This window comes from Anabrus simplex, chromosome 6 (assembly GCF_040414725.1).
Source record: "Anabrus simplex isolate iqAnaSimp1 chromosome 6, ASM4041472v1, whole genome shotgun sequence".
Lineage (NCBI taxonomy): Eukaryota > Metazoa > Arthropoda > Insecta > Orthoptera > Tettigoniidae > Anabrus > Anabrus simplex.
The window spans coordinates 277,229,141-277,373,319 of record NC_090270.1 but is presented as its reverse complement, the minus strand read 5'-3'; positions in this window follow the sequence as shown (position 1 = coordinate 277,373,319).

Here is a 144,179-nt window from a genome sequence, read left to right as displayed (position 1 = left end):
TGCCATAAGGCCCATCGGTGTCGGTACGACGTCAAGGAAATTGGCAGGCAGTGTAAATTAAATCAATTCCACCACAATGCTCTTAATATGAATCTGTCAGTTACCGCTTCTTAGTGCATCTGTAGATAGTTCTGGAACATGGAAACATTGTGTTTGATCAATATGAGTTACACCCTGTTGTTGCCACTTCTCTAGTGGTTAATGAGATAAATCTATCAGACTCGTTGGCTGAATGGTCAGCGTATTGGCCTTCGGTTCAGAGGGTCCCGAGTTCGATTCCCGGGCTAGTCGGGGATTTTAACCTTAATTGGTTACTTCAAATGGCTCGAGGGCTGGGTGTGTGTGGCGTATTCAACATTAGAAATCATCCTAGGTAGGGCCCTCATCTTCACAGGCATGCAGGTCGCCTAATAGGCTGTCTACTAGAAAAAAACTGCACCAGGTCTCTTCGGAGGCCATACGCCATTATTATTATTATTATTATTATTATTATTATTATTATTATTATTATTATTATTATTATTATTATTATTATTATATAAATGTTTTCTAAAATATCGAAAATAATATCGGTCCCAGCACGGAACCTTGAGGAAACTTTTCATGATTACTTTTTAGGAATATGTTAATAGAAAGAGGTGGTTATATTGTCATATGTAAACTTCAGCCTCATTACTGTTTGAAAACTGCCAGTAACATAGTAAGTTTCAGGTGACGTATGAAAAGAAATAGACACACTCTAATTTGTTCTCATGGAGAACACGTTCTTGCGCACTGTGTGGTTGCTCAGGTTCAACATTCGAATTCGGCCGTAATTCCCTGAATTTCGCGGCGTTTTTATTGACAATACTAATTGTGACTGGAAGGTAACGTTGCCTATTATACAACGCTAAAACGTAGTGTTTAACCTACTATGCCAATATGTAAACATAACATGGGAGAGATCTGTAATTGTGGACGAAATTATAGCCAACCGTAATCATCATTAAGAGGAGAATGTGACTGTATGTTTAGGGTGGTGGCGTTAAAGAGAACCTGCCACTACTTCAAAAAGCGCTATTGCCATCAAAGAAATGTACAAATACAGACCTCTTTAGGACGACAAAATAGTAGTTAATAAATATGTGTATTAGGGTATTATCGTTAAGACGTTCTGCGGTTGAATAACGGCGCATTATTTAGCCAATACTCACGTAAAACAGTGCTTGAAATCATGGCATTTGCTTGTTTAATGAGCCATATACATGTGTATAAATACTGAAATTCCAGACGTCTTATCATTACTCAGTTTCATCGTGACAAGGTAATGTTGAAATGAAAAAATAATTTAAGGAATATGTGTATTCTACTTAAATACAATTATAATTTTGTCAGTTCACTTCATGTAGTTGCCTCCTACTCCGTATTTATCTTGGATTAGGTATACGAAAGTTGAAAATGGTTTCAATTCAATTTTTCTGTTTGTTTGTTTGTTTGTTTGTTTGTTTGTTTGTTTGTTTGTTTGTTTGTTTGTTTGTTTGTTTGTTTGACGTGACATTATGAGACAGTGATTAAACCTAATTCTTTAAACTCGTCATTTAATTTCAGGGTTAGTCAACGTATGAAATAGAATACTTATTACTTGATTATTATTATTTTTATTACTTCGTTTCGGCCAGCTATGGAAATTGCTATTTCAACCGTTTCCTGTCTTAAGCCTTAACACTCGCCCTGTACTTCCGCATCCATCTTCGATGAGTTTCCTTCCGTTCTTCGGTCTACGTCTTGCCTGTTTTCATTTTAGGTTTTGTTCGAAAACTCTGTAGACCTTCAAGTTTCTTCTTTAATATATCTGTAGCAGTAAATTATAATCGTATTATGTATCATGGTAGTTTATTAGTTGGGATAAGTGTGTTACATTTCGAAAACGAACAAAACCATTGGCATGAGATAGGGATGATTGCGTTGATCAGAAGATCTCTCCCCATGTTGGAGGTTATCGATGACTGGGGGAGGGGGATGTCCGTTCGTTTTCTTCATCGGTGATGTGTAGTAAAATATTTTTGATACTTCCTATAATTAATCATTCTGGTTACATGTGAGGGCAATGTTTGCGGTGGGTGGATGGCCCCCTTCCGCTCCCCCCCCCCCGGTTGATGGTTATCCGTGACCGAGGTGCTGCTGTGCTATGTTCGAAAACTATCAATACTGTTGCATATGATTGCGATGATCGCAATGGACGGATGTTCTCTCCACCGGTTAAGGTCATCCGTGGCTGGGGGGGGGGGGAATTGTTCATTGTTCTTGTCCACTCATATGTAGCATAATAAGACTGCATAATATGTATGGGCTATACGACATATACTAACATTATTTAACAGTTTAGGAATTGTAATATCTTTTAATTTTTGTTTGTTTGTAGTATGTTCAAATCTAACTCCATGTAATGTTTTAGATAACAATAAACGAATTCGCTCTCCTCAGTTGGTTGTCATCCGTGAATAGCAGATAGGTGTATTAATGAATTCATTCATTCATTCGTTCATTCATTCAAATTTCTTCTTTAAAGGGTCACGTTGCAAGCTGTCATCCCCAAGTCGTTTATAACCTTTTCCACTCGGAGAACCAGACCACTTTAGTTTTCTTATTCAGGCAACGTTTCGAGTGGGCAATCTTTCTGGTCTAATTCGTGTTAAGTGGCCATAGAAATAAATTCTTCTTTTCTTTATAGTGCCTGTTGAAATGAAATGTCGTATGGCTTTTAGTGTCGGGATAAGCCCAGGACGGGTTCGGCTCGCCAGGCGCAGGTCTTTTGATTTGATGCCTGTAGGCGATCTGCGCGTCGTGATGAGGATGAAATGATGATGAAAACAACACATACATCCTGCCCCCGTGCCAGTGGAATTAACCAATGATGGTTAAAATTCCCGACACTGGCGGGAATCGAACGCGGAACCCCTGTGACCAAAGGCCAGCACGCTAACCATTTAGCCATGGAGCCGGACAGAGTGTCTGTTATTTTCTCTATATGCAGATATAGTTCATGATTGTGCCTTCACCTATATCTCCGTTTTCCTTTACTGTACTCAAGTTTTTCCTTAGCATCTTCCCTTCTTTAGCTTCTAGTTGTTCTGCTACACCTTTCTTATTCAGTGAGAGGCATTCTGCTGCATATAGAATATCGGGTCCAATTACTGTACAGTAATGTCTCAGCTTGGATCCGAAATATATTGACCCTTTCTTATAAATACTGAGATACTTCTTACTTTATTCTTATTCTTCTTATTATTATAAATATTGCGGTGATATGCCATTTACATCTTGATTAATAATTTGAATGCCTCTTTCTAGAAAATATTAGGTTCTATCCGCTCACCTAGGTATTTGAATTTATCTGCCCGTTTTATTTTGCCCTAATTGACCTGTAGACTTCTGGGAGCTGTCTTGATGTTTGTTATGAACTGTGTTTTCTCAAATGAAATCTAGAGGTCTGCCTTAGCCGCTTGCATCTGAAGTTGGTTTATTTGGTGTTTGGCTGTGTCCATTAAATCAGAAAAAATCGCCACATCATCCGCGAATGCTAAGCAATCAATTGTTAGGTTCATGCTCTTACAATCTAATCCTGCTCTCAACACCTTCATTACTCATAATTTTGCGCCATTCTCGAATAACTTTGTCCAGAAGACAGTTGAACTCCTGTTTTAATTTGAAAGCTGTCTGAAATTTCTCCCGTACAATTCACTTTGGAGGTCGTGTTTAAAAGGGTCTGTACAATGATTGCTCTCGTCTTGTCATCCAAGCCCAATTCCTTGAGGATCTGGGTTAAGATACCTCGATCAACTGAGTCATAAACCTTCCGGAAGTCAATGAAGGTCACCACGAATTACTTACTTCTCAGTTTCAGGTAAGAAGTAATGGTGTTTAGGTTCATGATTTTTTTTTTTTTGCTAGTTGTTTTACGTCGCACGACACAGATAGGTCCTATGGCGACGATGGGACAGGAAAGGGCTAGGTGTTTGACCGAGATGAAAATGTTGTTTATTTTTCGATCAAAACTTTACCTCTGGAGGTCGCGTATGATAACCACACATAAAAACAATGAATTACACTTTCGGAGGACCACTTAAATGTTATTAAGGCAATACAGTATATAAAACATAAAAGGTACACAACTCACATATATTCAGATGTACGTGAACTACAAAAGGCACTAGTACTGAACGTACTTCTTGTACATATACAATAAAATTTTATTTACACATGCGGTACGTACTGACACAAATTAACACTCGAAATATTCTTTACACTTGTGTTCCTAATTGTTATTGTGCCAATGGTTTGGCTGCACCTGAAAGGTTAGCACTGTTGTGCTAGTATTTTGTGAGACTGCTGTCTCTACATGTTACTAGCGGCATGTCTGACGCGCTACTTCCTTTTCTCGCCAGTCACTGGCGCCAGAAAACAGTCCCGGAAGCCAAGTGCTGCCCTCTATTCATAATTTCAAGAAATATAAATAAATACTACAATAATGTAAGTTAAACACAAATATGTTATAAAATTAATTAAATATATTGTTAATGCGATATATGCAGTAACATACCGGCCCACTTAAAATGTGCTCACATTTTACAAATTAAATGCAATAACAATGAAATTAAATACCCTGAAAATAAAACAAGTAATGCATTGAGTTCTGTCTCAAAAAAGAAAAAACTGTCAAGTCAAAGATAAATACATATGCACAAATACACAAGAAAATATGGACGACGCACTACACTGAGGTCACTAGTCAATTGGGAGTGGGCATAATTTGCACACAGGTCTCCTATAAACTCCTGTGGGTGTACGGACATCAACGACTCTCACCAACCCGTCCTTGCCTGGAAATGTTTGCTCAATGATGCCTAGTCTCCAGTCCAATGGTGGAGTGTTGTCCTCCTTAATTAGGACAACAGTTCCTGTAGATACACTGGGCTGTGCTGACCTCCATCTCATGCGTTGCTGCAAGCTGCCCAGATAGTCGGATGACCACCTGTTCCAAAAATGTCCCTTCATTTTTTGAAGATGATTCCACCTGGAAAGCCTTGAAGCATTAGATAAGGTTAGGTCTGGTTCAGGTATGGCCATCATGGGTTCTCCTATCAGGAAATGTCCGGGTAAAAGATAAGAGGTGTCATTTGGGTCATTGTTCAGGAGAGTGATTGGACGTGAATTTAAAATGGATTCAATCTGACAGAGAAGAGTAGTCAATTCTTCGAATGTCAAGTGAGCGTGCTTGGTGATTCTAGTAAGGTGAAATTTCATAGATTTCACCCCAGCTTCCCAAAGACCTCCGAAATTTGGTGCTCGTGGAGGAATGAATTTCCAGGTAAATCCTTCTTGGATTCCAACATTATCAATTTCACGTTGGTGTTGCTCTGATTGGAATAATTTGTAAAGTTCTCGAAGTTGATTTTTGGCTCCGATGAATGATGAACCATTGTCACTGTGAAGTTGAAGTACCTTTCCTCTCCGGGCTATCATTCTCCTTAAGGCAGCAATGAAGGCTTCGGTGGTTAAATTGCTTACAAGTTCCAAGTGAATGGCCTTGGTGGCTAAGCAGACAAAAAGTGCAACGTAGCATTTTACTCTCGTGTTACTACGTGGAGAACCTTGTTTAATGAAGAAGGGTCCCGCAAAGTCTACACCGCTATATAGGAAAGGACGAGTGGGTTTAACTCTTTCAGCAGGCAGCTGGCCCATCAATTGCGATGAGCTCTCGGCCTTGAACCTGTAACATGTCACACATTTGCGAATGACACCTTTGACAGTTGTCCTGGCGTGAGGAATCCAATACTTCATTCTAAGTGATGCAACTAGTAGCTGTGTGCTAGCATGTAGTAATCTTAAGTGTTCGTCACGAATAATTAATTTCGTGACATGGTGATGCGCTGGTAGTATAATCTGATGTTTCTGGTCATATGCTGCGTCTGCATTACGTAATCGCCCGCCCACTCTGAGACACTCATCTTTATCAAGAAATGGAGCGAGAGATTTTAACTGACTTCTCTTGTCAACTTCTTTTTTCAGTTGAAGATATTGAATTTCCTTCTGAAATTCCTGGTGTTGAATATATCGTACACAGCAAAGTAGTGCATTGTTGCATTCTTCCGTGCTTAGATTTCCTGTAATCTTCGCATGTGAGTGCTGTAAATTGTAGATGAATCTTTTGCAGTACGCAAAGACACGTTTCATTCTTGATAACGAGGAAAACCGTGTAGTGATGTCTTCATTATCCCAGCTGTTGATTGCACATGTAGTGGGTTTGGCTTCAAGTGCTTCTGAGGTACATTCTGCAGTACTGATTGGCCATAATTCTTCAGGCTGGCACAACCAGGACGGTCCATGCCACCAGAGGTCATGTGATTTTAATGCGTGAGGCTCGCTTCCTCGTGACAATATGTCAGTTGGATTCTCTTGTGTAGATACATGATGCCATGTGCAGTTTTCTGCCGTGTCCTGGATTTCAGAGACCCGGTTGGCGACGAATGTTTTCCACCTCGTCGACGGTGACGCAATCCATTGTAAGACAATTGTAGAGTCTGTCCACGCATGAATAGAACTTATATCCAGGTTGAGACTCGTGAACGTTCGCTTAAGTAATCTTGCTAACAGGAGAGCGCCGCACAATTCTAAGCGTGGAATTGACAATTGTTTAAGTGGGGCGACTCTTGATTTAGAACACATCAAATTGCATGAAATAAGCCCTTCTTCATCTGTGGTACGAATGTACACGCAAGCCCCGTAAGCACGTTCAGAGGCGTCGCAGAAACCATGTAATTCACAATTTACAACTTTAGTCTTACTTAAAATGTACCTGTCAATTTTGATATCGTTAAGTTCTGGTAATTGCGAGTAAATAGCATTCCAAGTGTTAAGAAGCTGACTCGGCAGGTCTTGATCCCATTTTAATTGAAAGGTCCAGAGTTGTTGCATGAAGACCTTGCATGAGAGAATAACTGGACCCAATAAGCCCAGAGGGTCAAAAATTGCAGCAATAGTTGAGAGTACACTTCTCTTGGTTGCATGGGAAACCCTTTTAACAGTTATGTCGAATTGAAACTGGTCCGTAGAAGGGTGCCAGAGTATTCCCAATGTTCTTACTGTGTCTGCATTGTCGAGTTGAAGTGGTGATTTCGTTTCTCCATTTTCTTTTGGTATTTTTGACATGACCTTACTGCTGTTAGAACACCATTTCTTAAGTTCAAATCTCCCTCTTAACAGTAATGTCTCTAATTCTTGCTGTAAACGAATGGCTTCTGATTCAGTACTGGCTCCGGTTAGGAGGTCATCAACATAAAAATCCTTTGTAAGGACAGCTGCTGCTTGTGGAAATTCCTTTGACTCGTCATCGGCTAACTGTTTCAAACACCTCACAGCGAGAAAGGGAGCACTTGCCGTACCGTAAGTAACTGTCGTGAGTTCATAACACTGGAGAGGTTCGGTGCTAGTGTTTCTCCATAGTATTCGTTGTAGTTTCATGTCCTTATTGTCAACTTGTATTTGTCGATACATTTTTGTAATATCTGCGACAAGAGCAATCTTGTGTGATCTGAAACGTAGTACAATAGAATGCAGGTCGTCTTGTATGGTAGGACCTACGAGTAACTTGTCATTCAAAGATACGCCACTGTCAGTCTTAGCAGACGCATCAAAGACAACACGAGTTTTAGTGCTGGTACTTGTTGGTTTGAATACGGCATGATGTGGCATGAAGTATCCTCCATCTTCAGTGCACGTGGGTACCGGTTTCATGTGGCCAAGTTTCAGATATTTATTCATGAATGCTGAATATTCTTCTCTTAATTTGGGATCACGATTAAGTTTCTTCTCCATACTGTAGAATCTCACTACTGCCTGAGGGTATGAATTCCCTAACTGCGATGAAGTCTGTTTAAGTGGCAGTCGAACTCGGAACCTTCCTGTAGCATCTCGCGTTGTGTTCTTAGTGAAGTGTTCTTCGCAATCTCTTTCTTCTTTGGTGATTGGAGGCATATTCAGTTCTTCTATTTCCCAGAATCTTTTAAGGTGTGTGTCTAATTGGTCTACCTGGATGAATAGTGATGTTGCATGGTCCCCTTGGTGTTGTATGGGTGCCTGGCCAGCTACTACCCAACCCAGTTTCGTATTCTGCAATGTTGGATACCCATCACGAGTTTTCTTGCCCTCCAATATAACCTTAAAGAATATGTCTGCACAGAGTAGCAAATCGATCTTGCTTGGAATGTGGAAATTTCTGTCGGCATATTTTATATTGGTGGGTAGATTCCATCTTGAAATGTCGATTTTTCTACTTGGCAAATTGTTTGTAATCATTGGTAGCACTAAGCATGTGGCATCTACATTGAAAGGGCTGACCGCAGATTGCAAATGAACTGTAATGCAGTGTGAGGTTTGAACTCCTGCACCGTTAATTCCAGTTACTGGTGTAACATGTTTTTGTTTTCTTAGACGTAATAATTGAGCTAGTTCTTCGCTCACGAAATTTGTCTGAGAACCTGAATCCAAAAGACATCTAGCCTCATGCATATTACCGTGAATGTCTTTAACCTTGACTATTGCTGTTGATATCAAGACTGTAGACAGATCGGATTCCTTGACAGCGCAGTGAGTAACATCTGTTGAACGGGTTGTGTGATTAGCTACTGCTTGGCGTGAGCTGTGTTCTCTCTCTGTTTCCCGTGAGCTAAGCATTGGCCTGCTGCGGTCACGCCTGGTGTCATCATGCAATAGTGAATTGTGATACTTTCCGCACATCTTGCACGAGCCTGATTGGCACTGATTGACATTATGATTACTGCCCAAGCAGTTAAAGCATAATTTGTAATCTCTCACAACATTATGTCTCTCATGGACATTGAGCCTTTTGAAGGACTCGCACTTAAATAGGTAATGTGAGCCCTTGCAGAGTACACATTGGTAATTAACACTAGCATGCACATTGCTTACTTGATGTTTGGGTGTAGATCTAATCGACTGTTTAATCTGTTGAACTTGAGTACCTGGCTTGATTGCCTCAAGTGCTAAACATCTCTTTTCTAAAAATGTCCACAACACCTCCAGAGATTCTAACTCAGAACCTGAAGTGTGTATTTCCCATGCCTTCCTAGTCGCTGGGTCTAGTTTGTTGATTAACAATTGTGACAATAATAAATCTTCAATTGAAACATCTAAGTCAAGGGCTTGTAATGCTTTTACATTGGCCTGACTTGTGTTTATAGCCTCTCTGAGAGAATTGGCATTCTCTTTCTGGATTGAGTCTTGCTCTAATATCCGTTTAATGTGGATTGACGAAATTAATTTGTTGTTTTGAAACCTGTCTATTAACCTTTGCCAAACTATGCTGTAGTTTTCAGCAGATAGAGGGAGACTTTGTGCAATTGAAAGAGGTTCGTTTCTTAGACTGCTAATTAGGTAGTGAAATTTCTGTATATCATGCAAATCTTGATTGTTATGGATCATAGATACAAAGGAATCGTGAAATCCTCTCCAGTCTTCGTACTCGCCTCCAAATGGTTTCAGTGTAATAGTAGGTAATTTGATGTGCGCCCCATTGTAATTATTGCTTACTGAGATATTCCCTTGACTGGAGTGTCTGGAAAGACCTGTTATTTCATGCTGGGTGATTATTCTGTCTATGTCGACCTTTATCTGATGATATGTGTCTTCAAATATTTCTCTATCTGCTTCGTATGTTTCTCCCTCCTCACTGATTTCTAGCTGGGATTGAATGTCCTCATACCTTTGTTTCAATTCCTCTAAACTTTCCCTACGAGAGATAATAGCCACAATTCCCTGCTCACTGTTAAACCCATCTACGAAGTTTTTAATACGTGTTACGCTGCCCTTTATTACACCTCGTTTGCGTATTAGAATTTTAATACTCTCCTCTGCCATAATGAAAGGATAGGAATAAAGATATGAATTGGATCTGACCTTGTAAGGTGTGGGAAGTAGTTGTTGTCATCAAGGAGCCATCTTGATATGGCTCAGGGTTGCTACTGCCAACAGTCCACAGGTTGTATTCCACAGCGCGGAAGATTTGACCGGCGCGGTTGGTAGCTCTGATTTAGCGGCGTGAGTTCGCGCGTAAATCAGCCATGTGGCGAATTGCGTCATAAATTGCACCACGATACATCACAATATATTATCGGCATAATCCAGTCACTGTAAATGCACTATGTTTGTTGTCACATAAAATGAAAGCTCGAAGTATCCGGCCCGGAGGACCAAAATGTTTGACCGAGATGAAAATGTTGTTTATTTTTCGATCAAAACTTTACCTCTGGAGGTCGCGTATGATAACCACACATAAAAACAATGAATTACACTTTCGGAGGACCACTTAAATGTTATTAAGGCAATGTTTGTCCAACCCTTGTCCCGTTTCCCTACGGGGTCGGGTATGAGGTGAGATGAATTTGTCGTGGCGGTTTTTTATGACCGGATGCCCTTCCTGACGTCAACCTCATCAGAGGAGTTAATGAGAGATGAAATGAATGACGTGATATATGATAGTAGGGAGAGGGTGAAACCCGGTGCCGGCACATAGCCTACTCCTGTCGAATAGCACCAAGGGGTCTGCTCAAGGCTTAACGTCCCCATCCGACGGACGAATCACCATCAACAGCGTCATATGCCCTCACTCCATATGAGCACTGCGGAGAGGTTTGGAATTTAATCCAGGCTTTTGGCACGCAATCTAGTGATTAGAAATTGTATACCACCACCTCCCCTACCCTGCCGGCCAACATTCTGATGGTGAAAATTTTTTCGACCAACGGGACTCGAACCGGCTAACCTCGGTGTTAGACCGTTTTTAGACTTCAGCGCCTTAACGATCATGGCCACCAGGCGGGCTAAATGTTATTAAGGCAATACAGTATATAAAACATAAAAGGTACACAACTCACATATATTCAGATGTACGTGAACTACAAAAGGCACTAGTACTGAACGTACTTCTTGTACATATACAATAAAATTTTATTTACACATGCGGTACGTACTGACACAAATTAACACTCGAAATATTCTTTACACTTGTGTTCCTAATTGTTATTGTGCCAATGGTTTGGCTGCACCTGAAAGGTTAGCACTGTTGTGCTAGTATTTTGTGAGACTGCTGTCTCTACATGTTACTAGCGGCATGTCTGACGCGCTACTTCCTTTTCTCGCCAGTCACTGGCGCCAGAAAACAGTCCCGGAAGCCAAGTGCTGCCCTCTATTCATAATTTCAAGAAATATAAATAAATACTACAATAATGTAAGTTAAACACAAATATGTTATAAAATTAATTAAATATATTGTTAATGCGATATATGCAGTAACACTAGGAGTGGGAAGGAAGCGGCCGTGGCCTGAATTAAGGTACAGCCCCAGCATTTGCCTGGTGTAAAAATGGGAAACCACGGAAAACCATTTTCAGGGCTGCCAACAGTGGGGTTCGAACCTACTATCTCCCGAATACTGGATACTGGCCGCACTTAAGCGACTGCAGCTATCGAGCTCGGTATTCATGAATTTTTTTTCAAAACACGAAGGCCCTTTCCTAGACCCTCCTTGGTATTATCCCAATTACATATTCAGTTGTGCCTCTGCCCTGGTTATTATTATTATCATCATCATTATTATTATTATACAGTGGCGTAGCAATATTAAACGCCACAAAGTGTAAATGTCAAATATGTAAAAACTGTACATAAGTAACGTTATAGAAAAAGATCTTATTTTCCCACCGCAGGAGCTATGACAAAAAATATTAATTACATTAGTGTTTTGTTACGAAATTCACCAACAGGGATCTTCGCTGATATGGAAATATTTTTCAGTGGTCGGGATGACAATAATAAGTAGAATGTTAAAAAATATTAAATCATTCTTTCGTAATCACTACCTAAATTTAAAACTTAGACAAAGGATGGTGAAGTGCTACAAAGAGTCGGTCTTGCTGTGTGGTGTGGAAACATGGACCGTCAAGAACATACCAGTGAAACGATTGGTAGGCTTTGAAAAGTGGATCCACCGGACGATGCTCAGGATTTCGTAGGTTGCTCGACTAACGCATCAAGAAGTACTCACGAGGGCAAGTCGGGAATTTATTCGAACAATAAAGCACTGTAAGACAGTTTTCCTTATTCACATCCTCAGAAATGACCATTACCTGATCTTACAACGTATTGTTCAAGGCAAAATTCAGGGCTGAAAAGGTGTCGGGAGAAGGCGAACTTCATGCCTTGGAAACAGCAAAACCGAGCTCGATAGCTGATGGAAAACGGAGTGAGAAATCATGTTGCAAGTTCCTCTAAGAGGAAAAGTGATTTAAGGTTTAATTAAGGTGTTGATTGGGTGAAAGTAGGCCTACGTCGTGAGGATCGTTGTAAATAAAGGTTACAGATGTCTTCATATGGTTATGAAACTATTCTACGTTTTTTGCCTGTTTGTAAAGAGGAGAACGTCTGTGCCAGTGGTAATACTACTCAGAATAGGGCTCCAGCGCGTAGAATCCTCACCAGGATTAATTACTTCGAGAATTTGGAAAGATCCAAAGGAAAGCAGCACGTTTTGTTCTAACTCATTTCCGACAAAAGAATAGCATTACGAAAATGCAGCTAACATTAGACTGGGAAAACTTGGAAGTAAGCAGAAGAGCTGCTCTTTTGAGCTGCTAGAAATGGCATCGATTTACATTAGTAGATTTTAATGGACTTTTGAATAGTAGGAAGGGTCATAATATAAAAAATAAGTTGTTAATCAAGAGAAAACATTGTGACAAATATTCCTTAATAGGAAGGGGAATTAGGAATCGGAGAAATTTCTAACTTACTTTTAATAATTTAAGAAAGATTACTGATAGGTAATCTGCCACCCGGGTGTCAACCCTGAAGGCAGATCAGTGGTGACTGATTGAAAGATATACAGGGTTTCTTGAAACAGACGACAAAAGGCGAAACGATCTATTGTACGTAATGGGAGAAGCAAAATAATACAGTAGAGTGAACGCAATCGAACCATTCTCGAGATTATGATGGACGAACATTGGTGCTCCGTAACAGTCGCATTTGCTAGTACACTTGAACACGCCGTAGGCATGACACGCTTTTACACCCAACGACGAACAATGATCCAGAAATAAAATCTAGTGTAACTTTTTTCAAGGTAAGCAATGTTTTGAAATAATCCTTAATTATATACCAACATAAAACAAATATTCCATGAAATCCATTTTAGGTCGTGTGATGGATTAGCTACAATGGGGTTGATGTTAGCAGGCTGCCAAAGTTCATGTTTCTCAACTTCCTCTAGAGTAAGTGCTTATCTGTCAACTGAGTGTAGGGGGAGTGAGTGGTTGTCTTTTAGAGAAAACAGTTTCGAGAGTGGATCTATAGAAGGAATTTTTAAAAAGAAGTTATGGTATTTATTTTATTATACAATCTTCCTGCAACAGATGCATCTTGCCCAAGGACAAAGAGTACCTTTACAACAATAATGGATATAGATACAGTAGATAATGGGATCGTATGAGGTTAAGTGTAGACAAAAGAGTGAGGATCGTCAAACATTTATTTGAGGTCCGAAGCATGGTTCTTGAAGAACATGATGGACTTCTTGAGTGTGATATTCGCGATGTTATATATGAAATCTATATTCAGCCCAAAGGTATAGCAGAAGTTGACAAAAATATAGGTATGATTCCTCAAGCACCTAACATCAAGCCGGTTACAGAGATGGATGAGAACTTATACTTTTGCTTATAGAAGTACACCGTTTCTTCATAAATTCTTCGTGTTTCAGCATCGAACTCTTCTGCGTTTTTTTCATTGGTGTCAAATCTAATTGTTCGATCAATGACGAAACCTTCAGAACAGGATGGATTAAAAGCAATAATGTCAATCCGTCGGTTGCTTCTTCATAGACATTATAACCTCGTCCTTCCAAAGCGTTAGGTGTCATTGATATGGCTACATTATGGCGTGAGGTATGTAGTAATTCACCATGTGGAGAGGCTCCCAGGACATGTGAAAGAGTTTTCGAAATCTCTGTAGCAACGCCAACAGAGGCTGTTGCCCTGGGATCTGCCAAGTACAGTACGCACAGCAGAGGCAACATTCATTTTTATTGCATCACCTAATTCACTGCAAGACAACCCTTTATAATCACGAATCTAAGATTTCGCTAGAGTATACTGTTTAAATAGAACTACACCTTTGCCTTAATGCTCTTTCTTGCTCCAGCTGTCAAAAGCTTTTCTTCTCAATTCGAGTCGAACTTTCTTTGTATCTACAAAACCATGCCTTTTGTCTCGAATAGATTCTGTTTCTGCACCATTCAGGGCGACGAGGCTCGTGCTGATTCCTTGATATAAATTCACGTTGAGTGTAAAAAATCTTTGTTGTAAGATTTCAAAATTTTGCATGCATTAATATGTTGCAGATATATTTCCCATGTTGCACAAAATAAACCCAGACATTTAAATATCATTTCATCGTATATCATATCATTCGGGACATTCATGGGAAGTTGCAAAATTTCCTTCAATGCTTCCATTACCGTAATATCGGTATCATTTATAAATTTGTCTGGAATCTATTGTGGCGATACTGTCTGAAATTTATATACCAAACTGGGACAGATTGAAGTGTTTATGATTACAAATTTTTGATCGGAATGCAAAAGCGGTGAAGAAATGAGGAGCTCTAGAGATGTTTTGAGCTTATTTAAGACCTCGACGGACTGCAAAGTAATTTCATTTGAGAAATTTACACCCAAATACTTATTAGATTCTCCTTTTATTATACATGGTACCTGTTTTCATCTGCCGTGAATAGTACTTCTTCTGATAGGAGATCATGTTTGATGTATATTCTTTTATATTTTCCAATATAGACGTTATGTCCAATTTCTTGTAATTAATATCCGGCCGCATGATCAAGTAATATAGCTAACACAGAATATTTTCCAACAATAACTACATCATCAGCAAAATTTCATACTGGTAGAGCTTCATGATCTGAACTCAACTGGAAGTAATATTGGGTAGATATCGACGTTTCGCTCAGGTCATCCAGAATATGATTGATGACGAGATTAAGCAGGACTATTCTATCGGTACATCTGGTAGTAGAGCTTTTCACATGTCGTATCATCAAATTCATAATATACAGTAATAAGACACTTATTAAGACATTGTATTTATGAAGCAAGTTCTAATTATTGTACTTGTGATTATTTTTTATAGCTTCGTACATAAAACATTTCTTCAAAATATTTATTTAAGAATTAATTTCTATTTTTCTGTTTATTTGTGAATATTAAAGAAAATTCTGTACATAAGTGTTGCTCAGAAATGTATTTGAGGAACAAGCTCTCTATTATTGTTATGTTTGTGAATATTGTCATTATATAAGTATATTTGCACTACAAGGTGTTCCTCATTTCACATGCATGTATTAATGTTAATCATGAATCCACCTCCCCCCCCCCCCATAATCTTCTCGGAAGTACATCAAATTAGTATTTACAAGGCAGTGGTGAGTTCGACAGTCACTTGCCACAATTTATTCTGAAGGCAGTGGTATTTTCGTTAGTCATGTGTCTCTAATTTAACCAGTTACACAACTGTTTGCGCTTTGTCTGGAACCGTCAGCTGTATTTTTATTTCTAGGATGAAAATTATTTAAATGATTTTATACCTGTATAAAAAGAGTTTTTATAATCATTCTTCTCCTTGTCAGAATCCATGTAGTCATTTTTATCATATCTTGTATTGCAGCTCTTTATTTCTAAGATATTTAAGTTAGGTATGGATAGTTTAGGTTATCAATATCAGCCGATGTGGAAACAGGAAGGGCGAACGAGAGGATTGTTTCTATGAGTTAATCACCTGTTAATTGTAAACAAGGACGGCGCAGTCTCCTTCTCTCTGTTTACCATGCTTAAGATACAATAGATATACGATACGTGGTACCAAATCCATTTTAACGATAAAATCACGACGCGTTGGATACATGCAATGTGAGTTTATATCGCTCACTCACGACCGGTTTTTTAAATAGGTTCACGACACTTTTGATGCTCGTAATATACAAATTACTCGTGAGGTTGCGTAGCGTACGTTGGCCTTAAAGCCTCGGTTAACTGCTCGCTCACGACCGATTAATTGTTAACCTCGGTAAACCGTCACAAATTTCAAAATCGGGCTTAGTGCAACTTAACCATGTTAACCTATCGGTTTTGCCACGGTTAAGTCGTAACCGAGGTTGACACCCCCGGGCATTAGATGGTAAGAATGTTAGAGCTAAGGAAGCTGTTAAAATATCAGGTCATACAACTACCCTTTCTCCTGAAATAGGAGAACAACATGTTAATCACGTTTTTAAATTACAAGGGTTCCTTTTGGTTTCACAATTACTCATTTTTGTAAGTTCGAATTTCAAATAGCCGAACGGAATGAAATACCACACATAGCCGAAATGAATGAAATACCACATAACCGAAATAGTAAATGTAAATAGTAAATAGTAAATAGTAAATAAATAGTAAATAGTAAATAGTAAATAGTAAATATTGGTCGTACGCTTTTAAAGCACGGCGTAAAAATTTATCGTTGCTTGAACCTGAAGCAATATCAGTGACCTGAGTTCCAATGGAAGCAAATTCACCAATTTCTAAGCCATTGCCGAACATTTCTAAACGAGCAAGACTGGTAGCCCAGTGAATTTCCATATCGTCTCTTAAGAATTGATACCTCGTAACTACCAAAACCCAAAGTTTACAGGAGAGTCAAAAGATAGTATAATTTACGCAAAAAAGAAATAATAGAGTTATTTTTGATATTGTGATTCAAACGCTTCAGTGGACATTCAGATAGTACTACCAAATTAATTTTTATTTTGTTTAATCTGTAGCGTAAGTTACGTTGTATTGGATCAGTTAAAATTTCAGAAAACAGTGAATTACGTGGTATTGTATTCCATAATAAAATTAATAAAACCTATTTGTTTAAATGATTTTTATTCCAATTTTCACCACTAAATTTAAAAAATAATCTTCAAATACAAAAGTCCGACATCCTTGAATTTTATGGTACCCCAATTTGGCCACATCAAGTATGATGAGGAATTGCAATTAGGGTATTCATTCTTTGTGGAATGTTGTCGTAATAGGAGTGGCAGTCGTTAGGAATTACACGTTTGAGTTACTGAAGATGATCGCACTTTGTAATATTGATCTTTAAGTGCCCTTCGTAAAGTTTTGGAAGCTGCTGTTCACTTACTGGTCTAGGTCTTCTGGGTATCTCCACAGAATCATCCTCAAAATCCAATTTGTAGAAATTGACTCCTGTCGGATAGTATTTAATAACTTTAAGGTCCGTAAAATTTGCGTCATTAGCTTTTTGTCTCTGACGGATAGGGTCGTCAATCCATGAATCTTTTACGGTATAATACGTGAAGAATGAGTAGTCGAGATAAAGTGCATTGTATGGTTGGGGTTTTCCTCGTGTTTCTTTCGACACTGATGCATATTGGCTAGGAAGTATGATTTCAATGTTCTTTAACTTACATTTAATATCACTATGGATTGAGTCACATTCCATTTGGGTGTGATCCTTATCTAGGAATTTCTGGAAAATCGCTACCCCAGTTTTCTTAGCTAACTTCAACAAAGCGTTTGATATCACTACGTTCCGATTTTGGTAGGTGTATCCATCGGAATACAAGATGATAAGAACTCGTGACGTTTCCAACTGCTTGCTTACTGTATCGATTATCCAAGAGGCAGATACCGATGCGCCTTCCGTTTCAGGAAATGATGATGATGATACGGAAGTAGGGGGATTTGTTCCATAAAAGTACTCTGTGGAATATATGGTCAGATATTTGCAATTTCGTATCTGGGTGCATAAAACATTGGAGCAAATTCTGGCCTAAAGCGATTCATTTGTGTAGAGCGAACAAGAACACATTGATTCAATCAAATCTACTTGATTATTATAGTTGTACTATTTAGGACACTGGTGGTACGATTTAGGTTAGTGGTTTACTATATCGTACCGATTACAGATGTTAGAAAAATCCACAAGCAACTCAAAATTGAATACATCCTAGGGACATGAGTAATGAATTTTAAGTAAATGTAATAAATTATGAGAATATACTCTATTTATTCCTAAAAATTGCAATACTTTTTTTAATCATCGTCATCCGGTCGATTATATTAGCAATTTGCCTTTTTCTATGAGTCAATGCAGGGTTTCACTTAAGCCCTTATAACTACACTCGGTGTGGACATGTTTCAAAAATCAAAAATATGTCTGAGAATATTAAGCCAAGGAACACATAACAGAAATAATTATGTAAATAAGTTAATTTTGGTAGTATTTGAATAAAAAAGAATATGAGTAAAGAAACAAGCGATTTTAGATTGATTTTAGGAACTGTATTTAGGCCTGAAACGATTTTCGAAATTTGTTTTTAATTTGATGGAGCTGTCCAAGACTCACAATTGAAACCTTTCCGGGCCCTTTAGACATTCAACTTTCGCTGCAATTGAGAAAAATGCTTAATTTTACGTTTTTCGAAGTATGGGGACTGCTACTTCGTGTGCTAAGAAATTTTGTCAACACTAAAAATATTTCTTTCAAATGTATATTGTTCCATACTGCAATTATTTTTAACCGAAGAATATCAATAAACCTGTCTAGATTTCTGAAAAATGAATTTCAATGCAATAAAAAGTAATCTACGTCAATAAAAATAAGAATATGTCAAGTGGTACGACCTAGTCAACCTTACTCTAAGTATTAATAAAGTAATCAAACCTAGTTTTATTAAGGAAAACTTCTATCATTGATGTTTAAAAAATCAAATCATATCATCGCTTCGCTTGTGATTCTGTTTCGACAACGATCACCTAGTGTGACCGCAATTAAACAGGCGGTATGTAGATAGATATTATAGTCTGCATAGGTTCATAAATAAATGAGATCACGCCAGTGTGATTCTAGTGTTGACGTAGACATGAAAGTTTACCCTCTCGGAAACATAACAATATTTTGTAATTATTGTCATGGATATATTCACGGGAACAACAGGATAAGATCTTAAGTTATAAGATGATAGGATATAATATAGTACAGAGCTCCAGAAAGTGATCTGAGTGCAAATGTCGACATACGTCACCGTCGGGTCCGATGATAAATTTATTTTCCGGTAGATTTAATCGGAACATTGGATTGTGTGAAAGGACCTTGATGACTCCAGTTTCTAAGGGAAGGTATGTACTTTCTGTAACTACACAGTTTTGCATAATAATAATAAAATATTATTACGTTTTATTTTTCTGGAATCCCTATCTTACACTTAACTAGTCTTAACCTATTAACTTCATCGTATTGTCACCAAAATATACGGCATGCAGTGCTGCCTTGCAGATAGTCGCTGTATCTACCATGAAACAGGTCGTCCTGCTATATTTGGGCCGGAATTATGATCAAAAAGAATGAGTGTACATAAATGAACCTCAGTTGAATGGAAACTTGTGCACGTACGAAGGTTGGAACTTCAGAAGTGGCAGCTGTTTAATTACTAATGATTCAAGAGAAATGCATGTTACCATGTTTTCCTGCTCTTCAAAGTAGTCAGCAGCATTTTATACAGGGGGCGAAGCGTCATGGGAGATAGGGTAGACAGCGTGTATCCTTAACATTCTGTAAACGAAATATTGTCTAGTTAATTCAGTTCCTTTTAGGACATTAATTATTTCCACATACATGATATTATTCTACTCCCCGTTTCACTTATATTCGTCTCACTTTGGCAATGCTCAGGCTCGTGTCAGTTACGTGAAGTACGTAGGCGAAAGTAGACGCTGTCCATTCTGTGTATATTCCCTTTGATTTTCAAGGCTTTCAGATAGAGACACACTAACGCTATATGTAGGTGCTGACTGTGGAACTATGACTTTCATATAGCGAGATTTCTCCGCCCAGTAGACAAACTTACCAACGTCTCTTCTTGCTCTCATTGGCTAGTATTTGGATCTTACTTATAAAAGGTGCTCTTATTGGCTACCATCTCAGGCATGCTTTAAATATAATTAATTTGAATTTACCTTATAAGGCACGTCTAAAATAAAATAATATTCAAATACGAATTAGCGAACTTACACATATTAAATGAATGATAGCATCAAAACCCTTCAATACATGCATTTTCTTGCCGGCCAATATTAGTTACGGTATTATAACTCCTATAACTATTGGCTTACACACTTAATAATGAGCTCCAAAGTGTCTACACGGAAACAACGAAACTGCTTAACTTGATGCTGTCTATTCCGTTAACATCAGTTTCTAGCGAACGCGCTATGAGTGCCTTGAAACGAATTGAAACCTCTTTAAGGAATCCAGTGACCAACCAGGTACTGTCCAACTTGGGACCTCTAACTATAGGGAAGAAAATTCTGTGGCATTTTAGTAAGACGTCCGACTTCAAGATGAGAGTAGTAGATATATTTGCTGTAATGAAGGACAAGCTGATTGAACTCATTTACAAGAATATTGTTTAAGGTGACTTGTACGAAAATCTATTTATTTCTCTTTTTTAATCTCATAACAATGAATTATATTGCTATATTTTATTCTAAAATTATGTTGATATTTGACAACTCCCTGCTGCCTATTTAGTCCAGATCTAAAAACAAAACGAGTGCACGTAGGGTTATCGGTTGTGATAGAGAGTGTCTTAGTTTCAGAGTATAAGATTGAATACAAATCTGTATGCGTCGAAAACAAAATTCCATATATAATATGAATAAATTGTTTAAATCAAAAGAAAACAAATCTCTGTCTACCCCCTTACTTAGTTCAAGCTTCGCCACTGATTGTATACTCTCCGTTTCCAGCGATAAGAAAGTACAAGGATACCTTTAGCAGCGCTTGTTGTGTTGATAGTTCGAATGGAGCGGCCCACTGCCTGATGAATCTCTGGAACAGTTCTGAAGCGAATGCCATCTTAGGAATCAAGTCAAAGTCACAAGGGCTTCACTCTGGGATGAACCGTGCATGGTACAGCAATTCCCAGCCCCATAGGCCGAACAAATCAGCCACAGCATGTGCTGTATGCTGCCGAACGTTGTCGTGCAAAATGATGGATAGGTTCTACAGAAAAAGTCACCACTTCTTTCTCAAAGCTGGTCGCGGGTCGTGTTCCAGCAATTAATAGTATTGCTGCACATTGACGGAATGGTGTGGAGGAATGTAATACGTTAGGATAACACCATCACATTCGTACACGAGAATAACCATAACATTCACATTGCTGTGGTTCTGACGAACGTTCGACCTTGTGGTGATCCTTAATGACACCATCCGTTCGAGGGCGTTTCAGTTGTGGATCTTACAATTTGTCCCATGTCTCATGCAACGTTATGATAGGAGTAAGAAAGTCTCTCCCTCGCGCTCGTAGCGCTCCAAGTGGTTACGAGCAATATGGTATCGCAACCATTTCTGCATTTCCATCAAATCACGTAGAACTCATCAAAATGCACTTTTTCTCATGACCAGCCATTCCTTCAGAATGTGAAGCACAGTCGTATGCGCTAATCCGGTGTCTCGGGCCAGCTGACGAATCGTATGACGTCGATCAGTGTCCAGTAACATGGCAAGAGCATGCACTTCTTCACTGACCCTAGGATGACCTGCCGACGCACGTCTGCCACAGTTTGCCATTACTCGTTGAAGGATTTTACCGAACGTGCCACTGTTCTGTAAAGCAAAGCAGATTCCCCGCAAGCCTTTGAAGACCTTGATGACACTGTCGTGCTGTACGATCTCTGCCGCGTTTACTCTTCATCCAACTCCGTTGTTCCCGTTTCAAAAACATCGCGACAACACTACCTTAGATCACCAGCTAACACAAGGCTCTGCTCCTCTCGCCAGTTCACATCCACGTGATGTGGGAAGGAAGAGTCCATGTGCTCTGAAGTAAGGTAGATATGTAACTAACGCGTGCTATCAGCGACAATATTAGGTCCCGTTGCATGGCGTCTCTATAAAAGTGTTGCCACTGTTAACATTCCAACCTTCGCAGAAGCTAAATAACAGAATGTTGAGGACATCTGGATTAATCCACTGTATCATTACTCAAACAAACGTCTCATCAGGTGATGAACACACAACTGGAGACAATCATTATCAACCATATCTTACGGTTTGTAGCTGATTCTAACCTTCAACAACAGTTCTGTGGTTCTAGTCTTGCATGTTCTCCAACTAGAACACAAATACAATGTATCTTCGTTTATATGTTGTAGATGTTTGAAAAAATAAATTTGCTTCGCTTGTCTGTTACAGATGGTTACAATGCAGGCAGTGGTGCTTCTAACGGCAGCCATGTTGCACATTACAGAAGGTGGAAGTTTACTTGGCGCTCTATCAGAGACGACAAATCATTTCGAAGAGGAACTGGAGCTCTTGTTAGAAAACATCACTTTAACATACTTTGTAAACATGCTCTGTGTTTGTGTCTTGACGGAAGGCGATGCTTACGTCGGGGTGAATGGTGTAGTACACCATCTACCCACTTATTATGCTACAATGGAATATAATGAATTTGAAGAAATGATTCTAGAAGCTCTGGACGCTCGCTGCTTGGCGTTTGTAGTACTTGTGGCTAACCCTAAGATTGTGATTAGGGCTATGGCCGTCTTATTCCGGAGAAGTATTCAGAGAACTAATCGCCGGTATCTCATCCTGCCTCTGGGGAGACAGGTGAGTAACGCAAAAGAAATTAGAGTCCGACTATCTTACTATTTGAAGCCGAACAGTAATCAAAAAGCGCATTGGCTCTATGTAGGCTAGTCTTACTGCCGGGTATGATACCCGGCTAAGTGAGGGATTATTACCTTTATCTCTGGGCTGGTTCGAGATCCAATCAGCCTACGTGATAACAATTTAGGAGCTACCTGTCGGTTAGATGCGGCCCCGGTCTAGAAAGCCAAGAATGATGGCCGAGAGGATTCGTCGTGCTAACCTCACAACACTTCTGCAGGCCTTCGAGCTGAGCAGCGGCCTCTTGGTAGGCGATTGGGTTTGGTTCGGTTTGGTACGGTTTGGTTCTTTTTGGTCATACGGTAAGGTGACAATTGGCGACTAACGTAGTTGTAAGGTGGCAATGACCCCCAACTAGAGGCAAGGTGACAATAGGGTTTGAGAAAGCTGTCGGTATTCCGGTGAGAATAATTTTAGTAGGTATGCGAATTATTATTTCATATACGATCCTGCCGGGCTGAGTAGCTCAGACGGTTGAGGCACTGGCCTTCTGACTGCAACTTAAAAGGTTCGATCTGGCTCAGTCCGGTAGTATTTGAAGGTACTCAAATACGTCAGCCTTGTGTCGGTATATTTGCTGGCACGTAAAAGAACTCCGTTGGGGATAAATTCCGGCACCTCGGCGTCTCCGAAAACCGTAAAGGTTGTTAGTCGGACGTAAAGCAAATAACATTAATTAATTATTATTATTATTGTAGTCCAAGATATGAAGTGAAATTTATAACATCAATAATTATGTCTAGAGCTTCACGGGCACTTCACAGCCTGTACTATGCTGGTCCACCAACGTACTACTTGCCCTACCTCTATAACATTCTTAGTTTGTCAGCATGTTGCTGAAGAAAATTTTATTTTCGGAAAGTTTTATTCAAATTATCCAAAGTCTGAGTTACTGAGAATCTACAGGTGGTGCAAGTGAAGCAGTGCTAACTTTACATCTGATTTTACAGGACCGAATTAAGAAAGATAAGCCCAAGCAAATGGCATTTGCAGATCTAGGAAAGGCATTTGAAAATGTGGTTATTTGAGATTCTGAAGGTGATCGCGACTAGGTACCGAGAAAGGAAAATTATCTATAATCTGTACAAAATTCGGTCTTGAGTGATAAAAAAGGATAGCTTTGAAAAAGAGGCTGCAATCCAGAAAGGAGTAAGACAAGGTTGCAGTTTGTCCCCTCTCCTTTTCATTTTTTGCATAGAACAGATTATATAGGAAATCAAACAGGAATTTGGAAACGGAATCAAAACCCTGAGATTTGCCAGATGATATTGTTATTTTATCTGACTGAAAAATCTGGAGAAATTTCTGAATGATACGGACATAGTCTTGGTGAAGGAATACAAGATGAAAATAAATAAGTCTAAAACAAAAGTAATGGAATGCGGTCCAACAACGTCAGGTGATGCAGTAAATATTAGATTAGGAAATCAAGTCTTACAAGAAGTAGATGAGTATTGTTACTTGGGTAGAAAATAACTAACGATGTTAGAAAGAAGGAGGACATAATATGTAGATTAGTACAAGTAAGGAAGACCTTTCTTAACCCATTTGTTCCCAAATTATTTTATTTTTTATTTGTTTGAAAATTTATTACGCTTTTGCACATAGAGGGTCCCAAAACTACAGTAATGTAGTTAAAATTATCTTACAAATATTCGTAGTACTTTTTTCGGAATGTTCCAAAAATGGAACGTGACATTATAGCAGCTCAGGAAGGTTATTATTAACTCGAGTAATAGAGTTTTAATGCTATGTTCGGTTAACTACAAGTCTAGTCTTTCTATTTCCATAACTACGTTGATGAGAATGCATTTCATGTTTATGAAACAAACAAAAAACTTACCCTTTGCATGCTGCTGATGGGGAAGCCATGTTTAAAAGCACACATCTGTAAACAAACAGCTGAAAAACAATTGATAATCACTATAAGCAACACAGTCTTGCCAACTCTAAACGATGTGAAGTAAATATTCCCTCAAAATTATGAAATATACCTACACAACAGCTTTTAAGAAATGTTCCATTTTTGGAACAGCGGGAACAAATGGGTTAAGAAAAGAAATTAGCTCAACGCGAATATTTATATAGAAACTAGCAAATGTACCCGTGCTTCGCTACGGCGTTCAACATTGTATTCGAATATCGAAGTAAACAGTGTACATGCAGTAAATAAGATTGTTTTAAAATTGCATCTCTCTTAGCGTTATGCGAGAAAGAGCATGGGGATGTCCCCATACGTTGTTTCCAATGTAAAGTGTTTGTTACGGATTTGTGATATAACGGCAGGCTCACTTGCCTACTGCCATTCACAATCGAGTTGGGAAGTTTACATTATAATTGGAGGCCCCATTACCTACTGCGCGGTCACAATCAAGTTGGGAGTGTTCGTTACAATGGCAGGCCCCATTTCCTACTCCCAAACAGATTACAGTCGAGGAGATTTTATTACAATGGCAGGCAAATTCCCTACCACCATTCAAAATTGAGTTGTGCCGTTATCATTATAATGTCAGGCCGATTTTCCTACTGCCAGCCAGCTTACTGCCAGTCACACCAAGTTGGTGAGTTTCCATCAAAATAGCAGGCCACTATGCCTAATGCTAGTCACATTTTAGATGAGGACATTTGTTTGTAATGGCGGGCAACCTTGCCTTCTGCCAAACACAATCGGGTAGGGAAGTTTTACACAAAACTGCATGTTCACTTGCCTTCTGCAAGTCAAATCAAGAAGCGAACTATTCATTACAATTGTAGACCTTCCTTACTAATGACAGTTACACAGGAATTGGAGAAGGGCCCTTTTATACAGCCAGTCAAAGTCGGTGTGGGAGGTACTGATTACATTAGCAGACCCACCCTTTCTCGATCGCTACAAATCGACATCAGTGAATATATATAGATCGACATACGAAAGTATATGCGTGGTTACAATATTGAAGACCTTGATTTACAGATTAACTGCTACTAAACGTACGTCATATCGACAAAGAATTATACTATAAGACACGCCGGATTTAGTGCCCTAAATGGCTGGTCCTATGATATGTCATCTATTCTAGGGTCAGACTGAGTTAGAAACGTGGAACAGGGTAACGTTTTTGTAAGATTATCTCACATTACATTACTTTTCGGATAATTATGTGACAGCTACATACATAGCATTTGGCTCACATATGGCTACTGGGTGGGCCAATTTTCGTGAAGAGTTTGAAGATTCTGTATTTCATGTAAGTAATCGAAAGTATGAATTATGCTTGTGAAAATTCCAAACTGACTTAACATCGATTAATAGAGAAAAATCAAGCGTAAAAGGGATACAGATATGGCAAAAAGTCATAAGACCAAGGTTGTAAATCATTCCAAATTGAACGGAGATTGTGCAATCTGTTATGTGATAGGAATTTCCGAAGGTCTGCACCATCATTAAAATTGCCTGCATATTTTGATATTCTTCGGGGATAAAAAGTGAAAAATTTAATGATCTAGGATGTTTTCCCTTCGTTACAGGCTAAAACGTATAATTTTGTCAAATTTCAATTATCTTCTTTTTTTCTTCTGGCAGATTATGCCGCAATCTGGATTTTGGGCAAGGCGGTTAAAAATTAGGACTTTCAGAAAACTAAACAAAAAATTGTGCAGATGGTCATTATTACCCCTTTAATGGAAAGCTGTACGAAAATTTCGCCAAAATAGTCAGTGTAGTGGCACACAGTCGTTACGATCTGATTTATATAAATAAGGAATCTGCTCCATGTAAAACACCTTTGTGGCTATGTCCGCTGGACTTAACCTGCAAAACTGACCATTCATGGTATCTCCCTTATTAATCCTCCTGACGAAAAAATGCACATGAAAAAATGGTTTAGAGGTGGAATTCCATCACGTTTGGTCGATTTCCAGTCAGGTTGGTCTTGTTCTGTATATATTGTGGAAGAGTAAAATCACCATTTCGGTTCCCTATAAACCGCCAGTCCATTCCGGAACATGAAATGTTATTTACGTTTAATACCTACCTTTGGACAGGTGGATGCTAAATATAAATTTTGGTTCGAATGTCTTCAGTAGTTTTCCAGTTGTAAGGAATACGCTTTACACGCACCCGGTCGTGAGTTAAGTCCGATGGGACTTGTACAGAAAAACGGTCCGTTAATGATATCTCCCTTATTAATCCTCGTATCGAAATGATGCACATGAGAAAAAAGGTTTAGAAATTAATTTCTACCAAGGCAGGTAGATTTAAATTAACGTTGGTTGTGTATATTTTGTGGAAGTGCAAAATCCAGTTTCTGTTTCGTATAAACCCCCAGTAAGTTCAGGGATTTAGAAACAATATTTGCCCTAAAACCTGTCAAGGACAGGCGTATTCTAAATATGAGTCTTGGTGGAAATACATCCAGTAGTTTGTAGCACTCGCGTACATACGGCGTAATTAAGGAAGAAAATAATACAGTTAAGAAAGTTGAAACTAATAGAAAATGTATTATAACTGAGGACAGCCGGATAACGACAAATATGTAAATGCCAAGTGAATGTATTGGAAAATCAAATGCCCCTCAATAAATTATGCTAGTGTGAGTTATGGATATAATAAAGCGGTGACAGAGGAGAAATTTAGGTCCAGTGATTCCTAGGTAAACAAATAATAATAAGATGACTAATGGTGTTATTACTTAATCTATTCGAGGGCGGTTATAACAACCAACGATATTCCGCCAATATCCCGCAGGTAGGCCGATTGACGCCTATCTTGTCTTCTACCCAAGGAACAACCACGAATTTAAAAGCATGATGAGAAAAATGGCAATACGTTACTTCCCTGCTGGCATGCAGTCAGAAACTTTGCCATGGTAACCTGTAGGTTCGTTGTCGGTCTGTCTGTCACTCAATGCAGAGCATGATACCAGCGGACAATTGTAAATTTCTCCGTCATGTGAAGAGTAAGGTAAATTATGAACATAACGAAAGTTGTTTATAATGAAGAGACGTTTCCCGTACGGTGAACGAAGTTTACAGAAAATCAATAGTATAAGAAACAATGGAGGAAAACCATTCTGGTTTTCCTATAAACCCCCCGTCTTTTCAAAGATTTTAAAATGATATGCATATCGAAACCTTCCCCGGGATGAGTATACTCTCAATATGAAGTTTGGGTGAGATCTATCTAGCCGTTTCGACGTGATGGTGGAAAAACCATTCTGGTTTTCCTATAAACCCCCCGTATATTCGAAGATTTTAAAATGATACACATATCGAAACCTTTCCCGGGATGAGTATACTCTAAATGTGCAGTTTGGTTGAGATCTATCCAGCCGTTTCGACGTGATGGTGGAAAAACCATTCTGATTTTCCTATAAACCCCCCGTCTATTCAAAGATTTTAAAATGATATGCATGTCGAACCTTCCCCGGGATGAGTATACTCTAAATATGAAGTTTGGTTGAGATCTATCTAGCCGTTTCGACGTGATGGTGGAAAAACCACTCTGGTTTTCCTATAAACCCCCCGTATATTCAAAGATTTTAAAATGGTATGCATATCAAAACCTTCCCCGGGATGAGTATACTCTAAATATTAAGTTTGGTCGAGATCTATCCAGCCGTTTCGACGTGATGGTGGAAAAACCATTCTGGTTTTCCTATAAACCCCCCGTCTATTCAAAGATTTTAAAATGATATGCATATCGAAACCTTCCCCGGGATGGGTATGCTCTAAATATGAAGTTTGGTTGAAATCTATCCAGCCGTTTCGACGTGATGTTGGAACAGACAAACAAACAGACAGACAAACAGACAAACAGACAAACAGACAAACAGACAAACAAACAGACACGAAACGTAAAAACCACCGATTCGGTCTTGAGTTGACCTAAAACGGATAAATATCTGAAAAATTGGCAAAACAAAAGAAATTACAGACAGCGGACCCCCTACAATTTTATTTATATAGATTAGAAGGTGGTTTCATCTGGAGTATGGCATTTTATGGAAGTGAAACATGGACGGTAACTAGCTCAGAAGAAAGAGGAGAATAGCTTTTGAAATGTGGTGTTGGAAAAGAATGCCGAAAGTGAGATGGGTAGATAGAAACACGAATGAAGGTATAATTAATGGATTTGGTGAGAGGAGATCGATTTGGCTAAATTTGACTAGAAGAAGAGTTCTTGTATAGCTCGTTTTTGAGGGAAGTGTAGGTGGTAAGAACGGTAGAGGTAGGCCAAGGTATGAATATGACAACAAGATTAGAGCAGATGTACGACGAAGTAGTTATGTAGAAATGAAAAGTTTAGGAGAGGATAGGATGTTATGGACAGCTGCATCAAACCTGTCTATGGACTGATGACTCAAACAACAACAACAGCAATTGTACCTGTTAAGGAATGTTGTAGTTTTCCTGCCTTGTAATATTTTCTTTTCTTCCTTACAGCCCGTGCCGTCCGTATTGGAAATGAGGGAGATGGCCTACATGCCGGACCTGATAGAAGCTTCTGTGCTTCCTGACGGTGGTATTGTGGTAGCGACTCATCGCTATGTGGGGGTCATCACGTGGAAGGATCGAGTGGAGTTGGACGTGTGGCGAGATGGCACTTGGGAACGAGGAGCGGACCTGTATCCTGATAAACTGTCCGACATGCAGGGGAGACCCCTTGTTCTCACAACATTCAGCTACCATCCGTACGCTGTAGCAGATGAGGAACGAGACATCTATGACGGCATGGAACTAAGACTGAACGTCGAATTTGGACGCAAGCACAACATGACGTGCAAGTTCCTCGTAGACCAAAAGGCCCAGTGGGGTGAGGTCAGTATGAAAAAAATATATATATACTGTATATATACGAGTATATATTATCAGCATTATCGTTATCATTAGATTTCTTCGAAGGTACTTCAGGCTCTCAGATTTTTCATAATAATAATAATAATAATAATAATAATAATAATAATAATAATAATAATAATAATAATAATGTTATTGTTTTTCATCCCACTAATTAATTTTACGGTTTTCTTGAGTCACCAATAACATGCCGCAAATTTGTCCCGCAGGAGCTGTTTTAGGCACCGATAAATCTAACTACATGAAGCTGGCGTATTCGAGTACCTTCGAATACCACCATACTGAGCTAGGATCGAACCCGCCAGCTAGGTCTTAGAAGGCCAGCGCTTTGACCTACTTTGCTTTTTTAATAATTGTATTCTGACGTGTACGCCTCTGTGGTGTAGTGGTTAGCGTGATTAGCTGCCACCCCCGGAGGCCCGGGTTCGATTCCCGGCTCTGCCACGAAATTTGAAAAGTGGTACGAGGGCTGGAACGGGGTCCACTCAGCCTCGGGAGGTCAACTGAGTAGAGGTGGGTTCGATTCCCACCTCAGCCATCCTGGAAGTGGTTTTCCGTGGTTTCCCACTTCTCCTCCAGGCGAATGCCGGGATGGTACCTAACTTAAGGCCACGGCCGCTTCCTTCCCTCTTCCTTGCCTATCCCTTCCAATCTTCCCATCCCTCCACAAGGCCCCTGTTCAGCATAGCAGGTGAGGCCGCCTGGGCGAGGTACTGGTCATACTCCCCAGTTGTATCCCCCGACCAAGAGTCTGAAGCTCCAGGACACTGCCCTTGAGGCGGTAGAGTTGGACGTGTGGCGAGATGGCACTTGGGAACGAGGAGCGGACCTGTATCTTGATAAACTGTCCGACATGCAGGGGAGACCCCTTGTTCTCACAACATTCGCTAAGTCCGAGGGAAAAACCGAACCTGGAGGGTAAACAGATGATGATGATGATGATGAAATATACAGGTGGTTGCTTCGGAGATGTATGAAAGTCAAACGATACGGTTGGGGATATCGTAACGCTAAAAACATTACACCCTACTGTCTGCAGCCCATTATGTTCACAATAGGCTGAACGTGCAACGGGCTGTTTGATGACGAATTGAAGACAAGGCGCAGCATTGAAGTAATTAGATCAAAATAATATTCAAGTGGTAACTTCTGACAAAAATGAGTTACACTGTTAATTAGGAGTTCATTTCAAGAATTACTCGTTGGCTGAACGGTCAGCGTACTGGCCTTCGGTTCAGAGGGCCCCGGGTTCGCTTCCCGGCCGGGTTGGGGATTTTAACCTTAATTTGTTAATTCCACTGGTACCGGGACTGGGTGTTTGTGTTGTCTTCATCCTCATTTCATCCTCATCACGACACGCAGGTCGCCTACGTTGGTCAAATTAGAAAGACCTGCACCTGGCCAGCCGAACCCGTCCTGGGATATCGCCGGCACTAAAAGCCATACGACATTTCATTTATTTCAAGAACTTAGAGCTATAGGTTCGAATCCAGGCACTCCAAATAGCGTTTTAGAGAGCTTAATGGAACCTTAGCTACTTTGATCAGGAATTTTGAGACATGTGGCACACTTTTTGCAAAATTTGTGTTAAAAGTTCATTGACCTACATAGTCATAGCCGTACTTAGACAAGGTCTCATGGGCCCTGAACCAGGACGCTCAATTTGTGGGGCGGCGAAAATGAAAATTTCCAATAGTTCGAAAACGAATTTTTAGAATGCGCGCACTTCCGCAGTATTCAAAAGAGAAAACTCCCGACATGAAAAACGAAATTTTCGTTCCGCTTATGTGAAAGGTGTTGGTAATAATATTATAAATACCAGCAAAATGGTGAAACACACCCCTTCGGTTCTGCGTCCGGGTATCAAGATGACTTTTGGCTGAAACTTAGTCAAGCGGGCGGTGAATCAACGTTACCTGGAGACAGTCCGACTCGTTGGCTGAATGGTCAGCGTACTGGCCTTCGGTTCAGAGGGTCCCGGGTTCGATTCCCGGCCGGGTCGGGGATTTTAACCATAATTGGTTAATTCCAATGGCCCGGGGGCTGGGTGTTTGTGCTGTCCCGAACATCCCTGCAAATCACACACCACACATAACACTTTCTTCCACCGCAATAACACACAGTTACCTACACATGGCAGATGCCGCCCACCCTCATCGGAGGGTCTGCCTTACAAGGACTGCACTCGGCTAAAAATAGCCATAAGAAATTATTATTATACCTGGAGACAACAGAGTGGTAGGAGTGGATCGAGAAGGCCGCTAATTTCCCATAATACCAAGATTTCCGGAAAAGTCCGTGAAAGTGAAAGCAATTTTTTATTTACTTTTGAGAGTTTCATTGTGTGTTTTTGTTTTTGGTATTACGAGAACAACATGGATGGTCGGAAACGATTACGGTAAGTGGCGCAAATTATCGCAGATTAGCAGAAGAGAAGCAGATAAGGAAAAGTGAATTGTGTCTCAGACACCAATATTTTATGTAATCCCATACGAATGAATCCAGAAAGAAGTTAGCGATTATTTTTACAAAAGTGCTTTTGCTTTATCCATTTTACAAAAATAACAGCCATTGCAATTTTATTTTATCAAATTTAAGAAAGGGAGCGCAAAATAATTTGGGCCCAGAGGCATTGCAGTGATTTAATTCGGCCTTGTACACAGTAAACAGTACTTTTCATGTCATGAAATGTTAACGCACTCGAAAAGAATTAAGATCAGGGAGGCCGTTCAAGTACATGTCTTTTAGGAAGTATTTCATGAAGCAGTACAATTATTATACTAACTTACGCTCATAATTTTACTCAACCTCTTTTATTGGTTTCAAAGTTAAGATAACTGGTAATAATAATAATAATAATAATAATAATAATAATAATAATAATAATAATGGCTTTATTGTTACGCTTTTCAAAGACGACTAGGTGCCGGAATTTAATCCCGCAGGAGGTCGTTTATGTGCCAGAAATCTGCCGACAAGAGACTGACGTATTTGAGCACATTCAAATACCATTGGACTGAGCCAGGATCGAACCTGCCAAGTTGGAGTCAGAAGGCCAGCGCCTCAACCATCTGAGCCACTCAGCCCGGCAAGCTGCGGAGAAGTTTTACATGCTTAATATAGTGATAATTTTTGGCAAGTAGTTTTATTATGAAGAAATATTTTCAACTAAGTTCATTTTGGCACAGAAAATAGAAAATGCTAATGCTTGGCTCCATAGCTGAATGGTCAGCATAGTGACTTGTGGTTCAGTGGGACTCTGATTCGATTCCGGTTGGGTCGAGAATATTTTGTTAAATCCTCTGGCTCGGGGACTGAGTTTTTCGTGAATTTTAATGGCAACTAAGAAAAACCTGATTTTACGAAAACCGCTAGATTAAAAATAAAATAATAAAAATTAAGAATAAAATTTCAAGTAATAACCCAAAAATAACCAGGGCTTGCTCCTCCTTCGATATGGATCAGTCGTACCATCACTTCCAGTGCTTCCCTTCCCAGGTCCAGTTTCCTAGTCGGTCTTCTAGCGGTGGTCTGCCGTACAGAGGAAGGTTGTAGCTTAATTCTTGTCTCTACAGGTGTTTTCTTAGCTCCATGAGGACAATTATGAATGCCTTTTTCATTCGGCTAGCAGTAAAGGGATTTCATCATAGGATATGCAGACTGAAAAAATTCTACAACCGAGGACCAGACTTTGTATGCAAGGCCTGTGGTGTTACATGGGGTCGTTTCCACGTGTTAAGGTGTGAAAATAGGGGACGCTCTCTGACCAAGTTCTGTATAGAGAAATAACCGCATATCTTTATTTCTGTAGCTTGTTACTGTACCACTAAGAGTGGCCTTTGGCTGCAATATATAATTATTATTATAACTCAAAGGTCTACTCAGCCTACGTGATTAGAATTGAGGAGCTCTCTGACGGTGAGATAGTGGCCCCGGTCTAGAAAGCCAAGAATAACGGCCGAGAGGATTCGTCGTGCTGACCACACGACACCTCGTAATCTGCAGGCCTTCGGGCTGAGCAGTGGTCGCTTGGTAGGCCGAGGCCCTTCAAGGGCTGTAGTTCCACGGGGTTTGGTTTGGTTTGGTTTTATAACTCAAAAATGCAAGATTTAGAACTTGGCAACATTAAACATGTAATACTGGTCAAAGCGCGCGTCCAGAAACGGCTAGCTTACATGATGAGTTATGTTGGTGCGGTCATGGCAGAATACGTTGTATGATTACCGGGCGAGTTGGCCGTGCGATTTTGAGTTCCGCTTTAGCCTTAGCCCGAGCAACACGTATCTCGAGCAAGTGTGTACAAGTGTGGAGCCGTACAGTGAAGTGGGGAAAGCCCGTTTGGTTTCAGTGTTTTGCGTATTATACGCTTAGGGAACTAACGACATTACGGAACGATGATAGTTGAAAGGAAAAATACAATCGTCATCACCTTCACAGAACGAGATATACCACGACCAGCCCCCTACGAAATCCACGAGTGGATTTTTGAAAATTTGAAACTTGATGAAGCCGACATCGAAACATTACAGCTCAACGGAATTTCCCGACAAGTCTTCATTAAGTGCAGGAGGCAAGAGACAGTTGATCATCTTCTCAAGCACTATGCAGGTGAGCAATATTTTGTTCATAGCAATGGCTATCGTAGTAAAATAACTGTTGATTCGGCCGGCCTAGGGATTAAACTTGTGAGAGTTTTTAACCTCCCCACCGAAACATCTCATGGACACATTTCAGACGTTTTGCGTCAGTACGGGACTGTACTTTCAGTAAGTGATGAAACGTGGAGTTCCAATTTTCGATATAAGGTGCACAATGGCATACGTGCAGTACGCATCATGCTTAAAAAACATATCCCTTCCTACGTAGACATAGCAGGAAATAAGGCTTTAGTAAGTTATGATAACCAACCACCAACCTGTGCCAGCTGCAGTAAGATAGGTCATTACCGTAGTGAATGCCCAACGCGCCGTTTACCAGTTCAAACACCTGCTACACCCGACAAGCCAACCTGGGCGACCTTGACTTCAGCCTTGGGGAAGCTACCGACGCAACGTATACCTCTCACAACAACACAACTCACCCCAGATTTTCCAGAGGTGGACACACGATCAGCTGATACACCAGACTCACGTGTAAACACACCGTCCGCACAACAGGCAGAAATAACCACAGAAGAGGAAGAGACACACGTAGTGCAGCCAGCTCACAACCACCTTGAGGAGACAACAGAACCTGTTTGCGATAGAAATTCCCCAGTGGAACAGTCGCTCAGCTTATCAACCTACCAAAATAATACCCAGTTAAATGATGTACCGGTACTATCAGAACCACCCTCACAGCACCAGACACAACTTTGTGAACCTGTCAGCGAACCGTCCCCGACACCTACCAGTGACATGAATGGCTTAAAAAATGACACCACCACACAGTCTGTGCAGACGCATTCCGCACAGTGCACAAACAAAGTAGGCGGTGACGAAGGTAGTTTAATGGAAACGGAAACCACCAATTCAAAATCCAACCAAGCAGTTAGTCACAGGGATCCAAGATTAAAAAGATCGGTTGAGGGCAATGGTAGGAAGAAAGTAATAAAATTAAGTAAATGTCTTTCACAAACCTAATCTGAAGAATATTTACGTGCTGTTGGGTAACGCCAAACGAGTATGGAAGCTGCTAATGTTTTTTTCTTGGTAATCTTAGCTGTGACGTCAGTAGTTAGCTGCTACGGTACTCTGAATGTGAACTGCCTCCGAAGTCAGAGCAAGCAGGTCTTGCTAAAAGAATTTATTAAAGATTATGATTTAGACGTAGTTTTCTTGCAAGAGGTTAACGTCACGAACTTAGCTTTCCTTGGATCTCAATACAGTTATATAATCAATGCCGGAGAAAATTTAAGAGGAACTGCCATCGTCTATAGAGCTGGGATAAATATAAAACTTAGTGAATGTCACCCGAGTGGAAGAATTTCATGCCTACTTACCGAAGATAATACACTGATGATTAATATATATCTACACTCAGGAACACACAGACGCCAAGAACGGGAAGATTTCATTCAGAAGGAACTGCCTTATTTTCTGCGTCACAATTATGATAATATTATTCTCGGAGGTGATTTCAACTGTGTATTAAATGCAAAAGATCAGACAGGTGAATTCCATCCCTCCCTGGCATTAGGGAGAGTATATCGCGAACTTCGGCTTTGTGATGTGTGGGAAGTTCTTCATGGTAACAGAGTCGAATATACTTTCTTCCGAGGTACGGCTGCTTCACGTATCGACCGCTTTTATGTAAATAAAGAATCAGAGAATAATATCCGAGCAGTAACTGTTAATGTTGCACCATTCAGCGATCATCATGCAGTAGTGATGAAGACTGCGGGGCATAGACCGGCGGCACAGATGGGAAGGGGTTACTGGAAAATAAACAGCTCCTTACTGTCTGACGACGATATACAAAATGAATTCTCACTCCTGTGGAATGATCTGGAAACTCGAGTGCGAAGAGGTGGACAACTTTCGATCAAATCTTGGCTATACAAGTTTAAGCCAGCTATTCAGAGCTTTTTCAAACGAAAGGGAGTAGAAAAGGCCATCAACAGACGCCGTACGCTGCATTCTTATTACGTGATTCTTCACGATCTTGTCACCCGTCAGCAAGCCGGAAATGACGTATCCAATCATTTGACCGCTGTTAAACGCCGAATCAAGTCAATACAGGAAACTATTCTCCGAGGAGCAATCATTCGCTCCCGTGCAACATCAGTCATACACGAAGAGAAAGCACAGTTGTACCACCTTGCCTCCGAAAAGAATAAAGCGAAAAATAAATACATTCACTCGCTAATTACAGATGACAATAGGAGTCTTACCACTACAAGAGACTGCATTACTGAAGCCGAAAAATTCTTCCAGAGAACATGTAGTGAAAGTGAGATATCGATACCCGACCAAAACAAAATACTCTCCTACTTAGATCAACGTTTGCCTGAGGAAGGAAAACAGCAGCTGACCAGTGAGATCACCGAGGAGGAAGTTCTAAAGGCCCTGCGCACTGCAAGTGACAGATCAGCTCCTGGCCCAGACGGTCTCAGCTTCACCTTCTACAAAAAGTACTGGCCAGTCATTAAACATACGCTCGTAGAATTGATGAACATTCTATTAAACAACTCCGAAGAATCAACTGGATTCAGCGAAGGCATAATCATTCTTATTCCAAAAGTGTCAATGCCCCGAACTTTATCAGACTATCGTCCTATAACCTTACTAAATGCAGACTACAAATTATTTATGAAAATTCTGGCCAACAGGTTACGGCCGTTTCTGGCAACCATCATTCAGCTAGGGCAGACGTGTGGCATTCCGAACAAGAAAATCACTTTTAATCTCCAAGCAATTAGAGATGCTATATTATTATGTGAACACTACCCTCACAATGACGCAGCAATACTTAATCTTGACTTTGAAAAGGCTTTTGATCGAGTTCACCATGGTTATTTGTTTAAGATTCTCGATAAGTTTGGTATTCCACAGTCAACATGTAGTATCATTAGATCTCTATACACTCATGCTCATTCCCGAATTCTCCTCAATGGTCATTTCTCCAAGCCTATTCCAATACGAAATTCAGTGCGACAAGGATGTCCTCTATCTATGATCCTCTTCGCCTTAAGTATAGAACCCTTCATTCGAGCTGTCCATCACCTCCTAAAGGATGTACCAAATCCGCACAAGATGTTTACCGTCCGAGCGTATGCTGACGACGTAACACTTTTATTACGGAACCGAGCCCAAGCGGATCAGCTGATTGGCATAATATCTGTGTACGAAAGAGCCGCCAACGCGAAAGTGAATTATCAGAAATCTGTCTTGTTACCTCTCGGTGCCTGGCCAAACCACATCACAATTGCTGGAATCCCTGTCAAAGAAGAAATAACAATTCTCGGTTTGAAATTTACAGGCAAATTTCAGGAGACAGTCGAAAAGAATTGGACTGCAGTCATCAACACTGTCCGGAACACAATGACGAAGGATCTCAGCAGAAATCTTAATCTAATACAGAAAGTATGGCACATTAACTCATTCGCTCTGTCCAAGATATGGTACGCGGCTCAGGTCTTCCCCATTTCAGAGAAACATGCACAAAGAGTAGAACTTGGAATTAGTTACTATCTATGGAGAGGATACATATATCGCATATCAAGAAATCAGCTCAGAAGGCCAGTTGACCAAGGGGGCCTAGGTCTCATCGCCGTCTCCGCTAAATGCCAGGCTCTGCTTCTGAGGTCAATTCTACTGGCAAAGAACGGACTCGGGGATATTAGTGATATGCATTTTTGGACATCACCTCGAACTGGAAGCTTTAAACGAGTACTGCATACTATTGAATCTTTCTATCCTCATGTGAATCAACAGTGCATTCCACCCACGCAAATCATCTACCGTCGTCTTTTAAACCGTCAACTTGTTACCCCACAGATCATGGAAAAATTCCCCAACAGAAATTGGAAAAATATCTGGAAGCAGTTCACAACACAAGAGATCCCAACAGACTGGAAAAGTTCAGCATACATAGCCATCCAAGATGCCATACCAACCGAGGAGAAAAAATTTCGCCACAACTTGGTCCAGTCACCCTTGTGCCACAAATGTGAGATTCCAACTATTGATACACAACTCCACAGACTAACTCGATGTGATGGTATGATGGACGTTTGGCGATGGACACTGACTCTGGTGCAGCAGTTAACATCTTCCAATAACCCTAACGATATATATCGTATCTTGTTAGCTTTGGACATACCCAACAGGAACAACAAGTTTGCCCTAGTATGGCTAGCAATGGGCTTTCTTCATTATGCGCAGACCAACGAGAAATACTCTGTACAAGGTTTTAGGCAGTTTCTCAAGACAGCGAGACAAAAACTGAAAGTGTATAGTGCTTCTGGAGGTCAGGAGAAATTCAATGGACTTTCTGTTCTTAACTTGTGATGATACAGATTGTGTAAATAATACTTTGTTTCTGTTAGCATTTATTTGTTTCTTCATTTAATAATCTAAATTAACGATGTAATTGTATAGTGTATCGGTCACCGACGAAAGTGGATCGCCTTCCCGTTCCTCAGTAAAGTGATGGATCACGTGTGTTAATTGTATATATATATATATTTTTTAACAAAAACAAGATATCTTAATGGTCGTGATATCTCTCAAGATTTGTTTGGTGTTTTTTGTTGTTGTTGATTTTGTATTTGAAGTTTATCTGTAACAGTATGTCTAATTTACGCAGCACTGTAATTAATTATGTATCCTTTACTTTGCTCTAGAAAATAAAATAAGTATTTGCAAAAAAAAAAAAAAAAAAAAAATTAGGGGCGCGCAGCTGTGAGTTTGCATCCAGGAGATAGTGGGTTCGAACCCCACTGTCGGCAGCCCTGAAGTTAGTTTCTCGTTGTTTCCCATTTTCAGAGCAGGCAAATGATGGGGCTGTACCTTAATTGAGGCAACGGTCGCTTCCTTCGCATTCCTAGGCCTTTCCTGTCCCTTCGTCGCCATAAGACATATCTGTGTCAGTGCGACGTAAAGCAAGTTGTAGAAAACAAAAAACAACACAAAAACAAGCAATGTACGATTAACGTTTCTCTAGTGGCAAATCCATTAGACTCCTTACCGTCCTCAGAATAAGAAATGTCTGCAGTATGTAACTCCTCACTGCACACACCAACGTGAACATTGGACTAATACGTCATCCATACACTACTGAGACGTGTCGAAAAATATACGCACTATCCACTCGATTACTACAGAAATAAACACAACCAACAAGAAAAGGCAATAATCCGAAGTAGAAAGACACCCAACGTCACGCAATACGGTAACATAATATATTCATTGAAACGTATCCTACATGCAAAGTAGGACACATCATGATTCATACAACAGCAGGTGTTCTGAAAAGACATATATTCCTAGCTTTGGCAAGTAATAACTGTTTTGTAAATAGTAATCGAATGATCTCAGTTAACGAGTTAAGGCATTCATCGACACTGTGATGAAATTTCTGCAAACGTTATCCTAATTTCTTAAAACTGATGTCACAGATTCTAGGATCAGCCTGAAAATGTTCAAAATAAAGGGAATGGGTGGAATCGAATCAGTCACCAAGGCCATAAAACAGAGGTATAGCGAGCGCTTCAATGGCCTTCATACCCTGCAGGCCGAATATCACGTCGAGTTAAGATACATAGCCTTATTCAGTCATTGTAGCAAGGAATAATTCCATTCCTCATCGAGAGAAAGCTGCAAACGAACTGCTGGAATGTACGGTCAAGCTTGGGGTCATCAAGAAAGTTACAGACCATAGAGAGAGCCAGTAGCGTAGCCAGGATTTCAGTTTGGGGGGGCGCCCATTCATCCAGAATTTTATTTTGATAGGTGTCCAAACTTCCATAGTTTAGGTGGTGTAGAATACCTTAAAAGGAAATGGGTGTCCTTGGATCCAAGTAAGAGTAGTGGATTCGTGCGGATTCCGGAAGCTAATAGTAATTTCCTTCTTCTTCTTCCCCACTTTTCCCAAATCTGTGGGGTCGTGGGTGCGAAATGTGTCGCACATGTGGATTTGGCCATGTTTTACGGCCGGATGTCCTTCCCGACGCCAACCCTATATAGAGGGATGTAATCAGTGTTGTATGTTTATTTGGTGGTTGGTAATGTAGTATGTTGTCTGAATATGAATATGTTGGGACAAACACCCAGTCCCAAGCCAGAAGAATTATTCAGATGCGATTAAAATCCTCGAACCAGCCGGGAATCGAACCCGGAACCGTCTGAACCGAAGGCCTCAACACTGATCATTCAGCCAATGAGTCGGACTCCGGAAGTTAATATTAATGCACATTATATATAAAATGCTCAATAAAAGAACTTTAGTTAAAACTCCTGGGGTGTCTGGACTCCTTGGACGACAACCCACCCCCGGCTACCTCTGTTACTCCCATCGCAACATAACTGCAGCATTTCATATATTCCGCGTAGAAGTGAAATGAATGCAAGAATAAACACTTTGAGTAAGGATGAAATATTCTGGTTTAGAACAAGTACGGTAATGTTATAATAATAATGGTCATGTGATAAGCAATAAAGAAGTGACATTTTATACAAATAATGCGGCAAAGATACACACACAAACACACACGCGCGCACTTGCGCGCGCGTCGAATACAGGTTTCTCGTCCTTCTTGTCCATGGCTAGATGATGTAGGCAAGAGAATGATGGACCACCGTGACTCGTTATTTCGACATTATAAACAAACCCTAGATGACACAGACTTCGAATCTAACCGCATCTTAAGAAATCGCACAAAGCAGTTAATCAGAAATTTAAAAAATGCATATATTTTCGGATTTTAGCTAACAACTTAAATTCTAATCGCGCATGGGACCAACTTAGAGCTCTGGGAATAGGAAAACATCAACAGAGACAGACAACTCCTGACATTCCACTTGACGAACTGAACGATTACTTTAGCAGAATAAACATTCAACCTACCCAAATTAACTGCACCGACTCACCGCCCTCCCCTCCAGCCAATCCGCCATTCACATTTCACAGTGTCACAGAAAATCAGGTTAAAAGGCTTTGTACTCGATTAAATCAAAGACTACAGGTGTATATGATATTTCTATTACTTTTATGCATAACATTACGGGTGCTATCTCGCCTATACTGACGCACATACTGAACTACTGTTTACTAAACGGAACTTTCCCTACTGTACGGAAAACAGCCAATATTATTTCGGTACCTAAGAGTTTAGACCCACAATCACCCTCTGACTATCGTCCTATGTTCGTACTCCCTGCGCTTTCTAAAGACTTTGAACGTTTAGTATACGAGGAAGTTCTGGAATACCTAAATAAAAATGCTCTTTTGGACCCTTTGCAATCTGGATTTGAGAAGGGTCACAGTACCGCGACAACACTTTTGAAGGTTACCGAAGACATTAGAAACGCTATGGACAAACGACTGCTCACTATACGTATCCTTCTTGACTTCAGTAGCGCCTTTGACACTGTACTAATTCCAACTATGATACAGAAAATGGAACTGCTAAATTTCGACCTGGCTGCGCTTAAGGTTTTTAGTTCTTATTTGAGTAACCGTCAACAGCGTGTAACAGTAAACGACAAGGCCTCTAAATGGAAAATGAAACTTAGTGTTGCCCCACAGGGCAGTATTCTACGGCCCCTACGTTTCTGTATTTATATCAATGACATACCATCTGTGACAGGAAATAACACACATGACCTCTGTGCTGACGATCTTTAAATAGGCTATATCGACACTGCAAGACAAGATATTATCAGGGACCTCCGACGACTCAGTGTATATGCACAACGAAGCTCTCTTGTACTAAACTGCAAAAAACTCAGACAATTATAATTGGATCACGAAAATTACTGAGCTTCTCAAACAATGTCGCAATCCCGCCTATCCTACTGAATGGTAACATTATTCCCTACAGTAAAACGGTTAAAAATCCCGGCGTAATGATGAATGTAACAGTTGATTGGTCTGATCAAACGAAAGAAATACGTAAAAAGATTTTTGGAGTACTTCACCCTCTTAAACGACAGAGGAATGTATTTCCATTTGAGCTACAGGCCAAAGTAATACAGACACTCATTCTCTCTATTCGTGATTATTGTGACGTTGTTTTTGTTGACATGACGAGAGAAGAAACACTTAAACTTCAAGGAGCACTGAATTCTTGCCAGCGATTTATTTACAATATCGGGTACGATGATCATATCACCCCATACTATCAGGCTGTCTCATGGCTGATGTCTGATAAACGTCGGCAGCTACACACTTTAACGATGGTGATCAGAGTGGTAGCTGAAAGTCAGGCAATGTATATTTCTTCTAAATTCATCTTTTTATCATCATTTCACAACTTAGTCTAAATACACGTTCTAGATCCATTCTTTCTATTCCACTGCACCGCACAAATAAAATTATTAGATCATTTGTGGTGACTGTCGCCAAATTATGGAATTCCCTGCCAGTTCAGGTCAGAGAAACTAGCTTTTTAAAATCACGATTTAAGGTCACCTGCCGAGACTACCTGCTGAGGACAGCTGACAGAATGGTTGAAGTATGAATGTGTGCGTTCCTGAGGATTAGTCATGTTTAAGAGTTTTTAATATTAATTAGTTCTAATATTAATTTAGTAAGTAATTTATTTAAATTTATTTTAAATTCTATTAATTTATGTAGTTTTAACTATTTTAAGAATCTCAGTATTTTATTTAAGATTTTGATTAGTATGTGGTTAAGTGTACAAGAGGGCCTGGAGCCCTAACTTCGCCACTGTACTGAAGGCACTAATCAATAAATAAATAAATAAATAAATAAATAAATAAATAAATAAATAAATAAATAAATAAATAAATAAATAAATAATGTAAAACGTATGGGTATAGATATTTTGTTAGTTGGTAAAGGAAAATACACGTTACAACAAATGCTATGTAGGGTTTACCTTGTCCTGTTAGTTTCCAACGCGGTTAGGGCCACGCAGCTGTTAGCTTGCATCCGGGAGATAGTGGATTCGAACCCCACTGTCGGCAGCCCTGAAAAAGTTTTCCCGTGATTTCCCATTTTCACACCAAGCAAATGTTGGGGCCGTACCTTAATTAAGGCCACGGCCGCCTTCTTCCCACTCCTAGGCATTTCCTATCCCGACGTCGCCATAAGACCTATCTGTGTCGGTGTGACGTAAAGTAAATTGTTACTTACTTTTCCACGCAAGTCTGGGATACAGAATATAGTAGTATAAAGTTAGAGTATGCCTTTGCTGGCAGGACCTAGTGTTTACAGTGCACTATGTCTTCTGGTATGGGCTAGAGCAATTTTGTTACTTTCATTGATCTGTCACTGTCTTATCCTTGGCTTAGACAATATGAAAGTGACTGAGGTATGAGCGCTGCTAGTAATGCCATTCCTTGTGCAACCAGTCCCTGCTATGAATGGTGTGAAAATGTTGCTCATAGGGTCGGTTGGTGCATGCATTTCAGTGGGCTTGGCAGACTGATATGTAATAGCAACTTCTGGCTTGGTGAGGAAAGCAACGGGAAACTACCTCACTCCTCATTTCCCTAGTACGCCTCTTCAGTGATGCCTAGGCCATCTATGACAGCTGATGGCAGAGCTGTTGAGGATCCAACCAGCCTTAGGGCTGAAGACTGAACATACATACAAAGTTAGAGTTTCGTGACGCTACTATTCGTATCTATAATTTTTATTAACGTGCCAGAAATCAACGACACTGAGCTGTTGCCATTTCAACACCGTTTTAAGGGTTACCGATCCAATCCGGGATTTAAACCTGCGAACTCAGACTCAGAAGGACAGCGACTCAACCAACTGAGCCACATGAAAAGGAGGCGTTTGTGATTATTGTTATAAATAGATGCAGCTAGTATTTTTACAAAGGTTTTATGAGGAGCATTTATTAAGGCGTACGTTTTCTTACTGTCCTAAACGCACGAGGTCGGACAGAAGAACTAGCTGGAAGCTAAGGAGCCTTGCAGGGGTGTCGCTTCCTTCTCTGTTCACTTTTCCAAATCAAACTCCATGACGTAACAGCCCCGAAGCGCCATCGCCTACCAAGCGACGGCTGTTCAGCCCGGAGGCCTGCAGATTACGAGGTGTTGTGTGGTCAGCACGACGAATCCTCTCCGCTGTTATTCCTGGCTTTCTAGACCGGAGCCGCCATCTCACCGTCAGATAGCTCCTCAATTATAAACACGTGGGCTAAGTGTACCTCGAACCAGCCCTCAGATCCAGGTAAAAGTCCCTGACCTGGCCGGGAATAGAACCCGGGGCCTCCGGTAAGAGGCAGGCACGCTACCCGTACACTGTGGGGCCGGCTGGTACTTTTAGGTCTCCTTATTTTCGAATTTGACTTAAGACATCCTGCATTCGATTCCCGGCACTGACAGAGTTAAGCAAGGCATGGGATGGGGAGGATACAGCCTAGATTTTGGGTGCAGTAGAGTTTTCCTTGAGTCTCTCGTAATCGAAATATATACGGCCTGGAAGGTAGTCACCTTCACGGTGGTTCCTTTTTTTTAAGAAGACAAATTAAATGAAGATTCTACTTCCTCACAAACGAAGAACGATATTATCAATTTTACGAACAGTTTCAATAATGCAGCCGGTTTATGTTAAGGACCGGCTTTCTTTTCATATTCACCGGGCGAGTTGGCCGTGCAGGTGGGGCGCACCGCTGTGTGCTTGCATCCGGGTGATAGTGGGTTCAAACACCTCTGTCGGCAGCCCTAAATATGGTTTTCTGTGGTTTCCCATTTTCACACCAGGCAAATGCTGGGGCTGTGCCTTAATTAAGGCCACGGCCGCTTCCTTCCACTCTCAGCCCTTTCCTTTCCCATCGTCGCCATTGAAGATCTACGGTGCGACGTAAAGCAAAATCTAAAAAAAAAAAAACATCTTTTCACAACCCCTTCCAAGGAAAAGTTGTATCCACACTACTGGCCTGGACTTACACCCCACCCACTGAAATTATTTTGTGGGTACGCCACTGCATCCACTCACCATTTAAGGTACAAGGTAAGTCCGAAGAATGGTTGGATACTCAAAATACACCACCATAAATGATGCGGTTCTGGCTCAAAAGTATAAAGAAAGGTAAGGAACGGGATCTAGTGTTTTAAGTAGAATTCGTATCAATAGAACGTGACTACCCATTTTAAAAATGTTTCATGTATCGACTGCGATTCAAGCCTGGGCCGTCCTGATGAGAAGATAGAAGCATTGGAACTGAGTTATCACGCCCGCCAATTACAAAGTATTTACCCGCACTTTTGATGGTGCCATTTGAGGTTCCAATCAGTCCCCGGGCATTTGACAAAATATATAGGCCTACCTATCGAACTTAGGCACGCATCCGCGATTGTCTTGGCACTGTAAGAATTTAAAAAACAAACTTTTTCATAACTTACCGAGGATGCACATAGTGTTGGCTTTTCAGTGACAAAACGGCCCCTCTTCAAAAAATGTTACTTATATGGCACAAAATGAGGAACTAACGTGCAGATCACAGTCCTGTCACAATCTTCCCAACGCTGCAACTCAAACACAGCACATCTCTCAACCACGGTGCAACCCGAGGATCCCTAGGACATTGTTGTTTCCTGGAACCGATCTGCAAAAGCTGACACGATGTTGTAAGCTTGCAGCTGTTTCTGGACGTGGCCCCCGTTATCTCGGTGGTCACGTTCCGGCCCCCTACTGAGTAATCCCTTGCTAATTGGCCCTTTCTTCATGTCTTGTCATTTGTCAATACACGATTTCATTCCCAATACTGAGGCCTCTACAGGGAAATATCCTCGCGCATCACACTCCTAAGTGTCTTCCTTTCATTCAAGCAGTACAAATATGGAGAATTATGTATGTCCCTATTGAGTCCTACTAATAGATTCTTGTCGCTACGTTAATTTAACATTTCGGCGTACGTTTTTAAGTTGTTCGTACCGTACGTAAAACAACGGCTAATCCTCGCTCTAGTTTCAGAAAATATTTTGGGGGGGGCCGGCCCCCCTGGCCCCCCCCTGGCTACGCCAGTGGAGAGAGCTGTTTCCAATGGTTCTAATCAACAAACCCAATGGATTTGTGTGAATTTGCGATGATCTTTCTCACCTGAACAAGTACAGCATGTTAATCATCCTCATCTAATCTTACCAGATGTAGAGAATACCCTACATTTTTCACAAATATCAGATGAAATAAAATCTTGGCATGCAGATCAACAATAAGTTTTTATAAGACGTATTAAGAATTGGTAACGATCAGATCAATACATTTAAACTTGTGCATTTTCAAAGTGAGCGCTCCGTTGGAAATGGAATAATACCGGCACTCTTTTGTTCAACCTGAGTTAAAATTTTAACTGAGTACGATAAAATTTTTGATACACATAATTAAGTGTAGAATAAAATAAGCTAATTTTTGGTGTGGATTGCTTCTATGTGGGACAAAGGATAAACTTTTTATTAACGTATGAACTTGGATGTCTATATATTTTCCTCGATAGTAGGTTGTACAGGTTCATCAGACGTTGGTTCGGGATCCATGGCTAAAGCGTGCAGGCCTTTGGTCACAGGGGTCACGGGTTTTATTCCCGGCAGGGTCGGGCATTTTAAACATAATTGGTTAATTTCTTCGGCACGGGGACTGGGTGTATGTGTTGTCTTCATCATCATTTCATCCTCATCATGACTCGCAGGTCGCCTATGGGTGTCAAATAGAAAGACCTGCGCATGGCGAGCCGAAGTCCTTGGACACATCCCAGCACTAAAAGCCATACACCATTTCATCAGAAGTTGTCAACAAACTTGATGCAGCCAGTGGATTTTGGCAGATCACGTTGGATAACGAATCAGCAAGATTCACCAGATTTACAAAACCATTCGGGAGATTCTATTTTATTAGATTGCCTTTCGGGATTTCCTCACTGCGAGAATGTGGACTATACTCCTGGATTCCGAGGGAGTTGTGTGTCACATGGATGTTATCTTGGTCCATCGGTGCGGCCATGTTGGACGCCTTAGAACTGTACGAGGCATACTGAAGTCAGCAGGTCTGGTTCTGAATGAGCAAAAAACGCATCTTTTGAGTTCAACATGGGTTATGTGATTGAATGTTCTTCCAGACCCGAACCGAATCAAAGCATTAACGAAGTTTCCTACTCCTCACATTATTGTAGAGCTCACAAGATTTTTGGGGGTGATAAATGAAATGAACAAATTCATGCATGATTTAGCAGAGAAGTGTCTGCCGATTCGAGAACTCTTACGAAAGGATGTCTATTTCAGCTGTCAGCTCAATCACAGGAGAGATTCACTTTGAGATATCCCATGTAGTAACTCTCGTATTTAGGTGAAATTAAGTAAAACAAATTACGTCCCTCTGTACAATAAGTATTACCTCTGTTGTTATGCTATTTTACCATGTAAAAATAGGACGTTACAGAAAGTAAGGGCATTTTAAACGTATCCAAATTTCTTGGATAAATCTATATTGTTTCATGTTTTATCAGTACTTCATGTACGTAACGTTTGTATATATAGAAAATTATTATTTTCTTTTAGCAGTAAGTGTTGGAATAGTGAAGGATAAATCGGTAAATAAATCAAGATAGGAGTGGCATATTATTACTTCCCATTGAACCACTATTTTAGCTAATTATCATTGAAATTATTGTATGATGCAATGTTCGTAATGTAAACAAGCACACACAAAAGCTTGCTTTTGTACGTTTGTACGTTTCACTGAAATGTTGTCTGAACCGTTGCATTGTGAGTTAAATGTGCAGAAGAGGACAAGGGTCTAGATACTTAATGATGAACCTGTCAATACACAATTGATCTAGTTTATGTTCTCCTTAGGTTTACAGCAACTTCACGGGAAATGGTGTTGTGGGACATGTAATAGAAGATAAGGCAGATTTTGGGTTCGCGGCGCTAGGGATGTGGACCTTCGAGTACCAGCTCATGGATTACTGTTACCCTTACATGCACGTGGGAGTGGCAGGCTTGGCACCACGTCCCCGTCAGCTACCGAGGTGGATGACACCCATTATTCCGTTCTCTTCCACCATTTGGAAGATGGTGGGAGGCTCCATCGTCTTTAGTTCTATAGCACTCTACATCGTCACCAAGGTCTCACGAAATCTACTGGGTATGTATGCCTTTGTAGGCTATGATGTAACATATAGTTTGCTATACCTCAGAGTAAATATTAAGTACACAAGGCAAACAATGTTGGTGTATTACAAGGCAATGAACACAATACTGGAAGTTCAGAATCAGGTGACGAAAATTCGAATGCGCTCCAAAAGTTTACCTCTTTCTCTTCTTCGTCGTTATCTTATTATATTCATTAGAGTGTACATCGAGTGGTTTAAGCTGTTTCGAACGACCAAGTGAGTTGGCCGTGCGGTTAGGGGCGCACAGCTGTGAGCTTCCATCCGGGAGATAGTGGGTCCGAGCTCCTCCGTTGGGAGCTTAAGATGGCTTTCCGTGGATTCCCATTTTTACACTAGGCTGTACCTAAATTAAGGCCACGATCGCTTCCTTCACACTCCTAGGTCTTTCCTATCGCATTGTCGCCATAAGACCTATTTGTGTCGTTTGGACATAAAGCAAAAAATCGGATTCTCCTTATTCCTCTACCACAATCATCCATTCTTTTTACGGTATAGTTAAATCACATTCAATTACGTTTCTAATAAAAACGTGCAATAATTGTTATCTGCCCAACACACACACAAAATTAAATGTCCGTCAGTAGTTGTAGTTTTAAGAATAAGCGGTAGTGCACGTTATCGAACGTGGAATGCGGAATTCTGCTCCGCGTTTATGCACCCTTCAAATAAAGGAACAAATAATCCCATTTCCCTCTATAGGATTCGATATGATGTGACCCCGTTGAAGCAGCTGAATTGGCTAGGGGACGTTGAACTAAGGTTAACACGTGTGTTTACCTAACCTAACCTCAGACACGATGTTTATTTACTCCCCTTGAATGAGTTGAACTCGTACGGTTTCTTGTAGGTGAGGTTATCTCTCCCTTTCAAAGTGCCCCAATTCCCGACTCTTCTTAGAATTGTTCAAATGGTCGGGTTCATTCACCGAAAATAAACATGCAGATGTTCTTTTTCTGTTCAGATCGCAAGAGATTGTATGTTGACTGTTCAAATATTTTCTGTTCATTACAAAATAAATGTATATTTGAAATTTATGAACGAGGTAAGAGAACAACAGACAATGTATGTTCTAAACCAAAATATAGGTTGTATGCTTTCAAAATTGTCAGGCGTGCCGCCATCTTGATCACTTCCGCTACTTGGTAGAGGATGCATGCTGTCCGTTCCGCTTCACGCACAATGCATTCCCCCTACCTGGCACACCTCTCTTCTCCTATGAACAGGGTAATGTAACATCAGGGAATGCGTCTATTTAAACACACATAAATTTGAGGACAAAATATATATTTCTACACAACAAACTAAAAAAGTTAATTTTTATATCACACAAATATGTTTCGGAAGATTATGTTCCTGATATACTGTATAAGACAGAAATGAATAAAAGGTAAGTGTAAATGTAACGTAATTCAGACAATACTATTTTATTCTCCTCATCCTCCTCCTAATAAACCTAGTAGCGTATGACAGACTTTTCCTCCTCCATAAAGTCTTCCTCCTATTTCCCCTTATAGACTTAGTTCTATAAGGAGAGTGGAAGACCTTCTCCTCTCCCTCCTCCCACACAGCTGAGCCAGGATCGAACCTGCAAAGTTTGCGACGGAAGGCGATCGTCTCAACCGTCTGAGTTATTCAGCCTGGTGGTATACAATTTCTAATTACTAGATTGTCTGTGCCAAAAAAGCCTTGATTAAATTCCAATCCGCTCCGCAGTGCTCATGTGGAGTGAGGGCATATAACGCTGTTGTTGGATATTTGTCCGTCGGATGGAGACATAAAGCCTTGAGCAGACCTCTCGATGCTATTCGACAGGAGAACGGTATGTGCCACTACCGGGTTTTATCCTTTTCCTCCTACTATCATATATCATGTCATTATTATCTTCCCTGGTGAGGTTCACGTCAGGTAGGGCACCCGGTTATAAAAAATCCATCTTAACTGATTCATCTCACCACAAACCCAACACCGTAGAGAAAGGGGACAAGGACTGGACACACGTTAGTTTATGACGTCATTCACCCTTAACCAGCAGTCCGCAGTTCAAATCACCCACGCTGTGACGTCACAGCTCTGTCAGGATAAGGATTGCGCGTTTGGTTATGTAAAGATAAGCATGCATTTTTAAATCGACCGCGCTTATTACGTCACAGCTCCATCACTACTCCAAGGGGGAGAAGACAAAGTGCCTGTGTGTTAGGTTAGGTTACCATTCGTGGCCAAGGTTAGGTTAACACACGTATTAACCAACCTACAATTCACCTCACCAGTTTGGTTCCTCCAAGAGGAACCCATCTGAGGTTAGATTAGCGTTCCTCGTAGCGAGGTTAGGTTAACATGTCATAACCGATTGGACTCCTCCAAGGGGAGTTATGTTAATACGTCCTCCATGTGTGCCCGATCGATTGGGCTCCTCCAAAGGGGTCCGTGACCTTCCCAACTCGGCTCCTCCAAGGAAGATCCGTCCGATTCGTCTCCTCCGAAGTGTCCCTTGAGGTTAGCATAGCCCTCGTACGTAAGGGTATGACGTCATAACCTCACCTAGCGGTCAAAATCACTCCCGGTTGGCTAGTATGCCTTTCCGACTCGGATCCACCAAAGGGGCCCGTCCTATTCGGCTCCTCCAAAGTGGTGTGTGAGGTTTGCATTGCCAACGTGCGCATGGGGATGACGTCATACCCTCACCTATCTGGTCAAAAGCACCCCGGATCTTTCGTTGGACTCCTCCAATTGGGTCTGTGAGGTTTGGCTTGCTCTCGTACGCAAGATTATGACGTTATTCCGCGTTCAATGACCTAGAAACAACATAGCGTTACTACTCAACTAGGGGTCAACGACCTCGCCTGTGAATCTGCATAGCCTTACTACTCAACTGAGGGTTCAACGACCTAGGGGTCAGTGACCTCTTGGGAAAATATTGACTCAGCATCCATTGTTTTAGAACGTACCTTGCCCTACTACTTGATGATGACGATCGTCATCTCAGGACCTTGCAGTTGACAGTCGTAGTTAGTACTTTTGCGTTTGGGAACTCTACGAGATAATATGTTTCATTCCTAATTCATTATAATTTCTTTGTGACAAATACTCTGAACTTATTGCACTTTTTTAGGTCCACATAATCCGAAGCCGGACATTAACCAGCCGTACAGCACTTTGCATGACTGCGCTTTCCGCACTCTTGGCATATTAGTCTTGGCGGCACCAGACAGTCGGTATCACCAGAACCAAGAGATGAGGCCCACAAGATACCTGGTGCTGTGTTTGCTGGTCTTCTTCCTCTTAATAACAAGCATGTACTGCAGTTGTCTCGCTTCCGTACTTGTGGTTCCCAGGTAACAATTATGTTTCAAATTTATAGCATTTAACTCTGCTGACTCCGTCAACCTAACCAGTAGAGAGTAGGATCAAACCCCGTTCTTAGCCATTATCGCAGAATTTTTTACGTGTTTCCGTTCCACTTAAAACCTGACATTGAACCTGACATACGCCCACAAGCAATAGTTACTTCCTTCACTGCGCAATTAAAAAGTACACTTTCCGATATAAATACTATCTTCGGTTACCAGTAATCAGAGGATATTTACTAATAAAATCATGACTTAGGCGGTCTAAGTAGGCACTAAAAAGGCGATATCAGAATGTTATGAACTATTAACTACTGAAATTTTAAATTATCTTCTTAACTTACACAGAAGATATCCACTCTTTGCTACAGGGCAAAAGGATAACAGGCTAAAGGGCTAAACGGCACGAAAGGCTAAAAAGGCGCCAAAAGACTAAAGGGCTAATGACAAAGAGATAATGAGCAGTTACTAATGAACTAAGACGAAATAGCAAGGCTAATGAGCACGGGCTTTACGTCTTCATAACCAGGAATCGTTTGCAGAAACTTCCTGATTTTATCATTAGGATCTGACCCTATCTCTATGAATTTCTTCCGAACTAGTTTCTCTACTGCCTTTGCTCCCTAGCAGCTGCTCTCTAGACTCCATTGATAGACGACAGTGCACTAAAGTCACATCAAGGCACAACCACATCCAATATCACCTAAGATGAAAAGGAAACTGAACGCAGCGTCACGGTTTCTCTGTTCAGCCCAGAAATATTCCACAAGCTTGGTCATGTGACCGTGGGTCTGCACACTAATTGGATGTAGCGGTACAAGAGTACCACAGCGTCTGCTGACCTTTTCGAGTTCAAAAAGTACCTGCTACTCACTGTCAAAACATGAAATCATCTATGTTTTAGACACCTACATAGGTAGCTACCAGGTAGGCATTAACGATCAGAATATACATTTATAGGTATTAAAAATGTATTGTACGTACTTACTTAACCAAACCCGCATTTTTAAGTTGACACGCATATTTAGCAGTAACAGGATCAATTCAGCATTTTAGGCAATATCGTCACCTTAGTTGTCAGGCAAAACAGAACTCGAGGATGATCATCATGATACCCGAAGCCCCTTACAAGGGATAACCATATATTCTAAAACTCTTCATAGTCAACTTGTCGTTTTAAATTCTTCGCAAAGATCACGGAACATATGACCTAAGGCACCCAAATGTACAGTAATCTGACGTATGTGCATTTCAGACAAATTAGCAACTTAATAACGCAGATAGAATTGACCATAAATGAGCGTTTGCTTCACGTAAATGGCAGCTTGAATTCGGGAGATAGTTACTCCGAACCCCACTGTCGGCAGACCCGAAGGTGGCTTTCCGTCATTTCCCATTTTCACACCAGAAAAATCTTGGGGCTGTAACTTAATTAAGACTACGGTCGCTTCCTTCCGACTCCTAGTCCTTTAGTATCCCAACGTCGCCGTAATATCTACAGTACTTATGTCGGTGCGACGTAAATAATATAACGAGCATAAAAATTAAACGTATCACTGAGTTTGTAGTTTATTGGCATTTTCAATTATGTGTAACATGAATATGCAGCTGTCTTACTTTCAAGTTCAATTATTGAGATTTATCGACGAACGGTTTTCGAAAAAATGGGATATTTGACCCCTTAAATCTTGAGACCTAATGGTCTGATGTAAATTCCACTCAAAATGTCTGGACGTTTGAATATTGATATTTACAGCACCTTGTTTATTTTTGTATCTCAAAAACTGTGAAAATGTTAGAAGGAACGCAACTGTTATATGATGTCTCACGTGACCTTCCGCCAGACCCTCCTACAAACATGCACGATAGGATGAATTCTCCATAAATAAATAAAAACTAGTTAACTGATTTCATCCTTTAAACTTCTATGTTACCGATGCTATTCATTGCGAACTTGTCAACCGCCTAACGACACTAATGGTTAATAATTATTTTACCGGACGAGCCTTCCGCCTCTTCTTTTCTCGAAGTCAGACCACTCTTCTAACGCAAAAACCACGAAGGCCGATATTCCTTGTCTGAATACTAAGAGTAGAGTGTTGGGACACACACAAGTACGCACTCACCGAGCCGGAAGTATTGATCAGACGCGATTGAAATCCTCGACCCGATCGGGAATCGAACTTGGATCCCTGTGAACTGAAAGCCTTACCACTGACCATGCACTCAAGAATTCGGATAATCATAATAATCATAGTTATAAGAAGAAGGAGAAGAATAAGAATTGTTTGTGGCTATGCTAGGCTGGTGAATCCCTTGTGAAGCACAAAGCCTCACCTCCTGGAAGAAGAACACATATGACGTTTCCCGCCCTCCTCTCTTTGCCATCCATAGGGTTGGCCAAATTGTACTTCCAAACCTTACCTGTTTCCCTTTCACCGGGAATTCTTCTGATCATGAGTCTGTATGTTACTGAATCATATGGGGTGTACAAGGGGAAGAAGGTACCTACAGAACTGGCAAGCCTGTTCCATGACCAATGATACCGACTGAACTACACCAGAGGTATGTGTAGTATCTACGTTTATATCCTGTAGGCAGTGTGCTGTATTCTTATCTTGTGGTGTTGACAATAATTCATTCAGGAAAATAAGTTTCAAAATGTTACAATTCTTCCTATCTCCATATAAAAATCCAGGACATAATTCATCTTCTCCATCTTATTATATCATTATGTATGTCATCAGTTTACGCTCCATTGCTGCTTTATACCTGGGACTCAGCAAGGGATCCCACCTATACCGCTTCAAGGGCAGTGTCCTGGAACATGAGACATTTGGTCGGGGATACAACTGGGAAGGAAGATTAGTACCCAGCCTATGCGGATTCACCTGGAATGTTGAATAGGGGCCGTGTGGGGGTGGCAAGTTCGAAAGAGATAGGCAAGGGAGAGGGAACGACGCGGCCTTAATTTGGGTACTACCCCAGCATTTGCCTGGAGATGAAGTGGGGAAACCAAGGGAAACCACTTCGAGGATGGTTGAGGTAGGAATCGAGCCCCCTCTACTCAGTTGACCTTCCGAGGCTGAGAGTACCCATTTTCAGTCCTCGTACCGTTTTCCTAATTTCGTGACAGAGCCGGGAATCGTACCCGGGCTTCCGGGGTTGGCAGCCAATCAAACTAACCACTACACCACAAAGGCGGATAATTTTATTTATTTATTTATTTATTTATTTATTTACTATAACTAATGCAAAATCATATTATTTTAATTTAACCCAAAAAATAAAAGGTGTCATTCGAGAGAAAGAGAGAGAGAGCGAAATAGTGAGCTTTGCAACAGTTGAAAACTTCTTTCCCTAACAGTACCTGTCACTACCGCGTGGTCTTAGTGGTTGTGTTTTGAAACGAAGTGTATATACAAATCTATATATACAAATGCATTTTGCTTGTTTAATTTGTAAAAGCCCTAGAGATCTGTATCATTAAAAAGCATTCCACTGATATTGCAGTGTGTATTTATAGCTAACACGTTTTTCTTAGAACTCATTCACAGTTGCACGTGTAATGAAGTGCACGAATACCGCTGGTGTGTTACTGTTTCTTTGTGCAGTTACAGACCTCCCATCGACACAGTGGTGGATCTGGTGACGAGTGATATCCACTGGGCAGGAACCCATGAGGCTTGGATATACTCAATCCGTGAAGCTGAAGACGCTGTGACGAGATTACTGTATCTCCAGTTCCAGACATTCGATAGGGAAACACTACACCAGAGATCTCTACAGGGTGATCTTGCCTTCCCCGTAGATCGTCTGCAAGGAGGTCAGTAGCATTTGTTCACTTTTGGTTGATTACTCATACCGTTGTCACTTTATAAACTGCTGAATTTAGCGAATCAGGTCGCTTTGTGGGCGAATTCAAGCGGGCTTTGGGAGGTGCTGTTGCTAAATCTGGACGTGGCTTAAAACTGGCTTGATAGTGAAAGAAATCAGCATCAAGCGCAAACATACAGTGGTTTTCAACCAGTGTCACCACAGCGACCCTGTCAGCTCCGACGATGGAGTTCAAAGCCCTCCCGTTCCTTTGTCCCAAATCGGTCTTAGACTAAGCCACCTGCAGATTTAGCAACAGCGCCTCACAGAACCCATCTGAATTCACCTGCGAAGCGATTTGATTGGCTAACCTTAGAAGCTGTAGGCTGTTACTCTTGTAATGGTCGCAGAGTTTTAAGCGTCTTGTAGACTTACTCATTAGAAATAAAAGACAAACATTATGTGGATAATGGATTGAACGGTGGACACTTGAAATGAGGGTCTGTGATATGAGAAATAAGATACATTATTAGAACCCGGGAGTAATATCACGATCAATAAATGAATTCGCCAATGTGCTTGGATAGTTGCTCGGCACAACATTCAAATTACATTGATGTTTGAGAAAATTAACCTCCAACTGTGTCAACACAGCGCGTGACATCAATCTTTCTTTTCCATTATTAAATTTGTTATTCTATACGACTCATCACGATGTATTCACAACGACAGTTAACCTCAAACTGAGTGCGCGAGTCAAGACAAGGCCATCTTATAACAGAGTATGCATGTGACGTCACATATCGAGCATAAATTTTGCCTTACTTTGAAGCACTATTTCATGAAAACTACATTTCTAATTTTTTTCTGAACAAGTTGCCTCCTTTTTTGTCTGTTAATTAAGATATTGAATATAATCGTAACTTAAATACTGTCGGTGATATATGCGTTCTACTAAACACTAAATACGTCTTAGATTTTTCTTTCCATGAGCCCGTTGTAGAGAAACATAGGTCTATGCTAAAATGACATCGATGCCAGATACCGAAACATTAAAATGTTAATTTATTACACTATTTGTTATTAACACTTTGGTGAAGGAGCAACAATTCATAGGCAACTGCGCAAATGACAACTCGGCAGCATTGAACAACTTAGAGACTTGAATGCTTGCTTAGGTCCTTAACAAAAGGCAGGTTGAAGGGAAAAAGCAATGAGGAAGACTACGTCTAACTCTTATAGACCAACTAATTCAAAAAGTTGGAATTCACGCATTTGATCAAATAAAGGGAAGGGTTTTCTGCCGTAAACGTTGGAGAGCTCTCATCAGAGGACCAGACCAGTCACATGGCAAATACGCTAAGAATGAATAAATCCCAAGTACAGCAGTGAAGTCTATAAATACCAAGATGCTGAGGTTTAGACTCTTTAAATCGTTTATCGCTCCTTTCCCGTAAACTGTTTCTCTCATAAATTTTAAACACTGTAATACGGTATATCTTAATGACATTTCTCATTGTTATAGCACCTGAAATCACAAGTCATAATACACTTCTTGCACAGAGACATTCAGAATATCTAGGACGACGTATTTTTAATACTCTACCCCCAGAAATGTTAAACATAAAGAAAGGACCAAAGCAAAAGAAATTCCTGAACAACTGGCTTCTTCAAACAGATCTTTGCATGGCGGACAGTGCATAGTCGGACAAGGCAAGGCTCCTGATTAACGTTAAGTTTGAAGGTGTACTTTCGCAGTGTAAACGATTTGTGACGCTAATACTTTTTCCTACCATTGTTGTGCGTATACAGAAGTTTTAGTGACGTGATACGTGTGATTAACATCTACCAGCAGACAAAAATATCATGCCGCGTAAAGTAAAGCAAGTGCCGATGGAGACCTTGGTGAAGCAAGCCGTCCAGGACGCGCTGTGTAGCAAGGGCATCTTGAGCACGCTTGCCAACCTAATACAGGAGCAAGTGACAAAGGTAGTGGTAGAACAATTGCAGGAGTTTATAGACTTCGATACTAAGGTAATTGAAGACTTGCGGAGTGCTCTCGAAGATAGGGACAAAATCATAAAAAGACTAGAGTCCCAGTTACAGGAGAAGACCGACGATCTGGAACAGTACACGAGGCACCGGTGCTTGCGAGTGTTCGGTGTAGCAGAGTCCGCAAATGAGAACACGGACAACATAATTTTAAATATCGCTGAGGAAGTTTGGGTCGATCTCAGTCTAGAAGACATTGATAGGTCACACAGGGTAGGGAAAAGAGAAGGTGGTCGTCCGAGACCAATAATAGTGAAGTTTGTGTCCTATCGGAAAAGGAATGCAATGTTCACAAATAAGAAAAAGCTGAAGGGCACAAACAAAACTATCCGAGAAGATCTCACTCCCCTGAGACTACAGCTTCTCCAGGAGGCAATTTCGAAGTATGGTATAAAAAATACGTGGTCGAAGGACGGGACAGTGATAGTGAAACGAGGTGACAGGAAAATTCGGGTCACAAATCGCCAAGAACTAAACAGCATTAGTTAATCATGAGCCTAAGCTAAAACTAGGCTATAACTGTAATTGAATAGGAAAATACCTAGATTTGTAAATATATGTTAAATTTAATTGATGACTTAGATTAGGCTTAACTAAATTCCAGGAAACTAGTTCAGTTAGCATTTAGAAATTGTCAAGTTGGCTTTTCTTAGGTTAAAGGAAACAAATGTCTCTAATTACAGCCTGCAAACCTCCCCTCCCCAAACGCAGGCCGGTCAAACTACAACCACCCGTTCCCAAACCACTGCTGGCTGCCCCAACGACATTCCTCCTGTACCTCCAAGCTCTCTGCAGGTGGGCCACGTGAACACGCCTTCTTTCCCATTTCACTGAATTCTCAGACATATTCTCTAACAACAACTTCCATGCCATATTAATATCCGAGTCGTGGTTGAAACCAAGTATCCCGTCTTCACTAGTACATATGGAGGGTTACACGCTGATAAGAAACGACAGAGTAGTAAAAGGTGGGGGAGGCGTAGGGATATATCTGCGCAAGGATATGCAATTCAAAGAATTACGCAAAACACCAAGTGAATTTCACAACGGGCCGGTGTTACTATTTATTGAATTACAAATTCGCAGTGTTAAGTGTTTACTGGGTGTTGTGTATCGTGCACCGAAGACGAGATATATCGAAGACCTGGAGGAAGCAGTACAGGACCTATTACCCAGGTATGAGCATGCTATTTTAATGGGCGACTTTAATTCTGACATGATGAAATGTGACTCTGCTGAATCTAGACGACTCAAAAGCATGCTTACCTCACTCAATATGACGATCCTTCCCCTAAATCCTACACACACACAGCTACTTCCCATACACTACTGGATTTAATTATTACAAACAATACTGATACAATGCAGACTTACGGACAACAGCCAGCTCCCGGACTTTCCCAACATGACTTTATTTACCAAACTTACTCACTGAAATGTCCAAAATATGAGCCAAAATTAATTTCCTATCGAGACTTCAAAAGCCTAAACGAAGAGGCGTTCATTGAGGACGCGCTCAAAATACCGTGGCACAACATACAGCTCATACATGACATTAACGATAAAATAACCTTGTTTAACAAACTACTTTTAGGACTGTATGACAAACACGCCCCCATACGGACTGCACGAGTGACACGAAAACCATCACCTTGGCTGACGCAAGACATACGGTTAAAAATGGAGGAAAGAAATGCAGCTTACAAATATTATAGAAAAAATTCAACCGCAGACAATTTCGAAAAGTACACAAAATTGCGTAACACAACAACTCAGACCATCAGGAATGCTAAGATACGCCACACACATGAAATCTAAAAAAATAACAGTTCTGGCAATGTTTGGAAAATTCTTCGGAACATTGGTTTGACAAAAAATAAAACCGACGAAAACAACACTGACTTGCCATTAGACGAATTAAATCAATTTTTCAGTTCACAAAATTCACATACAGACGAACGAACTAAAAGGGAAACAATCGACAGACTACATACGAAAACAAAACACGATGGAGAAGAATTTTATTTTTCACTTTTAACTCTTAATGACGCCAGAGAAGCAATTCATGAAATAAAGTCAGAGGCTACAGGATGTGATGGAATAAATTTGACATTAATTAAAAGACTCTCTGAAATTGTTCTCCCAACAATTACACACATAATAAATACCTCACTCATGACAGGAATCTTTCCCAATATATGGAAAAGTGCCATAATACCACCGATAAGAAAAATCGATAATTCAACAGAACTCGAAGACTTTCGACCAATTTGCATACTTCCTTGTCTTAGTAAAATATTAGAAAAGATCGTTCACAAGGAGATAACAAATTACCTTAACAAACACAATTTACTCGACAAATACCAGTCAGGATTCAGACCTAACCACAGCACAACCACAGCACTACTAAAAGTTACAAATTACATTCAAGTAGGAATGGACAACGGACAAATGACTATCCTTGTCCTTTTAGATCTAAGTAAAGCATTTGACTGTGTGGACAGGGAAATATTATTAGCTAAGCTACAAGCACAAAAATTTTCTTCAAGCGCACTGACGTGGCTACTCTCTTATTTCATTGGGCGGCAGCAGTGCGTTTCAGCAGGTACAAAAGTATCACACTGGCAACAAACTGAAGTTGGCATAGTTCAGGGCAGTGTTCTAGCGCCACTGCTATTTTCACTGTAATTAAATGACCTACCAGAACATATAAAAACGTGTAAATATCATTTCTACGCAGACGACATTCAACTTTATATACAAACAAACCCGAAAGACATCCACCTAGACATTAACGAACTAAACGATGACCTGGAAAATATAAAAGACTGGACTAAAAATAATTCTCTTAAATTCAATCCATTCAAATCGCAAGCAATCATAATTGGATCCAAAAGTAATCATACCAAACTGAAAAGTGTTAAAATTCCCCCAGTCCTATTCCACGCAACACCAATACAAATAAACGAAACTGTAAAAAAACCTTGGCCTCATTTTTGATAAGTACTTAAACTGGACGGAGCACACGACGAAAATGTGCCAACGAGTATTCTTTTCTTTGCATTCCCTTAAACTTTACGGGATCTCCTTCCTCTAAATACGAGAAAGTTACTTGTTCAAATCTTAATTCTACCCATCTTCGATTATGGTGACGTAATATATAACAACCTAAACACCACACTTAACGCTAAACTACAGCGGGCTTATAATGCATGCATCCGTTTTATATTAAATATGTCCAGGTATTGTCATATATCACTTTGTCTTGAACAGCTGTCGTGGTTATATTTGGCGGAGAGAAGAAACCTTCACTCTGTTTTGCTTGTTCACAACATTCTCCGTACAGACACACCAAGTTATCTGAGAATGGACCTTAAATACTTGTCATTTCCAAACAGTATACCTACAAGGTCAGAAACCTCTTCCCTCTGCTGAGCTTCCCAATTTACCGCACGACCGGTTACGGCAACTCATTCTTACCTGCAACTATACGCTCTTGGAATTCCCTTCCGGCTGTAATTAGAGATATACATACTAGAAATGTATTTAAAAATATGTTATAAATGGTACATAGACTTAAGAAATTAGTATTTAATGCTTTTTTAATAGTGACTCTCAGAAATTTACCTTTTGTTCATAACTACTATTTATTTAAGTTTAGTTAATTGTATAATTAATTATATGTAATTAGAAATTTTAATACTCTGTAGTTGGTACAATGTAGTACATTTATGAGATGGTTTGGCATAACAACAGGCTTCATAGCCTGAGCCACGCCATATAAAACAAGTCAATAAATAATAATAAATAATAATAATAATAATAATAATAATAATAATAATGAATCACATAATACACATTATGCTCGAGCATGCCGAAATCTAAATAATTTTTGCCAGAAACAGGAATCTTAATGAGGCTCATTAGTTCAAGTTTCATTATGATACAGGTTCTCCACCAATCGGAGTTCGTATTTTCATTATGATGCACGTTCTCCACCAATCAGAGTTCAGATTTTCATTATGATACGACTGTTTGACCAATTAGGTAAGGATAGCGTCGCACCTGCACCCAACGCAGTAGCTTCGCACTTGTTTCCAAAATCAAACATGTCGGACACACATATTAACATCAATGCACCTTCTACTTCCAATATTCCACAACCACACGGCACATTTCCGCAAATTCACTTCACCAACTGTAAAATGAACAATTTGTTTCTGGAATAAAGCTAGGTTATGATAACCATCTATCAAAGCTTTGAAAACATATGACATTGTCAAGGTCTCTGATCCACTCACGGAAAATCAAAAACCCAGCGCATGCGCTCTGTTCAGTAAACTCAACTGTCAAGCGACATCTCGACCGAAATTTATGAATATTAAAAAATAGAGTTATAAATATCGTCGAGATTAAACAGTCGTATGCAACTCACCTATAACGGTAATCGAGACACTCGTATGGAAATTATAACACTCGCTCCGCTCGTTTTACAAACATACTCGTATCTGAATTATTGTCATTATAGGCTTATTGCATAATGTATTATTCACCTATGATAAATCCTTCCAAACACCACAGGCTATTAAAGTGATTTTATGATTTTATGATGCAATGTATTTAATGCAAGTATTGTAAACAAGCCCACACACAAGCTTACTTTCGTGGGATTCACTGAAATGTAGACTGAAATATTGTAAGTGTGAATAATATTGGTAAAAATGTTAAAATACAAATAATTCAATAATGACCAGAAATATGTCCCTTGTGAAGCAATTTGGACAAAAAAACCTCTGCTCACAGTATATCGACCAAGATATGTTTTATTAAATAAAGTAATACAAAATTAAAGTTTTGATCTTTAAACACAGACATTCGCGACCACTAAATGATATTTAATATAAATTGTTTTGAGGATTTAGACTGTGTTATAATTATTGTACGCTGACGCGTTTCAAACCTGTAACCAGAATCGATTTTACAGTCATGACAAAAATTAATAAAAACCGTTAACGGTAATTGTCGCTCCATAGTAACTAGACTCGAGATAGAATGACCCTGTTAAAGAACATGGTTCATTCTGGGGTCTCCAGAGTCATGGAAAAAGATGCTGGAGCGTTTAAACTCTTCAATACTTGAAGGTTAGAGCTAATCTTAATGAAGTGCTCCAGAAGTACATACTTTCTGCTTGCTAGTCTAATAAAGAATGTAAGGTGGAATAATGCTCTGTCGTAGGCGTGAGGCAAGCTTCCTAGTCTGCCAGTAACATTCTGTTATAATTAATAATAATAATAATAGTAGTAGTAGTAATAATAATAATAATAGAAATAATAATAACTCTGCCTCCATAGCTGCTGAGTGGATTGAGTAGCTTAGTAATTACTCTTGCCAGTCCCAAGCCCGGAGAAAGGCTTAAAAGCGTAAAATAACAACCAGAAAAAATCTTGGCGCTAATTCTAAGGTTCAATACCTGAGTTATAACATCGAGATTAATTACAATAAATCTCCCCAACCTTCAACTTATCAGCATGCTGTCATTTTTAAACCAAGCAACTACCCCAGGACCTAGTATACATACTAGGTTATCTCCGTCGTCGGATTCTGGGGGAACGAGATTGTATGTGGGAATATATCCGAGCTTTCCAAGTCTTTTCGCCCGAAGACCTACCTTGTCCTACTACTTTGAACATCAACACACTTCTCAAAATTGGCTAGCTAAAGCAACTAACAGATGTTTTGGACAAATTTAACATCCAAATTTTACCACTTCAAGAAACTAGATACATTGACGAAAGTCACTTTGAATAAGGAAATTATAGAATGTACAAAGGTAAACCAGCCATCCACCTTCCTAACGCACCATTACAATTCGGTACTGGCTTTGCAGTCAGAACAAATATCACAAATTCAGTAATGAATTTTACATCTCTTTCTGAAAGAATATCATTACTAAGAATCAAGTAATGAAATAAAATGTATACATTAATCAATGCACATGCATTTATAAACAACTACAACCAAAAGGACACACACGAAGTTGAGGAATTCTGGGACCTACGGGAAGACACTACAGCAAAGATTCCCAAATATCATGTTAAAATTCTGCTAGGAGATTTCAATGTACAAATCGGTAAATAAATTCAGAACCATTGTAGGACTATACCCCACTCAAAATAGAACTAATAATAATGGTGAAATTAATAAGCTTCTGCGATAATTTTGAGTTAAAGCTTTTGCCAAACAATTTCCAGTCCCTTCCACAAGAAAAACAACCTGGAAATCTGCAAATTTTCACTTAGGAGAATTTCAATTAGATCATGTAGCGATTTCAAAACAAACAGAAAGAAAATGTGTGATCGACTCCGACCACCACTTATCATTAATCAAAGTAAAGTTTCAACCTGACAGACCCAAACTCAAAATTGTCAGAACTACAAGAATTGCTTCTGAATTTCTCAAACAAAATTCAAGCGCTTTCCTAGTAAATATCTCCGACCAAAATCCTTCCAATTGGATAGAAAAAAATGAAAGATACACTCATACGAACTTCTCATACAATACAAGAAAACTGGCATGGATTAAATAAATAAATAAATAAATAAATAAATAAATAAATAAATAAATAAATAAATAAATAAATAAATAAATAAATAATCTAATATATTTTAATTTATTTGAAACGACCATTAGCAATTTCTCAAAACAAAACGTTTCCGATAAACTCAGTAACTAATCAAAACTAGTGAGTTTCACTGTTTATTCATATGTAACCTCTCTAATTTTGAATACAATTTCTAGTAAATATATTCATATACAAACCGAATTCAAATAATCAAATGAGAGCACATATTATTTTTTTCTGTATACAGGTCAATTCGCAGTTGATGATTACCTGGACTACAACTCAATTGGATATCTACGGCTTATGAAAGAGGACTTGTACCGAGAACGAATCATCACGATGGCTCGTAAGGGATCTCCTCTGGTAGAACCACTCAACGAGCTTATCCACCGAGTTCTGGACACAGGCCTCATGTTAGTTTGGGAAAGTCAAACGTCGCGTCGTTTTAGTCCTCTTCGAATACAGGTGGCTGTGACAATGAGCGACGAGAAGCCCTCTGTGCGATCGCCAGTAAAGCTGCGATTTACACATGTTCAAGGAAGTTTTGGCCTGCTAATGCTTGGTCTTGGATGTTCCTTGTTCGTCTTCATAGTGGAGACCATGATCAAGATATGTCCCCACGAGTTTCGATCTTCATTGCGATGGCGGATCAGGGACGTGCGATAAATAGAGAATAGTAAACATTGGTTTCCAAGTTCATCATCACTAGAGCCCGGATTTTTATGCTTTAATAGGTTAGAATGCAAACTTACTGAAGCGAATGGCAAGTATAGTTTACTTTCACAACGACTATGTTATGGGGTTTGCATAAACATTAGGGGTACGGCCCATCAGAACCCTTATAATTTATGTTACTCTTGCTACATTACGGAAGAGCGGGTGGCCGACACTTCCTACTAACCAAACTAGTTCGCGATCTAACCTGTTACTGCATAAAAAACCGGGCTTTAATCATCACCTACAGTTGTAACTCGCGACCTGCCTCGCCTTTGCACTCGAACAATTCCTCCCGGTGTACGTACAGTCGAGTGCATGGAATCTTGCCGATCTAGAAACAGTGATTTATTTCGGTAATGGAATGTTACAATATCTCTCCCCAACCCATGATCACCCATTTATCTGTTTTTAATAATTCCCTTGTGCTGATTGGCAGCCCAATTTTACCCTTGGGATCGCTGGGTCTAACGAAGTCAATGAGGCTAAATGTTCAAGCAACAAGGCAATCAGTTTGAATAAATCAGGTTCAATTTTTCTTCACTCCTCCCCTTTCAGTTTCCAGCTAGAGCAGACCTTTAATCATGGTTTGGTGTTTGTGTACCGGAATTACCTTCAAATCAACAATAGACTAGCTCATCAAGCGGCTGGTGTGGCCAACATATCGTTGTTGAAGAAACAGAACCACATATCTCACAATGCTCTTCCTATCCATTAATTTCCTTAAGAATGGTCACGCTTCCTAGCCGCATATGGATTTCCAGACCATCAGAACAATTTTCGCTGGGCTGATTTATAAGTAACTTGTAACAAACAAATCGCGATTCAATCCTCCTTTTCTTCTGTTGATTAACAGAACTCTTTTGGTGTATACCGTAATGTGGCGAGAGATTCAAATTATTTTAGCTGAAAAGTTAACAGGGAGTGTTTTGAAATACGTACTATTATATAGCATAGCACCGCACTACGTTAGCGTTCCATGTCGTTTATAAGCTGCAGCTGACTGCGTTACCTCTCACCTTCACCGTCCAGTGATTTTCAACACCATAATTCAGCCACGTAGGGTATTCTCTATTGAAGAGATGATCTGAACTGTATATGAAAGAAAATTCGGGAGGTATCACCTCAAGACGCGCACATCTCCAGCTACTACCCCGCTCAAGTGGATTAATCGGCTGTGAACTCCATCCTGTCTACAAGGACATCAATTGCCACCATATTTCCATATCAGCCTTATTGTAAGACCACCACAACAGCCACGAGTAGCATCATCACCACAACCACCATCACCGAATTCAATCAATCAGCAGCAGTTGCATACCACTCGGCTGTAATGTCCAGCCATACAGCGCCTAATTATCAAACCAGATTCCTTTCAACGACACCACCTCCACAATGGTATAACTCGCGACATAAATTCCAGTTCAAGAGGTTGGTCCCACGATCTGCTCCAAAAGAGGAACAAACTCCACAGCGCCAGATAACTCACCCGGAACCGGCACCTCCGACTTCCACGATAAGTAACCCTTCGACGTCCATGGAAGTCACCATGCAGAACGACCCCCTACCTGTTACCACCAGCACAACCACTCCTTTCCAATTCGCATCTTCCACTATATCCGGTACTAGACGCCCTGTCAATCACTTCCTTTTCCTCCATCCTACTCCATCAGGCACACATTATTTTTTACTCTCCTACCTCCTCCCTTGACTTCCAGTCCCCCACGTCATATTCTCCACTCTACATAGATTCAACATGCGCCGGGAGGACATCGCAGATATCCGAAGAACTGCTACAGGAGTCATCATCCAGGTCAAGGGAGAAGCTGCTGCCCATCTCCTTACACTGTAATACGATCTCTCCACCTAGGATTCAGCACCACCTTCCAACCTCTTCCACCCCACCTATTAAATCTCCACCTCCTCGTCGGCGCTATAGACTTCTCAGCTGTGTTATACGAGGTGTAGACCCCTCTATTATTGAAAACACTGCTATTGCAGAGATCAACGCAGAAGGCATCCCTGCAAAGAAGGAATTCCGTATCAAGAAAGCAACAAGCCCCATATACATTATGTCGATTCTTCTAGCATTCCCCGATTATGTAGACCACGCATTGGCAAGCGGAGTCTCCTCCCACCACCATAACCACAAAGTGGAGCCATCCTGTGCCCCGCCGCTACAATCCATCTGGTGTGAGTGATGCCCCGTCTACAACAACCATCCGACCGCCCACTGCACAGCTAAAAATCCCATCTGCGGCCACTGCAGTCAACGACATTCTACACCCCAATGTCCCAATACACGTTAAACCCCCTCCCCCCCCGTGTCAGAACTGTGAGGGTACTCAGTGAGTATATTCGTGCCGCTGCAGACGTCACCCTGCACCTCCCCCAAACCCAATCTGAGATCATAGCCCCTACCAGAACCATCGACTAGCCCACATCACCCAACCGTTATATTTTCCAACCACTTGCAATCGAATGTCTCAATGCTCGATATTCACCCCTACAACAGATCATTACTCCTTAATCACTTACAAGCCGCGACAAGCCAAACCTTCAACCTTCACTTCTCAACCACTTATCCTGTAACGAATTCTCATTTCAGCTTCACACCTCTGGAAACACTTGTCTAAATCCACCCATAGGTCTCCCAGCTTAACTAATAAGCTCCATCTTCCACGAAGTGTGCAGTCACCAGTGCTGCCACTTCTATTTCGTTCATCGTAGGTTGTAAGTGAACTAAGAGAACAAATGTATGACATACTAGCATATTTACAAATTCAACTGTCTCCTTTTGTATTCGTACTACAAGGCGTAGGACTCAACCGACAACTACAGGTCAGTTCCTTGTTAAAACTGTAAAATTTATTTCTGAATTTGTGTACCTGTAGACGTAACAAAGCAATTATGTATAAAAGCAAACAATGCCGAAATTGTAAATAACAAAAATAATAAAACAATAAACTACTTAGCCAAGGCGCTAGAAATCCCCTCCTATGTATTCAAATCATTTCACCCACCTCCCTCTTCAATCACAACTCTCCAACCAGTTAGAAAGAGGGTATAACCGTCTAGGTGGCCCACCCCACCCCTTCATGGTGCGGAATGAATACTTTTGTGATGATGATGATGATGATAATGATGATGTTACCTCTTTGCTTAGATGTCAATCTCAAACCAGCTGTGCACCGAAAATTCTAGAGACACCTTCGTGGGTGTGTAAGCAAAATCTTCAGCTGTGTGTTGTTCAAGTCTAGTTCCTGCAGCTACACCGTAGCCCGCTACAGTACCTCCGAGTAGCAATAGCAGACCGACAGGTGGACTCAGAGGAAGTCGCGGGGTTTCACTCCAAGACATTAATAGACTCGATATAAGAGTGTAGCTACACGGAACATATGATTCGGTAAGTAACCGGACGCGTGTTATAATTATTACTAGCTTCATAGTTAGTGTGACCTAAATAGCATATCAAGTGTAACTTAAAATATATAAAGGGTGGTCGGAAACAACGTGAACCCAGTATATATGCGTTATAGTGTTGGTCATACTGATGAGTAATTTGAAAAAACGTCAATATCTCACGCCATTGCCTTATTATCAGCTGCTGAATTTATCAAAGTAATTCCAAAAATAAGGTCTCCTGTTCTTTTTTATAAATAGAGAACTCTATTCGTGTGGCTGTTGGTCATAATATTGTGAAGAGTGTTTCCCGCCCTCGCATATAAACATGTGCACGCCGCGCTGAGGCACTCAGTCTTGGCTTGGCAGCCGTTGAGAATGGAGCTCCCGTTGTATGTTACCGCCAAGTGCATGGATGTCAAAAATGTTCGTAAGTGGTGTAGAGATTTTGCAGCCGGTCGGACTGCAATTCACGACGAACAAAGGAGCGGGAAACCGTCAATATCCGTCGAGACAGTCGTGAAGGTTGAGCAAATCATCCGTGAAGATCGGCGGATCACCCTGGATGATCTCTGCACTTTGGTTCGTGACGTTTCCCGAAGCACCGCTCACAGAATTTTAACGCAAAAGTTGAAATACCGGAAGGTGTGCGTAAGATGGGTGCCAGCACCGACGATGAGGTGAAAGATGAGGTTCACAACTCCCTGAACAGCATGGCGGCGAGCTGGTATGACATGGGCATACAAAAATTGTCAGAGCGTCTACAGAAATGCACCCACCGATATGGAGATTATGTAGAAAAATAAAGAAATGTTCAAGCTGTAAAATGATGTAAAGCACTGTAGAAATAAACAGGTCTATGTATTTATTAAAGAAATAGGAGACCGTACTTTAGGGATCACTTCGCGGACGAATTCAAATGAGCTTTAAGAGGTAGTGTTGCAAAATCTGTATGTGGCTTGGTCGGGCTAGAGATATATGCCCAGAGATGAGCATCAAACACTAAAACATCGTGAATGCCACCGTAGCGTCCTTGCTATGGGCCGAGTCTATCAGCTGAGACGTCCTTTTTCAAGTCGCTTCCCTGGAGAAGTTTTATTTCTTCTATTGGCGCTCGCAAGCCAGTCACAAGTCAGTGCATAATTAGCAACACCGCCTCGCAAAGCCCATCCGAAGTCGCCCGCCAAGCGATCTGATTGGTTAACTTCAGCAGCTGATAAAATAACAACAGAGAGGGATAACTACATTTTTCAAATTATTTACCAGTATGACCAGCGCTCTAACTCACATGTACCCGGTTCAGGAAAATAACAAAAGAAAATTCAGATAACACCCCGTTTCTAATTGTACAGATTTTCATCCTCTAAGTGTGCATATTAATAAAATTCGCAAAGAGCGTCTAGAAATGTTCCGATTAATTATAGAATCATATTTAGGTGCTTCTCCTAGTGTAGAAAATAGATTCGGGGGTTTGCATCCCCAAACAAACCAAACTCCATGGCACTATAGCCCGTGAAGTGCCTTGGCCTACCAAGCGACCGCTTCTTAGCCCGAAGGCCTGCAGATTACGAAGTGCCGTGTGGTCAGCACGACGAATCCCCTCGGCCATTATTCTTGGCTTTGTAGACCGGGGCCGCTATCTTACCGTCAGATGGCTCCTCAATTCTAATCACGTAGGCTGAGTAGACCTCGAACCAGCCCTCAAGTCCAGGTAAAAATCCCTGACCTGGCCGGGAATCGAACCCAGGGCCTCCGAGTAAGAGGCAGGCACGCTACCCCTACACCACGGGGTCGGCATGATTCACATCCCCACTTCCTAAAAATGATGTAACTCTGAAATCGTTCATATTAGAATTTTTTTTATAACTTCACACTTATTAATATTTCTGAAAGAGTTCATATTATATATCAACTCACCCCTAACTGTTCCTTTTTAAATTTAGGGGTAAAATTAATTTTCATCGTTAAGAATCAGTCTCGATTTATACTTCAAATTACTTTCTAAATCAAAAAATACTTTGGGAGATAAACACCCCTTAAATTTTTAATCCTTTATCTTCCGAACCGCTAATTCTAGAAATCTGTTCTTTATTTTTAAACGCTTTGCATCACAAGCCCTACATCTAACGCTTTTATCCTACATCATATTATTTTTAAAAATATGGGGTAAGGGGTGGTTTAAATTGACCAATTTTTTTATCCAGACATAATTAATTGGCTATATTGCGCAAAGTTCGCTGGGTAGTAAAATTACCCCTACACTTAAAATAATTAATATCTTAGAAACTACTAGTCCAAAGGTAGCCAGCTATAGCTTAAATTGATCGCATGGATGATCCTAAATTTTGCTGTCAACTCATGCCCAAGGCATACCGGGAGAGAGCGTGCGTACGCATTTTGACAGGCGCACCAACTTTACAAAGCTAGAGCCGACAGGATTACGAACTTGCTCTGTTATGTAGGCCTATACTACAACTCGAACGTGCACAATTGCTTACTGAATGGATGTGTCATAATGTTGACAATAAGTGCAGTGCGCTTTACTCGATGTATAAAAGAAATATGGCGCGACAGCCCAGAAGGGCCTTAACCTACCAAGAGACCACTGCTCAGCCCGAAGGCCTGCAGATTATGTGGTGTCGTGTGGTAAGCACGACTAATCCTGCCGGCCAATATTCCTGGCTTTCTAGACCGAGAGTTAGTTGTAGCCGTTCGCCATTTGAAAGTCGCATGTTATTATTCCTTCCTTTTGTATGCTTTCTTTGTACAGGTCACAAGTATCTTTTGAGACTTAAGGAAGTTAAACCTTAATTACGAAAGCTTTAACGACTACAATATAAAAATAAAATAAAAAAGCTCGTAAACACATTCGAACTCAGAATTCTTGCAAACAATCATATCGCTTCGAAACTGTTGTATTTTACAAGTTCTGAACTCGAATGTGCAGACAGGTTTGCCTTGCTGCAAACACCATAGGGTTGTAAAAATTCATATCGCTCTTAATCCCTGCTAGATGGAACCATTCCCTATTACTTGACTGAATGAGTCCTGCTGTGTCATGTGCCCTACCAGTCAAACGTGCGCAGTTGCCTAGTTGAATGGATGTGTCATAATGTTGACAATAAGTGCAGTACGCTTTATTCTTTGTAGAAGAAGTATGGCAAAACAGCCCGGAAGTGCCTTATCTGAGGGTTCAATAAAGGTCAAGTTTTCGTAGAGGATGCCTAGGCGAGTACGAAATGAAAATTAAATAAGCATGGCTCAAGAAGGGTTTGAACACTCTCTGCTCCAAGCATCCTATCCAGGTACATGTACCATGCATAAGTCCACGCAGCTTCTTCCAGCGCAGAAGCCGCCCCCCTTATAAGTCTGTATTCAAGAGGAGAGCGAGATTTCTCGCTTCGAAATTTAGTGATGTGTTATAGCCTTACGGCCAGCTTTTATGCCTTTATTTAACACTCTAACCGTAGTAATCAGATGGCACAAACTAGCACATTTGCTGTGCATCATTTGTGTGCCATAGATTATAAAATACGGTGAAAAACACGCTTCTATCAATTTCGCTGTGATGAGACTATACAATATGGCGGTGAATTGACATGTCCGTACTTGGTCCTAACCTATCACGTTTTCTGATAGAGCGATCAAAAGAAAATGGCCTCTTGGACCAATCAGGTGCGCGATTCTTTACCGACAGCTACAGGAGGAGCTATGATTTGTACAATTCAGTAACATTTCGTAAAAACGACTAAAATATTGCACTCCGTTCTACATAAATTGGTACAGTGTTTTTGAGATGGGCCTCACTTACTGCCTCTTGTACCGTTTTTGCATTTTGCGGGGAAATCTATATCGGGCTAACTCCACATAATATTGTTGTACGATGTTACGTAAGATAGGACCAAGAGACATTTCATTCCTAGCTGATTGCATACGTTCTGAAAAAATAGGAGCATCTGTATCACTCGGTATGATGTCCGAAAGAAGTAATTCAGTCATACATTTATGCACTGTATATTGCATACCACCACAATTTTCCATTTTAAAGTGTTATATTTCTTCATTAAATACGGTGTGTAATTAAAACTAAAATTACGAATGAATTTCGATCACCTTTTTACGAAAATTTTGCCAGTTTTTATGGTATTTAGGTTATGTTTATTAATTTTTACAGGTCTTTTTCGGCAGTTCACAGGTCTTCAACTTCCGAGCCCTAGTCACAATATTGTGGGAGAAATACTGACCCGCAGCACATATATCATAATATCACAATATTGAACCATAGATCATATGAAGGCCATTCAAGAAGAATCGAGGCGGTGGCTATAAAATGAAAACAGCTTAAAAGGATCGTAATGCAATGGCCTGCGTAAGTAGGTGGGCTCCCTAAAATAGCACTGAGGTCTTAAATTCGCCGCTGTAGGGACATGTGTGCACACCACGTGACGACAGACATAGCGCGCCCACCCGTTGATCGTCCATTACACCCTGTCGTGCTGACAACAGTGAAATGAAGGCTTCAAAAGAAGAGCAAAGGGGTGTAGAGCGTTTCCTGGCAGCGGAAGGAATGATTGGAACGAAAAGTCATCGATGAATGGCACGAATATACGGAGAGCACTCTGTGTCCCCTTCAAGTATCAAGGCGTGGCACAAGTGATTCAGGGAAGGACGCATGTCGTTGGCCAATGAAGCACGGTCTGAAACGCCACACCCCATTACCGATACCATTGCCGCAGAGGTCGGAGTGAGCGTCGGAGAGGTTCACGCCATCATTAACCCGCGAGTGGTCGCTATATGAGATTTTCTCTCACATTATTTTGTATTGTGATTTTTCTTCTCAGGGATGCAAGTGAGGTGACTGTTCCCTCTTCTAGCTGAGTTGATAACTGTCTTGAATAAGCCGATTCACATTTCAAGGGTAAGCATCCCCTCCTCTAGTCGGAACAGAGATTCGTATGAGTTCGCGCGGCTTGTCTGAGAAGTTCTCTCATCGCGCGACCACCGGCGATTGTGTTATGTTATATTCGAGAGGGAAACTTTATCCTGTTGTAGGCGATATTATTTGACTGAAGCCGCGTGCGAAACGTTCTCCATCTGCAGTTACTGATAAATGGGTCTTCAGAAATTCTGAGTTGAGGAAGAATGCTGGGTAATAAGCGCTGTTACAAATACCAGCTAACTCAAATGTTAGAGAGAGGACCTATTGTACTTTATTCTTGCATTCGTATTGCGTCTGTCGGAAAGTTATATATTAATACCAAGGTTATTGGTTTTACGCCCCAATAACTATTTTATACGGTTTTCGCAGACGCCGAAGTGCCGGAATTTTGTCCCACAGGAGTTCTTTTACATGACAGTAATCTGCGGCTGACGTAACTGAGCACCTTCAAATACCACCGGACTGAACCAGAATCGAACCTGCCAAGATGGGCTCAGAGAGCCAGCGCCTTAACCGTCTGAGCCATTCAGCCCGGCACTGTTGAGATTCTTACGTACTGACATGTGATTGAACTAAAGACTAATTGCCATTGAATAGGAATTTGTTTCTGCAATATACGGGAGTCGTATGCGCGAACAAACGTCTATGTTACATTTCTGTGGCATTTGAGATATTCACGGAACAAACATCTATGATGTGTCCTAGATCTGTATTTGCAGGTAATTTGAGCATATCTCAACATATGGCTATAGTATTCTGGAAATTGTGAACAGAAATGCACTTGAAAAATAATGGAACAAAAGTCTAAGTTACATCGTTTCCTGCGCGAGTGCTCGACAATGTCACGAAATGAATGCAATGTAATGAACACATTCTTGTCCGGAGATTGTTCTGGTTTGTTAAATCTTATATTACTGAGTTTATTTAGTTACTCATCGACACCATAGTCATGCGATCAGACGATAGTAGTGATCGTAATGTACTGTTGTCCCCAAGCAGTGTACAGAAGTTGACGAAAAACAGATACAGGAAAAGGAAAAGTGACCCCAGTGAGTGGAAAGATGTTGTAGGCACCAAATCATTATAATTAGGCTAAAACTTTAAAATAACACTATTCTGCTCTGTATGCATACATTATGTGCGAATGAGTGAGCGCGTGCACTTCTAACTTGTTGGTCTACGGAACAAAAGTCTATGTTACATTCTCTCACGTAGCTATGTCCCGCGGTCAACAATCATCTTTATTGCCGTTTTTCTCAATATATAGGGAATGTAACATAGACGTTTGTTCGCGCATACGACTCAAACGCTTTACGTCACACCGACACAGATAGGTCTTATGGCAACAATGGGAGAGGACAGAGCTAGGAGTGGAAAAGGAGCGACTGTGGTCTTAATTGATGTACAGGCCCAGCATTTCTTCTTCTTCTTCATGTGCCATGTCCTCGCAGAACGTTGGCGATCAGTAGCATGATCTGTTGTTTGTTCATAGCTGTTCTGAACAGAGTAAGCTTTGTCACCCCAAACCACTGGCTCAAGTTGCCGAGCCATGATGTCCTACTTCTCCCCGGACCACGTTTTCCATTAATTTTCCCTTGGAGTATTACTTGCAGAAGGTGGTATTTAGAGTTCCGCATCATATGACCAAAGTATTCTAGTTTCCTTCTCTTGATGGTAGTGAGAATTTCTGGTTCTTTGTTCATACGGTGCAAAACGTCTATATTGGTCATTTTAGCTGTCCAAGGTATCTTAAGCATCCTTCGGTACGTCCACATTTCAAATGCTTGCAATCTCTTGCACATTTGTCTGGTGTGAAAATGGGAAACCACGGAAAACCTCATTCAGGGCTGCCGACAGTAGGGTTCCAACCCACTATCTCCCGAATACTGGATACTGGCCGCACTTAAGCGACTGCAGCTATCGAGCTCAGTAGGCAAAGTTCTAAGCTGAAATATTTCACATAGCGGTTTTTGCAGGTGTAACGACTGTACAGAGTATGAATTTACTGGGACAAACACAAACACCTACTGCGGTCTCCGTATGACGTGAATTAAGCAGACGCAGCTAAAATCTCCGACTCGGACTAGTATCGAACTCATGGCTTGCTGAAAAGAAGACCTAGATGTTTATTATTGAGCAAAGTAGCCGGATAGACAAAGATCCGAACGTTTATTTGTACATAATTTAAAATCTGGGCACTTATGCAAATCGATGTATAAATAACTTATTAAAACTCCAGGAATGTTGTACGGCAGTTCAGCAGCTTGATGTATTCAGTACCGATCCAGAGTTGCTATTACGTCATCGTACACCAACTTCTTCACGTTCATGTGGGTTAAGAAGTCTAAGTGGCTGAAATCACGAGCCTGGACCAACCGGAAGCCGATGACATTTGGCAGCATCCCCATCAGCAATTCCACGTCCTGGAAGAGAAGACATTGAAACATAAGTTAAATGAACTGAGTAAATTAGCCGAGCAAGTGAACAAGGATGTTTGCAGTCGATATTGAGTTCTTAGCCATGAGACCTCTAGTTTTTACCTAACAACGTCTCATTTGACTTGTGCCTGCATACACGGGAAGTTGACGTTACGAAAATTCAGCGCTATTTATGAGGCTGTTTATTATAATTATAATTGATACACTCAGCATTTTAGTATCGCTGTGTAGTTCTAGTTCTGAGCTAAATGTTACAATGAAATATTTAGTATAATGGTGCAACCTCTCTTCCTGCGGAAGCCTCAAGTCTTGAAGGGTCCTTTACAGGGGCGGCCGTACCTTATGTGCTGAAGTGCTGCAGCACACTGCCTATTTTTAAAATAAATTGCTTTAAAAATATTATCTACAATCAAATACAGTGCATTGAAAAAGACATCAGCCAAATATTAGGAAATTATTCAACTCCCCTCACAACCAGGTAACTAGCCGTGTGCTGTGTTGGGCTGTAAGATCACAGCTCAGCGAGAATTTCTAAGCTTTTAGCCAGAAACCAGGAACTCTGCCTTTTGCGCATGCGTGCCCAACTTTTCCGATAGGCTGTGGAAACAACAGCGAAGACCACCAGACATCACTTCACAGCGATTCTTCGTTCGACTACAGAGATGCAGCACCTGCATTACGACCTATATGAGAATGCGGCAGGTGGCACCCTCTTGACTCGGCGGTAGTATTTAAGAGGGGATCGCTCGAAGCAAACGGGGGAAACAAAATACTGTAGAGCTGTTCCCGCCAGGTCTTTTAATACTAAAGAGGATAGAATACTACCAACTTGCCACATTTATAAATCGATGAACTATAAAATTGTACTTTCATGTTGTCAAAACAAGGACATGATATTGTGATTTTCTTCAATTAAAAATGTCTAACCGAGCTCGATAGCTGCAGTCACTTAAGTGCGGCCAGTATCTAGTATTCGGGAGATAGTAGATTCGAACCCAACTGTCGGCAGCCCTGAAAATGGTTTTCCGTGGTTTCCCATTTTCACACCAGGCAAATGCTGGGGCTGTACCTTAATTAAGGCCACGGCCGCTTCCTTCCCACTCCTAGCCCTTTCCTGTCCCATCGTCGCCACAAGACCTATCTGTGTCGGTGCGACGTAAAGCAACTAGCAAAAAATTTATTCTCAGCTCGACCACTGCCTGTTGCAAGTATATCGACCTTAAATGTTGGCATTAAGGAAGTCCAAAGTGACTAACAATAATGTTCTCCGTTAATTTTTGATCCAACTAGCAAAAAAAAATGTCTAGTTTATCAATGTCAGTACAAAAACATAACATGCAATTTTACATTACGACGTTGCTAGTTTTATTTCAATGATATTGGTAACATTAGGAAGTTTTGTTCTTATGCACTCACACCAACTGTGAGTGCGTGAATATTTTGCCATTGCAGATGTTATTGTGCGTTTAATTATATAGTTTTATAATTTTTATGAGGAATGTGCATATGTGTTGGAGTTGTAAGCGTGTTTTTTCAGTGTGGAAAACTCAGTGAAGAGCCTGTTGAAAACCACATACCGGTGTGTTTCTAAATATATTTACTTTTTGAAGGTAAGATGGTTTACAGCACACAACTGACTTTCTGCACCAGCCGCCACTGATCCATTATGCGCACTCAGAACTCTTCGGAGTCACGCAGTGAGAGCACACGTTGACCAAGTTAGATTACGGTCTCTTTAGTTCACGAATAGACAGGACAACAAATATAAATGCCTTTGCTGGAAAGACCTTTCTCCTTCCCTTCGCTTCCGACTCACTGGTTCGTTCGTTCATACCGCTGTGTGTGCTGCACGTAACTCAGAACCGAGATGTTTGACAACTCCGAGCAGCTCGAGCCGGCCGGCAGGCTTATCTCCATGGCAACCACATTGGATTCGCCCACGTTTCCATGGCTACCATACACACTACTCCCTTCTCGCCACCCAGGCAGGCAGTCAACGGACCTCCCTCCAAGAACTGTCAGAAAGCATCTTTCACAATTACGACTGTAGTGTTTACAGTACTCTACAGTATGTCTTCTAGTATGGGCTAGAATAAATTTGTTACTTTCATTGACCTGTCTCAGTCTCATCCTTGGCTTTGATACCATGAAAGTGACTGTGGTATGGACGATGCTAGTAATGCCATACTTTATGCAGCCAGTCCCCTGTTATGAATGGTGTGAAAATGTCGCTCATAGGGTCAGTTAGTGCATGTATTTCAGTAAGCATGGGAGACTGATATGTAACATTGACATCCGGCTTGGTGAGGAAAGCAACAGGAAACTATCTCACTCCCCATTTCCCTCGTAAGCCTCTTCAGCCATGCATCTTTGACAGTTGATGGCGGAGCTGTTGAAGATCCAACCAGCCTTCGGGCTGAGTACTTGACATACACACACCAAGTATAAGTAGCGTTATAGGGAATATGTGTCTGTGAACACTCCTAATTTGCTACAATTCTTTTTAAAATTTAACTATTTGACCATCCAAATATCAATTCCAGTCTGTCCTGTGAGCCACCATTAAAAAGCTCTCTTTGAGTCTAAGACGAAAGTAACACAGCAGTTGACCTACGACTCTTAGAGAGAGTGTTACGTGGGGTCGAGTACGTGAGAATTTATTACATATCGACTTGTTCTTCTACTTCCACGCCTTGTCCATTATGCGGGGTCGGCGACGCGAATCAAATCTAGGCCAACGCTTGGTGAAAATAATTGCCTGAGTTTTCGTGGGATTTATTTTCACCTTGTTTCGGACACACCACTCCCAGAAAGGTGAGGTCCATTGTTGCAGCGCGTGGACAGCATGGTGTCACCTAAACTTAACATGAAAATGGGGCGGTGCCCCGTTATTCATGTACCAAATTTGCAGTCGTTTATGACCAATAATCAGGAGGTAGGAACGTATTTTTGTCCTTTGTTGCAAATTATAGGTGACAAACGGTATTTTTGTGTAACTGCTACATCTGTCACTGTTACAATTAAGTAACTGTGAAAAGTAACATTTAAAATTAACGTCCAACGTTACTCACCTTTTAATGGTCACAGCCTGGTCACGGCTTCAAGCTTGTCTCCTTACAACTGTGTTGCGAAGTCCCATTCATTCATTCGCGCATGCGCGCACGCATCACTATACTGTTGAAAGTCGGTGCAGCAAAACACGCATTCTTATTTGCTACAGAGTTAACGAGACGCAGACAACGAATGAAATGATAGGAAAACATAGCGTCTTTTCTGCAATCTAGAGGAGTGATTTTGGCAATGCCCCAATCAAGGATAGAAGACAAGAAAACATGGTGATCTCTTTGCCAAACCAGTACAAGGGGATCGATTAAGTAAAATGAAGTAATGTTATGTTATCTATAGTATCAATATAGAAAGTTAGTATACTAATTTATTTATAGTACAAGAAAAATGAGTCGAGTGAAACTTATAATAATATTACAATGTAGGTAACCCTGCGCGATGTCTGAGTCAACGATTACCCCTGAGCAATTGAATGTCATAATAGTTTACACTTTTCTTACCAGATGATAGCAGCAACTAAAACATATACACTATAGTGTATCTCCAACCAAAGCGCTCTCACTTGGAAGACATGCGTACTATCTTAACTCTGAAGGTCACATTCTGTGTCTGTAAGATGCTACTAGTGACAGTTACCACTTCCCAGTTACTGTTTTCATTAGTACGTTATTCTGTAGTCGTTACTCGGTAACCTGTTATTTTTTGTCCTCGTTACATTTATAACAGTGACAAGCATGTAACTGTGTCAAAGTAACTGCTACGTTAGTTTTCAGCCATCTCTATTGCATACGACCCTCCGTAAATTATTGGAACATCGTGATCATTGATGGTAGTCGTAGCGGACCACAACTCCGAAGATACTGGAATCTTTTCTCCTTCCTTTGTTACGTTCTGACTCCTTTGTAAATACTGGAACGTTTTCTAAGGAGACCCAATGTAACATTGCTATTTTTCACACTCAGATGTTATTACAGTGGTTTGTGATTACTATGCGTACGGGAGAACACGCAGGTGTTACGGCTGTTGATAACTCCTCCCGCCTGTTACTTTTGACCAAGTAGGACCAGGCTGGGTGGAGAGAAAATCTCGTTATCTGATACTTGGCAGATTGGAATCAGTGCGGTAATTGACCGCTGTCCGGCTCGATGGCTAAATGGTTAGCGTGCTGGCCTTTGATCACAGCGGTCCCGGGTTCGATTCCCGGCAGGGTCGGGAATCTTAACCATAAGTGGTTAATTCCGCTGGCCCGGGGGCTGGGTGTACGTGTCGTCTTCATCATCATTTCATCCTCATCACGACGCGCAGGTCGCCTACGGGAGTCAAATTAAAAGACCTGCAAGCCGAAGTCCTCGGACATATCCCGGCACTAAAAGCCATACGCCATTTCATCTTTCATTGACCGCTCGGTTCCAACGTTGACTACATTATTACCTTTAGTTACAATGCGTGCTTTAATTGAATATTCACTTAAAATGGAAGCTGTTACAGGACTTGGAAGAGGTATTGTCGTTGATGTGAAAAGAATTAAGTTGATATCAGCCGGCCCAAACAAGCCATTCTGTACTTCAAGGTTGTGGTTCCTATTAAAAGCAGCATTTGTCCTGACCACATAAATTCCAAGGTAATTTCTTTTAGGAAGATTACAACCTATCTGCTGAAGGCCAATTTCAATAGGAGGCATCTGCATTTGGCGTTCAGTCAGGTGAAGGATCCACCACATCTTCAGGTAGTCATTATCGAAACGAATTCGCAAGGCCAAAGTGGTGATATAGTTCATATAAAAAATACAAATAACATCGCATATTTACACAGTGAAACCTGAAACAAGTGACCAGCAACAGTTCCAATGAAAATCGTCTCTTGAAAAGTTTAGGAATTTAAAAATAATGTTAAGCAGTAGTACTAACAATTATTGTACTCCATCCATATACTGTACAGGGTTGTTCAACCGCCCCACTCAAATAACTTCTGATTCTTTAAAGACATTCTGATTTCAGCTTCTTAATTTGTATTAAGTGGATCATTAAATACTACCCAAATCGTCTCCATCTCGTACTGTACGAGAAACCGATAGCAACTTTTTAAAAAAATGGAACTGTACTAATTTTGATCATCATCATCATCATCATCATCATCATCATCATCATCTGTTTACCCTCCAGGTTCGGTTTTTCCCTCGGACTTAGCGAGGGATCCCACCTCTACCGCCTCAAGGGCAGTGTCCTGGAGCTTCAGACTCTTGGTCGCGGGATACAACTGGGGAGTATGACCAGTACCTCGCCCAGGCGGCCTCACCTGCTATGCTGAACAGGGGCCTTGTGGAGGGATGGGAAGATTGGAAGGGATAGGTAAGGAAGAGGGAAGGAAGCGGCCGTGGCCTTAAGTTAGGTACCATCCCGGCTTTCGCCTGGAGGAGAAGTGGGAAACCACGGAAAACCACTTCCAGGATGGCTGAGGTGGGAATCGAACCCACCTCTACTCAGTTGACCACGCGAGGCTGAGTGGATCCCGTTCCAGCCCTCGTGCCACATTTCAAATTTCGTGGCAGAGCGGGGAATCGAACCCGGGCCTCCGGGGGTGGCAGCTAATCACGCTAACCACTACACCACAGAGGCGGACCATTTGGTATTTACCCGATAAAATAAATTAAATCTCAGCCATAGACGCCCAAGAGAGATCCGGTTTACCCTGTCTGCCATCTGGTGGTCCTAGAGGAAAACGGAACGTCGAAATTGACGAGCAGACAGCCAGATGGCGTCAAATCGAAATGTTTGCACACGGTAGCTGAGGCCATACGATTATTATTAATTTTTTTTTAGTTGATCATTAAATAATACCCAAATCGTCTCCATCTCGTACTGTATGAGAAACCGATAGCAACTTTTTTTAAAAAAATGGAACTGTACTAATTTCACCCAATAAAACAACTAAGAATCAAGCGACAGGTTCAGTGATGCGCTTATTTTTGCAAATCTGACGAGTACTCTTGGAGGTGTTAAAGGGTTTCATATGTGAAGGCATTAGACAGAAACCGACGGGCCAATCGCCCTGATGTTGATACACATACCTCAACCACCTTTTGACGACTGCACGATGGACGCGGTTGAACCTTTCAGTTCCATCGTCTACTCCATGCTTTAAGGCTTTAAATTAACTAAACTGCCTTCAAACCTATAAATAAACACAGCAAATATCTAAACCTTGGTCCGCCTCTGTGGTGTAGTGGTTAGCGTGATTAGCTGCCACCCCCGGAGGCCCGGGTTCGATTCCCGGCTCTGCCACGAAATTTGAAAAGTGGTATGAGGGCTGGAACGGGGTCCACTCAGCCTCGGGAGGTCAACTGAGTAGAGGTGGGTTCGATTCCCACCTCAGCCATCCTGGAAGTGGTTTTCCGTGGTTTCCCACTTCTCCTCCAGGCGAATGCCGGGATGGTACCTAACTTAAGGCCACGGCCGCTTCCTTCCCTCTTCCTTACCTATCCCTTCCAATCTTCCCATCCCTCAACCAGGCCCCTGTTCAGCATAGCAGGTGAGGCCGCCTGGGCGAGGTACTGGTCATTCTCCCCAGTTGTATCCCCGACCAAGAGTCTGAAGCTCCAGGACACTGCCCTTGAGGCGGTAGAGGTGGGATCCCTCGCTGTGTCCGAGGGAAAAGCCGACCCTGGAGGGTAAACAGATGATGATGATGATGATGAAATATCTAAACCTTAATATTACTTACTGATCGAAACTTAAATACCGTAGTTCATTCTTTGATCCTGCTGGAGGTGGAGATACAATTTTCTAGCAACACCTTTTCCGATTATTTGGACACCCAGAAGTACATGAAACGATGCTCATAAATGTGGAAATGCCTTAACCATATTGTCTAAACAGCTGTGTATGTCACCATACGACCGTAATTTATTCTCAGCCCGACCACTGCCTGTTGCAAGTATATCGATCTTACATGTTGACATTAAGGAGGTCCAAAGATACTAAGAATAATGTTCTCCGTTAATTTTTGCATCCATTTTTTTTCAATAACAGTGTCATTCATTGGATTTTGAAGTTGATTTCATTTTACTTTTTTGTTTCTTTATAATTTGCTGTACGTCGCACGGACACAGAGAGGTCTTATGACGACGATGGGATTGGCTTAGCAGTGGGAAGGAAGCGGCCGTGGCCTTATTTAAGGTACATCCCCAGCATGTGCCTGGTATGAAAATGGGAAACCACGGGAAACCATTTTCAGCGGGTGCCGACAATGAGTTTCGAACCCACTATCCCCCGGATGCAAGCTTACAGCTGCGCGCTCCGTTTTGTTTGTAGCCGGGAGTTTAAGACTGGATGCCCTTCCTGACGCCAGGTGATCCTTGAGATGAAAATATCGACCCAGGATCGACCGGGATTCAAGCATCAGCCTTCCGGGTTGAAAGCCAGCAGCTATGCCACTGAGCTAATCATGCCCCCACTTTATTTAAGGTACATCCCCAGCATTTTCCTGGTGTGAAAATGGGAAACCACGGGAAACAGTCTTCAGAGCTGCCGACAGTGCAGTTCGAACCCACTATCTCCCGGATGCAAGCTCACAGCTGCGTGCCCCTAACCGCACGGCCAACTCACCCGGTGATTTCGTTTCAAGAGCCCAATCAGGCAATTGAAGTGTTAAAATTTCACTGTGTTACCGCGTCCCTTTCCGATTAAACGTCAGTGAAACAAAAGTTTTGTAACTTCAACAAATGCTCTAAATGATACTGTTGTTCCTCAGAGCTCGCTCGAGATAAGGGCGGGCGAGGTGTGTGTGTTTATCAACAAAGCGCGAGTCACGGAGCATCACAGCGAGTTGCGCATTGCTTTCTCTCGAATGCACACACATATGAAACACTGTAATATCTCCAAAAGTACTTATTGGATTTGCAAGATAATTACAACACTGAAATTGTCGCTCGAATCAAAGTTTTTTTATTCGTTGAAAGTAGTGTGGTCCATTTAAAAAAACAAAGTTGCTACCGGTTTCTGGGTTATCACGAATGTGATGGAGACAAATTGAACAGTACTTTATGAGCCCTTTATTACAATTAAGGAGTGTAAGGAGTGGAAATCTTCTACTCAAACGCCAACCTCACCTACACGCGGTGAACTCTGCTTTAAACTGACGAGGCTCTGGCGACCGAGTGACTCCCTGAAAATTGAGAGGTTGTGGCGTCCACTCGCCAGAATAGCGTCGCCTCGTCCACCAAGGGCATCTGTCTTTTGAACTACACGCATCCGGGAGATAGTGGGTTCGAATCCCACTTCCAGCAGCCCTGAAGATGGTCTTCCGTGGTTTCCCATTTTCACACCAAGAAAATGCTGGGGCTGTACCTTAATCAAGGCCACGGTTGCTTCCTTCCCAATCCTAGGCCTTTCCTATCCCATCGTCGCCATAAGACCTGTCTGTGTCGGTGCGACGTAAAACAAATTGTAAAAAAATCCCTGCTTCTTTGACTTCGAGGATTGAGCGCATTCTTAAAGGCTTTTCTACTAAAATACAACTAGTAGAATTCCAGCAAGATACAGCAGATATCTTGGAATCAGTACAGCAAATGGACTGTATTGCGATTGACCTACCTAAGTCAAATGATAGGGTAGAACATGAGAAAATATTGGCAAAAATTAGTGCAATTGGAGTAGACAAAGAGTGACAGAATTAGTGACAATAATTCTAGAAAATATAACTCAGAGAATTAGAGTAGGTGAAGCAATATCTGATCCTATAATTTTGAGGTGAATTCCTCAAGGCAGTATTATTGGACCTTTGGGCTTCCGTATACATATAAATGAAATAAAAATGAAATATCGTATGGCTTTTTAGTGCCGGGATATCCCAGGACGGGTTCGGCTCGCCAGGTGCAGGTCTTTCTATTTGACACACGTAGGCGACCTGCGCGTCATGATGAGGATGAAATGATGATGAAGACAACACATACACCCAGCCCCCTTGCCGTAAGAATTAACCAATTAAGGTTAAAATCCCCGACCCGACCGGGAATCGAACCCGAGACCCTCTGAACGGAAGGCCAGTACGCTGACCGTTCAGCCAACGAGTCGGACTACATATAAATGATATTGATAAAGAACTGCAATACAGATACGGGTTTTGCGGATGATGTTATAGTGTAGAGAGTAATAAATAAATTAGAAGTTTGTGAGCAACTGAAAAAAGTCCTCGACAATGTCGTGAGATGGACAGCAGACAATGGTATGATGAAGAACGGAGATAAAAGTTAGGTTGTGAGTTCCGCAAATAGGGAGAATCCTCTCGGTTTTAATTACTGCGTTGATAGCGTAACCGTTCATGATGAGGATCACTGTACGTACCTAGGTTTCAATGTAAGGAAAGATCTTCATTGAGGTAATCACATAAACGGAATTGGAAATAAAGGGTACAGATCTCTACACATGGTTTGAAGCTATTTAGGGGTTGTAGTAAGGATATAAAGGAGAGGGCATGTAAGTCTCTGGTAAGACCACAACCACAGTAAGGTTCCAGTGTATTGGACCCTCACCACGGTTACTTGATTCGAGTACTGGAAAAAGTCCAAAGAAATGCACTTCGATTTGTTCGTGGTGATTTCCAACAAAAGAGTAGCGTTACAAAAATGTTGCAAAGTTTGGGCTGGGAAGACTTGGGAGACGAGCTGTTCGATTAAGTGATACGTTCCAAACTGTCAGTGGAGAGATAGCGTGGAATGACTTTAGTACACGAATAAGTTTGAGTGGTGTTTTTAAAAGTAGGAAAGATCACATTGTGTAGACAAAGATGGAATTCAAGAGGAAAAAATTGTGGCAAATATTCGTTCATAATAAAAGTAGTTATGTATCGGAATAATTTACCAAAGGAGATGTTCAATGAATTTTCAAATTCTTTGTAATTATTTAAGAAAAGACTAGGTAAAGACTAGGTAAACAACAGATAGGGAATCTGCCACCTGCGTGACAGCCCAAAATGCAGATCAGTATTGATTGATTGATTGATTGATTGATTGATTGATTGATTGATTGATTGATTGATTGATTGATTGATTGATTGATTGATTGATTGATTGATTGATTGATTGATTGATTGATTGATTGATTGATTGATTGATTGATTGATTGATTTGCTAATAACCATTCTGCAAAAGAAATCTGTGCATGGGAGTGTCACATTGGCCTTCAAATGCTATACGGGAATTAAATACCCTTGAACTGTTTCATTGTTCACTGTCCAGCTCCACGGCTGAATGGTCAGCGTCTTGGCTCCCGGTTCAGGGCATTGGTTGTATTCCCTTCTGGCTTGAGGAATTTTCATCTTACGGTTAATTCACTTTGCTCGGGGAATGTCTGTGCTGCTCCCAACACCCTTGCACCCCATACATCGTACACAACACTAACCCCCAGCACACTGACACACAGCTTCTCACACACTGCAGATACTGCCCACTCTCGCTGGAAAGGCTGCATAAGGCCGACCTTAGTCACACAAGATTATGTTACCAGTAAACCATTTACTTACTTCACTAGGAATTAAGGCGTCCCCTTTGGAAGTGTAAAGCTCCGTCGGAACTGTCATCTTTGTGAGGTCGTACTCAGGGGGTCGACTGGAGTTGTATATCTTCATGTTAATCTCCGGGCCAAAGTCCCACTGTTCGAACTTCCCTGGAAATCACAAGAAACAAATTAAGCTAATAAAAAATAAGGTATGTTTATAAAAGCTCTTCAGCTCTGCGCCGCTCACAATTGTACATATGCCGGTCGCTGTGGCAGAATGCATTGCACAGTGGAATCGCGGTCTCTACACCGAAGTCCGGGTGGGAACAGGAGGAATCCCTATGGTTGGAGCTATTTTAATTTTGAAAATATTTCTTAGCAGCAGACAAAGTAGGAGTCCCCATACAACAACAAAAACGTAAAATTAAGCAGCTCCTCAATTGTGCTGAAAGTTGAAGGGCTAAAGTCCCTGGAAAGATTTCAAATTGTGAGTCAAACAAAAAAAATCAAAAATCCCTTCCGGCCTAGATACAATTGCGAAAAACAGCCTAAAATCGCTTGTTTATTTTGTTTTTGATTCAAATCCTAGCCAAATTATTTACATAATTCAATAACCTCAGATTTTTGATTTTATGAAATCTCCTCACCGAATGTAGTTATAAGGGTTTAAGTTATGAAGCTCTGTATTGACTCACATTAGCGCTCGTCGTGGTCTTTAAGTGAAACAATGCATTCACTTTAGTGCTCGTAGTGGTAGTAAAAGGCAAGCTGCTGATCTAACCGACCGGATAACGCTGATTAAGAAAAGTACTCTAAGATTTTTGAATAAATAAGAATATATTCTCATACTTTATTATATTTTATGTAGCTAAAATTCGTAGCTCATATCTGTAGGATGTTTTCAATACTGAGTTGTTTGCCTGAAGGGCAACTGTTGATGTTTTGTGTACCTGTAAATGGAGAAGTCTTCCTTCAGGATATCGTCGAACTGGACCCCACGTTTGATAAGCCAATATATTTGTGAGGCTTTTTTCTCTAAACACAACAGACGTGCCAGAATACTTGCAATGAAACCTCTTTGGTTTACAGTCTAATACTCGGCAACGAGAATTATTTTACGCACAGAGGAGTTTGCCTGCATTTTAACATACCAGTAGTTTCCCCAGGCTACACTTTCCTCAAATCCATCGAGAAAAACCCCCACGGCACTCCAGCCCTTGAAGGGCCTTGGCCTACCAAGCGACCGCTGTTCAGCCCAAAGACCTGCAGATTACGAGGTATCGTGTGGTCAGCACGACGAGTCCTCTCGGCCGTTATTCTTGGCTTTCTAGACCGGGGCCGCTATCTGTCCGTCAGACAGCTCCTCAATTCTAATCGCATAGGCTGAGTGGACCTCGAACCAGCCCTCAGATCAAGGTAAAAATCCCTGACCTGGCCAGGAATCGAACCCGGGGCCTCAGAGGCGGCCAACTCCATCGAGAAGCAGCCGAAATATTTTGCATGTTTGGGTTCGCTTATGTATATGAATACATTTTTTCCGTCCTCAAAATTACGAAACCAAGACTACGGTCATGTCTGACGGCCGCGTACCTGGAAAATATCTTAAGGCAAACATTTTTAGTTGGACAATTGCTCTTGACGTACTGCTTTTCAAGATGCAACAAGAAGTACATATTAAAACTTGTTACATTGCAGTGGAATGCGGTGAACATATTCATTACCCCAGCTGCAAAAAGTTATTTAAATATAAACAATCGTAGCCGCAGTACACTCTCTAAAGTAAACATTGCCATTTATAAGGTTGCGCTTTTCATTGAAAGGTCTACCTGAGAAATATCTTTCAAGAATATTTTCAACCACACGCTCGCACATATTTCTAAATTGATATTCACGTCAGTGATGGCAACATCATAACTTAATCTGTAGCAGATTCTAAAGAATGCACTGAGAGCTTCATCCGGTGATGCTTCGTGATAGTACAGTCATGGTTTCCCCAAAAATGCACTGGGACTAACGATTTGTTTTTTTACTTAAAAAGCCTAATCTAAACTAATCAGCAAAATTTAACTGGTATTTTACCGTCGTTGAAGTTTTATAGTTTCGCTCGCATATTGAGTATACGTGTATCAACGACAAACGAGGGAAAATATTTTTTCACGACATTTAACACACGTTACATTCATGAAGAATGCCACAGAACTCGCGAAACCTTCACCTATAATCCAAAAGGAACACTACAAAAATTCACTATATACCACCACCACCACAGACAACCAAATACAAAATTATTTTTAAATGACGTTTTAAATTAAATCCCTTTCCATACTCTATGTTGGTAAAGAATTGTATTTCATGCGAATTGTCAGCGAGGCGATGTTTTCGTTTTGATACAGGTCAAGATATCGTATGTGTTTTTGTTAAGAGATAGCGAGAAGGGGTCGTGTTCCAGGCAATAAGCCAGCTGTTGGGCGGCCAAGCCAGTGCACTGAGATTTTGTCATTTGTAGTAAATATTTGGAATTAGATTTCATTATTCTAGAAGAGAATCGTCAGACTTGAGATTCATTATTGAGACAACGGAAATGACACGATGGTATATTACGTTGTAAATAACCATTTTCAGGGATGTCATAATTTGAGAATCTGTAGTGAGTTGTTTCCTGTTGTTGAGGGCTGTCCAAAAATTTGCGATTATTTTATATGAACGTCACGATAGCTGTCAATGCGTATAGTTCGTGATGGATGATTGTGTTGTGTTGTTGTTGGTTTCCAAGACACAAATGTAATAAACTCATGCTTGTGGAGCACATGGGGTGCAGTAGTCCATGCACCCTACAGCTGGGTGAGGTGCATTACGATACTTAAGTTTCATCGGCCTGAAATCAAATCGAAGAAGATGCCGGAAATAGTCCAAGGCATAACCGTAGGCGTTAAAAGTGATTTCACATGGGTGGTTTTATTTTGGTTGTGTGTAAATTTATGCAGATAATAGGATTATTCAAGCTAGTTTCTTAATGATTATTAGTGTTATAATGTAAACTTGTTGAGTGACATCATGAAATAAATAAGTGCTACTGGTAGTTATGACAATGTATTTCGCTTTCCAGTTGCGGTGAAGAAAACTTTGAGCGTAAACCATAGCAGATTAAACATTTTGTTCAAAGGAATGTTTCTGGTAAACATCTCCAAGTAGTAACTAAAATATAATTACAACAGTTAAGGAGTTTCAAGAAACCACTTCGTCCGGATAGATAAAAATTGATGTTAATTAGGGTTATGAGATTATTCCATTTATTAATTTATTAAATTCAGTGGAACCGTATTTTGAGAATTAGCTTAAAGCCAAGTGATTAACATGAATATTTATTCTGGAAATTTTAGTTTTATTTGCTGGGAAAATTCAACTCATTAACGTAACGATTAAGGGGACATGTCCGATGCCGAGGGACTTTATTGCCACAAGTGTTGTGAGCATTTGTTGTTGTTGTTGTTGTTGGTATTTTGATTTTGATTCGTTGAGCATCAGACGTGCTTGGGATTTATTAATGTGGAAACCTTGGTCATAAACTACTGTAACTTAATTGTGTTCAACCTTCAGCTTAGAAGTTGGATGGTCGTGGGGTCATCAACCTCAGTGACTTAGATTAGGACCGTCTTCCAGTATAGTATCATTTTTCTTGAGGTCATACTCCACAATGACTTAATGTAATTCACAAATTTGGATGTCGGTCCATGACATGCTCGCAGATCACATCGTTTCAATTAAGGGTCCATGCCGTACAATCGCTATGTGGCACATACCTTTTGGACTGCCTTAATTGTACCAAGAGTTCAGAGATCATGTTACGGGGGCTGGATCATCACGAATCATTATGGTGGTACGTGTAGTCTCACATGGAAACCGATCTTAGGGATCTCCAGACTTTCTTTATTTCATTCTTAAATTAAGACGGTAGTTTCTAGTAATGATGACCCTCAGGCAATTGAGTTAAGGTCTCCAAAGCCAGAATCTCTTATCATCGTTATTATTATTCTTTCCTTAAACGGACAAGATTGAGTTCGTTGATTAGAGGATGTATATTGTCAAACGTTTCTTCGATTTCATCGCCAATGGTCAATAATACATCCATTTCTTTTGACTCGACTCCTCTAATTGTAGACATTAGTTTAAAATTACTGAAACCCACCTCTTGCCTAAGAAAGTGACGAACAACCCGTCAGCGACTCAAGATAAAGATCTCATGCCGATTTGCTGATGGGTAAGGAAGGTAGGTATCCTACGAAGCACCTTAAAAGGGTTCAATACGTGACCACAAAATTGTAATCGCCGTTTGCTGATTGTATCTTTGATCTTTTCAGCAACTTGATAGATTTCATGTGATTTCTTTTTCATCCAAATTCCTTTTTCGCATTTTCGTCTTAAGATTTTCCTGAGTATTTTTCTTTCTAGTTTTTCGATCCTCTATATTCGATATCTGCCACCAATTATAATAGTTGCAGATTCATAAATTTCTCGTGTTTTAACTACTGTTTTATAATGTCGTAATGTTGCCTTTTTATTTGATTCTTTTATTATTATTAATATGATTTTTGCTATTATTGTTGCAATTTTTGTTATTATTATACGCTTACGGCCATTAGAGACCACAATAGGTAACTGTCACACATTTCTAGAAGTCTTCTTTGCACCCAGAATCGCTGAATTCTTTCTCCGTCAGCCTGTCTCCTTTCCACCTTCCACCATCCATTCTGCCGATCTTCTTCACGAAAGCCCTTGGAGTTATTTATCTTTTATCGGGATTTGGTTTTGTTAACAATGTCTTCATGATTAAATCAAAATTTTCCAGATACTTAGTGACCTCACTGAACCACTTAAGACATGTGTTAGGTCTACTATAGAGCATGGTAAAAATTATCTATTCAACCGCTTATCACCCGTTCTAAATAGGTGATCATACAACTTGAGTCTTCACTTCTTGATGGATTCCATCAGTTGTTCGGTTTTCTGATATTGTTATTCTCCTCCTCGCAGCATGTGTTGTCCAGCGACGATCTTTGTGTCCATTATCATTCGAAGGAACTTCTCAAACTTTTCAGCTTCTTTCAGACCAGCCTTTCCAGTAACTTGAAGGCATTCTCATCCATAGAGACATTCGATTTTTATCACCGTATTTTAATGCCTGCGTTTATCTTCCACTGAAACTGAATTGAAATTGTCAACGGCGTTTATGGGTACGAGGGAGAACTACCAAAGAGAGAAGTGGTGGAAGAACCAGCTCTGCGTCTCACAGTTGGAGTTCTAATGACGGACAGAGCAATCTGTCCCATAAAATGAATATGACGTATTATTATTATTATTATTATTATTATTATTATTATTATTATTATTATTATTATTATTATTATTATTATTACCGAGTTTTCGTGACTCACAGAGGAATAGAAAGCATCTGGGTTGAGTGGGCAGACAATCAAATCAAATGATGAGTTAAACTACCAAAATTCAAGACATTTTACTTATTTCTTTTTTACTAAGGCTTCAATTTTATAACAACAATTTAACAACATTTAGAAGAGAAAGGTTGCTTGATAAACCTTTGCAACAGTGCAACTACACAGGAGCTCGTCAGCTCCAGAAAAAAGAGCTAAGTAACTCAGCCACAGGTACAACTTGAGCGTTTTAGAAACTAACAGGCACCGTAATCAAGGGAGTAAACTCCCATTTACACAAACAAACAAATAGAGGCTAGCCACGTTTCTTATTACAGTTTCCAGCTAAGGGACACAATACTTTAAGCTAGGTTCCGCAAAATCAGTCCCATAATTGTCTATTGATAAAGTATTTCAAATAATATGATTGGGAACAAATTCAAAAACTATGTTGAAGCACGCAGATCTTGCTTAGTACTAAAGATTGCCCTTTGAGAATTTATATACAGAGGCTAAAGACCTATACTACTTGGCCACATGGAACCGAATTAAAAAAGGAAATTTTTACAATTGGCCGGTAACTAACATGAAAAGACGAGGAATTCAAGCGCCCCTAAAGGAGAAGGAAAATATTCTAATCCTAAGAGAACTGATGCAATAATGAAGCTGAGGCTAATCCCATACTACGGAGTGACTAAATGGGAGAATCATTTAAGTCATAAACATGGTAATTCAATGTTTAGACCTACAAAACTTAGTCGCATAATTCAAAGTTAATGGGAGAATTACGAGGGTAATCACTCGTGCTCCCCTACGTTCACCCAACTTCCCATAAGCGGATACTTATTTAGGTCCTAATACAACATACATTATGATTATAAAAAGAAATCCCTAACAGTTGTATTCAAAGAAAGCTGCTATGTTCTACGCACGCACTTAGATAAACTTATTCCGCCACACCTTATTAACTGGAACTTCCTTCAGGCGGAAATCCCCGCCACCCCTCAGTCGATACGTGCCCACAATCACGCAGTAATGCAAAACGCTGAGAGAGAAAATGCCTCAGCTTATATATAGAGACAGAGCCCGAAAGATCTGGATATTTACGATCCAAGGACCGGATTTGACGGCATCCCTTAACTAAGAAGGACCATGATTAGTCAGGAAAATTACGTACTAGCTTGCGGTAGGCGGATAGAATTAGAGGAGGTAGAGAAAGAATGGTAACTTAGGCAATAGAAAATATAACAACTGCATGCAAAACATTTTACCAACATCGAAATCCAAACTTTCTTATAGGATTACTTAAGGTTTTACCCTGAACAGGCCTCTTATATATCGATTGCAGAACCATTTAACAATAGATTAAAAATCTATTACATATCCCGAAGTTCAGATTCCTTAGCAGAGATTGACAAAGTAGAGAACAGCTCATGAAATATTCAAAGGTAGATACTGTACCCGTCCACCCCTGTGGTGTAGTGGTTAATGTGATTAGCTGCCACCCCCGGGGGCCCAGGTTCGCTTCCCGGCTCTGCCACGAAATTTGAAAAGTGGTACGAGGACTGGAATGGGGTTCACTCAGCCCCGGGAGGTCAGCTGAGTAGAGGTGGGTTCGATTCCCACCTCAGCCATCCTGGAAGTGGTTTTCCGTGATTTCCCACTTCTCCAGGCAAATGCCGGGATGGTACCTAACTTAAGGCCACGGCCGCTTCCTTCTCTCTTCCTTGTCTATCCCTTCCAATCTTCCCATCCACCACCAAGGCCCCTGTTCAGCATAGCAGGTGAGGCCTCCTGGGCGAGGTACTGGTCATTCTCCCCAGTTGTATCACCGACCCAATGTCTCACGCTCCAGGACACTGCCCTTGAGGCGGTAGAGGTGGGATCCCTCGCTGAGTCAGAGGGAAAACCGACCCTGGAGCTAAACAGATGAAGGAGAAGAAGAAGATTGTGTACGCAACAGAAACACTAGGAAGTTGGAAGTATTATCCTGCAGGAAACAAACTCGAGGAAAATAGAGCGAGACTCTACAGAGCTAGGAGTGAACAGGAGTGCAAATATTGCGGGCCATTTCAATCGAACAGTCTGTTATTTGAACGACCGAGTTGGCCGTGCGGTTACGGGCGCGTAGTTGTGAGCTGTTTTCCGTTTGTTTCCATATTCACATCAGGAAAATGCTGGGGCTGTACCTTAATTAAAGCCATGGTCGCTTCCTTCCCAATCCTTGCCCTTTCCTATACCATGGTCACTATAAGACCTCTCTGTGTTGGTGCGACGTAAACTCAATTGTAAAAAAGAGAAAGTATATTATCTGACAGTTTATGTTATATACTAACCTAAAGCAGAACTTATCGGTTGCAATCACATACAACAAGAATATTAATTTAACAAAATTAAATACTGGTACGTACCTATTGTTTCAATCTGTGTGAAATGCAGAATGGTTTTGATGGAAACGTCGGCTAACAGATTCAGATACACGGGCAACATCGTCTGAAACAAAGAACAAGCAGGAAGTATCTGTGAAAAATGCAATTCTCTCAATATATTGACAAAACATTTAATAGATATTAAACTTGTTTCTGGTCCCTTTCAGAGTGCCCTTCGTTACGCCAACCATGTGAGGAGAGAAGATTCTGAGGTATTTGGTAGTGTGGTGTATCCAGTCTCTGATACAGAGAATTGAAGTTCATGCAGTTAAAATGCCCGCCCGGCCGGAATTCGAACAAACATCTTAAACATCTAGGACAAGAAAATTATCATTCAGAAACTGGTCGTAAACATTTACATGTACGTAGTAATAGACAACCGTGGTGTAGGGGTAGCGTGCCTGCCTTTCGCCCGGAGGCCCCGGGTTCGATTCGCGGCCAGGTCAGGGATTTTTCTCTCGACCTGAGGGCTGGTTCGAGGTCCACTCAGCCTACGTCATTAGAATTGAGGAGCTATCTGACGGTGAGATGGCGGCCCCGATCTCGAAAGCCCAGAATAACGGCCGAGAGGACGCGTCGTGCTGACCACACGAACCCACATAATTTTCAGGCCGTCGAGCTGAGCAGCGCTCGCTGGGCAGACCAAGGCCCTTTCAAGGGCGTTAAGTGTGGGGGGTTTGGTTTTTATGGTTTGGTTAGTAATAGACAAACTAACTGTAGAAAGGAAAATAATAGTAGCCTACAATAATAATAATAATAATAATAATAATATATACACTGAAGGAAATGGAAATTGCAACACCCAGAAGGAGTGGTGCTACATTACTTCAGTTGAATATGCAGGACGAGTGTTCGGTTGTGATTCGATGATTACACTTTCAGCTCCCTCTGACCGCAAGTTTGGACAACAATCAATACAGGATGTGCCCACCACGAGCTGCAATACATTTATGAATTCGTCGAGGCATGGAGTCAATAAGGCCCTGGATCGCTTCCTGAGGAATTGTGGCCCATGCTTGCTGCACTGCACGGGTCAGTTGTCCAGAGTTGTGGGTGGCTGAGGACGGTTGGCCAGTTGTCGACCCATCATGTCACACACATGCTCAATAGGACTGAGGTCCGGGGATCTGACGGGCCATTCTAAGGTTGTGATGTCGTGGAGAGCTTCTCTGGAGATGCGTACAGTGTGAACCCGGGCATTGTCCTGCTGAAACACCCCATTAGCAATGTTCGCCATTATAGGGACAACCACTGGATTGAGTAACCTATCAACGTACTGTCGACCAGTCATAGTGCACTCAACAAGCACTAATTGTGATTTCACATTAAAGCCAATAGCTCCCCAGACCATAATGCTTGGTGTTGGCCCTGTGTGCCTCTCGACAATAAGATCTGGGAGGCCCCTCTCCCCGGTACGTCGGCGAACACAATTCCGGCGATCACTGCGGGCAAGACAGAAGCGCGATTCATCACTAAAGACGACCCTATGCTATTCGTCGACCCACGCCGATCTTTCTCGACAACAGGCCAGCCTCACACGTCGCTGTTGGGGGTCAATAGAACACCTTCTGCAGGGACACGGGCTCGTAAGCCAGCTGCACACAGGCGATCACCAACTGTTCGTTGTGTAACGTGGGGTGCCACAGCTGCTTGAATTTACGCTGCTGTTGCATGGGGTTCCATCCGGGCCATCTGAAAGATGCGGCGATCCTCTCTCACAGTTGTCTGTCGTGCTGGGCCTGTGCCAGGTCTACGAGTGCGGGTACCTTCATTTGACCACTGTAGCCATACACGTTGTACCGTAGATTCCTGTCGGCCAACACGTGCAGCGACAGTCCTTAGCGATAATCCAGCCTCACACAGCCCAATTATCCGAGCCTTCTCAAACGGCGACATACACTTAAGAAAATGAAAACTGCAACACCATGAAGGCATTCGTCGTTTGTGTTGATTTTCCTGATATGGAACGATGCCATGTAGGTATGTAAACGATCAAAGTTTCAGACCCATTGGATTGTTGCTACAGGTCTCTCCACGTGATTGGTCGCGGAGGAATCAACTCCAGTATACGGACTCTGGCGTAGCATAGTTGACTTGCAGTCTGTGCTGTGAAGTGTTCCCCGTCAAACATGCCTCGATGACAGAGAAGAACGCGCTATCGACAACTGTCGCCGTTCCCGGTGGTGACGCGAACAGCCAAGCTCATGGGAAGGAGGAAAGTGATGTTGGTGAAATTACGTTTGAGGAAGTGGAAAGAATGGTAAGTAAACTCCATTGTCATAAAGTAGCAGGAATACATGAAATTAGACCTCAAATAGTGAAATATAGTGGGAAGGCAGGGATGAAATGGCCTCGTAGATAATAAGATTGGCACGGAATTTTGGTAAGGTACCTTCCGATTGGACAAAACCACTAATTGCTCCCATCTATAAGCAAGGGAACGGGAAGGATTGCAACAACTATCGAGGTATCTCATTTATTATATACCAGGCAAAGTATTCACTGGCATCTTGGAAGGGAGGGAGGGTGCGATCAGTGGTTGCGAGGGAGTTGGATGAAAACCAGTGTGGTTTCAGACCACAGAGGGGCTGACAGGATCAGATTTTCAGTATGCGCCAGGTAAGGAATAGACAGTTGTGTTTATGTATCGTTGATCTAGAGACAGCATATGGCAGGGTGCCGAGAGGAAGGATGATCGCCATACTGGGGGACTATGGAATTAAGGGTTAATCATTAAAATCAATCAAAGGCATTTATGTTGACAATTGGGCTGCAGTGAGAATTGATGGTAGAGTGAGTTCTTGGTTGAGGGTTGAGGGTTGAGGGTACTGTAATATCGTGGTCGTCACGATATGTTCATAATTTGATTGCCCACCCGAATTAATTGTACATACTGTATATGTGTATCATGTATCATATGTAATTTTATTCACTATAAACGTCCATCATCTCCATTTATGTAATTCGTACGTAAGAACGAGAAATAATTTTGAATTTTAATATATTATAATATTCCGTTGAAATGTTAAGACAGTAGACCTTGCACTAACAAGCTACTTGGTGTCTTGCAATAGTCCAGAAACAGCAGGTTAATTTTGACGGTTCTTGGAAATGTACGCAACAGTACGAGGGAACGACATCATTTTGTTGTTGGGACGCTAAATCACCTCACATCACGTGCTCCTTTTTCTGTCAATGATAGACACTACATCTATATATCGACAGAGTGGCGACGTACATCAGCTCGCATTGGAACGACATGTCATGTGACATCGAGGGAGGAAGTGGGAATGTGAAGACGATTTATATGGATCTACACTGCGTGGTGAAAGTTATTCGGCATCCAGTTTTCTTGAGTCTCCACTCTCAGGTAGTCCCCGGTTTTTTAGAGAGTCACTCTGCTATCTGAGTGCATCGCTTAAGATGTGCTTACGCTCAATATTTATTATCGGCTCTGTGAGACTTACTCAGATTATTTAGAAAGCCAAGTTCATATAATATAGAAGGACTGGATGTTTTCAGTCCTCTCTAACCAATTAATTCCGATGTGGAATTTCATATTCTAAGGCTGGTACTATGTTTTTGGTACTTTGCACAATAGGGAGTGATAGGTTCAGGGTGGAATCCATTCCATGAATCAGATGCCGAGGATGATGCTGCTGAAGGAAGGACGAAAACTATCAATCACGGAAGCGGACGACGAGAAGGTCAACATCTGGTGAGTATTAGTTAGCCCTGTTATCGCAAGTCCACGCGTGCAGTGTTTAATTGTCATCGTAGTCAGTAATTTTCAATTGTGGTAATAGATCGTTGTTACGTAATTTCATCCTTTTATGGAATAAAACTGTTTCCTTTGTACATCGTTAAATAATTTACTTTTTAGTAGGTTTCCTGTGTTTTTCCACATGGTGTTTAATGGTTAGTGTAGTTATACCTCACGACCGGGATAGTCCCATTAAATTAAGTTTAGTATTTTCTAGATCTAAATTAGGTTTCAAATTCCATTTAATTTCGAAGCCTGGCGCCCAGCTTGCAATTGTTGTTAATTATCTATATCGTAACTCGTGGGCATGTTAATTACGATCGCCATTGTGGAGCAAGGTCATAACGACAATTTATCTTGTCAGAATTTAGTTTGTTCCGGTGTTTGATCCGTTAAAGTACTTACAGGGGTTAAGCCAGGCTGTAATCTTTCACCCTTGTTGTTCGTAGTTTACATGGATCATCTGCTGAAAGGTATAAAGTGGCAGGGAGGGAAATGGAAATGTAGTAAGCAGTCTGGCGACTTGGTCTTAATGGCCGATTGTGCCGAAAGCCTGCAGTCTAATATCTTGGAACTTGAAAATAGGTGCAATTAGTGTGGTATGAAAATTAGCGTTTCGAAGTCTAAATTGACGTCAGTGGGTAAGAAATGCAATAGAATTGAATGTCAGATTGGTGATACAAAGCTGGAACAGGTAGATAATTTCAAGTATTTAGGTTTTGTGTTCTCCCAGGATGGTAAAATAGTGAGAATGAATCAAGATGTAGTAAAGCTAATGCAGTGATCTCGCAGTTGCGATCAACAGTGTTCTGTAAGAAGGAAATCAGCTCCCGGACGAAACTATCTTTACATTGGTCTGTTTTTAGACCAACTTTCCTTTACGGGTACGAAAGCTGGGTGTACTCAGGATATCTTATTAATAAGTTAGAAGTAACAGACATGAAAGTAGCGAGAATGATTGCTTTTGCAAACCTGGTGGGAATAATGGCGGGAGAGTACTCGGAATGGCTAATTTAGGAATGAACTCAATGGATGAACCTGTACTCATAAACTGGCTTCGGTGTTGTGGTCATGCGAGGCGAATTGAGGAGTATAATTTACCTAGGAGAGTAATCGACTCTGTTATGGAGGGTAAGAGAAGTAGTAGTAGACCAAGACGACGATGGTTACACTCAGTTTCTAAAGATTTAAAGATAAATGGTACAGAACTAAATGAGGCCACAGCACTAATTGCAAATAGCGGATTGTGGCGACGTTTAGTAAATTCTCAGAGGCTTGCACACTGAACGCTGAAAGGCATAACGGTCTATAATGGTAATGTATGTATGTTATAAACAAAGTATAAAACATCCCATTGTGTTAAGAAGTTGGATTCGATCAGATGACGGATGTCTTTATAGAAAGGTGTTTATGTTGAGAGAAGAATATTATTCTCGAAGCGAGCGAGCAGGACCCCAGGCAGGGTAGGCGGTACCCCATGGTTAAACTAATGGGTCCCACCCCATGCTGGAGTGACCTCAAATATACGTGAATCGCTTCTCCTTACTCTCAAGACTTACCAGTCCAAAGTTTGCAACATTTTCTTAAGACTAATCCTTTGTCAGTAAAAACCGTGCTGCTTTCCGTTGACTCTTTTTCAGTCCCGGTGAGGGGCTCATACACTGGACCCATACTCCAACTGCGGTCTTACCAGAAACTTGTACGCCCTCTCCTTTACATCCTTATTACAACCCCACCTAAATTGTCTCATAACCATTTCAAGAGATCTGAAAAATTCCTTAACAACCTCATTAATATGTTTTCCTCAATGAAGGTAATTCCTTATATTAACACTTAGGTACTTACAGTGTTCCACGTGAAGTACGATCACCCCATCAACAAAATTAAAACTGAGAGGACTTTCCTCTTGGTGAAACCTACAACTTGACTCTGCTGTCCGTCTCACAACATTGGTTAAGTCCCCATGTAGTCGCTCACAATCCTACAAATCATTTCCTACGCTAAACAGTATAACATCGTCCGCAAATTCAATGATGCAAGGGATACAATGGAAAATAATCTGCAAATACGTCTTACGTTCACATATAACACAAGAGAAATCCTGTTCATGCGCGTGGAACAAAAATGAAAGCAAATAAAATTAATTTCTTCATCTTCTCTTCTTTCCTAGTGTTAAGTCCCGCATTGGTGCAGGGTCCCCTTTTAAACGTACCATCCTCCACTTTCTGCGATCAAGGGCGTTAGCTTCAGTTATGCCCAGAAAACGATGTCTTCCTTGATGCACTCAGGCCATCGCTTCTCGGGACGACGTCTGGATCGGGAGCCTCCAGGAACAAATTGGAGGACTTCGGACGACATGGCGATACCATCTTCTCGCATCTTCTCTGGGATAGGTGCCACTCCCAATTGACTTCGGACATCTTTATTTCTGATATAGTCCAGTCTTGTAAGACCCAGTGACCAACATAACATTTTCATCTCCATACCATGTAGAACCGCTTCATGCTTCTTAGCTGTAGGCCAACATTCCGACCCATAGAATGCAACTGGTCGGATCATGGATTTGTAGACTTTTCCTTTCAGGTGGGTAGGAATTTAGCACACCAGCACACTACTTCAGCCATGTAGTATTTACTCGTGCTCGGGTGTCCGGTAATGTCTTTCCGTATGAGATAATGAGTGATCCAAGGTATTTAAATTGGTTCGTATTGACTAGTTCTTGCCCGTCGCAAATAATGTTAGCGTATTAAAAATTATAAAAATTATGCCAAGAAATAATTTCAAAATATAGATCGGATTTCGGATATGCCCCTTATTGAAAAGATCTATTATCCCAGCTGATGAACGAACACAAGCACTGTCCATCATCTTGACTGATGTTCCATCTTTACACCACAGAGGACGAAGTTTTGCTGGCTGTAAACTAGCTTGAAGTTCAAATGTAAGACATAAGATTACACCACAGCATGGAGGTGTGATGATGCATCCTACTTCCACTAAAATCTCACTTTTCAAAAATTTGCTAGTTACATGCTTATTCCAGCGAGGTCTTCTACTATGCCGGAAGCTTTGTACACTGCTGAAGATTTACAAGGGATTGCTGGAATAAGTAGAGGGGGAACTGAAGTACTGAACTTGAGGAAGCTTCGACGAAGTACAGCAGGTGTTTTTCCTCAGAACGAGTGATGAGAGTCTCTCACAATTGATCCTGACCTACTTTAAGGAAGAAAGAAGTTATCCCCAAATAGTTCACTGAAATCTATTAGAAAGATAACCTCGATAAGTTTAAATATTTTGGACAACGTTACAGCCTTCAATGATTTCTGGAAGGCGAAGTAACACTTGTTTACAGCTGCCACACTAGCCTTTATATAATCTCTGACCTCGTTGTCCTCAGTCACGTTGGCTTTAAGGTACCGCGTTACAAACCATACAGTTGTGCTCTATGCGTGTGGGACGTGGACGCTAAATGAGCGTGACTTTCTACTTGTGCGGGAGAGAAAGATCTTGAGGAAGATCTTCGGCGTGGTTGACGATCGAGGGGAGTAGCGCATCGGCACCAACCAAGGGCGATGTTTGGTAACCTCGAGATGAACGCAGAGACCAAAAAGAGGAGAATTCTTTACCTCGGCACATCGTAAGGATGAACAAGGACTGAGCATTATACTTGACCAACATCCCGGCGGCCAACGAAGATGCGGGAGAGCAAGGACAAGATGAATGGACAACGTCTCGAGAGATCTGGAGTTTTTAGGGTTCCAGGGCTGGAGAATAAATGTTCTGGACCGAAAAATGTGGACGAGTGCAATTGGAGGGGCCAGGGCCCTTCATGGGTTGTAGCGCCAGGAAAGTGAGTGTGACTGAGAATCCTGATACAGCATCCAGTGCGTCAAATTATACTGCGAAAATGACATGAAAATGTAAAAACCGTCTGTGCTTAGAGCTGTTTGGCATTAAATCCCAGAATTAAGGTTTAACATGAAACAAGTTCATACTATGGAGTGTACATGTATGTAGTAACTCTAAGTAATTACGCACTGGGAAGGCCTATCAGCTAACTTATTGAACCATCCTCGTAGTCAGAGTTTCATGTTTTACAATTTACTTTACGTTGTTCAGACACAGATAGTTTTTTTGCTAGTTGCTTTACGTCGCACCGACACAGATAGGGCTGGGAGTGGGAAGGAGGCGGCCGTGGCCTTAATTAAGGTACAGCCCCAGCATTTGCCTGGTGTGATCAGATAGTTCTTACGGCTCATAGTTTCATTATGAGGACTTTGAGTATCTTAAATATTCATCTGCTTATCCTTGTTTTCGTATAAATTGTCCGTTAACTCGTGTTATTCTAAAGTCTGCAGCTGTTTGTAATTTTCTGAAATCATTTATTATCTGTTAGTTTTTGAGAAGATGCTAACTCAGGGAATCGTTGTTAATTCCACTATTCTGTCATCTCTTCACTGCTTACTGCAGATTCCTCCTTCTTATCGCGGGAGGAAGTAAACACTGTTAATAGATGGTAAGTTACTCACTCTATGAACGAGCATATTCCTCACCTTGTTAAGTGCTGAGCTGTATCCTCCAATTCCATAGAATATTTCCTCACACATCCGTTGAGTTGAGCTACCATCTCGGCATGCGTAGTAAGCTAATGCAGTTCGTGACTCAGACGATGGGAGCAAATGTTCTGCCCGTAGCATCTCCAAAGTATTCTGAAACAGAACACACTATGTTAAAAAGAACACTTCGAGCTACTTGATTTGACTGCACGGACTCGCGTGTCAACAAAGCCACATAACAGGGGAGAGCAAACCGCATGGCTACGCTAGCAGCTCACTCCTGGCAGAGATAAAGTAGAAGCTCTCATAAAAATAAGGCTGAAGCATTAAAATATATAATCAATCTCTCGCCAATATTATTACAAGAAGTATTTTGGAAAGGAACTCGGCCGTAGTTAGTCCCTAGTCTGGTTGAAAAAGTAGAAGGATGAATGGCTAGTTATAGCAGAGACACTGATGTCGGGTAGCTGACTCTGGTTTGTGTCTTGAAATGCTTTAAATGGTAGGCTTGACTACTTATGCAACCATCAAATTCTATTCCCACTAGGTGAGGGATGAAAACGAGAACCAGGCGCCTGAAAACAAGGCTTCCTCGGCTAAGATAGGGTAGCCCAGATGGATGGGTCCCTGAACCTCTATGCTGGGGGCTATGGACAGGTATAACAACCCGATCACGTAAAATAAAATGCTGTTTCGTGACAAGGCTACAGAAATAGCCGGATATAATGCCAGATCATAAGCAAGCTTGAAGAAATGAAACGGTGTAATGTCTACAACTTTTTAAAGAGATTTACTTCACGTCGCGCTTGCACAGATGGGTCTTGTGGCGACGATGGGATTGTAAAAGGCTAGGATTGAGAAGGAAGCGGCCACGGACTTAATTCAATATCATCCCCAGCATTTGCCTGGTATTAAATTGGGAAACCACGGTAAACCATCTTCAGGGCTGCTGACAGCTTCTCAAACAAATGCTTATTCTCAGATGAGTGTATCTAAACGACAACCTTAAAGTATAATTTCTTAGTTTTTGGAACATATTTTTCCTGTCAAGCGACAGTTCATCTTGTTACACATAAGACCATTATAAGGGGTATAGTAACAGACAGATCAGAGAAACACGCTTCGCTTGTTCAATGAAAGTAGACCTTCATGGAGCTATTTGCTTTCAGGCGTGGTATGCGGAGAGGAAACAGAGATAACTGAGGAATATCTACAAATGATGCATTTCCAGCTTTTGTTCAAGTATATGAAGGAATTTATTCCAGATTGAGATTGTTATAAGAACTATTTAGCCTTAAAAATGTACTGCAATACACTCACACTTTTTCAAACTTATAAATAATAATAATAAATTTTATTGCTTGCGCACACTGTGCAAAATTTTTATATTATATCAATAAATTTCAATTCACTCAAGTGGAACTGTCATCTTATTTCACTTCATTACAAATAAATGTGATTAGATTTATGTAACCTTAAAACATAAAAACGGTCATTTGATTAATCTCCAATTCTAGTTGTGAAGGCGCTAAGTGGAAAATGGTGTAAGACCGAGCAGCAAGATGTGTACTTTCTTCTGTATTAACACTTTTTGTTTGTCCAGTTTGTGGTTTGACAATGACAGACCTTTCTTGACCATGTCCTTCGTTTTTTTAAAGTTCAAATTCGGCATTGGTTGTTTAGTTATGTGTTTCAATAAGTTTGAAACAAAATTACGTTAGCTCTCTTCTTAATTTTCAATTATTTTAGAGCGTAATTGCAGGAACACGTGCAGCTCATGAAAGAAAATCAATAACCATGAAAATCCATACACCGAGCTCGATAGCTGCAGTCGCTTAAGTGCGGCCAGTATCTAGTATTTGGGAAATGGTAGGTTCGAACCCCACTATCGGCAGCCCTGAAGGTGGTTTTTCGTGGTTTCCCATTTTCATAACAGTCAAACGCTGGGGCTGTACCTTAATTAAGGCCACGGCCACTTCCTTCCCACTATTAGCCCTTTCCTGTCCCATCGTCACAATAAGACATATCTGTGTCGGTGAGACGCAAAGCAACTAGCAAAAAAAAATATCCAAACGTTCAACTCAAATAATACGCCAACAGTATGATTTGCCAACTGTTTTGTATGGCTGTAGAAGCACTCCAGGATTGCAAGCAAGTTGAAAACCTACTTTGTGCAGGATTTTGGCTTGTGCGAGGATAGCGAGATTGGAGGCATGGCTTGTTTTATGTAAAAATAGTTTGTAAAACTCCTGACATGGGATATAATAAAATGCAGACGAAAGTTGTTTCAAGTAAGCTTTTGTTCGAAGTGGTGTGAGTATTTATTTACTTAATTTGTTCAATGTATCGTCACAAACTTTGCACAAAAACAGCATGCGTACCCTCATGTCACAGTAATTAACATCTTGTCTTAGGCAATAAAATGCTAAAGCTTTGTCACTCTGAAACTCGTTATTTTAGTAGACTGTCAACAAATGGAACAACTGGAACAACTAAAATGGTCAAGATTGAAAACGGAGTACGACAAGGCTGCGTATTGTCACCCTATTTATTCAACATACGTAGGAAAGTAATTAAGTTCGTAAACTGACCGTCTAGTGTCTTAGTGGTGCATTACAGCGGAGAGTTTGCACTACAGGGAGACGTCGTGACACTTCTTCGCTAGTCCCAGCAATAATCTGTTGTGTGTATGCAGTATAAGCAGAACTACTGTCTCTGCTGTGAAGTGTAGTTGACTGTTTCAAGTTCTGCTCAAAATTAGCCACATCCGCTAGAAAAACGTTTGAGATGATCAAGTCGAAATCGTCCGGATCACCTCGACAGAGAAAAGACGCGAAAAGACAGGTCAAAAGATTATCTGATCCTTGATTGTTTTCTTTTTACAAGGTGTTTTACGTCGTACCAACACAGATAGGTGTAATGGCGACAATGGGAGAGGAAAGAGCTAGGAGTGGGAAGGAAGCGCCCGTGACTTTAATTAAGGTACAGCCGCAGCATTTGCCTGGTGTGAAAATGGAAAACCACGGAAAATAATCTTCTGAGCTGCCGACGGTGGGAATCGAAACCACTATCTCCCGAAAACTGGATACTGGCCGCTCTTTAAGCGACTGCAGCTATCGAGCTCGGTCCTTGAATTGTTAGAGTCAGTCCACGATCATAATGACTGAAGTACGTACAAGGGTGTACACTGTCTTGGCTATATTGTAGGCGCCAATCCACGAACATATTGACTGCAGTACGTACGCAGGTGTACACTGTCTTGCCTACATTGTAGGCCCGAGTTCACGAACATATTGACTGCAGTACGTACATAGGTGTAAACTGTGTTGCCTACAATGTAAGCGCCAGTCCAAGTAGTTATTCATCATCATCTTCTTTGTATTTTCCTATTTATGTGGGGTCTGCCTTCTTGCAATGTTTCCTCCACTTCAATCGATCCATAGCGTCCCGGGGGCTGAGTTTGGTGAGCCACATGTCATCCCTCACCCTATCCAACCAGCGTGTTTGAGGTCGCCCTCGAGGTCGGCAACCTTCCACGTTTTGTTGAATGGCAGTCTTCGCAACTGAGGTTTCACTGCTACGGAGTACATGCCCATACCATCGCAGACGTGATTGGCGCATAGTTATTGAGTGTAGTATATGAGTGTACGCTGTGTTGCCCACATTGTAGGCGCCAGTCCACGAACTTTTTGACTGTAGTAGTACATGCAGAGTGTGGTATGAGGAATGCCAAGTTAGCTTAAACAAAAATGGGAATTAAGATTGTCGGAGGAATGTAAATAACTTTAGATAAGCGGATGGCACCACCCTGATTGCAAAAAGTGAAGAAGAGCTAAAGTATCTCCTACTGAATGTAAAAGAAGAAAATACAAAGACTGGAATAATTTTGAATGTCAAGAAAACGAAAACTCTGGAATATACAGGGAGGAACAATGAAACTAATTCCTAGCTTCATGTACTTGGGCTCGAAAATCACTGCTGACGGTGAATGCAGCCCTGAAAGTAAAAGACGCTTGGTACTTCGGAGAGAGGCAATGGTCAAATTCGACAGTGTTTTCAAGAGTAGGCATAACTTCAAGAACAAAAGTCAGTATAGCAGAGCCCATAGCTTTCCCAGTAGCGATGTAAGGAAGCGAGATCTGGACAATAAGAAAGGCTGAACGTCAGAGAACAGACGCATTCGAACTATAGTATTCGAGAAAAACTGTTAGATTTCCGTCGACTGCAAAGAGACCTAGTAACTCTATATAATAGGAAATCAACCAAGACTGTCCATTGGAAGCACAAATACTGTAATAAAAAATGAAGTACTTTGGTCATATTATGAGAAGACATGATTCACTGGAGAAGACCGTAGTGCTGGCGAAGAATGGCGGTAAAAAGAGAAGAGGGTGATAACGGATGAGGTGGATTAATGGCATCAAGAAAGTCGTGAATCTCAATCTGGAAAGTCCTCATAGGGTATGACGCACTTTGGTCTATGGGGTCATGGAGAGTCAGAATCAACTAAAGGACTGACACACACACGTCAGGAGATAGCAATATTCTTCTTTCCTCCTGACAGATCAGGAATGTTGCATTTCATCTTGGCCACAGACTGTGTTCCTCTACGTGGCCCGCCTCACATCTTCAGGGCGAGGAATGAAAACTTGGACTGCTACTAATACTATATGCATTTCAATTTTCGATTAAAATTATTCGATACATTTTGCTGTTGTGGGGTGAATGAACATAAATACAAGTTTCCCCATCTGGAAGACAGATGAATGATCTGTATATACTGGTATACTTGAAATTTTAATTAATAAACCGCACTTAAATTATCATTTGACTCTGTGAAATGGAAAGTAATGTGGAATACGCTCAATGAATACGGCATTCCAGATAAAATCTCCAAAATCATCCGTGAGATGTTTGACGGATACAAATGTCAAATCGTCCACGAAGGAAACGAAACTGAGCCTATCACAATCAGCCTTGGTTTTCGCGAAGATTCGTCCTATCTCCAACATCGTTCTCACTCATGCTTGATTGATTTATGAGGAAGGCAGTGGCGGGGAAAAGTAGAAGTATATAGCGGGAGGAGGACAGTTTCCTTGAAGATTTGCGCTTTACTGATGACATCTGCCTACTATCCAAAAACAACGAAGACTAGAAATTATTTCCTATTGATCTTGGAACATATCTTGAGACGGATTCCACCAGTAAATTACAATTATAAGATCCTAATATGTAAGCCTGTTTTCGAGAGTCTAGATTCGTATGTGAAATGTAATTACAAATCTGAAGTGAAAATGTTAATACAACTTAAGAACAAATGTTAAATTTCCCATGTTGCATTATAACAGGTATTATAAAATTTCCTGAGTGCAGTTGTGGACGGTAGTTACTCCTTTATGTCAATGATTTGCAGGGAAAACAGTGGAGTGGAGAGATTTATCCCAAACCTATGTAAAGTTTGTCGCTGAGTGTGTTGTTCACTGTTACAGAGAAGCGCACATGAAGATCTGTTCTTGTAATAAAACACATTCCTCCTGAAGCCGAGCCCATCAGAATTTCTGTATGAACAATAATTTTTGTCTAGCTTTACCACAGTCAAAATTGTTCCATTGCACAAACCAGCATTAGTATTTAGACTGTGAAAAAAGAATATTACGACGCATACAACTTTTATGCCTATACTACGATATGGCATGCCTGAAGGATGAAGAGCTAAGAAATTCAAGAGGATAATATACTACTTCAAAAATGACATCACCTTCTACGGAGTCAGATGCAGCGTACGTTATTTTTGCCACCTTCAAGAATGCTCAGAACCTTATACCCCCAAGGCACTACAGCCCGTGAAGGGCCTTGGCCTACCAAGCGACTACTGCTCAGCCCGAAGGCCTGCAGATTACGAGGTGTCGTGTGGTCAGCACGACGAATCCTCTCGGCCGTTATTCTTGGTATTCTAGACCTGGGCCGCTATCTCACCGTCAGATAGCTCCTCAATTCTAATCACGTAGGCTGAGTGGACCTCGAACTAGCCCTCAGGTCCAGGTAAAAATCCCTGACCTGGCCGTGACTCGAACCCGGGGCCTCCGGATAAGAGGAATGCATGCTACCCTTACACCACGCGGCCGGCCTCAGAACCTTATGTTTATGTCCTGCTACTTTCAGGAAAGAAACTGAATTCTCATTTGGTTGATATAAGTTGTATTAAGTAGTTCAATACAACCGCTGCTAACCTGTCATTTATATGTAGATTTCTGATTTCTTCCCTAAAGGCATATCTTCCTTTTTGTTGCAACTCCTTTCAACATCTTAATGCGGAATTGCTGTGTTTATGAATACTTTAAATGACGCAACTTAGTCAATAATAGACAGCAACTGTTCTATATTGTTATGCCTCAAACAATATGGCCACCATGTGTGCCCATTTGCTTCAATCCTGGTAGCAGGTTGGTGAGGTGCTCTATAGTATCTTATTGCATGCTCGTCTGTAACCACCTATAACGACGCTTCAGACATGTAATTTTCTTTAAAAAGTACAATAATTCTTGGTAGTAAATGGTTCACTGTAAAGAAGAGATAACGGCCTATAGCTGGTAAGAATTTTAGCTATTGAAATATTCTCGTTTTCCCAATATCGCTGTGAAAGACAGGCAAAAGGGGGATTTTATATACTGTATTATATACACAGATATGGAGCAGAAGCTACTGGAGTTAGAGCAAGAAGCAGAAGATGTCAGGCTTAAAATAAATGCTGCAAAAACAATGGAGAAGAGAATCAATTGTACTGCAAACAAATAGCTCACCGTATCTGGCAAGCAAATAAAGGAAGTTCTTTAGTCTACCTAGGAAGCACAATAACAAAGACGCAGAGGAAGATGTCATGGCTGGAATTCGGAGAGCAAATTGCTCATTCCTTTTACTATACCCTATTTGGAAGAACAGTAACCTGTCACGAAAAATCAAGATCCGACTTTTCAATACCAATGTGAAGTCAGTTTTCCTTTACTGCTGTGAATCGTGGAAAGTAACTAAACAAATCACACACCAATTCCAGGTGTTCATAAACCGCTGTATCTTCAATATAAGAAGTGATCACAAACGAAAACATGTGGAAGGAAACCAATCTAAAAGCCATTGATGTAAGATTAATGGAAAGAATGTGGTGGTGGATAGGACACACGTTAAGAAATCAGGACGGGGCAGTTGAAAAGTCGGTCTTGTAATGGAACCCAATAGGAAGGAGGAAGTGTGGGAGACTTGGGAACACTTGGAAGCGAACAGTTAGAGAGGAACTGATTGGAGTTGGGAAAACATGGTACCGAGGGTGCTGGCCTTGTGGATAGAGGCCCGCAGCTGTGGCATGCATTCGGAAGATAGTGGGTACGAACCCCACAGACGGCAGCCCTGAACATGGTTTTTCGTTGCTTCCCGCGGTTTCCCATTTTGACACCAGGCACATGTTGGGGGTTGTACTTTAATTAGGGCCACGGCCGCTTCATTCCCACTTCTAGCCCATTCCTATCCCATCGTCCCCCTAACACCTGTCTGTGTCGGAGCGACGTAAAACAACTTGTAAAAAATCATGAGACGACGTACAGGGACCTGGCTGCAGAATGTACAGAACAGAAAGCGTTATTTTATACCCTTTGACCACAAGGGGAAATAGGAAGTAGATTAGACTAGATGCCATTTGCTACACAAGGGGAAATAGGACGTAGATTCGATTATATGCCCTTTGCTACACAAGGGGAAATAGGAAGTAGATTACATTTATTTGCACTTTGCTACACAAGGGGAAATAGGAAGTAGAATAGATTATATGCACTTTTCTACACAAGGGGAAATAGGAAGTAGATTAGATTATATGCCCTTTGCTACACAAGGGGAAATAGGAAGTAGATTAGGTTATATGCACTTTTCTCCTAAAGGGGAAATAGGAAGTAGATTAGACTAGATGCCCTTTGCTACACAAGGGGAAATAGGACGTAGATTCGATTATATGCCCTTTGCTACACAAGAGGAAATAGGAAGTAGATTCGATTATATGCCCTTTTCTCCTAAAGGGGAAATAGGAAGTAGATTAGACTAGATGCCCTTTTCTCCTAAAGGGGAAATAGGAAGTAGATTAGACTAGATGCACTTTTCTCCTACAGGGGAAATAGGAAGTAGATTAGATTATATAACCTTTGCACCACAAAGGGAAATAGGAAGTAGATTCGATTATATGCCCTTTGCTACACAAGGGGAAATAGGAAGTAAATTCGATTATATGCTCTTTGCTACACAAGGGGAAATAGGAAGTAGATTAGATGATATACCCTTTGCACCACAAGGGGAAATGGGAAGTAGATTCGATTATATGCCCTTTGCTACACAAGGAGAAATAGTAAGTCGATTTTATTATATGCCCTTTGCTACAAAAGGGGAAATAGGAAGTAGATTCGATGATATGCCCTTTGCTACACAAGGGAAATAGTAAGTAGATTCGATTATATGCCCTTTGCTACACAAGAGGAAATAGGAAGTAGATTCAATTATATGCTCTTTGCTACACAAGGGGAATTAGGAAGTAGATTAGATGATATACCCTTTGCACCACAAGGGGAAATGAGAAGTAGATTCGATTATATGCCCTTTGCTACACAAGGGGAAATAGTAAGTAGATTCGATTATATGCCCTTTGCTACACAGGGGGAAATAGGAAGTAGATTAGGTTATATGCACTTTTCTCCTAAAGGGGAAATAGGAAGTAGATTAGACTAGATGCCCTTTGCTACACAAGGGGAAATAGGAAGTAGATTCGATTATATGCTCTTTGCTACACAAGGGGAAATAGTAAGTAGATTCGATTATATGCCCTTTCCTACACAAGGGGAAATAGGAAGTAGATTCGATTATATTCCCTTTGCTACACAAGGGGAAATAGTAAGTAGATTCGATTATATGCCCCTTTTACCCTAAAGGGGAAATAGGAAGTAGATTAGACTAGATGCCCTTCCTCCTAAAGGGGAAAAAGGAAGTAGATTAGATTATATACCCTTTTCACCACAAGGGGAAATAGGAAGTAGATTCGATTATATGCCCTTTGCTACAAAAGGGGAAATAGGAAGTAGATTCGATTATATGCTCTTTGCTACACAAGGGGAAATAGGAAGTAGATTAGATGATATACCCTTTGTTACACAAGGGGAAATAGGAAGTAGATTCGATTATATGCCCTTTGCTACAAAAGGGGAAATAGGAAGTAGATTCGATTATATGCCCTTTGCTACACAAGGGGAAATAGTAAGTAGATTCGATTATATGCCTTTTGCTACACAAGGGGAGATAGGAAGTAGATTCGATTATATGCTCTTTGCAACACAAGGGGAAATATGAAGTAGATTCGATTATATGCCCTTTGCTACACAAGGGGAAATAGTAAGTAGATTCGATTATATGCCCTTTGCTACACAGGGGGAAATAGGAAGTAGATTAGGTTATATGCACTTTTCTCCTAAAGGGGAAATGGGAAGTAGATTAGACTAGATGCCCTTTGCTACACAAGGGGAAATAGGAAGTAGATTCGATTATATGCCCTTTGCTACACAATTGGAAATAGGAAGTAGATTCGATTATATGCCCTTTTCTGCTAAAGGGGAAATAGGAAGTAGATTAGACTAGATGCTCTTTCTCCTAAAGGGGAAATAGGAAGTAGATTAGATTATATGCACTTTTCTCTTCAAGGGGAAAAGTAAGTAGATTCGATTATATGCCCTTTGCTACACAAGGGGAAATAGGAAGTAGATTAGGGTATATAGACTTTTCTCCTAAGGGGGAAATAGGAAGTAGATTAGACTAGATGCCCTTTGCTACACAAGGGGAAATAGGAAGTAGATTCGATTATATGCCCTTTGCTACACAAGGGGAAATAGGAAGTAGATTCGATTATGTGCCCTTTGCTACACAAGGGGAAATAGGAAGTAGATTCGATTATATGCCCTTTGCTACACAAGGGGAAATAGTAAGTAGATTAGATTATATGCCCTTTGCTACACAAGGAGAAATAGGAAGTAGCTTCGATTATATGCCCTTTGCTACACAAGGGGAAATAGTAAGTAGATTAGATTATATGCCCTTTGCTACACAAGGGGAAATAGGAAGTAGATTAGACTAGATGCCCTTTGCTACACAAGGGGAAATCGGAAGTAGATTAGATTATATGCACTTTTCTCCTAAAGGGGAAGTAGGAAGTAGATTAGACTAGATGCCCTTTCTCCTAAAGGGGATATAGGAACTAGATTAGATTATATGCACTTTTCTCCTAAAGGGGAAATAGGAAGTAGATTAGAATATATGCCCTTTGCTACACAAGGGGAAATAGGAAGTAGATTAGATTACTCCAGATGCCCTTTGTTCCACAAGGGGAAATAGGAAGTAGATTAGATTACTCCAGATGCCCTTTGCTCAACGAGGGAAAATAGGGCGTATATCAGATTACTCCAGATGTCCTTTGCTCCACGAGGGGAAATAGGGAATAGTTAGGCTTCAGATAGCTCTGCAAGTTCACAGTCACAAAGTTTTCGAATATATTAAACTCCTCCCCCTCCCCTTTTCACATCAGCTTTTTACCACGATATGATGACATCACTAGCCGCCACAGGTACAAAGGAACTCGTTTATTTCTTTTTCAGTTTATGACTGCTGTATAAATATTAATGCATGATCAAATATGAATATGAACACAAAAGCAGTCAAAGCTTCTTTTATCTCGCATAAATATCAGTCCTCATTTCACTTACACGGAGGAAATATTTGCCTCTGAAATGTATTCCATTTTATCTGCTCATCATCGTCGCTCGGTTGGTTGGTATACTTTACTTTGAACAAATCCATTCGTATTCCGAAGCTTTGCTTTGTTCGAACACTGCCCATATCTACTCAATTGCTTCGTGCAGTGAACCAAGTTTGTAGCTATGGATGTTGATAACGAGACACGTGAGATTGGGATTTAGAGTACAATACATGGTTTATTCTTCTCTCTTTTGTTCCTCTTCTTGGTTCCAAGATAAGGGGTTAAAAACTGACAGAGGCACTCTTAGTTTTGAGGGGAAGAATTAAGTCCATTCAGCACCGAATGTCGCACGATGTCACCTCGTGCAAAATCTCTGGTAACACATTCAAAGTTTATCGGAATAAATTATATAAAAATTAGCAGTGGGTATCCCGTCGGTCACACGTTCTAGAAGTAGGGAGGCCCGGGTTCAATTCCCACTCAACTCGTGTCGTATCTGCAGGCCTTCGTTCTGAGCAACGGGCGCTTGGTAGGCCAAGGCTCATCAGAGATGTAGTGGCCCTATTTTCCAAGAATCATATCCAATCACGCACGTTGACGACCTAGTGATCGTGCCCAGATAATCCAGAGACCGCTGACAAGATTTCCTGAGCTACAGTTTACATACTGTAGGGTTTCCGGTTCCATCTCTGCACACGGTTACATGAGTATTTAGGAGTTCTAGTAAGCATGTAAAGGAGAAAGAATATAAGTCTCTGGTAAGACCTCAACTAGGGTATGTTTCCAGTGTATGGGAAGCTCATCGGGATTACTTGATTCGAGAACTGGAAAAAAAAATCCAGAGAAAAGCAGCTCGATTTGTTCTGGGTGATTTCCGACAAAAGAGAAGCGTTACGGAAATATTGCAAAGTTTGGGCTGGGAAAACATGGGAGAAAGGAGACGAGCTGCTCGACTAAGTGGTATGTTCCTGGCTGTCAGTGAACAGATGGCGTGAAATGACAATAGTAAACGAATAAGTTTGGGATGTATTTTTAAGTAGGAAACATCACAATACGAAGATAATGTTGGAATTCAAGAAGACAAACTGGGGCAAATATTCGTTTACAGGAAGGAGGGATGAGGATTTGAATAATTTAAAAGGGAGATGTTAAACCGAAAATTCACAGCTAGTTTCCAGTCATTTGTTCCGGTCAGGAATGGAATTAATGAAACCCCATCTAGCGGTGAGGATAGGAATTGTGTCAGCTCGAAGCCTGTCGCACTCTAGGGAAATGTTCAATAAATTACCAAAATCTTTGCAATTATTCAGAAAAGACTTGGTAAACAACATATAAGGGATCTGTCACCTGGGTGACTGCAATAAATGCAGATGATTGATTGATTGATTGATTGATTGATTGATTGATTGATTGATTGATTGATTGATTGATTGATTGATTGATTGATTGATTGATTGATTGATTGATTGATTGATTGATTGATTGATTGATTGATTGATTGATTGATTGATTGATTGATTGATTGATTGATTGATTGATTGATTGATTGATTGATTGATTGATTGATTGATTGATTGATTGATTGATTGATTGATTGATTGATTGATTGATTGATTGATTGATTGATTGATTGATTGATTGATTGATTGATTGATTGATTGATTGCCTATGTGGCTCCAACAACTACAGAAATAACTAATATAAGCTGGATATTTTATTATTATTATTATTAACGCAATATATTTATTGATATAGCATATAATCGTTAGGTCTGGTGCTTTTGAACGGACAGAAAAGTCTAATAATTTTAATAGACCTTAGTGGAGAGGACTGTGTAAAATTAACCAATAAAATGTTGGGCATTTCTCTCAAATCAAATGGGATTTTCAGAAGATTATTGAGCATTTTCTTTTTCTCCTTCTTCTTTCCTTTCTTATTACGTTTACCCTCCAGGGTTGGTTTTTCCCTCGGACTCAGCGAGGGATCCCAACTCTACCAACTCAAGGGCAGCGTCCCGGAGCGCGAGATTTTGGTTCGGGGGATACAACTGGAAAGGAGGACAAGTACCAAGTCAGGCAACCTGCTATGCTATGCTGAACAGGGGCCTTGTGGAGGAATAGGGAGATGAGGACGGATAGACAAGGAAAAGGGAAGGGAGTGGCCGTGGCCTTAAGTTACGTACCATCCCCATATTTGCTTGCAGGAGAAGTGGGAAAACCACTTCGAGGATGTGTAAATAGGAATCGAACCACCCTCTACTCCGTTGACATCCCCGTTCCAGCCCTCGTACCACTTTTCACATTTCGTGGCAGAGCCGTAGATCGAACCCGGCATCCGGTTGGGGAGCGGGCCGTTAATTACACTAACCAATACACCGCAGAGGATTGCGCATTTTTTTTTAGTACAGTGTGGTAAGCCTTGGTGCAATCGCTGTTACATTTTATACGTCTAGATTCCAAACGCCGAGAATAATGTTATTTGCTTTACGTCCCACCAATTACTTTGTCGTTTCTCAGAGACGCCGAGGTGCCGGAATTTGTCGCGGAGGAGTTATTTTACGTGCCAGTATATCTACCGACACGAGGCTGAAATACCACCGGACTGAGCCAGGATAGAATCCGCTAAGTTGGAGTCAGAAAGGCAGCGCCTCAACAGTCTGAGCCACTCAGCCCGGCCTGAGATTTACTGCCCTAATGATTTCGGACACAGTAGTAGTAATACCTTCCTCGCATCTGTTCCGCCGTCAAGGAATCCATTACATGGCCTGGCCAAGGATCAACTCGTCAGCCCCACACAGTAATTTTGCAACAGTAAGTTTTCAAGTGAGAATCCCCGTGGTCTTTCTGCTTGGTCTCACTGACGGTGTGAGTGAACGGAGTACGCATGCCGTATTCGTGCAAAAGATCGACGTACGGTTTTTGACGGATCTTTCATGATCTCTTATGACCACCGCATGCCAAAAGAAGTGGGTTTCACAACTCTGAATGTGACTTAAGACATCGCGTATAGCTCCTCTTATGACAGTTGGACCGCAGACCTCGTCTAAAAACATTTATTTACTTGTCATATTTCAATCTATATGAGAATTGCCACGTACCCTCATTTTAGTTGTTCTGATCCCCTAACCGTAGTCCTTTCCTTATCCTGGTTTGCATTTTCCTTACAACTTATATGCAGAGCAGGGAATTGTCTCCCTCATTGCTCGGATTGTACTAAACAGTTTATAAAGTTCTCACCCGGATAACATCTCGGAACGCGACAAGTTCTCTGGCGATGGGAGAGCGGGTATGTGGCGCGTAGACTCCTGGAGCAAGTCCGACCATGACCCTGATCTTGGCGTTGTACTCGGGCCGTGTGGACAGCAGAACACAGGCCGAAGTGCATCCCATGGAGAAGCCCACGTACAGAAGACTGTCCTGTGTAGTCCTTGCAAGCACGTAGTCGATGAAGGCTGGGAGGTCGTAGTAACCTATCTCGTGCCAGCTGTAAAAGGATTGCACTGGGCTTTACACTTGTATGGTTGAAGAGGTTAGCTGACAACTTAAACTGAAATTAGTAGTGCTAAATTTATTTCTAAATAAGGGTGATATGTTTCACGCTATCGGAAAACGTCGAATGTGCAATGAGGAACAACGTTTTGCTCTGGTGCCAATGAGAGAGAAGATCCTATAGGACAGATCACGTCTGTTTGCCGGGCAAGGTCATGTTCTCCTTTACTTCCACAGCAATCTACTGCCTTCCCTCTGCTCTATCCTTCTTCCCAATGTGACATACAGTAGTTGTCACTCTGCAGGTAACAATGGACTTATTTTGGAATACTTCTTCGAAGAATGCTCATTGAGTGTTTAAAATCATCTCCTTTAATGTTTCTGATTGTGGAATGGAGATCTCACTCCTGAATTATTTACTGAAAAATTTACAGGTTATCTCAAATAAACTAAGACTGAATGCACGCTGTTTGTACTCTGCGCTACAGCAGCTGCATCAGCCGAACTTGTATCACCGAGCTCGATAGCTGCCGCCAGTATCCAGTATTCGGGAGATAGTAGGTTCGAACTCCACTGTCGGCAGCCCTGAAAATGGTATTCCGTGGTTTCCCATTTTCACACCAGGCAAATGCTGGGGCTGTACCGCAATTAAGGCCACGGTCGCTTCCTTCCCACTCCTAGCCCTTTCCTGTCCCATCGTCGGTGCGACGTAAAGCAACTAGCGGCCGCTCTTCTTTAAGCTTGTATACAATCTTATATGAAATATCACCTTATAAAAGATGCTGGAAGTGACGTCCTTCCTGGGTTATACGGACATTGTATCTGATAACCACTTTCTGGCTGATTCGAGTGAGTTCTGCCACTGTGATGTTACTGATTTCATTCGTAACATTTTCTTTCAGTTCCTTCATCGTGTGAGACTTAGATCTGGATAAAGAGGCGGAAATATACCAGCACTCGTCACTCTGTCTGCAAACACTACCGAGATTGTGAGAAGGGAACTGAAAGAAAACATTACGAATAAAATCAGAAACATTACAGTGACAGATTTTGTGCACACCAATAGCGACAGTTATGACTGTTCACACGACCATTAAGATGAAACCAGAATATTTACATACGAAAATGATAAATGTCTCACCATGTTAACAGCTGAGATTCAGACTGGCGACTCATGCTTGCCAGGTCGAACATGTGCAGGCTGCTTGCAAGGTCAAAAATTACGCGCGTGCCACTCATACTGCAGCTGGCGTTGAGCAGAGTACAAGCACCGTGCGCTTATATGAGAGACCTTTAGATAAGGTCAAATCTACTTGCCGGTCAAGGTCATGTTCTCCTTCCTTACTCTCACTGCAAGCTACTGTCTTCTCTCTGCTCTATCCTCCCACTATGACGTACAGTGGTTGTCCCTCTGCAGATAGCAAAATTACACGCCAGTCAGTTTGACATGCATTCCATGTAAGCTTTGGGAAATCATTCTTTCTTATTATAATAGACATGTGTGCGAAATTGATAACTGGTATGATAGAAGGCAGTTTGGGTTTAGGAAAGGTGATTCCACTGAAGCCCAACTTGTATAATTCCAGCAAGACATGGCAGATATCCTGGATTCAAGAGGTCAGATAGACTATGTTGCTATTGACCTACCTAAGGCATGGGAGACTACTGGCAAAAATGAGTGCAATTGGATTAGACAAAAGAGTGACTGAATGGGTTGCTATATTTCTAGAAAATAGATCTCAGAGAATTAGAGTAGGTGAAGCTTTATCTGACCCTGTAATAATTAAGAGGGGAATTCCTCAAGGCAGTATTATTGGACCTTTATGTTTTCTTATATATATCAATGATATGTGTAAAGAAGTGGAATCAGAGATAAGGCTGTTTGCAGATGATGCTATTCCCTACAGAGTAATAAATAAGTTACAAGATTGTGAGCAACTGCAAAATGACCTCGATAATGTTGTGAGATGGACGGTAGGCAATGGCATGATGATAAGGGGGGGTTAAAAGTCACGTTGTGAGATTCACAAACAGGAAAAGTCCTCTCAGTTTTAATTACTGTGTTGATGGGGTGAAAGTTCCTTTTGGGGATCATTGTAAGTGCCTAGGTGTTAATATAAAGAAAGATCTTCATTGGGGTAATCACATAAATATGATTGTTAATAAAAGGTACACCGGGCGAGTTGGCCGTGCGCGTAGAGGCCCGCGGCTGTGAGCTTGCATCCGGGAGATAGTAGGTTCGAATCCCACTATCGGTAGCCCTGAAAATGGTTTTCCGTGGTTTCCCATTTTCACACCAGGCAAATGCTGGGGCTGTACCTTAATTACGGCCACGGCCGCTTCCTTCCAACTCCTAGGCCTTTCCTATCCCATCGTCGCCATAAGACCTATCTGTGTCGGCGCGACGTAAAGCCCCTAGCAAAAAAAAAAAAAAAAAAAGAAAAGTAAAAGGTACAGACCTCTGCACAATAGTTATGAGGGTATTTAGAGGTTGTAGTAAGGATGTAAAGGAGAGTGCATATATGTCTCTGGTAAGACCCCAACTAGAGTATGGTTCCAGCGTATGGGACACTCACCAGGATTACTTGATTCAAGAACTGGAAAAAATCCAAGGAAAAGCAGTTCGATTTGTTCTGGGTGTTTTCCGACAAATGAGTAGCGTTACAAAAATGTTTCAAAGTTTGGACTGGGATGACTTGGGAGAAAGGAGACGAGCTGCTAGACTAAGTGATATGTTCCATTTTCAAAACCAAAAAAACTTAAAGGATGTGGTTGTAACACTTGAAGACATATTCCGAAGCAAGTCCATCAATCACTACTGATCTGCATTCAGAACAGTCGCCCAGGTGGCGGAATCCCTATCTGTTGTTTTCCTAGCCTTTTCCTAAATGATTTCAGTGGAGAGATGGCATGGAATTACATCAGAAGACGAATATGTTGGTGTGATGTATTTAAACGTCGGAAAGATCAAGCTGAATGGAGATAAAGCTGAATTACAAGAGGACAAATCGGGGGCAAATATTCGTTTATAGGTAGGGGAGTTAGGGATTGGAATAAATTACCAAGGGAGATGTTCAATAAATTTCCAATTTCTTTGAAATCATTTAGGAAAAGGCTAGGAAAACAACAGATAGGAAATCCGCCACCTGGGCGACTGCCCTGAATGCAGATCAATAGTGATTGATGGACTTACTTCGGAATATGTCTTCAAGTGTTACAACCACATCCTTTAAGCTTTTTGGTTTTGAAAATGAAATTAAGTTCGCACTGCTGAATTATTTACTAAAGAATGTACTTCACACTTCCGCTCCCGCAGAGGTGTATAGTCGTTTAAACACGCCTTCTTCTGTGGCCCGTAGAAAAGTAAAATATTTTAGCGTAGCACGCTCCGACATGCTTGTGCTTTCGGAGACCAGAAGAGTTTTACCTAGAAGTTCACTTTTCATCCGGTAGATGACTTGAGTGTCCTCTTTTCTCGACACTGTACCACCCTTCCATTGTGTTCCTTTACCCTTTCGTTACAAGCCAATTTTGGTGCTTCTCAACTTAAATGAAATACAAGTGGCAGTGGTTGTGTTGTAGAGAAAGCTTCAAACATGAGTAAATTTTGTTGTAATAGGGTGGTTGCGGAAGATGAAATATGAGCTATTTACCACAATTACGATTCAGGTGACGATCTCATAGCTTTAGACAGTGAAATTGAGTGCTATAATGTGCACAGAGAAAGCATTGATATGAAGAATAATAATCTCGATAAGAACAATGGCCCCAAGCTCCAATGTTTGACGTACGTGCGGGTGTAAATGAAAGCAGTGGGGTAAACGATGTTATGCCCGTTGTAAATATTTTTTCTATAATAATTTCTTTAATATACAGTAATGTGGAACTCAGCTGTCAAATAGGTAGCTCTTAAAAACGGCTGGGCCAAGCAGTGGCAAAGTGTTCAGGCAGCTGGTGGTGAAAGTGTTCAGAAACACATTTTCCGAATATTCTGTTCAAACAACCCATCTCCATCACTCAGCGATTGTCAGTGGTGAGCTCTCAGTCAAGATAACGGAAGAGTTTCGTCATTCTAGTTAAATACGAAAGCTGACGACCTGCTGTGGGGAGGACAAGAGACTTTGTAAATAACCACTAACTATACTGCTAAGAATAAGAGTTGGCGTCTGACATTTCTTAGAGGGAGGTCCGTTTACTGCCTGCCGAGGCGGGATAAAGGGAGGGGCTGTGTGGTTGCCATGGAAACGAGGGTGGGGCGACTGCGGTTGCCATGGAGATAACACTTCAGGGCAGCTCGTCTTGCTGGGAGTTGCCAAACCTGTCACTGTCACTGATAAGAACCTGATTGTTTGTATATGAGTGGTCGCAAATGGGACGACACCGCCTGGCCAGGTAGTCTACAACAGATCACAGCGGTCAGAATGAAGGAGGGAACAAGTGAGCCGGAAGCGAGGGGTGAGAGCATGTAGAAAGGAAAGCTGGAATGTGGCAACATCGTGAAATGGCACGTGCAGTGCTCCTCCCTCCAACCTTACATGTCAGACGCCAACTCTTATTATTAGCAGTATAGAGAACTGTTGTTATCCACTCTCAAATATAATCTTGTGTGCGCATATGTGTGTGTCCTCATTGGGTCATTCTACATTAAATTAGATGGTTAAAACAGTGTCTCATTCATAATAAAATTGTTTACCGTAATGTTTTCGGAGACACCGAGGTGCAGGAATGTAGCTCTGCAGGATTTCTTTTACGTGCCGGTGAATCCACCGACATGAAATTGTCGCATTTGTGCATCTTTAGATAGCACGGAACTGAGCCAGGATAGAATCTACCAAACTGGGGTCAGAAGACCAGCACCTCACCTGTCTGAGCCACTCAGCCCGGCCCAGGCTTTTGGTACGCAATCTAGAAATTATATACCACCACCTCTCTTACCCTGCCGACCGATTCTCTGATGGTGATAATTTCTTCAACCTACGGGATATGAACCGGCTAACCACTGTGTCAGACCATACACACTTGAGGGATTAACGATCATGTCCAATAGGCGGGCACCTGATACCACCAAATCCCAACAGAAATTGAAAATTCCCTAAACTTTGATAGAGATTAGAGTTAGGAAGACTCGTATTGAAGATCAGAAGTAAAAGAGAATAAGTGGACAAGATTTAACATTTCTCTTCTCATTGGGAAACCAATAGTGGCTTAAAATTATCCTGAATGTCAAAAATTAATGTTTAACACCAAACTCCGAGAAGGTATTGTGGATATTCATTTGATATTTTGAAATTGGAAATCTATGTTAATAATTGGATGTCATGGTGTATCGATCAACAAAGGTAGGTACAAAAATGAAAATAGACAGGGGTTACTGAGACTCTTCCAGGAACACTGGAAACTTAAAACTTGTTAACAGAGAATCTGAAATACCCTAGATCACCACAAAAATCGAAAATTCTCCAAACTTCCTGACGGGGCTGGTTAAAGATCTTCAAAACTAGATCTCAGGGCAGAAACAGATGCAGTATGCAAGTGTAATCAATCATATGTTCTTCTCAGCGGGAAACATTTCTTCTAAGGTTATAAGGTGCAGTACATGTGCTGAGGTAAATAGACATGCGTACTGAGATCAATTATTCAAATTTCGAATACATCTATGGGATTTATACACATATCTTAGTTACTCTCATGGTGTAAGGGTAGCCTTATACGGAATTTCTGGGTTCTCTTCCCAGCCAGGTCTGGATCTGAGGGCTAGTTCGAGGTCCACTCAGTAACACACGTGCGAAGGAACGACAACCCTTATGTGGCCTGCTGAGCGGTCCCTGTTCATCATGAAGACCTGCAGATAACGAGGTGACGCGTGGTCATCGGCACGAATTACGTCGGCCATTATCCTTGTCTTTATACATCGGCGCCGCTATTTCACCGCCAGGAAGCTCCTCAATTTTTGTTACTGAGTGTATTTCGGCCCTTTAATTTGAAGAATGCGTTGGATCTGGTTCGTCTATTTCTTATACACTGACTGACAGTGACAATGCAACACCAAGGAGGAGTGGTTCGAAAGGGATGAAAGTTGGGGAAAAACAGAGACGGCACGGATGAATAATTGATGTTTATTTCAAACCGATATGCAGGTTACACAATGCGCACGGCATCGACTCAGTAGGATGTAGGACCACCGCGAGCGGCGATGCACGCAGAAACACGTCGAGGTACAGAGTCAATAAGAGTGCGGATGGTGTCCTGAGGGATGGTTCTTCATTCTCTGTCAACCATTTGCCACAGTTGGTCGTCCGTACGAGGCTGGCGCAGAGTTTGCAAACGGCGTCCAATGAGATCCCACACGTGTTCGATTGGTGAGAGATCCGGAGAGTACGCTGGCCACGGAAGCATCTGTACACCTCGTAGAGCCTGTTGGGAGATGCGAGCAGTGTGTGGGCGGGCATTATCCTGCTGAAACAGAGCATTGGGCAGCCCCTGAAGGTACGGGAGTGCCACCGGCCGCAGCACATGCTGCACGTAGCGGTGGGCATTTAACGTGCCTTGAATACGCACTAGAGGTGACGTGGAATCATACGCAATAGCGCCCCAAACCATGATGCCGCGTTGTCTAGCGGTAGGGCGCTCCACAGTTACTGCCGGATTTGACCTTTCTCCAAGCCGACGCCACACTCGTCTGCGGTGACTATCACTGACAGAACAGAAGCGTGACTCATCGGAGAACACGACGTTCCGCCATTCCCTCATCCAAGTCGCTCTAGCCCGGCACCATGCCAGGCGTGCACGTCTATGCTGTGGAGTCAATGGTAGTCTTCTGAGCGGACGCCGGGAGTGCAGGCCTCCTTCAACCAATCGACGGGAAATTGTTCTGGTCGATATTGGAACAGCCAGGGTGTCTTGCACATGCTGAAGAATGGCGGTTGATGTGGCGTGCGGGGCTGCCACCGCTTGTCGGCGGATGCGCCGATCCTCGCATGCTGACGTCACTCGGGCTGCGCCTGGACCCCTCGCACGTGCCACATGTCCCTGCGCCAACCATCTTCGCCACAGGCGTTGCACCGTGGACACATCCCTATGGGTATCGGCTGCGATTTGACGAAGCGACCAACCTGCCCTTCTCAGCCCGATCACCATACCCCTCGTAAAGTCGTCTGTCTGCTGGAAATGCCTCCGTTGACGCCGTGTCCCATTTATCGTTCGCTACGTGCGCAGCACAGCGGCGCAATTCACATCATGAGCATACCTCAGTGACGTCAGTCTACCCTGCAATTGGCATAAAGTTCTGACCACTGCTTCTTGGTGTTGCATTTGCTCTGTCAGTCAGTGTATATGCACCCTTTAGTATCGTTTCTGGATACGGGGTCGGTGATGAGGTGAGATGTAATTATTTGTCATTTTAACAACCGGATGCCCTTCCTGACGCCAGGTGAAGTGCTAAAGGAGAAAAAATGAATGAAGGTGGATGATACTGGGGTAGAAGATGGAAGGAATCGGCACTGGCCTGTAAGTAGGAACTTTCCTGACATTTGCCTGGAAGGAAAAATGGAAACGACAGTAAAGCATTCTCAGGCAGCCGACGGTGGGGGTCGAAACCATTCGTCTTACGAACGGAGAACTCTGCTTCTTGGCCATAGCGCGATTACCGAGCTCGATAGCTGCAGTCGCTTAAGTGCGGCCAGTATCCAGTAATCGGGAGATAGTGGGTTCGAGCCCCACTGTCGGCAGCCCTGAAGATGGTTTTCCGTGGTTTCCCGTTTCCACACCAGGCAAATGTCGGGGCTGTACCTTAATTAAGGCCACGGCCACTTCCTTCCCACTTCTTGGCTTTTCCTATCCCATCGTCGCCTAAGATCTATCTGTGTCGTAAAGCATAAAGAAAACAAAACATAGCGCGATTAACAAGTGCAGCCACTTCGCTCGTTCGTTCACCTTTCTTTTGTTTTCTTTCTTTCATTCTTTCTTTCTTTCTTTCTTTCTTTCTTTCTTTCTTCGTTTACCCTACACGGTTGGCTTTTCCCTCGCACTCAGCCAGGGATCCCACCGATACCGATTCAATGGCAGTGTCCTAGAATGAGATACATTTGGTCGGGGATACAGTTGGGAAGGAGGACCAGTACCTCGCTCAGGTTGAACAAGGGCGTTGTTGGGGGGGGGATGGGAAGATCGGAAGGGATAGATAAGGAAGAGGAACGAAAGCGGCCGTGATGTTAACTTAGGTACCATCCCTGCATTTTCCTGGAGAAGAAGTGGGAAGCAATGAAAAACCGCTGCGAGGAGGCTGAGATGGGAATCGAAACCTCTCTATACTCAGTTGACCTCTCGAGGTTGAGTCGACCCCATTCCAGCCTTCGTACCACTTTCCAAATTTCGTGGCCCCGGGGAAGGCAGCTGATCACACTAACCACTAAACCACAGAGGGAGGGGGAGGGGTTCACCCACTTATTATTATTTTAGTATAACACGATCCATTTCGTTGATAATTTGAATTCAACCTTGAAACGGCTTCTTAAAATTTATTGGAATTTATAGGCCTACGTTTTGTGAAGCGTACGGGTAGGGTAAAATAATTGTATGTATATATACACATACATTTAAAAATAAGAACATTTGTCCCGCATTCTGGATGACCACAAGGGCCCAGAAAGAAACTAGCACAAATATATGAAATACCTAAAATTACATTCCCCATTTATATTTATATAAATTTAAAAGCTGCCGTGCAAAGGGTATTGCAAAATATTTAGTGAGTCTTTCAAAATATTGGTACAGATGTTATCGATCTTATATTCAGCAATGCCCAGTTCTTTCAGGATAGCTTAATTCGGTAACTAACTACCTGAATTTGGACAATTCCCTAGTAAGTAAACCTTAAGTAAGTAAACCTTAATGTGTGCAAGAGATAGTTACAAGCTAAATTTATTTTAAGTATTAATATGTTAATAATACTACTACTACTTCTGTAATATATGTGGTTTAGTTACAAGATTAATATTTCTCAAGTTATAATGTTATTAGAAGATTTATGTATATATAAAACAGAGTCCTGTAAATATGTAAACGACATCATGAATGAGTAAATACTACTACTACTACTTGGTACTTGGTACTCATGAGTGGTGTTCTCAATGAACTAATGTGCGTGGATGAACGTAAGGTAACTCACCTAAAGTCCCAGTAGTGTGGGTTTTCATTTTTCGACGTGGCATAGGTCTTAGAGTAAAGATTTCCTCGGCAATTTCCAATCCACACATCGTATCCACGATCGACTAGCAAGTAGGCTGTAACAATACAAGAGCGTTACTTTACTTGCACTGTTAATTCAGAAAAGTAAGGGAATTAGTTAATGTTCAGAAAAAACCGGTAAGACACACACACACACACACACACAAACACAAATTACACATTTTATAACTATGTTTAAGCAGTATATTGTAACTTAAAGTAGAATCCATTAAACCCACCGTCTGCTGTCCTGAGAATGGTATTCCGTGGTTTCCCATTTTCACTTACACACAAATGGCGGGGCAGTTCTCATTTATAGGGCACAGCGATTCCTTTCACCTCCTTACCCAACTCCTTCACTATCATTCATATAATGCCGGGCTGAGTGCTTCAGACAGGTGAGGTGCTGGTCTTTTGACCCCAGTTTGGCAGGTTCGATTCTGGCTCAGTCCGATAGTATTTGAATATGCTCAAATACGTCAGCCTCGTGCCGATAGATTTACTGGCAAGTAAATGAACTCCTGCGGGACTAAATTCCAGCAACTCAGCGTCTCCGAAAACCGTAACAGTAGTTAATGCGACGTAAAGTCAATAACATTATTATTGACCATTCATGTCATCTTCATTCAATTATTATCTTTGACTTTAAGTCTGGTGAGATGGTGGCTGTAGAACGAAAGACACGTACATTATCGTGCTCATGTGCATAAACTATGACGTTATCTGCATGCACATGCGCATTATGTTCAGGTTCGTAGCACAACATCCAGTGTGCTCCCTGCATTGTCAGTCAAAATGAAAAGCTTTCGCTGTAACAGACCGATATAATGCTCCCATATCTCCAAGTGCAAAAGTGAAGATCTATTTTCGAAATCAGATTGGAACAAAGGAAGCAAATTTAAACTATCCCTGAATGCGTGAATATGCATTACAACTGGGTGTTCACATGCTAATGTGCTCCTGAAAGCTCACGTACCTTTCGTAACGGTATTTATATTTTACTGTGCGTGGAATGGATAGGATTCTCACAACTACCCCGTCGTGCTGGTGGTGGTGAATATCGTAAGATGGCCAACCCGTTTTAACCAAAAACAGAGGAGAAAAACGATGAGGTTTGACACTTGGATGAATTGGCCAAAATTCAAGAATGGCCACTAAGGGTGTGAAGATTCACACAGATAGGTCTTATGGCGGCGGTGGGCTAGGAAAGGGCTAGGAATGGGAAGAAAGTGGCCGTGGCCTTAATTAAGGTACATTCCCAACTTTTGACTGGGAAAATTGAAGATTCCCTAGGCCTTGCGAACCTAATACCGTCGAGGTCGGAAGAGGAGAGAGAATATTTGACCAACAGAGGTCGGATAGGTATGATGAATGTGAGGAGCCACGGTGGCATCACGGCTTCTCTACACATCTCCGCATTGCCCTATGTTTGGTCATGTGAGCGCAGATCTGCACACCACATCGCCTGCAGTGGTCTGATACTCTCAGCTGACCAACGGGTTACAATGTAGCGGAATAGTAAAGTAAAATAACATTAAAGGAATTAAAAATTAATATTTTAAGCATTAATAAAAGAAGCTCGCCTGGTGGCCATGATCATTAAGGCGTGCGACGTCTATGGGGTCTGACACCGTTGTTAGCCAGTGCTCACCATCAGAATTTTGGCCGGCAGGGTAGGGAATGGAAGGTCGTGCTATAAATTTCTAATCGCTAGATTGCGAGTCAAAAGCCTGGATTACATTCCAAACCTCTACGCAGTGCTCGTATGGAGTGAGGGAATTGACGCTATAGATGGTGATTCGTCCGTCGGCTGGGGACGTAATCCCTTGAGCAGACCGCTTGGTGCTAGTGGACAGGAGTAGGCTATGTGCTGGCACCGTGTTTCACCCTCTCCCTCACTCGTCTTATTAACTCCTCTGATGAGGTTGACGTCAGGAAGGGCATCGAGTCGTAAAAACTCGCTGCGAAGTTTCGTCTCTCTTCATTCCCGCCCCCGCAGAGAAACGACTCAAATGTTCTACGTACATACATTCAGAAAATAAGTGCTAAAATTCAAAATAGGCACTTATAGGCTCTAATACAGGCCTATAATTCATTACGATTCACACGAAAACGACTGTATTCTGCATGTGTAGGAACAAGTAGGTATTTTAGGAAATATCATCTGTGTGCTTGCATTCGGGAGATAGTGGGTTCGAACCCCACTGTCAGCAGCCCCTATGATGGTTTTCGGTTGTTTCCCACGTTGACACCAGTCAAGTGTTGGCGCTGTACTTTAATTTCTGGCACGCGAGCTTCCTTCCCATTCCCAGTTCTTTCCTATCCTGTGCCGGTGCTACGTAAAGCAAATTATTGGGAATATCCTCAGCTCAATGATACACAACTCTTGTATCACTTAAAATATCCTGGGGCTAGTAAAAGCCTGCACAAAATATAAATTAATGAACATCATTTCTTTAGAGTTATTGAGTTACAGGCTTTGGAATGTAATTAAACTTACGAAGAGAATGGTTTGGTCCCTGTATAATCCACATGTCCGTCTGATGGGCAAGGCCATGCATGAAGAAAACAGGTCCCTTAGAAACGGCAGGTGGACGAGGTGGGAGATGGTGAAGTGTGAGGAGATATCCATCTTCTGTCCGAACCACGTGTGTTTCCATCTCATAGCCCGCCATCGAGCTGAGCTCTGTCTGTAACATTGGCAAGATCTCTCAGACATTCAGCATTGGACCTAACATGGCATGCAAGACTAACGTTCCTAATAATAATAATAAGAAGAAGAAGAAGAAGAATACAACCTCAAGTGCAGTGTCCTGAAGCGTGAGACTTTGGGTCGGGGGATACAACTGGGAAGAAGGACCATTGCCTCGCCCAAGTGGCCTTTGGAACAACCTGGATTCATGAAGTCAAGGAAGATTTGGAAAGAAACAGCGGGAAGAAGAAGCAACAGAGATATTTAGAAAGAAAATGTTAAAAATGGAAGGATTCCAAGGTTGCCAGGGACAGAAAACAGGCTCAAAACGATCAGAGGAGAGGAAAGGGAGGCATAGTGAACAGATGAAGGAGGATTGGAGGAGTAAGAAGGAACAAGGATGAAGCATTGGTCCCTAGAAGACCCGAACGGAGGGTTGGATTTTCCCTCGGACTCAGCGAGGGATACCACCTCTACCACCTAAAGGGCAATGTCCTGGAGCGTGAGTATTTGGCTCGGGGGATTAAAATGGGGAGGAGGACTAGTACCTAGCCCAGGCAGCCTTATCTGCTAAAGGATGGGAAGATTGGAAGGGATAGACAAGGAAGAGGGAAGGAAATGGCCATTGCCTTTATGTCAGGTACCATTCCGGCATTTGCCTGGAGGAGAAGTGGGGAAACGATGGAAAACAACTTCGAGGATGGCTGAGGTGGGAATCGAACCCACCTCCACTTAGTTGACCTGCCGAGGCTGACTGGACTCCGTTCCACTCCTCGTACCTTTTCAAATTTCGTGGCAGAGCCGGGAATCGAACTCGGGTCTGCGGGCGGGGCAGCTAAACATGCTAACCACTGAACCACAGAGGCGGACAGTAATAATAATAATAATAATAATAATAATAATAATAATAATAATAATAATAATAATAATAATAATAATAATGGCGTGTGGCCTCCGAAGGGGCATGGTGCAGATCTTGCGAGTTGACACCTTATAGGCGACCTGTGAATCTGTGAGATTGCGACCCTACATACGATGAATTATATTGCTGAAGACAGCACACACTCCCAGCCCGCAAACCACTGGAATTAACCAATGAAGGTTAAAATCCCCGACCCGGGACTCCTTAGACCAAAGGTCAGTACGCTGATCATTTAGCCACTGAGCCGAACATTCCTAAGATATAATACCTTTACCACAATATGTTGGTGTATTGTTTTAGTCCAGTGGTGTGCAGCCGCTGAGAAACTGGCAACGAGCTCATTGCATTGGCATAGGGGTGTGACATCACAGTTCACTGTGCTCTAGTACACTGTATGACTGTAGGTTGCGTTAGTATTTAACATAATGCAGCTTACTGTGGAAGGTTCGAAGCGGAGGCTCTCAACTTCGTTGTCATTTGAAATGAATGGGAAGTATTACACATAACTATACCGACAATAAATCAGGAATGCTCTTCGTGTTATGTTAAGAAGAATGGTGCAATCGGATTGGCGGAGAGAATTTTTCTGTTCGAGAAAATGAGGTATGAAACTCGAAATCTCGAACCTCCAATACTCGAATTCTCAGTAACTCGAAATAATTTCAGTTTTCCTTCGGTCTGTTCTATTTTTCACGTGTATTTATTTCTCTCTTGCTCGAAATTTGATTACACGAATTTTTCGATTTCTCGAAGCAAACGTTTTCTCCAGAGCTGCTGAAAGTATTTTGTAACTCGCATTTTGTACAACACTAACTGTGCAAAACTACATTGTTATTAATCCTGAACGTATTACAGTATATCCTATCTGTGCACCTCTGGTGTGTTGACTATAACTTAGGCAGCTGGAACTGTATGAAGCGTCTCCTGGATCATCAAGCACCAAGTGTGCACTGACTATTTTTCGATCCATACAAAGTCAGTCGAATATATTTTTTAATGAAAATGTTTTTGCATCAATAACTGTTGTTGAAAATTATGTGGAAGAAAAGAAGCTTGGGAGTTAAAAACATTTTCCTTTACTGTGTGCATTCTGTCTTCAACGAATTGCTATAATAAGTGTTGTAATCAAAATTATAAAATACTTCGAGTTGATGTTTTTATGCTTAGATAACACGTATGACAGTATCAAGCCGTAGTTACATGTGATTATATTATACGCAATTCTTAAAGGCGAGAATTTTCTATATCTCGAAATTTTGATAACTCGAAATGAACAGTTCCCGAGGTGATTCGAGATATCGACTGTACTTTAATACTTCCGGGTGTGCGATTAAATTGACGCACCATCGTTCTTAAATAACACGAACAGCAACCCTGATTTATTCAGATTCAAGCCTGCCCGGTGGGCGTGATCGTTAAGGCGTTGAAGTCTATATGGTCTGAAACAGTGGTTAGCCGGTTCGAGTCCGTTTGGTCGAAAACATTTCACCAGCAGAATGTTGGCCGGTGGAGAGGTGGTGGTATACAATTTCTAAACACTAGATTCAGTGCCAAATGTCTGGATTAAATTCGTATCTTCTCCACAGTGCTCATATGGAGTGATGTTATATGACACCGTTGATGGTGATTCGTCCATCGGATGGAGACGTAAAGCTTTGAGCAGACCTCTTGGTGTTATTTTACATGAATAGGCTACGCGCCGACACCGGGTTTCACCCTCTATTTACATCATCACCATCATCCCACATCGAGATGGGCAGGTCACGAACTGCGCAATTCAGAAAAGGTAGAATAGTTGTACACTAACCCCTGTACAGGAATTCTGCAACTTGCCCTTCGGGTAGAACGGCGCGTGTATGGGTTTTCTACCAAACGCGTGCGTCCGGCTACCTTATAGCTGGAGGCAGAGAAGAGCATAAGAGCATAGTAGTGTTGAATCTAGTTCAAAATTCCGCGCGCAACACGAGCATGTGGTTAGGACCTGTCAAGATGACAGCAGTGAGGTTAGGGTCGTTCGAAATTCCGCACAACACACTTGTCAAAAAGCACGCGGCTAAGTCCCGTCAAGATGACAGCAATGAGGTTAGGGTCATCCACTTATTCAAATTCGGCGCCAAATAAGTGCACGTGGTTAAGACCTGTCAAGATGACCGCTGTGAGGTTAGCCATACACACTTATTAAAATTCCCCGCCAAAACAAGTGCACGAGGTTAATACTTGTCAAGACGGCAGCAGCGAGGTTAGCCATGCGCACTTATTCAAAAATTCCGCGCCAAAAGTGAGGTTAGGGTCTGTCAAGATGACAGCTGTTGTCTGTCAAGAGCACGTGGCCTTGATTGTAAACAGTAGCACGTGGCCATGACGTCATGAGGACAATGTCCTTGCCCGGGGTGAATGACCTTGTGGGGAAAATGCTGATTCAGCTTCCATTGTTTTAGAACCTGCCTTGCCCTACTACTTCAGACATTACAGGAAAGTGAAATCTACTAGTGAACAGGATTGGAGATGCTCAAAGAAGAACTGTAATGCCAATTTTTTTATACTGGGAAGTGGTCATGTATTGTCGAGGCGCGTGAGAAATAACACTCGTGGTCCATCTTCAGTTGAACAGATAGGCAGGTAAGCAAGAAATCAATACCGTAACGAATGCAATAAAAAGGAAAGCTGAAGAAGATATCGACGAGCGCGTGGCAGAACTTATTAGTAAACAGTTGGATGAGCAGAGTGACGTGGTCAGCGTATTGATGCATCGAGACATTACATACATAAGGAACAACATTCACAGCACAAGATTTAGTCTCAGCATATGAGGTACACTTGGCCGCCAATGCCGTCAACACAAACACGATAAAAAATGAGGAGTGTTTACTGAAAAATTATCTTAACATGGGTTTGATAATTTTTTTCAATTGAATCAAAACTTCGCTACTTGTGTGGAAAGGACATAGTGTTGATGGATAGCAGGTTTGAGTATGGTCCTAAATTTTTCCTGCAGTTTTTCACAATTCATGAGTATAGCGATTGAATATATATCTAATTGGTTTTCTCTCTGCCGAAAGATAAGAAGATGGCAACTTACATTGGTGTTCTCGGTTGTGTTAAACAGGAATGTTCGAACAGAGCAATGTGTTTCGAACTGAAGACTTTCGTTGTTGACTTTGAGGTGGCAATCCCCTGTGCCATTCATTCAATCTTCCCACAGAGTGATATAGTTGCTTGCAGATTTCACTTAGCCCGAGTTTAGTAAGATTTTATTTCCGTTTTGTCTTAAAAGTTCATTTCTATGATATAAATGCATGCACTTTGTAGTCCACGAAGGACATTAATCACTCCAGAATGAAATATTTCAACTATGCGCTAGCTCACGAGGTTAGGACTTGTCAAGATGGCAGCAGCGAGGTTAGCCATGCGCACTTATTAAAACATTCCGCGCCAAAACACAAAAGTGAGGTTAGGATCTGTCAAGATGACAGCTGTTTTCTGTCAAGATCAAAAACAAATAACAAAAAGAAAAAAGTGTATAAAGATTCAATTTGATTTTTTAAAAGTTAGATTATATTATTAGATAGCTGGAATATATATTACATTCTTGAACGTCTTTCACTTCTCAGGGGCGTCTCCGAAGACCTTAAAAGTAGTTAGTGGGACGTAAAGCAAATAACATTATTATTATTATCACTTCTCAGGTTTTAGTCACATAACAGTAGATACAACGTTCGGATATCCTACTGCTTCACAAAACCCAACGTCCCATTATCAATAATTTTACAGTGTTTTGAGCTCCCTGAATTTGAGGTGTAAGGACAGCACAGCTTGCTCCAGTACATAATCCTTGAGCACGTTTTGACATCTACCTTTTCTTTACTAAGTGACGGAAAATTCAGACGCTAGGACTTGGACCGGTTTACAAGGAAACCGATAGTGAAAAAGGGAAGTTGACACATTATTTCCTTTCTCTAACTTATTTGAAACGTGAAAAAGTAGAGGAGTTTTGCGATTTAAACCCATTACTCGCACAGTTCGCTCACTACCTCATAGAAAATTTTGATAAGGAAAACGCATCTTTGTCGCCTTGTATTTGGGCAGACGAGTCCTCTGCTCTTTGTAAAACGACAATAGCGCGCAAGAGTTTACATTCTCGTTTTAACTATTTGTTTGTATCGACTCTCCCTACATTTACATGTTTGTGAGTAACTTGAGAAGAGTACAAACCGACTCTTACATTCGTCTGAATAGTGACAGCTCTGGTTCCGTACCAGAAACTGACCAAAAAGAACCAAAGAGAGACAATTATTCATCCAGAACAAAATTGTGCAAAGAAACAAAATGGTGAAATAAAAACATTGCCTTTTTGAAATGCGTTTCGTACAAAGTTTCGTACAAAGCTTAAATAGTATCATTATCTTAAATATATATTCTTAACAAAAGCACAATTGAAGCTCATTATTATATCATTTCTTTAAATGCTTTCTCGTCATCCTAACGTTGAAAACCTACAACCTGTTTTCCAGTCATTGACCGGGTCAGGGATGGAATGAATGAAGCAGATATAGGCTATTAGTACGATGGGGTCGCCACTCCCAAAGTGATTTATTAATGACTGATAGATGCTATGAAATGAGAATGGAGGGTGTTGCTGGAATGAAAGATGACAGGGAAAACCGGAGTACTCGGAGAAAAACCTGTCCCGTCTCCGCTTTGTCCAGCACAAATCTCACATTGGGTGACCGGGATTTGAACCACGGTATCCAGCGGTGAGAGGCCGACGAGCTGCCGTCTGAGCGACGGAGGCTCCCCTAATGTTATCCCTAGCTTAAATATATACTCTGAATGAAAGTACTTGCAATGAAGCTCGTTATTATATCCTTTCTTTAAATAATTTCTCGTCATCCTAATGTAATCCGTAGCTTAAAAATATAATCTGAATATAATTGAAGCTCGTCATTATACGGTTCACTGGTGTGTTGTTCGGCTCCGTGGCTAAATGATTAGGATGCTGGTCCTTGGTCCAAGGTGTCCTAGTTTCGAACCCCACACATTCGATAAACGCGCAGGTCGCCTATGCAGCGTCAACTCGGAAGACCTGTAGCAGACCTCTTCGGAGGCCACACGCCATTATTACTGATGTGTTGCGGAAAGTGGACAAGAGAAAATCACAAATCTCCTGCCAGTTTCACACTTCGTGTACTGGGGGTAACGGCAGTTTCGAGCAAGTCGCGCAGTTCGTGCGAGCCGGGAAAAGGGGCGGTCGTCTTTTAGGGACCAAGATACATTAGTGAAATGGAATAGTAATTCCATTCCGGAGTAAAATGGTCTGAGAAAGAGGGAGCGTGTGATCATCCGGAGAGGTTTCGCTGTATTATCTGGGAAAATTTGGAGGCGACGTTCACCAAGCAAGACCACAATTTGCGCCTTGTCGAAAAAACTGGAAATCAAGGGTACTTCATTGGACGAGCACGCAGGAGATCGTCTAATCATGTCGAAGCAATTCAGGGAGTGACAGCCAGCGAGGGTTACTCGCAAGGACTAGCAGAATATGACGCATCGGGATCAAACATTCTCTGGACGCAAATAGTGGCTACTTCTAGCATATGTTATGATTTCCTAATATTCCTAACAAATGAGATGAGTCCTGTTCAAATTTCGTTGTCGTACCTTCATTGTTATTGGAAGTATCGAGGAAATACCGCGTTCTATAGTGAATTAATACAATCAGTATGTTCTCATTCTATAAATATAGATAGTTTGCCCGGAGGTACTTCTTCATAAATCTATAATCACCACTTCCACCCTTTCGGAAATCATAACCCAGTTGCTTTAAACCACAAAATAGCTATCAGATTCACATGCTCATTCATTATACGTTTTTACAATGTGTTTTACGTCGCACCGACACAGATAGGTCTTATGGCGACGATGGGACAGGAAAGGGCTAGGAATGAAAAGGAATTGGCCGTGGCCTTAAGTAAGGTACAGCCCCAGCATTTGCCTGGTGTGAAAATGGGAAACCACGGAAAACCATCTTCAGGTTTGCCGACAGTGGGGTTCGAGCCCACTATCTCCCGAATTCAAGCTCAAAGCTACGCGCCCCTAATTCACGACCAGGTCGTTCGGTGCTCATTCATTACAATTGCCTGGGCTTAGTTCTGATGACTTTATTCTGACCAAATCAACGACTCGTTTCGTGAGCGTAGTCTGTCAACACTCTTTCATGTGACATGCAGAACTGATAAAATCCAAGTTCTCTGAAACACAAGAAGTAATTTTTAACTAATGGATTACCCGTGATTAAATGCTGATATTTTCTTTATATTATAATGCAAGCATCGATCCATGACCATTATGTTGTACACTAACGTACTGCTTTTGTACTGTACGACCCGCTATCAATATAAATAAAGAGAATCTGACCAATAGCGTAGCAAGGAAGATGTCCAGCCACCGAGAAAGTATTATGTTTTCATCATCACTTTTCCATGTTCTATTACAGGCTGCTCCAAATGGGTGGCCCTCGTGTTTGGCCTAGGGCAGCCCACGGCAGTTCCGATCTCTCAGGGCTGACAGCGAGGTCCGAAGAAAAAAGAAAGAGCGAGTTAGTTTGGTGGCAACGAGGGTGAATTAGATGTTTTATAAGCAAGGCAAAGAAAAGCTGAGTCATCTCCGTACAGGCCATGAAGGTCCCCGGAGGGGTGAACCTCACCACTTGATGGGTGGAATGGTTAATTCTACACCCGGCCGCCTTTACACCAAAAATTAACCTGGTACTCATTTTTGATGTAGGGAGAGTGAACCTCAGGGCCATGTGCACCTCCGGAAGTGGAAATCTCGTTTCTTAAATTTTACGGCTTCCGGACCGGAAATCGAACCCACGTCCTTCCCGGTGAACCAAGCACGCCTTCACCGCCTCAGCCAAATAGACCTTAAACATATTCTAAGGCATGGAAAGAATTGAAACGTCACATAAATGTGCCGTAAAAAAAATATACAACAAAATAACACTGTCCTTTTTTTCTTTACGCATTTAGGATGACACCTGACATTTCTTTCACTTAAACAAAACAGTGAGGCCAGAGAAAATTGTACGAGTAGCTCCTGATTACAATGACAGAGTTTCGCTCTTATTCTGGTTCATGACTTAGGATATGTGGTTGGAAAGGTGTGTTGTATTTTCGGTTTCATCTTGAAAGCTGGTTTCATCTCAACAGGTAAATCACTGTCATATATGACCTAGGTGTCACTTAAAAGGCGTACTGGGGAAATGAGGAGTGAGATGGTTTCCCGTTGCTTTCCTCACTGAGCCAGATGTTGCTATTACATGTCAGTCTGAAAATCCCACTGAAATACATTCACCAACTGTCCCAATGAGCAAATTTTCACAGCATTCATAATAGGGACTGGCTGCATAAAGATTGGCATTACTAGCATCGCTCATACCTCAGTCACTTTCGTATTGTCAACGAAAAGGATAAGACTGAGACAGATCAATTAAAGTAACAAAATTGCTCTAGCCTATTCCAGAAGACATAGTGCGCTGTAAACACTAGTCTCGCCAGCAAGTTATATAATAATAATAATAATAATAATAATAATAATAATAATAATAATAATAATAATAATAATAATAATAATAATGTTATTTCGGCATGTCGGCGTCTCCGAAAACCGTAAAAATAGTTAGTGGGTCGTAAAGCCAATAAAATTATAATTATTTACCTTACTATTGTTTTCGGAGACGGTTAGTTTTCGGAATTTAGTCCCACGGGACTTATTTCACGCGTCAGTGAAAATACCGACACGAGGTTGACGTATTTGAGCACCTTAGGACTGAGCCGCGACCAAACCCGACAAGTTGAGCTCAGAACGCCAGTGCCTCAAACGTCTGAGACACTCAGCCTGGCAGTAATAATAATAATAATTATAATAATAATAATAATAATAATAATTTTATTGTCAGAGTGAATGGCTCAGATGATTGACGCGCTGGCCTTTTGACGTTCGTAGATTTACTGGCACGTCAAAGAACTCCTGCAGGACAAAATAACATTATTATATTTTTACTCGTTTTAGGTCCCACTAACTAATTTCACGGTTTTGGGTGACACCGAGGGGGCGAAATCTTGTTCCAAAGGAGATCATTCATGTGTCGGTAAAACTACGTACACGAGGCTGACGTATTTCAGCACCCTAGTACTGAGCTGGGATCGACCCCGTCAAGTTGAGCTCAGATGACCAACGCCCTACCACCTGAACTAGTCAGCCCGGAAAAAGGGAGAGAATGAACACTAACACTGATGAATGTACGGCCGCGCGTTGTAGGGGGCAAACCGGGCGGCCCCGGGTTCGATTCCCGCCTGGGTCAGGGGTTTCTAATTACATTATCATCATACATTATCTTTAAACGCTGTTATGCCTTTCAGCGTTCAGTCTGCAAGCTTCTGTGAATTTACTAAACGTCACCCCAATACTCTATTTGCAACTAGTGCTGTGGCCTCATATAGTTCTCTCTCCTCTTATCTTTAAATCGTTGGAAACTGAGTCTAACCATCGTCGTCTTGGTCTCCCTCTACTTCTTTTACCATCCATAATAGAGTCCATTATTCTCCTAGGTAACCTATCCTCCTCACATGACCCCACCACCGAAGCCGGTTTATGCGTACAGCTTCATCCATCGAGTTCATTCCTAAATTAGCCTTTATCTCCCCATTCCGAGTAACCTCCTGCCATTATTCTCACCTGTTTGTACCAGTAATTATTCTCGCTACTTTCATGTCTGTTACTTCTAACTTATGAATAAGATATCCTGAGTCCACCCAGCTTTCGCTCCCGTAAAAGCAAAGATGGTCTGAAAACAGACCGATGTAGACAGTTTCGTCTGGGAGCTGACTTCCTTCTTACAGAATACTGCTGATCGCAACTGCGAGCTCACTGCATTAGCTTTACTACACCTTGATTCAATCTCAGTATGTTACCATCCTCGGAGAACACACAACCTAAATACTTGAAATTATCGACCAATTCCAGCTTTGTATCACCAATCTGACATTCAATTCTCTTGGATTTCTTACCTGCTGACATCAATTTAGTCTTCGACAGGCTAATTTTCATATCATACTCATTGCACCTATTTTCAAGTTCCAAGATATTAGACTGCAGGCTTTTGGCACAATGTCATTAAGACCAAGTCGACAGCATAGGCCAAACTGCTTACTACATTTCCACCTAACTGAATCCCTCCCTGCCATTTTATGCCTTTCAGCAGATGATCCATGTAAACTACGAACAGCAAAGGTGAATGATTACAGCCTTGTTTAAACCCTGTAAGTACCCCGAACCAAGAACTCATTCTACTATCAATTCTCACTGAAGCCCAATTTTCAACATAAATGCCTTTGTTTGATTTTAATAATCTACCTTTATTTCCATAGTACCCCAGTATGGCGAACATCTTTTCCCTCGGTACCCTCACATATGCTTTCTCTATATCTACGAAACATAAACACATCTGCCTATTCCTCTCGTAGCATTTTTCAATTACCTGACGCATACTGAAAATCAGATCCTGACAGCCCCTCTGTGGTCTGAAACCACACTGGTTTTCATCCAACTTCCTCTCAACTACTGATCGCACCCTCCCTTCCAAGATGCCAGTGAATACTTTGTCTGGTATACTAATCAATGAGATACCTCGATAGTTGTTGCAATCCTTCCTGTTCGCTTGCTTATAGATAGGTGCAATTACTGATTTTGTCCAATCTGAAGGTACCTTACCAACACTCCATGCTAATCTTACTACTCTACGAAGCCATTTCATCCCTGCCTTCCCACTATACTTCACCATTTCAGGTCTAACTTCATCCATTCCCGCTGCTTTATTACAATGGGGTTTATTTACCACCCTTTCCACTTCCTCAAGCGTAATTTCACCAACATCATTTTCCTCCTCCCCATGAGCTTGGCTGTTCTCAACACCACCAGCAAGATTTCCTTTTACGTAGAGAACATGTTCAAAATATTCCCTCCACCGCTCCAGTGATTCCCTGGGATCTATTATGAGTTCACCTGAATTACTCAAAACACTGTTCATTTCCTTTTTCCCTCCCTTCCTAAGATTTTATTGCTGTCCAGAAAGGTTTCCCTGCTGCTTGACCTAGCCTTTCCAGGTTATTACCAAAATCTTCCCACGACTTCTTTTTGGATTCAACAACTATTTGTTTTGCTCTGTTTCTTTCATTTACGTACAAATCGCTGTCTGCCTCGGCCGTTGTTTGGAGCCATTTCTGATAAGCCTCCTTTTTACGTTTACAAGCTGCTCTCACTTCATCATTCCACCAAGATGTTCGCTTTTTCCCTTCTTTACACACAGTTGTTCCTAGACATTCCCTTGCTGTTTCTACTACAGCATCCCTGTATGCCACCCATTCTCTTTCTATATCCTGAACCTGCTTACTGTCTACAGTTCGAAACTTCTCACTATTCATATCCATGTACTTCTGTCTAATTTCCTCGTCCTGGAGATTTTCTACCCTTATTCGTTTGCAGACAGATTTCAGTTTCTCTACCCTATGACTAGAGATACTTAGTTCACTACAGATCTGTATCATCGAAAAATCCCCGGAAAACTCGTACATTCCTAACAGATTTCCTGAATTCGAAGTCGGTTAAGATATAGTCTATTTTAAATCTGGTACCCTTAGCCTCGCATGTGTAGCGGTGAATAGCCTTATGCTTGAAGAATGTATTCGTAACAGCTAAACCCATACTAGCACAGAAGTCCAGCAAACGCTTCCCATTCCCATTAGCTTCCATATCTTCCCCACATTTACCAATCACCCTTTCGTATCCTTCAGTTCTATTCCCAACTCTCACATTGAAATCGCCCATTAGCACTATTCTATCCTTGCTGTTGACCCTGACTACGATGTCACTCAATGCTTCATAAAACTTGTCCACTTCATCCTCATCTGCACCCTCATATGGTGAATACACGGACACAATTCTAGTCCTAATTCCTGCAACTGACAAATATACCCAGCTCATTCGCTCATTTACGTGCCTAACAGAAGTATGTTGCATGCAATGGTATTGCTGATAAAGAGCCCTACCCCACACTCTGCCCTTCCCTTTTTAACACCCGTCAAATGGACTTTATATTCTCCTATCTCTTCCTCGTTATCTCTCCTTACCCGAATATCACGTACTCCTAGCACATCCAGATGCATCATCTTTGCTGACTCAGCCAGTTCTACTTTCTTTCTTCCATAAGCCCCATTAATATTGATAGCTCCCCATCGAATTCCATTTCGTTCGCCAAGTTGTTTCCAAGGATTCCCTCGCCTGTCGAATGGTAGTGGGACTCCGTTACTCCCATAGGTCCGAGGCTTGATTAAAATGTTCTGAGCTGGGTAAATTCATGAAGCAGGATGCTCCCCTACTTACACATAGCCCAAGTGAGGATCTCCCCTCTAACGAGTTTTGGACCACCGGTGGATTGTATAGTCCTAGCCGCCTGAGCACAAGGAGCGCCATGACTCAGAATATGTCCGAGATGCCCACTCCCATTCCATAGCAACTGGTATCCCGACTCTCAGGACCACTTACTAGGCACTCAGCCGTTGCCCATGATTCGCGAACTAGGACTAGGACACCATGAACCAATCCAAAATCAATAACGTGTTTGGTTTCTAATTGCAAATGATTAATATCCCTGGCCTGGGGACTGGGTGTTTGTGTCGTCCTTAACGATCCTTTCCCCACATTCAACACTCTACACTTCCGCAATTCCACTTACACGGAGGTTCCTCTCAACTGGTGAATGTAGTGGCAGAAGATCTACAGAGGTCGACGCCACGAACTAATATCATCTAAAAGAGAAAACATTGATGAAGTGCCATTGTCGATACTGTTGTATGTCCGGCGCTCCCTTCTCCTTCCGCCAGCCAGCTACACGCGCGCCAGTGTGTCATTCTTCTAGCCTCGACGCGCAGCCCTCAGTGCGCCTGCCTGAACAGTCGTGTGTGTACTATAAAGAGGAACTCCCAGCCTGTCCTGATGCCCACTTGCCCCGGTGTCCAGCTCCAGAATACACCATACGTCGAGCACGGAGGCTACTCCTCTTGAAAATGTGCTTCGGCCAGGTGGACTGAATTTCTGGCAGTACGAGGTCTCACCTCTGGTCACCGCTCCTCTTCCGCTGCCCATATCCAGTCATACTATTACATACCGTTATATTTCCCTAATTAATGCAAGCTCCCTTGGTTTCGCTAAGTGAGAATTCTTCCAGCATTGAACTTGCTTTTATGAAGTCAGCAAGGAAGGACTTTCCAAAACATTTATGTCAGTACTTCTGATAGTTTTCGACTATCAACTTTTCATATTACGAGAACTATTTTTTCGAGATAGTAGTGGATGTAAATACTGCAAACTTGTATATAGTGTACAAAAGATAGACTCTTTCTCAAGATTCCTAATTCATTTGCTTCAAGTTAAATTTCAGTTTTATTTGTGTAAATAGTGTATTTTGCATTTGAAGCGAATAATAAAGTTGTATTTTGTAAATCTCAACCTTGGTTACAACAGATACCTTCGCTGTCCTAGCTCTGTCCTATCCCATCATTGCCATAAAACCTGTCTGCGTCGGTGCGACTTAAAAACATTAAAAAGAAATATTTCTTTCACTAGAATGAGTTCTTAGAGTTTCCTTGTCAATTAAGCAAATCTGTAGGTTGTTTCACTTGGTTGCAAATCCGGACATTTCCAGAATTTTGGTGCATAATCGAACAACTTAAATTTAAATATTCCAATTAATTAAACGAAGGAAAAGGCTATATTCTCTCACATTCCCCTTTGAAAAGTTATTCATAAATCATTATCCAGTGTTAAACATCATTCATTAGATTTTTCAGTTTCCTGAAAATGTAACTCATTTGTTTCAAGAGTGCTTGCGATCCTTTTTTTTTCTTTTTGTTATTGGCTTCACGTCATGGTGACGATGGGATAGGAAAGGTCTAGAAGTTGGAAGGAAGCGGCCGTGGTCTTAATTAAGATACAGCCCCAGCATTTGCCTGGTGTGAAAATCGGAAACCACGGAAAATCATCTCCAGGGCTGCTGACAGTGGGATTCGAACCCACTGTCTCCCAGATGCAAGCTCACGGCCTCTGACGCACGGCCAACTCGACCGGTTGCGATCCTTTTGGTCTCTCCATTAATGTTGAGAAAACCAAAGTACTCGCACAGCCTGCACCTGGGTCGAACCTCCCAACTTTCAATACTCTCCTTTGCGGATGCTCCACTGGAACAGGTCGACCTTCTATAATCAGGAAGTATCCCCTCAACAAATGCTAACTGCTCACAAGATGTGGATAGAAGAATCGGTGCATTTGGACGTTTATCCACCAGCCATTCCATGTGATTTGTGTGGGCGTATGTTTCATGCCAAGATTAGGCTAGTAAGTCATATGAACCATATTCGCAAAGCACTGTGACTGTAAAAATGTAAACTGTTGAAGAATATGTTTACCCTGATACGAGTTGTATTATTATTATTTTTTTTCCTATTGGTTTTACGTCGCACCGACACAGATAGGTCTTATGGCGACGAAATACGAGTTGTAGCCGACGACGGGGAATCATTAAAGATCGCCGGTTAAAGGGTTAAAATACCTGTAGGGGGAAGTGCAGCGTCTCATTGTCATGATCAGAGTGGAGATTGTGACGTAATGAGGATCAGTGGACTGGCAGCCGGTTGGATTCGAGCCAATGAAAGACTGACAGGTTTTTAAATGCCTCGCATTGGATGCTGCAGTGGAGATGAAGCAGGATTTTATTAAGATAAGTTCCAAACTTCAAATTCCTATGTGTTTAGACAAAAATAAACATAAATATTTGGAAATGGTGAGTGTGACTGATGATGTGCATTTCAGAGCGAAACAGTCATTCTTTGTTTAACACTGTGTATATTATTTTATTCCTTGTTCAATAGTGTGTGTGTGTGTGTGTTTTATATTGAACTTGTATGTTCGACAGACTGAATAGCTATTAAGTTACATTTAACTGAGGCGACACTGGGAAGTACGGCTTCCTTCTTAACAAATCGTCGGTTGTGTAAATAGACGCCTCACTTAATATATTCTTGTATTAACAATTTGCTTTACGTCGCACCGATTCAGGTAGGTCTTATCGTGACGCTGGACAGTAAAGAGCTAGGGGTGAGAAGGAATCGGCTGTGGACTTGATTGAGGCACAGCCCCAGAATTTTATTGGTGTGAAAATGGGAAACCAGGGAAAACCATTTTCAAGGCTGCCGACAGTGGGGTTCGAACCCACTATCGCACGAATGAAAGCTGACACGTAACCAAAATCACGCAGGCACTCGCTAGGTTATTCTTGTATTAAAATCATTATTACTGGCATTCTTTACCTCGCCGTATAAGAACTACAATTATTGCCCTTACCGCAGTTAGAAACAATTCCGGTGATTTCATACGAGCCTTGCGAATTAGATCTGGAATGCTCGTACGACCAGCCATTTCCTCTGCCAGTGC